Genomic DNA, 105,733 nt, shown 5'->3' on the forward strand with positions numbered 1-105,733 from the left:
CCGGGACGGGAAGGGGGGGGGGTTCCTTGGAGGGGAGTAGATGGACATCCCTCGCCTTAGAACCCAGAGTGAGGGTCGGGGGCTAATCTGTGCCTCCTTACAAAGGGATAACGTGCTGGACGCCGTGGTGGGGCTGGCAGACAATGGGCTGTGAACTCCGATGTTCACTTCGGGTAGGTTTTTGTTTTCCCGAAATCCCCGTTTTGCTGATTCCCGAAAACGTCCGGATTTCCGTGTGCGCTCTTTCTTGTTTATGGTTCTGCCATTCGTGGACTGCTATCGGGGTCGAGATTCCAGATGAGCTAGTGCCGAACCTCCTACTGGGAATAGAATGAGGAAAGACGATTTCTCTTTCTGATGCACCAGAAAGACCCTAGATTGATTTTTTTTTTTTAATCTGTGACAGTTGATGAGTTTCACCAAAAAGAAACAAAATAGGGTAAGCTACCAGTAATTCTTAACTCCAGTACAAAAGTGGATTTTGTTTTCCTAGTCCATGATAATTAAGGTGATATTTTAGGAATATGTGACTGCTTTTCTTGCTCAGTATGATTCATTAACAAGAAAGTTTAGAAATCTTGCATTGAAAAATTGAATTAGCCATTTTTCACTTTTCCACTTAATGATAGTGGGTATTGGCAAATTTTTATCTTAGGCTTTTTTTGTGAAGGCATAGGATTGTGATTGCGGGCAACTTTAAGGTCTGATGAGCTAATTATTTATGTTCAGTGAAAAGTTTTATTTAATTTGGCTTAGGAACTAGCTGTTCTAGGGAAAATGACGTGAGTTAAGTTTTGTTTTTTATGATGAAGAAAGCCTTAAATATGAGCATATTCCCCCTTCGTCGTCTTTAATGTAGTATACATAAAATAGATTCTAAATCTGACACCATCCTTTTGACTAGTGAGAAGAGCTTTCATTCTGAAACAGTTAACTGTGTAAATTCCAGGTTTAGTTTTTGGGTTGTTCATTTCAACTATATTATTTAACCGTTCAAAAACAATTTCATCAACTTTATCATTCAGTAACCTTTTCTTTCTGCCTCATTAACAGTTAATATCTTAATTTCATTTTAGAGATCAGGTTCTCCCCTTCAGGAGCTTATTTACTATTTTTATCACTTATTTACTAACACAGTATCCCATCTTTCTGCTTCTTACCCTATACTTGAAAATATTGCAATCTCTGCAGTAGTTTTTGTAGTTCCATTCTAATACCTCTTGTCCATTCCTTCACAAGTCTATAATTTCTTTTTGTGTAAAGATTTATTCCTAAAGACTTACTCAAAAGTATGACTATTACTTGGGAGACTGAGTAGCAGTTGAGCATTGACTTGAAAGTGAGTCATTTGGGTAACTGCAAATGATGACTTTAAATACTATATTTGTGGAAAAGAGAGTATGTAGCATAGTTGGTAAGGAACAGTGTTCCTAGTGTAAGTCATGCCTAACTGCCTTATGATTAATCTACTTCAAATAAATGGATACTTGTGACATTGGGGAAAGAGTAACATAATAAAGTTCATCTGAGTGTACATTAACAATGTTACTTAGGAATCTGACACTTAATGTGTTGGTTTTCTGAGTCATAATACTTTCCATTTCTGACTAGTATTATTGGGGACAACCCAGGTTAGATTTAGAAAAGTATGCACAGGGAAAAATGTATTTATTAATATTTAAAATAATTTTTTTAGTGGCAAATCCAAATTGATCTTCAATTGCGTTACATCTTTTCTTTCCTTATTTTCACTCCTATACCCTCCATACTAGATGAGGTCTCTTAATTGGTCCACAGGCCTCTCTCTTCTCCAATGTTAATTGGTTGAACATTATTTTTAGGTGTTTTTTTGTTTTTTTTTTAATGTTTATGGTCTATCACATGTATCTGCCAAACTAGTTTTCTTGAAGAACAAATTACTCGTTTAACTCCAATAACTTTGTTACCTCTAATATAAAGTATAGACTTCTGTGGTCTTCATAGCCTTTCACAATCTGACTCCAACCTGCCTTTCCAAACTTATTATTTCTCTCCACACACTGATATCCAGCCAAACTGGCCTTTGTGCTATTCTTACACATCACATTCCTTGTCTTTGCACCAGCTTTCCCACTTTTTTGGAATGCTTGGCTTGCTCACCTCTATTTCTCAGTTTTTCTAGTTTCTTTAAAAAGCCAAGCTCAGGTCCAGTGTCCTACATGAGACCTGTTTCCATGCCTCCCTAATCACATAAATTCTCGTTTTATACACAATGTATACATGTACCCCTCCTAGAATATATTCTCATGAGACTGGGTAGAGTACCTCTTTTCATTTTTGTATCTACAATCCTATCATGCAGGTGCCTAATAAATGCTAATTTTGTGTTTAAATTTTTGGTTGAACTTTATTTTTTAGTTACTACTTTTGTTATGATCTATTATACAGTTTGCCCTGTATGTATCTTGTATGTACACAGTTGGTTTGTATGTTGTCTTCATTAGATTATGAACTCCTTGAAAGCAGAGTTGGTTTTTTTTTTTTTTTTGGTTTTGCCATTCTTTGCATTTTCAGCACTTAATACAATGCCTGACACATATTAAGTTGTAAATAAATACTTGTCGACTATTTGGGACAAAATTCTCGTGTACTTCTCCGCCTATAAAATTTAGATGGATTGATCCTGCTTGGTTTTCTGTATGATAATAGTAAATGATAACATATTTCAACCTTACCAAAAGTACTTTCTATGTGCAGAAGTGCTGGGGGAAAGGGAAAGGGAGCTATGTTGCAAAGGAATTTAAAATGTCCCTTCTGCTCTCTGTCTATGTAATGCAGCATATGAACCAACTAAAGAGCGTTTTTTTAGAAATGGAGATTAACATGTGACCATTCATACTTTTGGAATTGTATAGTCAGTGGTACTTATAATGCTCATTCCTTATTTGTACCTGGTGATTCCTGACTAACTCACATAAGGAGTTGATTTAAGAGACTGAAGATTCTGGTTCTTTTCATGTTTCTTGAGCCCTAGTGCAGTTCTCATCCTTTTCATTCATATTCTTGATACTTTTTATATCACTCCTGGTGCATAGATAGTAATCTATGGTAATTCATCAAAACCTATTTACACCTATCAGAAGTATTTCCATTGCCATAAGGGGCATCTTCAAATATCTTATATTTTATGAATCTTTATATTAAATTTTGTGATTTGTTTTGCATCAGGTTATGGTTTATTAATTTTTACTTAGATTACTTAGATTACTATTAAAAGTATCTTGTGTTCACTTAGTACATACCAGTGGATAATGGTGCTGGTTGAGAAACTGTCATTAGTCTTTAAACATTTGGTACCATGAATCCATTTATTAATTTAGTTGCTTCTTATACAAATCGAATATACATAACAAAAGAAATATGTTAAGGATAAGAATAAAGATTTAGGAGAGATCATTTATATATTATTAGAAGTGAATTTTTGAGCCCAGTTTTGAAATACTAGGTTGATGTGATTGGAGAAAGTAGAAACATTGCAAATGAAGGGCATGTGCAGAATTTATTTAGAGTCAGCAAGTGGATTTTCCTGGCAGTAGGTAGGAGTTTTTTGGTAAGAATATGCCAGAAAATTAGGTTCATAACATAATTTGGAATACCTTGAAGGCAAGGTAGAGGGATTTATTCATTTAACAAACACTTTTAAATGGCTACTTTATTTAAAAAAATAGTACTTTTGGTTCTTTGAAGGATGTAAAAGTAAAATATGACCTTTATTTTCTAAAAGTTGATGATCTAGGTGTGAGCACTTTTTGGCTAAATGTAAATTTCTGAGCCCAGGAATGATGCCTGTTTGTAGACAGTATTGGTGCCAGATTATTCTAGCATTAGGAAAAAGTGGAAAAAGAAAGCCTGCTATGTTTGGTGTTGGGGAAAGAGATCTGGATTTGCAGTCAGAGGATCCAGTTTTTTATAACTGCATTGCAACTTACCTATGTAGCCATGGGCAAATCACTTAAACTCTCTAGGCCTGATTTTTCTCCCCTGTAAAAAAAGGTGTTGGATTGGGCTAGAACAGTGATGGGCAAACTTTTTAAAGAGGGGGCCAAAGGAAAGGAAATGCTCATCTGTCAGTCTGTTTCTAAGGCAACTCTTTCGAAGTCTCATTGTATTGTATCCTACTCATTGTATTCTTCAGATTAGGAATTAATGTCACATGGATGGATAGAACATTTCAGGGGTCCACATCTAGCCTACAGGCCGTAGTTTGCCCATCACTGGGCTAGAAGATATCCTCTTCTAGTTGTAAATCTTTGACCTGTGGTTGTTTCAGTAATATAGAAAGGTGCTGATCTGAGGAAGGATACTTTAGGCATTAGTAGATATCTAAGGGAGAACTAAATAGGGTTCTCCAGGATAGTGGCAGAGGGAAAAGAGCAATGGGTTTGTCTGTTACTGGATTTGAAGTGCTTATGGCTGGTGGTCAAGCTTGACCAGCAAAATAATGTTAAAAACATAGAAAAAGAAAATGGCACAATGATGTGGTGGAGACTAGGGAAGACGAGTTGTAAAAGAGGTGATTATCATTGGCAGTATTAGATGCAGCAGAGAATATCGACTAGAAAAGACCATTGGAAATGTCCAAAAGAAGGAATTTGGTCGTTTTAAAACAGTTTTGGGAAAGTTGCAAGGATGAAAATCAGATTATTGAGGGTTAAGAACAGAACAGGTGATTAGAAAGTAAAAGTTGCTATCCCCCAATGAAAAATTAAATAGTGGTTGGGAGAGGCAGTCAAGTCAATTGGAAAGTTTGTCAATGTGCCTTACTTTTAAAACTTGAAGTCTAGGATATGACATTAGACTGTAGGAAAGGATGGAAGAATGTTTGATTACTGGCAAAGGAATTCGTGGACTGACTTTACCCTAATCTGTAATTTGAATTGCTGAAGATTTTGCTTGCCTTTAAAAAAATTTTTTTTGATGAACCTAATCACTAAGTGATTAAAAAGGATGACTATGTAGTTCAGGGGTTCTGAATTTAGGGCCCATGAACTTTTAAAATATATACTTGTATAACATTTCAGATTGCCAAAGGGCATTGTTCTCTATCCCCTTCTTCCTACTGTAGAGAAACCTAAGATGGGAGCAAATACTCAAAATATTGGCACAGATAGATTAGCATATTTGGATAAAGATGAAACTATAGTTTATACAATGTTGCAAGGTAAATGTTATATTTAATTGAAAATCATTTTATGTTTACTAGTATATATGAATTACTAGTCAAAGAATTAGAGTACGAAAATAATACCACTCACTATAAATTTCAATTCTAATTTAGATTTTAGTTAAGTGGAAATTTTATGTTTGTGATTTGGACTAGAGTTAAATGAAATTTTTTTACAGAAAAGGTGTAATTTTTACAGATCTATATAATGTAATTCTCCAGAATAGTGATCAGACAAACCTGAGGAATGAAAACACATATATTCAATATGTTATGAAACAGATTTGATAAAGACTGGTTTTTGAAGGTTGGGCTTGGGGAATGAAATGATGGAGGCAAAGATTTTTGTAGCTTTTTAAAAATTGATAGCTTTCCTTAAGACAGTATTTTAAGGAATAGGAAGATATTGTTGATGTTCCATAATTGGAACATTCAACATCAAAGTCCTAAAAGAGCTGAGGTAAAAAATCAACTCCATTATGGAAAGAATGACTATCTATAACTATAATTATAGTGTTGGAAAAGCTTAACTTATTTTGATGCTATACACAATCTGAATGCCACCAATTTTAGAATTAAGAAAAAGGCATCTCTTAACAGTTAAAGTAGAAAGCTTTATTGATAGAATGTAAACTCTGACAGTAAGAGCAGTTTCATTTTTACCTTTATATCCCCCAGCACATGGAAAGCATACATTAAATACTTGCTGATAGATTGGTAATGATGAATAGCTCTGTGCAGCATAGTTATTGAAAGACTGAAAGATTATACTCATTAATTATAATTCTCACTTTCTTCAGACATGGCCACTTGAACTGAAGCTGCTCTCTCCAAAGTTACCAGTGATCTCTTAACTGCTAAATTAAGTATCCTTATTTCAATCTGCATATGTTGGACCTTTACAGGATTTGACATTGTTAACAACTATCTCCTCTTACTTGGGCCTTCTATCTTCCTTACTATTCTTTTTTCAGTCCCTTGCTGGATCGTCATATCTATTCTGTTCTCTGTGGGCATGTGTGTCCTTGCCTACCAGAGTAAATTACTGGAAAGGCAAAGGCACTCTGGTGGAGCTACTCCCTTCTCCCTCTCCACTGCATCCCCATCTCTGGAGCTCCTACGCCACTCTCCCTTTCTTTCACGGAAGTGGGGAGGGGGGCATGGCATGCAGTGTCTAAAAAGTTTGCCATCACTGGTATTGCTTAAGGCTGTGTCCTACCACAGTGTGTCTCTTTCATGTCTGTCTCCTTCTCCCTCCCACCCCCCAAGCTTTTCTATATATTTATCTTCAGAATGTTTCCCTGTTCCTTTTCTTTACTGACTCTGCCACCACTGTGACACAGGCCCTCATTACTTCATATCTGGATTATTGCACTACTTTTTTGGTTGGTCTCCCTGCTTGAAATCTCTAAATGATGTGGTCCATCCTGCACTGAGCTGCCAAAATGATTTCTAAAGTATAAGTTTGACCATGTAACATCCATACTCCTTTTCACTCTCCTAAGCAAACTTTAGTAGCTTCCTAATATTGTTAGGATCCTGTTTGGTTTTTAAAAATCCTACATAACCTTCCCCCTTCCTACTTTTTTGGTCTTGATTCCCCTCTACATACTCTACAATCCAGGGGTTGATCCTAGCATAAGACAACTCCTACATTTTCACTGACTCTCATGCCTAGAATGTTATCTCTCCTTGTCTCAGCTAAATTCCCACCTTTTGCAGGAAACCTTTATCACTACTTCCTTCAGAGAATATCTTTATATTCTGTGCATATATCTTGTGTATACATACTTGTTTACCTGTTATCCTCATTAGGATGAGAGTTTCTTGAGGTCAAGGATAGTGTTTTTCCCTTTCTTTGTATCTCCAGAACTTATCCCAAGAATTTAAATACTTATTGTTTTGACAAGCCCTAATCACTCTCTTGCTCTGTTCTAGGATTAACAACTGCTTATTAGACAAATTGCCAACTGGATATACAGTTAGACATCTAGTAGCTCTCCAAAATAGAACTCATTACCTTTCCCCTCAACTCCTCTTCCCTGTTTAATTTCCCTATTTCTACACATTGGAAAACAATGAGATAGGATGATAAAATAGTCTAATATAAGGTATTACTTTACTAATAAATTAATTAAAAAAATAAATTTTTCTTTCCCACCCCAAATCCTGGAATATAGGAAGTTCAAGTATTATTATTCCTGTTTTACAAATGAAGAAACTGAGACCTATGTATAGTAAATTATCCTTTTCCTGTTAAGTAACAGCACAAGGATTTTAGGCAACCAGATGTTGGAGGGCATAGAGTGCTAGACCTGGAGTCAGGAAAACGTGAGTTTGCATCCTATTTCAGACACTAGCTATATAGTCCTGTCACTTAAATTCACTCAATTTCTTTAAATGTAAAATGGGCGTGATGACACCTTCCTAACCTCAGAAGTATTAAGAGGATAAAATATTTTTTTCAAAACTTAGATAGCATTCCTCAATATGCCATATTAAGTAGATTTTTGCTTATTGGTCCTATTGTCACATATCTAAAGAATTTTAAAGGGTCCTGTTTTTCTTGTTTGAACATAGAATTGTAGGAATAAATATCAGCAATATATTTTAAAGGTCAAAATGGTTTATAATTTGAAACATTTTAAATACATAAACTAATAATAGTTTTATAAACTGACCATGTTTTTTGAGAAAACATAAATTACAAAAGCTTAAATTTATCCAGAGTAATTTCTAGTACAAAATAACTTTAAAGTTCTTTCATTTAGATCTTCTATTTTTTTCAAGAATTTAATTTGTATGTGTCAATTTTGAAGAATATCCTAAACCTTTCCACCTTTGGACTAGCTCATTGTAGCAGATTTATTTGTTTTACACTTGTCAAAAGTAAATTGACTAGGGGCAGCTGGGTAGCTCAGTGGATTGAGAGCCAGGCCTAGAGATGGGAGGTCCTAGGTTCAATTCGGGCCTCAGACACTTCCTAGCTGTGTGACCCTGGACCAGTCACTTAAGCCCCATTACCTAGCCCTTACCACTCTTCTGCCTTGGAGCCAATACACGGGTATTGACTCCAAGATGGAAAGTAAGGGTTTAAAAAAAAAAAAAAAAAGGTAAATGACTACACTTGTTATGCTTTCCAATTATACTGCTATTTCTTTTTAATTTAGGCTTCTAACATGTCAACTACCTTTTTAATTTCAATAATAGTTTGCAGCTAACGGGAATCTTTTGGATTATCCTGTCTTGAAATTCTGATGAATTTTTAACAGAAAGTTTCATAAATTATAGTCTTATGGTTGGGAAGGGATATTAGAGATGATTTTAACCCTGATTCTGCTGAAAAGAAGAATCCTGTATAGCACTTCACAATAGATATTGATCCTACATCTTCATGAATAGTGGGCTCTCTACTTTGGGAGGCAGCTCATTTCATTCTGGTTACAAAATATTTTCCTTAATTGAACTGAAATTTTTATCTATAGCTTCTTTGTATGGGCCTAATTTTTTCTCAGCCTCACTATGTGCCTGTGTCACTTACATAATGGTATTTCAAGTTTTTAAAGACTGTTATGACCTTACTAAAGTCTTCAGGCTTAGATAAAAATCTCTAATTTTTTTGACCATTCCCATTGTGTCATGGTTCCTAATATTTTTATTATCCTGATTGTTCTTTCTAGACTGCCAGTCAGTGTCTCATAAATTGTGGTGCCAAGAACAGAACATGATACTCTATATATTTTCTGACTAATACAGAGTATACTTAAATCTTCTCTTAATATTGTTATTCAATTGATAGCCTGATACTGCCCCCCCCCCCTTTAAATCCTTACCTTCCATCTTAGAATCAATACTGTGTATAGGTTCCTAGGCAGAAGAGCAGTAAGGGCTAGTTAATGGGGTTTAACTTGCTGTGGGTTACCCAGCTAGAAAGTGCCTGGGGCTGCTTTTGAATCAGGACCTTTGGTCTCTAGTTCTATCTCTCAATTCACTGAACCTTCTCCTCCTTCTCCTCCCCACCCTCACCCCTTTAAAAAAAAAGCATTAGCATTGTCCTTTTGGCTCCTTGAAGTTGTCTTATGGTCTACTTAAACTTTTTTTTTTTTTAATTTCCATTAAGCTAAGTTGTTGTTAGTCCATGGTTCTATAATTATGTATGTATAATAATGAGTTTTTGAATCTGTCTGGGTTTGTCTTGCCTATTCATCCTGTTTAACTTTTTTAAATCTTGATTCTCTTATCAGTGGATTAACTTAACCCAGTTTCTGTTATTTATAGGTTTGATATCTATCTTTTATGTATTTGTCTGCATCACTGATTTTTTTCTTAAAATGAGGATGAGGCCAAATATAGAACCCTGAAGTACTCCACTGGAAGCCATTCTAGGTTATACATTTCTTTTTTTTTTTTTAAGCCCTTAACTTCTGTGTATTGGCTCATAGGTGGAAGAGTGGTAAGGGTCACACAGCTGGGAAGTGTCTGAGGTCAAATTTGAACCTAGGACTTCCCCTCTCTAGGCCTGATTCTCAATCCACTGAGCTACCCAGCTGCCCCCCTAGGTTATACATTTCTAAACATTCTGAGTTCAGTTGTTTAGCCAGCAATTAAATTTATCTTAATTGCACTCTTATCTAATCTGCAGTTTTCAATCTTTTAAACTTTATATATAATCTTTACAATTTAACTTAAATAATTATGTTTAATTAGTTTAACTTAATTGTGTTTAAAACAGAAAAATCATAATTTATGGAGTTGGACAATAAAGGCCTGAGGTATGAGAGGAGTGTCTCAGTTCTTCAATTTGGCCAGTCTAGCCCTTGAAAGTCAAGGTTAAAAAACTTGTAACATCAAAAAGCTCAGTAGACTAGAAGATAGGAGAAGGCTTCTGTGCTCTCTCACCCAGTTTTCAATCTGTAAAAATTATTAAATACCTACTATGTACCTAGCATTGTGCCAGGCATTGAGCATACAAATAAAACAATCCCTCTCCTTAAGGAACTTAAGTTCTATCTGGAGAAATGACACGTGCCTATATGAGTATTAAAAATAAAAAATTTGAGGGAGACACCAGCAGCTTAGGGGATTTGAAGTGGGCTTGTGTTGTAGATGGCATGTCAATTGAATTATAAGTTATTGTAAAATGTTTATACACAACATACATATAAACTAGGGAAACATTAGTAAGAAGTGGAGGGGAATGAGGTACATTTTATACACTAAGCAACAGTCTTGCTTAAAGGAGATAGGAGATCGAATATGCCATGTGAGGGAACAGCATGAAGACCAGTATGATTGGAAAGAAGGGTTCCTGAACGGAAGCCGGAAAAGTGGGTTGGAGCCACATTATGAAAGGCTTTAAGGTTGGAGCCACATTATGAAGGGCTTTAAAAGCCATACCTTTTTTTTGTATTTGATCCTGGAGAGTGAATTGGTTAGATCTATGCTTTAGGATTGTCACTTTGATGAGAACATATTGGAAAGGGAAGAAATTTAAGGTAGGGATGCCAAAGGCAGGCCACTACAAATTTCTCTAATATCCCAGCTTCAGACGCCTCTTGGTTCCAGTGATTGAAATTACTCCTCAGATAGCTAGCTATGTAGCTGTTTCCTAAACTAATCTGCTGAATTGTTACCTCAGTTCTTTAACAAGCTATGCTCAGTCCCTTTTGTATTATTGTGAGGATTAAATCCCTCTGGGAGTAGAAGCCTAACTTTGTTGTTTCCACTGGGGGGTTAGGAAGAAGCTTGATTTTTATTGTCTTTGTAATTTATATAAGATTATTCTGTTTAAGTATGTTCAGCTTGCATACTAATTTATTACTAAGGCAAATATAAATGTACATAGGGGAGTGGTTGGGAAGCAGTGCTGCAGGGTGTGTGTGAGGATTCCGTTAAAAAGACAGGTATGTATGTTATCTTAGAGTTTAGAGACTTTAGAGGCCAGTCCAGTAATAATAATTTTCATTATAAAAATAATATTAGGGGGCAGCTGGGTAGCTCAGTGGATTGAGAGCCAGGCCTAGAGACGGAGGTCCTGGGTTCAAATCTGGCCTCAGACACTTCTCAGCTGTGTGACCCTGGGCAAGTCACTTGACCCCCATTGCCTACCCTTACCAATCTTCCACCTATAAGTCAATATACAGAAGTTAAGGGTTTAAAAAAAAATAATAATAATAATAATATCTCATTGGAAATATGTTTAGTCCTATCTTTGGAGTAATATAGGAATCTATGTCCTTCACTGGCATTCATCTAGCCTCTGCTTTAACATTCAGAGTAATTCAGAGCTCACTATTTTGAACCAATCATTGTTAAGAGTCACAGTTTGGTATTGTGGGTATAATGGAAATAACACTGCATGCGAGTATGAATGAACTCAGATTCACATCTCACCTCTGTCACTGTCTGTTTTCTTTGTATCCCCAGTACTTAACACTGTGCCAGGCAAACAGTAAGCACATGATATATGCGGGGGGGGGGGGATTTGGCTGTACTGCCTTATGAAACTGGGAAGGTCAAGTTCAAAAGCTGGTACTTACTGTTGTTCCAGGCACTATGCCAAGGGAAGAAGATACAAAGAAAGGCAAAAAATGGGCTCTGCCTTCAAGGAACTTGAAAACAACTATGTGAAAGCAAAATATGAACAGTATAAATTGGAAATAAGGTGCAAGGTACTAGAATTAAGGAAGGCTTGGAAAGTTTTTTTTGTACAAGGTGAGAATTCACCTGAGGTTTGAAAGGAAGGTAGGAGGGTGGACAAGAAAGAAGAGAGAGAATCCAAATATGGAGGAAGCAACAGCCATGAGTCTTGTCAGGAGGGGAGATAACATGGATTCTAGAGATGGCAGTGTCCTGTGCAGAGAATCAACAAAGACAATGTCACTGGATTGCACAGGTTATGAGAATGAGCAAGGTAGATAAGGAGACTGGAAAGATAGGCAGGAGTCTGGTGAAAAGGGCTTTAAAAACCAAACAAAGGACATATTAGAGAAATTTTGCAATGGCAAGCATACAGATTTTTGAAGTCCATTTGGAGATAATTGAAAGCCTGAGTGACTGGGAGAATGCTGGTGCCCTTGACAAATTTAATAGTGAAATAGGGGTCAGGAGTTGAAGTAGAAGATAGCATATTATGAGACATGTGTTTTGAGATGTCATAGGCATTTGGAGAGATGCAAGACTGAAAGTCAGAAAGAAATTAGGATTGGATAAATTAATTTGAGAATCTTCCACATAGAAATGTTAGTTGAATCTATGAGAATTTATAAGATAGCCAAACATAACAGGGAGAAGAGAAGATAGTCTAAGGATGGAACAAATATCCAGCAAAGGAGCCTTAAAGGAATGATCGTATAAACAGGAAGAAAGCAGTGCATGAAAAAATCTAGGGAGAAGAGAACAATCAGGACCAAAAAAAGGGCATTAGATTTGGAAAGAGCAAGTTGAGTTGAGTGAGGCTGCAGGCCCAACCAAAGAGTTAAAGAGGAACGAGAAGAAAGGAAGTGGAGGCACTAATCTTCATTATTAAATTTAGGGAGGTGGAATAGAGTGACCTTTTAAGGTTCTTTCCATCTCTAAATCTGTGTTCTTATAAATCATGAAGAATTCATGGGGGAAATTCATGCATTGACCCAAACTATTTATTTAGCTATACAATTTTCACTCAAAGTTGGAAGTAACCTCAAGGCTGTCTAATCCAACCTAAAACTGAGTCAGAAGACCTATATTGCCTCAACTATATGTGACATTTGGCAAGTCATTCTTTGATTTTCTCAATCATATGGCTATTGCTGACTGACAATCAAATGAAAATATTTATTTTGTACACTGTAAATAACATATGCTATCCTTTTAGACAGCAAGACCATATGAATTGTCTCCCAGCCAAGTCAAAGCTTAAATCCTAGGCCTCCCTTCTGCTTGATACATCAACATAATCCTAAGTGAATGCTTTCAAATACTTGATTGGTAGAAAATCTTTTTCTTGTGAAAGTAATTACCCCCCAATTACTGAGTAACACTGAGAGCCTCTGCATGGGATTTTTTTTTTCATCCAATGACAATTTGAACACTTATATAAAGTTTATGCAACTTTATGGCTCTTTGGAGACATGCATTTTTGTTTTAAAACTCAATTCTCCAGGACCAAGTAGTCATATGCCCTTTGTTGCAAATGTCAGTACTAAGTGAATGGTTTTTCAAAAAGTTATTAAACTACACTACAAAATACCTTGCCTAGATGACATGTTAAAGGTGCAAAGTAGGTAGTACAAATTTAAATCAAGGAGTTTATGTCTGGCTAGATATGGCTATCTACATCCACAAAAAGTTAAGACCTGATTTGACAGTAGTTTGGGGGTAGGGGACCTTGTCATTGAATTTATCACAGGTTCAGAATCATATGAAATGACAATCAAAAGGTACTGGTGTTTCTGTATTCACAGAATTATAGTAGCTTAAATATGTAACTATAATACAGTAACTCTAGGTGTTAATGCCATGTTTTGGAGCCTGGACAGGAGACAATCAATACCAAAAAATTGTCAAAATCATAAAATGAGGAATAACTAGTGAAAGTGAAGCTATTTAAGCAGAATATCGATTACATGTAACTTTTACAGATTTCAATTTAAAATATAAGACTATTCCATCATATAGAGCTTTTTTATGAGAAATGAATTTTCTGAATGAATTTATAAATGCAATTATTAAATGTATATACTATCTGTCAGGCACTGTGGCTAGGTTCTGGAGAAATAAAAATTTAAAACTAACAGATCATTCAAATAGTTCTGGTCTCAAGACCTTTTGACTTTAATAGAGGATTGGTAGTTAGGGAAGGCTTATGCAGGATAGTCATAAGGATGATGAGCATAGTAGGTGCTTAATAAATGTTTATTGACTGGAGCCATTGGAAACTGTCAATGTACAAGGACAAAGTGAGTAGCTATTTGTCTAGGAGTGTTTTAGAAGGGATTTCTTCCTTTGAGTGGTTGTTTGGATCAGAGATAGCTTTCTAGGTTCCTTCCAATTCAGAATTAGAAGTGGAATTAGGGTCAGGGTTAGAACATTCAGTCTATCACTCACTTTTACAGTTCTGCCCCTCTGTAAATCCACCTATTTTATCCAGCCCACATCTCTACATTTTTCCCTAAGGATATCAGGAATACCATGTGCCTTTTTCAAATTTGTATCCTTTATAGCAGTGTGACATTCCTTTGATTACAGTGTTGCCCAAGTTGGGGCAGGAGGAGTTGGTGGAGGAAATATACTTTGCTTTTTTATTTTTAAACCTCTACCTTCTGCCTTAGAATCAGTGCTGTGTATTGATTCCAGGGTGGAAGAGCCATAAGGACTAGGCAATGGGGATTAAGACTTGACTGGTCATGCAAGAAACCAGATTTGAACACTGGGTCTCCTAGCTCTAGGACTTGCTCTCTACTGAGCCACCTGTCCCCCCACCTCAATAAACTTTATTTTAAATAAACCTTTCAGTATTTTTACATCTTGAGTTTGAGAGATAGAAAAGGTATTTTGGCATTGTTATTGTCTTATTTTTTTGGTAGTATCAGGTCATGGGAAAAAATCACTTCAAAAGACAGGAGTTGAAACCCTGACTTAGCTACTTATTAGCTAAGTGACCTTGAACAAAATTGGCCTCTTTGAGTTTCCATTCCCTTTTTCAAATGAGGGATGATACTTTAATTCACAGGATTTGATAGGTATAGTAAATGAGACATCCCATAGACTTAGTACCTCAAGGCATCTTAGAGGCCAAGATGGTCGAGCTTCCTCATTTTACAGGTGAGGAATCTGAGGTCCAAAAATATTTTTATGATGAGGAAAAGGACTCTGATTATTGCAAAGTATTTTAATATGCTGTATAATCACCGTGTTGGAAGGTGGGAAGAAGTTAGCCATTTAGTTTATCATATTGGTTCTTAAAAAATTGAGGGTGTTAGTAAATGCTTTCTTTAGGAATTTTACTAATTAGTTTCATGTATTTCTGTGGGATATTATCTGCTTAATTCTTGAACCATTTTGCAGCAAATCATGAATTAACAATGGCAAATGTGTTTCCCTACTTATCTGTAATAATAGAATGGTCAAAACACAGTACTCTCAAACTAAAATAGTAATTGTAGTTCTTTTAGTATAGTCAATTCTTTTCATGTACTTCAAGATTGTCCTTTCTTTGTTATGCCACTGTTCCCTCTTATATAAATGAAGTATTCCCATATTCTAGTTTCTCTCCTATTTATATGCCTCTTTCTCAGAAAAGGTGTTTAATAGATAAGGGACACCCTTAAGAATTAGAAAATGTTGGGGTTGAAATTTTAAATTTCCTTTTTCATACCAATTTAGTTTTTGTTTTAAAAGTGTCTCATAAATTCTACACATTAATTTCACAGCCATCTCCATCTAAGCTTGTTCTGTGCATTCATCTACATTCAGAGGTTATCAGTTCTCAAAGGAAATAGCATTTTTCATCATGGATGGATCCTTTGGAATTGTCTTGAATCCTTGTCTTGATCAGAATAAGAGTTTCACAGTTGATCATCCTTACAGTAGTGATATTACTATGTATAATCTTCTCCTGGTTTCCATTCACTTGTTTGCCTGAGTTCATCTTTCCAGGTTTCTCTGAAACCATTCTGCTCATCATAGTAGTGTTATTCCATCATAATCATATACCATGACTTGTTCGACCATTCCCCAACTTATGCCTAATTAATGGGCGGTCAAAGGACCTTTAGTTATAGTTCCAAATGGTTCTCCAGAATGATTGGAAGAGTTCAGAATTCCACCCACAGTGCATTAGTGTTCTAGTTTTTCCACATCCTCTCTCTGTCATTTTCATTTTAAAGCATATTAGCAGAACTTCTCACTTAAAAAAATTACTGAGGACCTCTTCCCAAAAATTTTCATGTGGGTTATACCAATATTTACCATATTAGAAATTCAAATCTCATAGTATTCTCATTAAAAACATTTTTACATTGCATATCCCCTGAAAAGGTCTCATAGACCCACCAGAGATCCCCAAATTGTATTTTAAGAACTGCTAGTCCTAGCTCATTAGACTAATATTTAATTTTCATCCTTTCTTAACTATACGGCTTCTTCTCATGCATCCCATTTCCATTTAATTCAATAAGCATAGAAATTGACTGATATTAGTAAGATATTTGTATGATGCTTAGTAGAGTTCCTAGAATATAGTAGATACTTAATAAGTACTTGTTAAGGAAATACAAAGACAAAAATGTAAGTCTTTGCTCTCAAAGATCTTAAATTAAATCAGAGAGAAACATGCATAGACAACTAATTAAAATAATTTAATCTGGAAGAAAGGAAGCGAGAATAGGGGAGATAATTGATGTCAAGGGGAATAAGAAATAAGGGAGGGTATTAGGTAGCAAGCATTTATTAACCACCCAGGTGCCCAATGATTTGAGCAATCTTCTAAGGAGACATAGAGAAAAGGAAGGAGTCTCTGCCTTCAAGGAATATACATTCTTTATTTAAAGATACATAGATAAATACATACACAATTAATGAAAAGTAATTTCTGGGGAGAAAGCAAGGTACAAGTTAATACTCTTCAGCCAGGTCAGCTCTTCTTTAGGGCTCTTCCCAGTGTTGCTATATTAAAGTCTCCCAGGATCATGATCTTTATTATCAAAACTTTAGCTGGAAACATTTTCAAATGACCACTTTTCAAGAAACCTTTCTAGGTCTTCCACCAACCAGAAAGTAAGATGGTTAGGGTGGAGCATATCCTCCACTTTTTAAAAAGGATTTCATCCTACCTTATCTACCTTAAATTATGAGCTCTTGATACCAGTGACTGACTTATTTTTGTTTCTCTTGCAGCATCTAATATAGTGTTTTGCACATTAATAGACACTTAAATTTTTTCATTGAAATTTTCAGTTTTCAGAATTATTAAACATATCAATAGCAGTTCATAGTTGAATTTCCTAAAGCTACTATGCTAAAAGAAGATGAATTGAAATTTCAGATATTGTAATTATAGTTGTTAGTAAACATGTGTTGAGTCCTTTACCTTTTCAAGTGATGAACATTGGTTTTACTTAGGCTATCTTGTTTATGACAGTGTAGCAATTCATTTTCTCTAGGGATAGTATAGGGTGGGAAGGAGGGCACCTGTGATTTTATCTGGGCCTGGAAACTCAAGCTTGTTATATATAGATTTGTGTACTATGTAATTTTTAGGTTTAGAGAATTACCTGTGAGGAACTGAGATATAGTAAGCGATTTGTCATTGATCATAAAGTCAGTATGTTTTCAGAGGTAAGATTGATCCAGTCTTCCTTACTACCTTAAGCATCTCTTCAATCTCTTAAATCTTTGTCTTTGTAGTTACTGTATCCATACCTGGAGTAAGTACTCTGTTCATTCACCTCCACCTGTTAATTTCCCTAACTTCCTTCACTTAAAATCTCACCATTTTTCAAAAGGCCTTTTCTGAGCTGTTATGATGCTGAAGCTTTCCCCTTTCAGATTATCTATACTTTGTGTACCTTAGGTTTTTCTCTCTCCACACCAGAACAGCTATTAAGTTCTTGTCTTGGTTTAATGGTGTTATTTTTCAAATTATGGGGCAACTAACAAAGGTAACTGCTATTTTAGATCTGATCCTCACCCATAAGGAAGAACCTAGAGTTACAAAAAAAAGTTGGCAATTCTAGATTGGTATCAGATTAACAAGAAAATTCCATCTTAAATTTATGATAGAAGAGGAAGCTGGGCATATGTGGACATGTATTCTAGATTTTTGGCAGAGGAGCTTTCAAGAGCTCAGAAATATTGAGTAGAAAAAATTCCATAGAAGTTATATCTCCCTGGTATGTCGGCCTAAAAGGGATGGAACTTTTTTTGCCAAAATTCTGAAGGCTCCTGTGCATGTGGGTGGGTGTGCGTGCACGTATGTGTATGTATGTATATGTGTGTATGTGCACATGCACACACACAGTGCCTACAAGGAGGAAATAAGTCCAATAAGAAGGCAGATACACACAGTGAAAGCTTGCTAAAAGGTGTGTACAAGAAAAAGGCCAGATACAAAAAAGTATGTTAAGACATCATCCTTTAGACACAATAAATCCCAGAATGAGCTAAGATTGGTGAGAATAATGGTTTGACAAAATGGTTGTTTTTGTTATTTCTGTTGTTTTTAACTATGGCATCAGGGGAGGGGGGGATAGGGTTGTAACAAATGTTGGAGAGAAGATGAACCTGTTAAGCTTTCATTTGCTTTTTTCTCTTCCAAGAGAAAATATGAGGACCGGAGAAGAAAGGGTAAAATAACTAATTGTGTATTGTGATCAAGATAAATGGGGAAATAGTAGGAGCTCTTGGCAGCCCTTGATAAACTTCTTTGCAAGTGACTGAAAGAACAGGCAGATATGATTTTGGGGTCTTATCATTGATCAGGCTGGAGGAGTGTCATAAACCTGCATAAGAGTATGTGTCTCATTTCTCAAATAAAGGGTGGTGGTATGTACAAACTAGAGATGAATTTGACGTCAAATTCTAGCAGAATTCTAGAATTGTTAAGAGAGATGATTTATGAAAAGAAAATGGTGATCTGTTTTTTAAATGAAACTAGCACAAAGGGAAAGGTTATGATTATCATTTACCTAGATTTTTTGTTTGTTTTTGAAACCCTTACTTTCTGTCTTAGAATCAATACAGTGTATTGGTTCCAGGATAGAAGACCAATAAGGGATAGGCAGTAGGAGTTAAGTGATTTGCTCAGTTAGGAAGTGTCTGAGGTCAGATTTTTATTTTTTTGAACCCTTACCTTCTGACTTGGAGTCAATACTGTATGTTGGCTCCAAGGCAGAAGAATGGTAAGGGTAGGAGGCAATGGGGGTCAAGTGACTTGCCCAGGGTCACACAGCTGAGAAGTGTCTGAGGTCAGATTTGAACCTAGGACCTCCTATCTCTAACCCGGGCTCTGAATCCATTGAACACACCAGGTGTTCTCTACCTATTTTCTAAAAGCATTGACAAAGTGATACTATTTTGGTCAAGATGAAGAAATAGGGTTAGACAGAAATACAGTTAGGATGATTCAGAAGTGATTGAATAGTCTATAGTCCTAATGCCTACATGGAAATACATCTCCAGACTGTCACATGCCAGAGAACAGTGCTTAAGTCTTGTGCTAGTTAACATTTATTATCACTGACCAATCAACCCAACAAACATTTATTAATTTCCTAGTATATGCCAGGCACTGCAGAAGGTAGTGGAGATACAAGTATAATGATCGAAATCCCTTCTCCTTAAGGAGCTTACATTCTAAAGGAGGAAGAAACAAGGGCTTGTACTTTCTTCATATCTCAGTGGCCAGCAAAGTCTCTTGCACACAATATGTTTGGTGAATTGAATTAAAAAGTCAGGTCACTTAAAACATCAAAATTGCTTTAATAACTAATAGTTACTAGCCAATTAAGCTATTAAGTGTGTTTTTTAACTAAGATTTGGATCAGAAAACATCTAGTCCAACTTATTTTGCAGATAACAACTCTTTTGGACCTGAGTTTGCTTACCAAAATAATTAAAATGGACATATGTTTTGCATGACTGCACATATATAACCTGTGTCAAATTATTACTAGATTTCTCAGTAAGGGGAGGGGATAGAAGAGGGAGGCAGAGAATTTGAAGCTCAATTTTTCAAAATGAATGTTAAAAATGGTTTTTACATGAAATTGGGAATACATTTTTTGAAGAGTTGTTCAAATTCCTACAAGTAGTATCAGATCTGCGTCAAGACCTATCCAAAACCACTCCAATTACAAAATACTCTTATTAGAAATATGAAAATTTAAGTTTATTGTATTTGGGGCATCCTATGAAATATCAAATGGAACTTTATGTCTTACAACTAACCTGGTCTTTAGTTTTCTGTACAGACTTTAAAGAAATTTGGTTCTTTCTGCTTCAGTGCAGGAAATATTAATTAAGAAGGTTTTTACTCATATAGAATTTTTTTTGACATGGGTTATTAATTGTGACTTTGATAAATCTGTTATTTACTCTGACTCATAATCTCATTTTTAAATTTATCAGCCTAATTTGTTTTTTTCCCCTTTTTATATGTTGAAGGTTGGTTTTAAGGGGTGAGGCAAGAGGTTCTGGACTCGATGAGTTTCCACCGAAATGTCGGAGAAGTCAGGCCAGAGCACAAAAGCAAAGGATGGGAAAACAAAGTACACAACACTCAGTCTATTTAACACTTACAAGGGAAAATCACTAGAAACTCAGAAAACTACAGGTAAGTGAAATGTACATATGTGTGTGTGCTATTCATTTCTGTATTGCTAAATCTGTGTACACATAAAATCTGTTACATGCTCACTTGTATACACACATGCTTTGTCCTTGTTTGCTTTAGTCTTAGATTCCCTATATGTCAGGTGAGACATTGAAATTAATTTAAAGAAAATATCAGGCATGTAGATAACAATTTACATAAAGGATCATAAAATATAAAAGGTCAGGCAGACCAAGACAGAGAAAGTCTTACAGCCAGGATGTGAAGGTGAGAACATTCCTGGCATGGGGACAGGCCGTTACAAAGGCATTGAGAAAAGTGGAAGAGTGTCATGTGTAAGGAACAGCAAGGAAGCTTTTATAACTGTATTGTCAGACAGGATACTGCCAAGATAAGAAAGGATTAGGTTGTGTGGAGATGTAAAAGCCAGAAAGAAAAATTTAAACTTGTATATGTAAGTGTAATAGGAAATCATTGAAGTTTTAAGTAGAGACATGATAAGTCAGTCTTGTGCTTTACGAAAATTGGCATCAAAATATAGGATAGATAGGAGTGAGGAGAGACTTAAGAAAGAGAGAAAAACCAGAATGCTAACTGATGAGGATCTATATCAGCTTTCATCAATTCTGTATAAATGATTCTCAGATTTATTTATAAAGAAAGCCCTAACCTCTAGTCTTACATCTTAAACTAGATATTCCTCAAACATCTTAAATTCACCATGTCAAAAAATGAATGTTTTAAGGGACTCAGTGGATTGAAAGCCATGCCTAGAGACAGGAAATCCTGGGTTCAACTCTGGCCTTAGAAACTTTCTAGCTGTTGTGACCCTGGGCAAATCATTTAATCCCATTTGTTTAGCCCTGACTGCTCTTCTGCTTTGAACCTGGTGCCTAGTATCCATTCTAAGATGGAGGGTTTTTTTTTTTTTGTTGTTGTTTTTTAAAGAAAAAAATGAATACATTTCTTTCACCTTACTCACCTTCTCTCTCTTCTTAATTATTGTCAAGGAAACAACTATCTTGCCTATCACTGCCACACAGACTAGGTATTGTCCTTGAGTTCACACTTAAGTGCCATTTCCAATCAATCATCAAGTTCTATCAGTTCTACCTTTTCAGTATCTTTCATATATGGCTAGTTTTCTCTCCTTTGACTTTGCCACCACACTGGTATAGGCTCTTATCCTTTCATACCTGGACTATTGAAATACCCTGAGCATCGCTTGACTCGCCCTGCCTCAAGTCTTTTCCCATTTTAGTTTAGCCTCCACTTAGCTGTTAAGAGATCTTCCTAACCATATCACTTCTCTATTCAGTAAACGACAGTGGCTCTCTTTGCCTCCAGGTTCAAATATATGACCTTCCTTGGCAATTTAAAACCCTTCATAACCTGTCCCTCCCTACCTTTCCAAAGAGTTTTTTTTCCCTTAATTTTTAAAATGATGTCTTTGGTTTTTTTCACATTACCTAAATATGCTCCAGTATCCTGATTGTCTCTTCCAAAGAGCTGTCCCATACAAACATGTTTAAAGACAGACTTCCACAAAACTGATGAATACATCAAAAAAAATCTGAAATTGTGTGCAATATACGATGCTAGTAGACTTCCTGTCTCTGTAGAAAGATATGGGTGTTTTCTTCAGTCTCTTCTTTGAAATTTCAGTTTGTCATATTGTAGCATTCACTTTTTTTGGTGATCTTTTTTCCTTTTCATTTACATGTAGATACTATTTGCTAGCTCTTTATTTCATTGTGCATCAGTTCATGTCAATTTTTTCCATGCTTCTTTACTCATCATATTTGACCCTACCTTGTTTCATTATTTTCCTTCATATCTTTTTTCCAAATGAATCTTAAATTCTGTAGTTTCTTTTTTTGATAATTTGGTTGAATAGCATAAAAACTTTTAAATTAACTGTGATATTGTCATTTTTATTATGACTATAGACATTAAATATTCTTCCAAGGAAATTATATGTGGTCATTTGTTCTTTAAAGAACACTTTGTGGTTAATCTATGCAAGTATTTTGTGTGCTTTAGTAGAGATTGAAATATTCTAGGTATTTTGTAGTTAACTTGGAGTGGTATTTCTATTACTGCCTCTTAGATTTTCTTGTTATATAGCAATGCTGTTAATTTCAAGGGTCATTTCATAAACCACAACCCTATTGAAGTTATTAATCACTTTAATTAGCATCTTTGCTTATTCCCTAGGATTTTCTAGGTTTCACATCATAAATAAAAACGATAGCTTTATATGTCTTTATGCCTTTAACTTCTTATTGGCAATTTACAAGCTTTTCCAGAACTATATTAAATTAATACAGGAGGGTATGCTTCTTTGCTTTACAGCCTGTGTTTATTTGGAAAGCTAGGGTATCTACATTGCATGTGATGTTTGGATTTAGATGGATACTTTCCATCCATGCCAATATTTTGTAAGTTTTTTAATGTAAATTAATGCTGTACTTTGTCAAAGAGGAAGAGAACTTTTGGGAATAGGTTTGCCTTAAAGTACTCTAAACTAAAATAACTGAAGAGACAAAAGTACTGGCTAGGTAAAGGAGGGGTAGCTAATTGGAGGGAGTGATAGCCAGTATTAGAGACATGGAGGAAACATTAAACCTGTCATAACTTTAAATGTGCATGGATTAAACTATCCAATAAAATTAAAAAATTTGGTGTGAATTGGAAAGAATTACAATTTGGTTTGATGAAGAAATTCCATAATCTTTTTCTTGTAAGAAGTATGCTTTGAAAACAGTTACATGCATAGAATAAAAATGAAAGTCTGAGAAATAAGTTTACTGTCTTTTAGGTAAATTTAAGAAGACAAAAGTTAGAGTCAAGCTATCAGACAAAGCAAAAAGAAAAATTCACAACCTAGAGATAAACAAGGAAATGACATAATACCTAAAGAAACACAGAAAACAAGTCAATAGCAACATTAAATTTATATGTTCCAGATGTCTTGTCTACATTTTTAAAAAGAAGGGGGAAAATTGACTTCCAAGAAGACATAGTAATAAAAGAATAGCAAGAGATTTTCACACCACTCACTTAGTTTTGAGCAAATTTAAAATAGACAAGAGGGAAAATATAGAATTGAACAACTTGCTGCGGGGAAAAAAAAAACAGAGCAAAAAAGACTTACTGTGACTTATAAATGGGACTGCTAAATGGCTATACATTATCCAACACCATATGGAACTTTTACAAAACTTGAGCACATTTAGGCATATATACCACAAAAAAAAATTTTTTTTAAAGCAGAAATAGTAAACACAGAATTTATAGACCATAACAAAATAATAAACAGTAGTCATCAGTAAGCACAATCAAGACACAAACCCAAATGGAGCCATAATGAAATCCCAAATAATGAGTGAATCAGACATAATTATGTGAAAATGATAACAATAAGACAGCATACTAAAGTTTTTGGAATGAACCTAGGTCTTCAGGAGAAAAATTAGCCCTTCCCCTCTCCCCCAATCCGCCAACAAACAGCATGCATCAGCAAAGTAGAAAAGGAGATTCATGAGTGTGCATTTAAACAATTATAAGGCCAAAAATAAGCACACGGAAAATAAGTAATTTGAGAAGTAAAAAGGCTATAGAAATTGTAAAACTAAAAGCTGTTTTTTTGAAAAAAGATGAACTTGATAAATCTTTTCCTAATCAGATTAAAAAGAAGAAAGCAGAAAATTTGACAGAATAGCAAATGAGCAAGGACCAGACCAAAAGTTTAAAAAAAAAATGACTGGAACCTACTCTGCATATTTTTAAACTAACAAAACTGAGGATTTTCAAAATATTACCCATATTTACAAAAGACCAAATTGAGATCTTGATAATCCAATCTTAGAAAAATAGGATTAACTTCAACTATCAAATTAAAAAAATGAAACACCTTGTCTCTTAGTAGGTTGATAAGAGAATTTTATTAAAAATTTTTAAAGAACAACTAGTTCCAGAGTTACACAAATTATTCTCAAAAATCAAGAAATAAACCCATAATAATAAATTATTTTTATGAGCCAGATAGAAAAGAATAAGGCACAGAAGAACTGTGAACCAATATTATTATAATGATTTAAAAGTTTTAAATATGATGCCAAGTAGATTATAGCAATTTATTCAAGATTACATTCAAGAAGTAATTAGATTTATACCACAGATAAAAGAATGGTTTAGTGTTAAAAAAAGCATTAATAAATACCAAAAAACAAAACTCTGCAACCACATGATTATCTTTACATGAAGAAAATCCTTGGAAAAATGAAAAAGTATAACACTCTTATGCTTTTTAAAAGAAAAAAAAGCTTTCCCACTCTTCTTATACTTGCCTCTTCTCCATGTATTGTACAGACCAAACATATAGGCTCACCTTCATGCCTGGAATGTGCTCCCTCTTTGATATCTCTCATTGTCCTTTGTTTCCTTGAAGTCTCAACTAAAATCCTACTTTCTGCAAAAAACTTCCTAATTCTCTTTTTTGCTAGTGCCTTCTCTTAAGATTTAACTCCATTTTATACTCTAGATCTTGTTTGTACATAAGTGTATTCATATTGTCCAATTGTACTGCGAGTTGTTTACACAGGGTCTGTTTTGGCTTTCTGTTTCTTATACATCTTGGCACAGTGTCTGATACATGATAGTAGATGCTTAATAAATGCTTCTTGACTGTACAAGGGTAGTTGCCATCTATCTAGAAAAGGAGGTATATACTACAAAATAGTGATGGTGACCCTATGCCATTGGGTGCCAAAGAAGGCACGCAGAGTGCACTCTCTGGCTATGTGGTCACTGCCAGTCCCCTCCATCCACTAGAAAGGCAGAAGGATTTGAGTGGAGTTGTTCCCCTCCCCCTTTCCACTGCTCCTGATGATGTTTTTTCACTTCATTCACCCTTCTACCCAGCAGCCCAATGGAAATGTGTAGAAGGTAAGGTGGGTGGCTCACAGATCTTTGGAGGACACTCAAGGTTAGTTAGCATAGCCTGAGTGAAGCTCCAGCAAATAGACTGGGAAAAAATGGTCAGACAGAAAGGAGGATGAAACATGAATAGAATATCATGAAAACCCAACAAGAAAGAATTACTAGGGGGAAAGTACTTCACAATATCAAAGGATGCAAAGAAGTTGAGAAAGATGAGGATTGAGAAAAGGCCATTAATAATTAAGAATTCATTGGACTTTGGAATTTACAGTTTCAGTTGAATGATATGAGGTTTCTTAATGAGGGGATTCCTTTTTAGAGAAATGGGGGAAATAATAGTTAGATGAAAGATTAGAAAAGATGAAATAGATTGAAGGATGCATATAGTAAATGAGTTTGTTTTAGCAATGAGAAGGGCCCACCTCTTCATGTGAGAAACCAGGGCAAAGGAAGAGGTAGTGGGAGAAGATGATGTGGAATGAGAGGATAAGAAGTAGCTCTTAGTATATGGACTCAATTTTTACTCTGAAGTGTGACATCCTGAGATGTTAGGGGAAGCTAAAGGTGGGAATGAAAAGATTTGGAGTAGCTATTTGGTGAAGTGTCATAGCAAGTCAGTTATGGAAATGTAAAGGAGTTTCTTCACCTTAATGAGGGCCCAGTTAAGGTTAGGTAATATAAATTTGTAGTGGAACTAGTTTACATGATAATGGGATTTTTTTCCCCCAGGAGCAAAAGTCACAGGTCATTTATGAAATCCAAGGGATGAGTTTGGAAGGACTTCATTAGTCATGGGACAGGGATAAGAGATTTAAAGGTAGAGAGTATTACGGATTGAAATTTTTTCACTGAGGGACAGATAGAGAAGGGAGGGAAAAACAGTATGGAGTGATTGGAGGTCATGACAAAGGATGTAAATCAGGGCTAGAAGTCATATATAGCAAAAGTTTTATAAAGAATTATGATCCAATGAAGACATTTCAGAGTTCATAAACATGGAAGCTTAATGCTTGTGGGTGTTGGGCCAGTTCATTTCTGTGTATGAAATGAAATAGAGGAGAAAGTCATAGGAATCAAGTAGTTTATGATAATCTGGGTATGGGTATTTGATCATTTGGAAATAGATATATGTCAGTTGATTGTGACTCAGCAAACATTTATTAAACACTGTGTGCCAAGGTACTCTGCTAATTCATGGGAGAATGAAGGACAGGGAAGAAATTTAGTACTCTTCTCTCCTCCGAAACTGGCTTTTAAGAAGTATCATGATCTTTAGTGGTTTTAAAGCACTACTCATCCAGCATTATTTCTATGTACTTTTAATTAAATCTCATTTCTCTTAATAGTATTCTAAGAGTAAAGCAAATAAAATTGAAATGCTGGAGCTAACCCAATTTTATTGATCTTACAGTTGCTGCCCGTCATGGATTACAGAGTCTGGGAAAAGTTGCTATTTCTCGGCGTATGCCTCCACCTGCCAACCTCCCCAGTCTCAAAGCAGAGAACAAAGGCAATGATCCTAATGTGAACATTGTGCCTAAAGATGGTACGGGGTGGGCATCTAAGCAGGAACAGCATGAAGAAGAAAAGTAAGTTATAGTAGTACATGCTTTAGAAGAAACATGTGTTCTCTTTTTTTTTTTTTTTTGACAATTTTTGCTTATACCTGTGAATTAGATCAAAACAGATTGAATGAGTTTTCTTTTGCACAGAAATATTATTGGTATGTCGAATTATCTTGATTAGATGATTAAGCTAAATGGTGGTGATTTTCTGATTGCTTATGACATTGAACACTTCTATTTTCCTGGATTTGTTTTTAGACCTGAGGGTTTCATCAGATTCTGGCATCTCAGGGTGCCTTATATTGTAAATTTGGTTATTTTTCCAAATACTATTATTGTTTTGTGCTCCTTAGACATAGTGGACTAATTGTTTTAAAAAAAATAGTCATGGTACTTTTTCTAAAAGAACCACAGGACTACATTTTTTTACTTGGTCTTTTGCTACATCGTAAACCTAGCATTATAACATTTCTTCATTCTTGTTGATTTTAATTAGACCTGGACATTAATGCTTATGGCATTATAGTAAGTGTATTCTTATATTCACATATAAGTTGATGTCATTACCAATTAGCTAACAACTTAGAATGATCATTATGCAGTGTAACATTTATGCCCTCTTAAGCTATTTTTTTTTTTAACCCTTACCTTCATCTTGGAATCAATACTAAGTATTGGCTCCAAGGCAGAAGAGTGGTAAGGGTAGGCAAAATAGCTCTTAAGCTATTTTAAAGTAACAGTTGTAGGAGGCATCTGGGTGGCTCAGTGGATTGAGAGCCAGGCCTAGAGACAGGAGGCCCTAGGTTCAAATCTGGCCTCAGATACTTCCTAGCTGTGTGACCCTAGGCAAGTCACTTAACTTCCATTGCTTACAGAAGGTAAGGGTTCAAAAAAAAAGTAAGTGTTTTTCTTTAAAATGATGATACATAACACGTGATATTTCTACTTGTGGTTATTATGCAGGAATTATGGTAAAGTAGAAGGTAAGGTATTTAAGGCATTTTCTTTCATTGATTGACCTGTGCTAAGTAACTTCTTGGATTAAGGTGACATTACCTCTTGGAATTAGCGCTACATTTGGAAATTTCTAGTTAATATGTATGACCTAATACTTGTTTTCGTTGTTTCTAAAATAGGTTTTCTCTCCCCCACACACACTCCTCCTATTCTTTTTTTTTAAGACCACCAGAAGTGCCACCAGCACAGCCAAAATCAGGAATTACTGCTCCCCCTGAAGTTCCTCCAGTTGCCAAATCATGGGCCAGTAACAAGCAAGGTGGGCAAGGAGATGGTAAGTGGAAACTAGCTAGGAAAATTAGTTGGACTTCATAGTAACAAGAGCAGTCATTCAGGAAATGGGTTTGCTTTACTTGGTCCTTTGAAAATAGTCATAGCATTCTCAACCCCTATGAAATACAGTTTTATATCTCTTTTAGTCAGTTAAGCAGAAAGTGTTAAGTGATTGAGAAGCTACCCATTTCTCCCAATATGGTAATAAAAGTAAACATGTATTTTCAGACAGCATAGGTTTTTTGAAATGTAGACAAGACCTTTGAATGATTCATCTTTGTGTTTCACATTAGCAATCTTTCCTTTTTACCCTCTACCACACTACGTCACTTAAAATAGTCACATTTTAATGTTTTCAGACCTGCTTTCCTTAGACAAAGCGAATAGTCCTCCAGATTTGACATGCTGGCAATTTGAAGTTATCCACTGTTCTTGAAAAAAGCTGAGAATGGAGCCATAGGTTCTGTATTCTTCTAGAACATAGCACTCTTTGCAGCAGAATTCTTTTGCATTATGGACTATTTGGCTTTGAGAGTTAAACGAATAGTATAAGAACTTCAGCATCATCTTGTCAGTTTAGCATATACATAAATATATATATTTTTTTTTTATTATTTTTTTCCCGGTCATTTACAATCATTCTATTTTTGAATCATTATTGTCACTCTTAACCATTGAAAAATTTTCTCTTATGCCCAAGTCTTAGGTATAACTGATTCCATTTGTAATTTTAATGTTCCCACCTGCTCCCCACCCCCAAAAGGGTTTGTACCTTTTTAGCTTTGCCATATACATTCTTTTCTCAGAATTTGTGGGAAGAGGCTAGTCATAGTAAGAAATCAGTGAGTTGTGTCTGAATTAAACATTTTCAAAATAGTTTAAAAAAAGATATTCCTTGCTAAGTTCCTGTATAATCAGAATTCTTATTAAATCATGTATTTCAAGTTAATCATCAAGACTCCTATTCAGAGAAAGAGCTTAGTTTTTAGGAAAGGGATTTGACCTGAATAGACAACAGCAATCTGGGAAAGTTTATTTACTTCACTTGATCTATAATCTTACCCATGAACATACTTCCCAATGGTACTGATCTCAAAGCATCTATATCTTTTTTTTTCTTTTGGGAATCTTGCCTATATCTTACTAAAAATTTTCAGGAGTAAACAGCATATCCTGGCCAACATCATCTTGTCACATTTTTTTTTTTTTGGACATCCTTTTATACTGCTTATCTGCAGTTTGTAATAGGTAATGTGCTACAACCTATTTGTGCCAGTCATATTTCCATTGTCCTTTCAATGATTTAAAAGTGTATACAGCATCAACAAAAAAAAACTGGCATTTATAATATGTTTTTGTTTAAGGGAGATACTTTGAAGTCATTGAAATTGCCAGATAGGTTTGCTAATGCAGTTTAGTTTTTATTTAATTCTGAACACTCAGGTCAGTCTGCTGTGTTTACCCAAGATCTTTATGTTCATCAAACTGCCCATTCCAACCATACAATGAAGACTTTAAACTTAACCATGGGCAGTCTTTCACCAGTTGGTTTCTTTTGTAGATTGTTAGTCTGAATATTTTGTGATGACAAGGAATGAAATTTAACAAGTTGTATAGTGTTGTAGAGGTGCAATAAACAAGCCATCTGCATATAGGAGAACTTGGAGGAATTAACTGTCTGTAGAGGGTCTTCTAGATGTTTTCTATGATGATGGGAAACATCTTTGACAGATGTATGTCTTCCTGTTTTATGCCTCTATATTTGTGATCAATTTCTTTTTAAAAGTTTATCTTTGTCTATTTGTCATTGTAGTATGGTTTTTAACATAACACCTTGTGGGAGAACTTTTAATTCTTTACCTTTTTTTGTTCTATCATCACTCTTAATCAACCTTAATCAAAAATTTTGAAGAAATGAAAAAGTAGATAAAAATATTGGTGTTTTTTTATGTGTTCTTGATTTTTTTCTAACTTATAAGCATCTTTGCTCTCTTTTTAGATAATTTGACTACCAGTCTATAATAAAAACAATCTTTGTACTTAGTGTATTGTCCCTCCAGTTCTTCCCGTCTTTGTTTTCTTTATTATTTCCACTTCCTCATGCAGAATATAAGAGATTGTGATATTTGATTCCTTATGGTAGTTCTGCTCTCAATGGAGAAGTTTGTAATTTTTCATCTATTTACAAGTATATTTTAAAATATCCTTTATGATGATCAGGCTTACATTTAACTTATTTGCAAAAGTCATTTCTCCCTCTTTTTGCTGTTTTTTTAAAAGGTATATGTGTAATCTTCCATTCTTATCCATAAATTTATATTACAATATGATCAGCTTCATTTTTGTAGTGTTATTTTGGTATTCAAATCTAGGACCATTCTATTTTCTTCTTTTCTTCCTAAAGAAAGTATTAATTTCTTATACAGTTATGTATACAAAATACATATTTTGAATCTTTTGTGTTCATTAAAAATCCTTGTCCTTGTTCCTCCATCCCAAACTTTTAACTTTTACTATATTTTAAAAAAAAAAAAGAGTATTTTCCTTCATACCCTTGTATAGTGTTACTTAATTCTTCTCTGTGCTGTTGCCACCATTCCCCCTCTCCCAAGGTAGATTAATTAAAATATAGTTTGAAACTTGACAGACTTATCAAAGATTTTAAATGAATTTTTGTATTCCTCTATCTCTGGCAGATCTTAGCACATTCTTGCCTTTTTGCTTTTGTTCACCATGAATTAATCTGTTCCATGAAATTATTTCCACAGAAAAAGGGAATAAGGTTCAACTCTTAAAACTAATCCAAACATCTTGGACCTATTCTCTAGAACAGTAGCTCAGTCTCTTCTCTTGCTATGAATTCATGATTCTCTCTTAGTTTTTTTAAGCTATAGCTAAATATAAACTCCTAAAGACTGAGGCAACATTTCTAATGATAATAAATTTCATCAGAAAGTGAATAGTAATTTATTTAGAAAATAGAAAACAGGAAAGGGTACTGAGCTATTCATTAATGTTTCATGGTTTATATATTTATATTTTTACTATTTAAAAATTTTTTTTAGGTGTTCAAGTAAATAGTCATTTCCAGCAAGAGTTTCCCAGTCTACAAGCAGCTGGCGATCAGGAAAAAAAAGAAAAAGATGCAAATGATGATGCCTATGGACCTGGACCCAGCTTACGACCACCAAGTAAGAAAGCTTTTTTACTTTGGATGAATCATTTTAAAAATGTATTTTGTACCTAGTTACTTTTTTATTATTAATTAGACAATCAAACAACTTCTATTAAGCCTCTATTGTGTGCTTACTGGGGATAAAAAGACAAAATGAAATCTGTTCTTTGCCTCTAGGGGCTTCTATTATATTAGGAGGATGACATGCACATATAAATATATTCAGTATAAATACAGTTCAACTTCTGTGGGGAGAAATTAGTAGATGGAATGAATCTGGAAAGACTATATTGGAGGTCACTTTTGAGCTGAATTTTAAAACTAGGATTTTTGAGAATCAGAGATTTAAAAGGTCCATGCCAAGTATAAAGGGCCGCATGGGTTAAAACAGAGTTAAAAGGTATATGAGGAGCAGGAAGGCCAGACAGAAGAGGTGGTATGAAGTAGATGATGGGATTTTTTTTTTTAAACTGGGGTGGCAGATTTGAGCCAGTTTGTGAAAAGCTTTAACTGCCAATGAGTTTTTATTTCATCTAGAGGTAGTAATAGGGAGCCCTAAAGTTTCTAGACCCTGGAGTAACACGAATCCTGTGCTTAGGTAATCACTTCTGTAGCTTTGTGGACAGTGCATTTCAGTATATGTGAAACAAAGCAAGGAAAGCAATTTTTATGCTTTTGATATATTCTAGGGGGAAAGTTATATAGGGTTAACCTAAATTTATAGCTTATTTAGTGGAGAGAAGGGGATGGATGCAGATGTGGCAGAGGTATAATTAATAAAAGTTAGTGATTGTTTGGATGTGTGAAGCAAGAAGCAAGATGTGAATAGTCCAAGAGGGACTCATGTTGCTTACTTGTTCATTCATATGTGTTAAATGTAATATCTCCATCTTCTTGACTTCAAGAGACAGTTTTATGTTACTTTAGTTTCATAGGCTTCCTACTTCACAGAATCTCAGTTGGAAGAGACCTCAAAGACTATTTACCCTCAAGTGAGGGATAAGAGGAAAGAAGGCATATCCGCTTCCCCTGGGCAATTAGTTCTACTTTAAGATAGCTATAATTGCTAGAACGGCTTTCTTTAAATCAATTGAAATTTGTCTCTATAGCTTCTACCCATTTTTCCTTATTCCTCCCTCTAAATTCAAGGAGAACCAACTTATTTCCCTTTCCCCATGGACCAGCCCTTTCCCTGACCCCAAAGTCTTCTTTTCTTCATCTAGACCTCATGATATGATCTTAAGGCCCTTTATCCATCTTTGTTTCCTTCCTCTGGATAGTCTCCAGCTTATCACTGACCTTCCTAAACTGTGGCACCACCATCTGAACATAATGCTCCAGAGGTGGTCTGACTGGGTTATGGTACTATGATGCAATCGCCCCCATGTGTTTGATACTGGCTCTAAGGATATGTTAGGCTGTCTTTAGGGTTTTGTTTTGTTTTGCTTCATATCAATCAGATGTTTTGATTCATATTGAACTTGCTGTCCACTAAAAACCCATATCTTTTTCAGTCTGTATATAGGGATCATAAATTTAGATGGTGCTTCCCCCATCTTATACTTAGGAAGCTGATTTTATGAAACAATTCTAAGATTCTTTATTTAGCCCTTTTAAATTTCATCACTTTAGATTCAGTCTTAATAATCTAACCTCTCAAAAACCCTTCTGGATGCTGACTGTAATTTAATGTGTTAGTTATCCTTCCTATGCATGTCTTCTATGCCTTTATCTAGATCACTGACAAAAATAGTGAAGAACGTAGGGTCGATCACAAATCCTTGGGAGGGGGGGGCACTGTACTTAGTAACCTCATTCCAAAATTACTCTTGGACTGTAAATAATTACTTTTGGTATCCAGTCATTCAACCACTTCCCAAATAAACTTAATTGTACTACCATCTAGGACACATCACTTGACCTTTTTTAGTGAATTGCACAATTGACTTGTTAGACCTTTAAACCCAGAGCAGATTTTTATCATCTCCATCAATAAATTGTAGTTGCCTTTGCCTCCTAAGTTGTGTAAAAGCCAATTTTTGCTTTTTTTATCCATTTCATTCTTAGTGCTTTGCATGTTTAATCCCTCTTCCTACCAGATGTTGCTAGTTGGAGAGAAGGTGGTAAATCTGCTGGCCCATCTTCTCCATCTGATCAAGAAGATAAGCTCCCTGGTCAAGATGATGGTGCAAATGGACCAGTAGAGCAAAACGATTCTCATAAAACAACAGAAAAGAGGTTACCTGGTGTTCCGCCTCAGATACCTCAGCCTAAACTGAATGGACAACAGCAGCCCGCTCTTGCCTCTCAGTACAGAGCAATGATGCCCCCTTATGTAAGTACTGTTAAGTGGATGAGGTCTAAAATCTGCATACAAATTCAACTAAAAATTTTTTTAAAATATCTACTAAGTATAAGACATGCTACTGGGATCTGGGGAGATAAAAACAAACATGACCCCCTGCTCTCAAGGAGCTTTCAACCCATTAATTTAACTTTTTGGAATATCTGCTATGTAACTTTAAAAATATATAATTTAATAATAAATATGGTTATGAGTTTTTAAAATTCCATTCAAATCATTTTCCTTTCTGGAAAAAGGCCAGCTATAATTTTCAAAAAGAACTTCCTTTTGGTCTTGCATTTACTTATAATTATGTTTAACCCCCTGGATAACAAGGCTGGTCTTAGGGCTGCTTAATTACTTCTTTACTAGCAATTCCCCTAGGGAACTTTTAAATTAGCAGTGATCTAAAAATGTATTTGGAGGGAAAAAAGTAGAAAGTTTTTTGTTTTTTTTTTTTTTTGTTGTTGTTTTGTTTTTAATTTATCGATTCTTAAATATTTGTGGCAGGATGCTATTATAGTTGGGGATAAAGTGCTTAGCGTGGGAGTCAATGAGACTAGTAATCAAACATCGATTAGACACTTCCTTTTTAACCCAAGAGAATTTGTATAACCCTTATGTGTCTTAATCATTACACTAAGACTTCTACTAAGAGAATGGTTGCAATTTATATTGGTGTAGGGAATTAAGCACACTGGTAAAATCATCCATTTGTGTGTTTTTAGTTACTTTTATTCTACCTATATAGTTTGATAAATGAAATTTTAAGTATATATATTACTATCAACTCTTTGGGAGTACTATATAGCTTAAATGAATGCTCTGCAAACCTTATGTACCACTAGAAATCTGGACATTTAAATCAATGCCAGGCGTAGGATATTATCTTTTATTATTCTTTCCTGGCTATAATATCCCTATTGTCTCCTTCAAATCTTTAAGTTGATTTACTAACTTTTGTAATTTTCTCAAACTGAGTTTGAAAATTGGATTCTTATTCTTTCTCTTTCTTTTTTTTTTTTTAACTTAAACAGTACTATCTTAGACAAAGAAGAGCAAAAAAAGGGAAATTCTATTACATCCATTTTCTTAAAATATAAATTGAATTTAATACCAAAGTAACAGTTTCTCTTTGTCCTCTTTTTTTGCTGCTCTCATATTTTTAAATAGGTTTTTTTTTCTTGATATCTTTTGTTCTTGTTTTCCTAAATCTCTGCCTATATCCCTCCTCTTTATTCCTTATAACAGAATTCTTTTTTTAGAGAGGAAGAAAATTCAGCAAAATAGATCAAATAGTGGAGGGGGGAAAATTGGAAAAAGTATGGCATACTATATATATATACTCTTTTTTTTAAACCTGGAGGAATATTTGGTATTTGTTGATTATATTTTTGCCAATATATTTAGACTTTTATGGTTATTTACAGATTTAATGCTAAACCAATGGTACACTTAATGTCTAGATAAAATTGGAAGAAAATTCATTTAGCGCAAGAAAACAATCTAAACTATGAAGAGAAATAATGAAAACAGTAAAATCAAAAGGGGAGTAGCACTTCTCAACCTCAAACTACATTATGAAACAGCAGTCATCAAAATTATATCTTACTGTATGAAAAATAGAAAAGTAAATCACTGGAACAAACTAGACAGGAGAATATAAATGAAAGAACTTAATAACAACCCAATGCCTGGTAAACCCCTAATATGTTACAAAGGAAAATATTCCATATTTGATGAGAATTACTGGAAAAACAGGAAAATAGTCTGGTAGAAATAGGCTTAGACCAACAGCTTGCAGTATAGTCCCCCCAACCCTCTTCTTCCCCCCCCCCCCCCCACCAAGTTAAAAATGAATATATGACCTATCTTAAATAGTTAAGCTTATAGCATAAATAACCGAGAAGAATCAAATTATTTACTTTTGGCAGTTGCAAGTATAAAAGAATAGAAGCAATTTCAAAAGATAAAATAGATAATTTTGATTGAAATTGAAAGGCTCTATTTTATTTTAGTTGACACTTTGTTTTCTTCTTTTTGCATCTGTCACTACCAACCAACCATTTTCTCCTTCACTGAAAAATCCTTTCTAGTAACAAATAAAAAATAGTTAGGCAAAACTAATTGGCCTGTATCTGAAAATGTTTATTTGATTCTGCATTTTCATCTACCCTTTACCATAAAGTCAGAGGCATTTTTTATCATCATTTTTTGAAGCAATAATTTATCATTGCATTGATAAGAGTTCTGAAGTATTTCAGAGTTGTTTTCCTTTATATTATTTTGATTATCACATAAATTGTTCTTCAGGTTCTGTTCACTTTACTCTGTCAGTTCATATGTAATTCTTCCCAGATTTCTTTGAATGTGTGATGTTCATCATTTCTTATGCTATAGCATTGTTCCATTAATATAAAGTCATGATTTACAGATATTCCCTGATTATTCCCGCCCACCCCATTTTCCAGATTTGTTGTTTATTGCTAGTTATCTCACATGTTCCTCTAAATTTTCAGTCTTCTTGTCTTGTTCTAATATTTTTCCTCATTGAATCACTGAGTTCTTTCTCTTCTGTTTTTCAGGATGTCCCACAACTTGGGTAAAGTTTCCACCTCTTGATCTTAAGTTTTAAATTTTCTTTCCAAATGCTAAAATTTTATTCTTTTGCCTCTTTCCTTCCTTTCTTTTCTTCTTTTTTTCTTTCCTCCCTCCCTTCCTTCCTTCCATTTCATTGATCTGCTCTTTTGGAGCCAGTCCATTCTTTCTGGGGCTCTACTTGTAGGATAAGGTGTTTTGACTTGATAGATCTTTGTTGGATATTGCTCATCCTGTAATTCTTGAATTCTGAACCTCACTTAAAATTCTTTGAACCACTGCTTGACCTTACTTTAAAAGTAAAATTCCCCATTGTTCAACCTTGAGGACCCTATCCCCACTGAGTATAAGAAGTCACCATATCCTTCAGGTACACTTATTACTATCTTGCTTTGCACTGTCTTTTCTATTAGGCCAGTCAACTTCAACTTAAAACTGAGATTCTTTTATTAACCAGAAAATATAAAGCCAATAGTTAAAAATAAACTTATTTTGAGTTTTTATAAAAGTAGTTCACATTCTGACTTTGAACATCTATATTTCAGTTATTCTAAAAACAAGGAACACAAAGGTGAAAATACCCCTTTTTCTAGAGGAGTTTGCGGTTCTAGCTTATGAAACTAAAATTTAAAGCAATTTAACTCATGTTTTTGTAATTTCGAACAAATCAGATTTTGATCCTTAGAACTCCTCTGCAAAGTAGGATGAATTTTTGACAGATGAAATTGGCATTAAGTAGCTTATCTCTGGTCACATAATAAGATCTTCTGATCAATGGCTCTTACCATGGGCAAGTCATTTAATCTAATTTGACTGTAAGTTAGAGCTGAATTGTCCATCCACATTTCGAAATGGAGAATTCCCTGCAACTGACGAAATCACTAGTAGACATGTAAAGGGGCCAGTTGTGTGATAGGCAGTTATAATTCTTTTCAAACTATTGTCTTCCATTATGTGGAAGTTTAACATTCCTGGTGAAATGTTGTGTTTCAAGGAGAGGTTTGGGATCACTAAAAGCGTAGTGCAGTCCTCTTGAGTACAAACCAATCTGCTTTGCTGTTCAATTTTAGGCCCTCTTTATGTTACTCTCCATCTATTCAGCCTGTTCAAATTTTGTTTTCTTAGTGGGTTCTCCATCCATCTGATAATATAGCCAATAGTTATTCTAGTTCTTTTTCCTGAGTTGATAGTTGGATCACTGTTTTCAGTGGTAATGGATCTCATTTCTAAAATCTCTGGTGAATTTGATGGTGTCAGTACAAGAGCTGGTCCCATTAATAGTTAGATGAGTTATTTGACCTTTCAGAACATTGGTTTCTAAACATCTATGATATGAATGTATAATGTCCTTTCCAACTCTATAATTGTAGAATAGTAACTCAGAATGAATATAGCTTATTTTAGGGAAATATAAGTAATGTTTATTTTAATTAATATTGTGCCTATATACCATTTTAGGGGTAAAGCAGACTTTTTAAATTTTGTGTTAATTTTTGGGTTGGTATTTTTTTTCCCTCTTCCAGATGTTTCAGCAATATCCAAGGATGGCATATCCTCCATTACATGGCCCCATCAGATTTCCACCTTCCTTATCAGAAGCTAACAAGTAAGAATTTTAAATGATTAATATGTTTTATAATTGTTAGTCTCTTAACTGAACTTGGTTATTTTTAAAAATACATAAATTAAATTTTAGTTTAATTCTCAAAGGATAAAATTTTGGTTCTCCTAAATATTAAATCTGTTAATTCTTAAGAGAATTTCATTTTATAGTTATGCCTTTATATTCACCATTCACTGATTCAGTTATCTGTAGTTAATCATGGGGGAGGGGGAATTGGGAAACATTTAATTTGGAATATTCCAGGGAGGGAGGAATGGTTCTTAAGTTTCAAACCACTAGCCAGTGAGTGAGTACATGATGAAATTGGCTATCCTGGTATATGACTCATTTCCCTTTGTCCCCATACCTACATGAAACTTTCTTCTAGTTGACTTCTAGTGTTCTTGTTGATTGCAGTCATTGTACTGTTATTGCAGTGTCTTTGTTTAAGAAAGTCATTACTACAATAATGGCCATAAAGTTCAAGAATACTGGTTATGGTCAGTTCAGTGTTACCCTCATATCCACTGATTCAATAATTCACTGATTCGTTTACCAGGAGTTCACAACAGGTGTTGTCTTATTATCCATGTAGGATATGTATATACAGGAAATCCCCATGTCTACAGTAAGTCTTAGAACATATCCCTTGTGGATACTAGAGACCTTATATTTTGGAAATTGAACCAGAAAATTTCAGTCTTCGATTTTCTGTCAACTTAATATTTCATTCTATTCTGGAGTGTAATTTTTTAACCCTTAAATTCATTTTTTATCTAGAGGTCTTAGAGGAAGAGGTCCACCCCCGACTTGGGCCCCTGAGCCTGAACGTCCATCTATACTTAGTGCAACAGAACTTAAAGAGCTTGATAAGTTTGATAACCTAGATGCTGAAGCTGATGAAGGATGGGCAGGTAAGAATTGAAATTGACTTCTCAGTTTAATTTACTAACTTCACTTTAAGGAATCACTGAATTTTCCTTTAATTTATATTCAATAGGAGCTCAGATGGAAGTAGATTATACAGAACAGCTCAATTTTAGTGATGATGATGAACAAGGAGGTAGTCAGAAAGACAATAAAGATAATTGGTAAGTCATTCAACCAAGTCTTCCTGTTTTTGTGGGTTGCTATTAGTTGTACAGTTTTAAACATTTGTGTGAAAACTTTCACCACTCTGCTCCATTGTAAAAAAATAACAGTTCCACATTGTTAAACATTTCATAAAGCACCTGCTTTGGGCCATTCATTGTGTGAGGTTCTGAGAATATAAATATAAAAGTCAAATAGTCCCTGCTTTTAAGGAGCTTATATTTTGACTAAAGAACAAGGCATATAGGTACATACAAAGTGAATGTAAGGCAGTTTGGTTGAAGGAGGCAGTAATAGTTGAAATTGAAAGTATCAGAAAAGGCCTCATGTAGGAAGTGTTTAAACCGAGCTCAAACTGAAACTCAACTTCAGCTCAAGTTGAAGGAACCCTAGAGATTATAAGAGGTAGAGATGAGACAAGCACATTACAGGTATTTGGGGGGGGGGGTAGGGAAGTATCCTTGGCACAGGTTTAGTAATGAAGAGTTGTAGAAGAGTGCATAAAGATGAATAATGTATAGACTCGACCTAGACAAGAAAGTCCAGGTTAAGGACTTTAAGGCAGGTTATTAAACCAACTCTGAGTGAAATACTTTAAATGACAGAGAGCAGTGCTTTGGGTCTACGTTAGATTATCATTGACTCTTGTCTAGAAAATAGAATGCCAAGGGAAGAGCCTTCACCAATTTAAGGTGATAAAACATTCAGGCTAGAGGCAATGAGAGCCTGAATAGAGTTACAATTGTGAGTGGACAGAAGGAGTTAATGCAAAATATAAGACAGAATTGACAGCTTTTCAATTGATTATATAGGATATTGAGGATGGCTCTAATGTTGCAAATATGGTAAGTATAAAGTTGTTAGTGTTCTGCATTAAGTAGGGAGAGGTAGAGATATCCAGGGACAATATTTTGACCTTTTGGTATATTTAAATAGGGGGCACCTATAGAACATTTAATTTGAAGCATCCAGTAGGCACTTGAGCCTATAACTCAGATGGGCCACTGGGGCTGTATATATGAATAGACAGGTCTGAAAGTCATCTGTTCAGTAATCCAGTTCAGTAAAACAGGAGTTGATAAGGTCACCAAGAGAGTATAGAGAGAAGAGAAAGGGGCTTAGGATAGACAGAGTCTCAGGGTCTACCCACACTTTGTGAATATTGGCAGAGAAGATGTTTATCCAGCAAAGAAGACTAAGAAGGAATCATCAAACAGGTCGTAGAAGAACCTACTTATTTTCCTAAAGAACTCTAATACATTTGAAAAAGTAGATCACACACGTCCTTAATACAATGACTTCAGTGCCTGCCACACAAATTGATACTGCTGATTTTCATTTCCAAAGTCCTTGATTCATTGTCAATCACAATCTAGAAAAACTGTTAAAGAGAAAATGTAGTGGATAAAATAGGTGTTGATGATGCATGGCTTATTTTTTTCTATTCTTGTTAATGGCTTTTGTTCTTCAGTGAAGAAGATGCGCCAAAGACTTCGGAAAGTTCTGAAAACCGAAAAGATGATGATGAAGGTTCTAGCAGCAAATCTCAGTTCCTTCCACAGTCATCAGTATCAAAAGGTCCCTATGGAAAAGGACCTCCTTTTAATCAGGTTTGTTGACCTGAGGTATAGTCAACAAAGGTGCTTTGTAATAGGCATAATTGAAACAGTGAGATTTTTTTTTTATTATTATTTAGAGTAAATTACGCAACTGAAGACTTTGAGTGTAGTAACCAATTGAAAGCAAAACATAGTCCTTTTTTTCTTTTAAACCTAGTCCTTGTGAAGCATGTAAATAAACATTTTTTATTAAATTAAAGAATTTTAAGAAAGGAGAGGCCAAGCTTTTAATTTTCTAAATCATCTTTTTTTTTTTTTTTAAATATCCTGGGCTTAAAATACTTTGTTGTCTGGTTTCTGCTTAAAGATTTCTTTCTAGTGAACAGATGGGACTTGTTGGCCAGTTTTGCTTTTGAATAACTGTAAGTGTTAATTAAGTTTAAAGGATGCTGAAATCTGTCTCTTTTTAATGAAGCCATTATGTAGGTTTTGTGTGATTCCCCCTTTCAGAAGAAAACCAACTCTGGTGTCTTCTGAGGCAGCTTGCTTGCTGTATTTTGGGGAAAACAAATAACTTTCCCTTTGTAGAGTGCTTCACTGTAACTTAAAAATATCATTAATACTCTGAAATTCTGGTCAATCAGTGTTCTTGAGGCTTTCAAAGTTGTTTGTTAGGAGTTTTCAGGTTCTTCTGCTCACTTCATTCCATACTATCTTATAAAACTTCCAGGTATTTTCTGAAAACAGTCCTTTTTGCCATTTTTTTTTTTTTTTTTAGGATATAGTATTCCAGTGCATTCATACAACATAAATTGTTCAGCCACACTGCCAGATAGGTACTCCCCTTAGTTTTCATTTCTCTTCTATGACAAAAAGAGCCATTTAAAATATTTTAATATGTCTGGGTCCCTTCTGACTTATGATCTCCAGTAGTTGTAATAGTGTTATCAGTCGTAACAGTTTAGTGCCTTTATGCTGTACATTAAAAAAAATATTACATAGGTTAACAGTTATTTAGATACAATCTTGATGGTTTTCACAGACTTGTCTAGCAATATTTTCTTTTCTTTTTTTTTTTTTTAAACCCTTAACTCCTGTGTATTGACTTATAGGTGGAAGATTGGTAAGAGTAGGCAATGGGGGTCAAGTGACTTGCCCAGGGTCACACAGCTGGGAAGTGTCTGAGGCCAGATTTGAACCTAGGACCTCCTGTCTCTAGGCCTGGCTCTCCATTCACTGAGCTACCCAGCTGCCCCATATTTTCAATATCTTATACTTGTGATGGTGATGAACCAAGCATAAAACTTTATTCTTAAATTACATTTTGTTTGTTTTGGATCATTGCTCAATACTCTTGATCTTATAGCGCTATATCTTGTCATTCAATATGTTAGTTATCTTTCCAATCTGTGTGTCATCTGCTGATTTTATAAATATTCTATCTATGTCTTCATCTCAATTATTGATGAAAATGTATTAAAAATGGGGAACTTAAGGTAATTTCTTTTCTCCAAATTAACACTAACTCATTATCAATGAGTTTCTGGAAGTCAACTGGTTCCAAATGCAGCTGTCTTAACTATATCACACTATCATATAATACCATATTTTTCCTCCAATCCTTAAACATAACATAAATACTTTGTGCCAAATATTTTACTGAAAAATAAGTATTTTTTACTTGAGCATTTCCCTGATCTAGCAGTTTAACTTCCCTATTAAGGGAAATATTAGCCTGGCATGGCATCTTTTCTCAGTGGAACTATACTGGCTCTCAGTTTCCACAGCTTCCCTTGTTAACTCTTTCTTGTATTTCATGATTCTCCCAAGTTTTCATTCTTAAAAGCCTTTAATTCCTTTTGCATTGATTTCTCCTTTGATGTGTTAAGACTATTAGACTTTTCCCCCCCTTTTAAGCCCTTACGTTTTGTCTTAGACAGACTTCCCTCTGGATACCTTGAAAAAAGCCCCCACTTCTACTCTCGAGATTCAGATTTATGCTCTTAGTGGCATCCCAACCTTATTCTGGGCAAGAGGCAGGTCTTCTTAAAGCCAGGGAGTCATGAAGGGCAAGAGACAAGGGTCTTCCTGACACTAGGATGCCTTTAGAATGGCTTCAGAGAGCCCAAGCCTCCCACTATCCTTCCTTTATTCCATTATCTTCAGTAGTTTGGTTTTAAATTTTTTCCATGGTTACATGATTGATATTCGGCCCCTCCTGGAGTTGGCAGGCAATTCCATTGGGTTATACATAACTTATTTCCATATTATTCATTTTTGTAATAGAGTAATCTTTTAAAACCAAAACCCCAAATCATATACCCAATAAACATGACAAATCATGTTTTCTTCTGCATTTCTACTCTAGCTTTCTTTCTCCTAGCTATGGATACCATTCTTTCTCATAAGTCCCTCAGAATTGTCATGCTTTTAGTAGCAAAGTTCTTTACATTTGATCATCCCACAGTGTTTCAGTTACTGTGTACAATGTTCTCCTGATTCTGCTTATTTTACTCTGCATCAGTTCATGTTGGTTTTTCCATTTCTTAAATCATCTGGTTCATCATTCCTTATAGCACAATAGTATTCCATCACATACCAAAATTTGTTCAGCCATTCCCCAATCAAGGGATATCCCTTAATTTTCCTTGTGCAGTTTGTTGGCAGATAACAAAAAGAAATGAAACTATTTTCTCCAAAATTGATCCAATACCCTTTCTGTTGGAAAAACTTCTTTCCTATTATGTAGCTCTAAAAGTTCAGCTTGCCGCTTTCTCCTTCGTCATAGTCTTAGATTAGAACCTCGGGACATATTGGCTGCAGGACAGTCAACTTTGTATATCCATGAGTAAAGATCATTAATAACTCTTGCCTGGTTAGATCAATGGTCTAATATTTGCTAGCTAGCCGAAAATACAAGTGTTAGGTTTTATTGTAGTCTAGCTCCTAACTCTGTAACTCTCAAGTAATGTGATTTGCCCTAATCACTCTAATCACTCATCAGTACAGTCTGATTATAATAAGGATAAGGAAACTTAAACTGCAAAATAAAATTTCATGACAAACTCAGTTCTCATGTTAAATCATTAGAAGTTTATGGAGGTCTTGTAGCATGAGAGTCTTGCAAAGATTTAAAATTTTAATTTAGAATATTAAATGTATTTATTTGTCAAAATGACTTGACCTCATTTTGTAAACCTTTTCTTCCTTTATTAATTAGGAACGAGGACCTCCTCTGACACAGTCCTTAATGCATGAAAAGAACAGTACTGCTCACTTGTCACTTCAGCCAAAGTCACTTGCTCAGCAGGTATGATGCTACTAGATACTGGTTAAAGTTTGTACTTTTGAGTGGAAAGATGTGCAAATGTTTTTCTTACTTAAAAGACATTGCACTTTGTTTTTCTACTTTGGGAACCTAATAAAAAATACTTGAAAATTAGAACTTAATGATTTTCATAAATTTTTTTTTTTAATTCTTAAAGTCTTTATATGCCAATTCTTGTTTCTGTCTCCACAAGATCATCCCTCAGATAGACTCCCTTATCTCTACGCATAAAATCTCATACTCTCATACATTCCAGGCTCTCATCATACTTCCCTGGAAGATTGCGATGGCATGCCCTTTAATTGGGTTCCTTATCTGACATCTTGGCCCATTCTGGTCCTGACCAGATCCTCATTATCTCTGGGATCAAATATAAATCCCTCTGTTTGCCATTTAAAGTTTTTCACCTTCTAGTCTCTTCCTAAGTTTTGAGCCTTCTTACATATTATCTCACCTCCACGTATAATCTTTGGTCCAACTGGGTTATTTTGAGTTCCTCATACGTACTGCTCCTTCCCTTCCTGTCTCCATGCCTTTGTACTTCAATATGCAACATAAGCACCACACGTGGTAACAACCAAGTGGCTTTTCTGGATTCTCCAAGCTACAAGTGCCTCCCCCTCCAAGACAGTCTTTTCTGTACTCTGTATTTATATTCTGTTTAACATGACCATATCCTTTTACATTCAGCATTTGTCCCATACAGAGTTAAAAATAATTCAAGTTCTGTTCTGCTCCCACATTTCATTGTAGGATTGAGCTAGAATAATTATGGCAACTTTTTGTAGACTGGCAATTTGTACCAATATGAAAAAGATGCTACTAGCCATTCTTAGTAAATATTGAGGGTATTAGGAAACGGTAAGTAAGAGCTTGTATTTCTTTCAGATGGCATTATTACTTGGTTGTACAGTGAATAATCAGAATATTATCTACATCCATATTGAATGTTAAGTACAAAATGAATTCCAATTTGAACTATTCCTTACTACCATAACAAAGTATCCTTAGGCATCATTGGAAATTGGTTTGTGATATTAAATATACATAAACCTAGGATTTTGTACCCCTTTAAACCCTAAATATTTTGTTAATTTAGGTAAATCTTTTGCAAAGCCAAGCAAAAATTTTCTTCTATATTTCTGTACTCTAGCTCTCTAGCTGATAAAATTTGCATTCATAAAGATATAAGAGATTGTCCTGGCAGAGATTTTTAGCTGTTACTTGTAATCACTTAATATTTTGCATTTCATTACCTTGGAATAATTGGTGTCTTTAAGTTTAGTGCAAATATTAAAATAGGAAAATAAACACAAAGAATGCTCAAATATCTCAAATTATATTAGAAAATATATATTGAATACCCATGATAGAAGAAAGCAGTTTTAGTTGACACCTGTTTCTTTGCTTTTCAAAAGCAAATTCATCATCATACTTAATTTCTTTTAAAGGCATTGTATAGCGTGCAAAAATGGAAATTAGAAATATAGGTTCTAGTTCTGCAATTTTGTATTTCTGTGACCTGAAAAGCCATTTCACTTATCTGGGTTTATTTTTTCTTCATATGAATCTTGCTTATTAAATGAAAAATAATTTTAGTTCGTGCCCCTATCCTTATATTTTGTTATAAGAATCGAATAATGAAAGCTCTTTGTTAATCATGTGGTGTTACATTTACAAAATTTTCTATTAAAAATGACATCTGCCTCGTCTTGTTTTATAAGCTTTTTCCCACCTCTTATCTGTGCTTAACTTGAAAGTTCTTGAAAGGCATTTTTACATTTTACACTTATTCTCAGAGCTTTGAAATATATTTGTACATTCATTTACTTATCTTGTTGACCCCGCACTATAGTTTTCTTAAAATTCCTCTTTAGTGAAACTATTCTTAAACTTTTTTTATGTCATTAACATTTTTGTCAGTCTGATATCTCTGTGAACCTCTCCCTCAGGATAATGTCTTTAGATGCATAAGATATATAGGATTACAAAGATGCAGTATTGATATTCTTATTTATTTTCTGATATATAGACTTGTTATGTTACAAGGTTATAGTATTAGATGGCATAATAGCATACTAAAATGTTATTCAGTCAGTAAATATTTAAGATGTATACATTGTATCAAACACTGGATAAATAAAATCAAAAGTGAAACAATCCCTGCCCTGAAGGAGATTACTACATAAACAAGGGAGACTGCATGTAAATATGTATGTAAGTAGTTACAAAATAGGCTCACTCTTTTGGGGGAAGGGAGGCAGAATTGGTAACATCTATATAGAAGCTAATGTTTGAGCTGAACTGTAAAGAAAACTAGGATTCTAAATGACATTTTGGGAAGATGGAGTTCATTCTGGGAAGTGGCAGATATAAAGGACAATTACAGATCCACTTTGACCAGATCATAGTATATATACATAAGAGAGTAATATGTAATTAGGCTGGAGAGGTAGTTTGGGATCAGGTTATGACACAAATACCTATCAAAGGAAAAGTAATAGAGAGCCACTGGAGCTTATTGAATGGGGAAGTGACATGGAGAAGCCTATAATTTCTTCAAAAAATTATTTCTCTTGGGATCTAGTCTTATAACATATAGCATGGTGTTGCAATGATCTTTCTCTTTTAGACCTAGAATAATTGTTCTCTTTTGTGTGTGTTGTGGCTAATTGGAATTTATCTTAATGTTTCAGCATCCACCTCCTGATCGACAGGCAGGACCTGGAAGATCAGGTCCTTTTCCTCCTAAACAAGTTCCTGATGAAGATGAAGCTTGGAAGCAGAGGCGAAGGCAACCATCAGAGCTTTCTGCAGCAGTTGAACGTGCTCGTAAGAGACGTGAAGAGGAAGAAAGGAGGATGGAAGAGCAGAGAAAGGCTGCATGTGCAGAAAAGCTGAAACAGTTAAATGAGAAATATGGCATTGTAGAAAAGCAGCCATCTCCTGAAGAAATTCGGGAACGGGAGAGGGAAAAGGAGCGGGAACGAGAACGAGAGCGGGAAAAGGAACGGGAAAGAGAAAGAGAGAGGGCAAGGGAGCGGGAGAGAGAGCGGGAAAAGGAGCGGGAACGTGAAAAGGAGAGAGAACTGGAGCGGGAGCGTGAAAAGGAAAGGGAACTGGAGCGGGAGAGAGAACGAGAAAGAGAGCAGGAAAAAGAACGGGAACGGGAACTAGAACGACAACGAGAAGCAGAAAAAGAACTGGAAAAAGAGAGAGAGAAGGAAAAGGAGCGCGAAAAAGAACAACAGAGGGAAAAAGAGAGAGAGAAAGAAGAAAAATTGGACCATGAAGAGCCCATAGTACAACCTGTGCTAGACAAACAAGAAAGTGAAAGCTGTAATAAAGAAAAAATAGGTTCGTATGGTTTTTAATATTTTAGTTCTCGAACTTCTAAATAAAATTTTCATCATTACTGTTATCTAGGTCTTCAATAAGTTGGTGCTTGGGGTTTTTGTTTTGTTTTTGCGTGTTTTTATTGGCTAAAGAAAACAATTCTTTTAATGTGAATTCTCTTATATGGAGAGATTAAATCTAGTGATCACTTACACTGCCAAGACAATGGCTTGTCTTCTTTACTCTGCTCTTTTTAGGGTTTTGAAGACTTAATTATGCCAAAGCAGAATTAGATTTTGATTTTTTTTTTAACATTGGATTGGGTAGAGGTTCTTGTGAATTTTTATTTGATTTTATCTGAGACTTTCTCAAAAGACCTACCACATTTATCCTTTCTCACCTTAACCATCTCCATTTCCCCCTGCTTCCAATTATAGTCAGGCATTTTACTAAGAAAAATTTCATTAACAACAAACTAGAATGGTTGAGTGGATTTTCATGGAAATGCTGGGTTTTTGTTTGTTTGTTTTTTTATAAAACCTGTAATTTCAGTTCTTCTACATTACCTTGTAGTTATGGGGGCAGTGTAAATGGATTTTTTTTTTAATGGGAATTCTGGTTATCTTTTGGATGAAACAACTTGAGGTAATATCAAGATTTGTTTTTTAAATTAAATGACAAAGATATGTTCGTATCATAACTATTACAAAATGAATGCCTATAACAGTATGGACCAAGTATCTGGAAACTTGTGTATATTCAAGAAGCATTTTTTTTTTTTCAGCCAGATTTCACATCTCATTTTGATAGTTTATTCTCAATTAAACTTGATGATCTAGTCATTCACATTTGTTACTCCACAGTGACAACCATAATTTGTAGCTTTGTGACTTTGGCACATTTTTAAAAAGTGAACTTCTAGACTAAATTTTATAAGCTCTAATTTTGAATGTGAAGCTATTACATTAAAATTTTATATAAATTTTTATATAAATTCCCTTTTAATTTAACCCTATTTGACAACATATACTGTTCCATAAATATTTAGAATGGGTTAGACTAATACTTTACAGAATTTCTATGTCTTTGACTTTTGCACTTCCTTATAGTAAAAAATAATTTTCTTTTCATTGTGGAGAAGAATTGAGATCTTTTGCCCATGAAGAATTAATTTATTCAAAGATAACTAGTTACATTGTTCTTTTGTGACTGCTTATAACCAATTTTCTTTTTTTTTTTTTAATGATAACTGAGATCCTTAGTTATTTAAAATTTTTCCAGAATATTTACCTTTATTAATACTGGTCAAATGAAGTATACAAAGTCATTCATTTTTATGGTTGTGTTAGAATTCATGGTACTAAAATTTTTTAGAGTGAGAATTGGGCTAGATGTGTATTTATAATATAGAAATGGGGGAGGGTTGCCCTTTTGAACTGCACACTCCTGAAATTTGTGGGACATCTACAGTTGAGAATAATTTTATAGGATTCCTTGATTCACTGGAACCTTCTGAATTTTTCTAGGCGGGATTTTCTACCTCCAGTATCCATTAGAGCAAAAAATATCTTCTCTAAAGGCTGTCTTCCCTTTGGAATCTTGAGGCCATTTTAATTAGCATGTATATGGTGATGTAAAAAGCAAATAATAGCATCTCTTTTATGCTTTAAGGTTTCTAAAGTGTAACAAATTCATTTGATCAAATGTCTGAAAAAATTCACATAGATGAGTATGAAAAGTAATTGATAGTGTGTTCTTTTGTCAGAGGAACAGCCAGTTTTCACTAGACAAGACAGCAACCGTAGTGAAAAAGAACCACAAGTGACTCATGAAGTGGAACAAGATTCAGGCTCTCAGCCTCGACCTGCAGTTTCATCAGGCTATTCCAAACAGTTTCAAAAATCACTGCCACCACGGTTCCAAAGACAACAGGTAGGAAAATAAATTCTTTTTGGCCATTAAAAATCAGATATTTAGTAAAAACCTACTGTGTATGCTGATGCTGTATATGCTGCTGCAAAAACATCGGGGTAGAAAACATGGTGCAAAAAAATTTAAATATCAAATTGTGTTCAAGCTGTTTGAAATAAGAGCTAGTCTTGAAGTTAGGAAGATCTGGATTCAAATACTAAGACCATGGGCACTAGTTAGTTTAACTTCTTAGTACACTGCTCTCTTAAACCTCTGCATTATAGATGAATTGCCTATCTCCAGTGGAGTTTCCACAGTAGTGATTTCTCAGATCTATAAATTTACATCTGTAAATGTGTGTATGAATAAATACTACAGAAGGAGGTCAAGTAGATTGTACTTGATACATACTCAGTTCTAAAAGTAAGATATAAAGTACTTTTTTAATTGAAGATTTGAATTTGATAACTGGGACTTTGTCCTTTCCTGCCCCATTATATACATTTTATTCCTTATTCAGCATTTGTTGTCCCGTCTTTCATAACCTCCCCAACACACACACCCCTTTCTTTATTCTTAATTTTTACATATCCACACTCCCCATAGACTCTTCAGTCAGCTGATGCTGGCCTCTCTTCTGTAAACATTCTGTCTCTAGACTCAGGGAATTTTCTCTGTCCTTCCCCATATCTGGTATGCTTATTCTCTTCATCTCTCCTTTTCCTGTCTTTAAGTCCCAACTAAATTCTTGCCATCTACAAGAAGCTTTTCCCAATCCCTCTTGATTCTAGTACCTTCCTTCTATGATATCTTGCCTTCCCCATTAGGTCATGAACTCTTTTCTTTATATTCCTAGCTCAGCACAGTGCCTGGCACATACCAGATACTTGATAAATATTTATGGACTTAGTTAGCTTTAACATTCTTGTAAAGTGTGTGGTAAAGGGTTAAAAATTTAGTTACTTAGTTTTGTATAGTCTGACAAGTCTTATTATAAGATTAGTCTTATATATGGCTCCATGATTCTTATTTTTTTTAAATATGTAAGTAAATTTGAAAGACTGACTCATTCCTTCTCATTGTGTTGATTTTTCATTGCTTTTTAGGAACAAATGAAACAACAGCAGTGGCAGCAGCAACAACAGCAAGGTGTCCTTCCACAGTCTGCTCCTTCTCAACCTTCCAGTGGTGCTGTCCCACCTCCTCCACATAGAACTCTTTACCAACCCATGCAACCTCACCCTCAGCATTTAGCTTCTATGGGCTTTGATCCACGCTGGCTTATGGTACAGTCTTATATGGATCCCCGAATGATGTCTGGAAGACCTGCTATGGATATTCCACCTATACATCCAGGCATGTTGAAGTTGTCATTGTCATAAACTAATGTTCAAGTTCATTTCTCCCAAATAGATGTTTTAACTCTTCAGGAACTGCTTTATTTCTGTTCTTTGATTGACTTTCACCTGAATCAAAAGAGAAGACTACAGAAAGGAGTAGTGTCTTGCTTCATTTCAGTTTAATTACAAACTTATTAAATACTAACACCACCTTACCATGTAGTTTTTCCCTTTGTTGGTGATTTTGGGGAGCAAAGAAGAACCTGAAAATCTGCATTTGGTACTTTATAATGCTTAGAAGTACTATTTTTGATGTTGCTGTTTCGTGCTTATAGATATCTTTCCCATTTGTAGTCCCATAAATATGGTGACTATCGATATGACAATTTAAATATCTAATAGTAAATATTTCCCATTTACAAGGGAAGAGAATAATCATTAAGTACTTACTATGTGCTAGACACTGTGCTATATACTTTACAAGTATCTCATTTGATATTCAAAATAACCCTGGGAGGTAGATGCTGTTATTATTCCTATTTTATAGTTGAGGCAACTGAGGAAGCCAGAAGTTGTGGCTTTACCCCTCCTATGTTTATAAATACTTTAAGGATAGAAAGGATGACATAAATATTTATATTGCCTTCAGCACCTAGCGCAGTGCTTTGCATTTTTGGGGGGGATGGAGAGGGAAATGTGTTTTGTTTTGTTTTGTTTTTTACTTAATATATTTCTGTCCTTTTTTCTTTAAAAATATTGCTAATTATAAAAATAATTTACACTTATCCCAGATATAAAATAGCAGCATTTTATCCTCTCAACTATATTTCGCTTTGTTTTTCATTTCATTTGTTTCTGAACTCTTATGATAGGAATGATACCTCCTAAGCCCTTAATGAGAAGAGACCAAATAGAAGGTTCTACAGCTAGTTCTGAATCATTTGAACATATTGCTCGATCAGCAAGAGATCATGCTGTTTCCCTTACTGAACCTCGTATGATGTGGGGATCAGAACCTTATCCCCAGGTAGAACCTCAGCAAGCAAGTTCTCCCCCTAAGTTGGCTGAAGAACCCAAGGACGTAAGGTAATCATCAGTGTTAATTATTAAAAATCGAAGCATAAAATATAGTCTGTTTTCTCTATGTGTTTATTGGTATAGTTGTGAGGTTTATTACTTCACAACTCTACCAGTGATTTCTTTAGGTGCTGTGCTTCAAGTCACACTAGACTCACAGCATACTTTCTGATCTCTGTCATTTTGATGTCACATGAAGTGATTTTGAAATAACATCTATTTTACTCATTTCAAATGATTGTCAGGAAGTTAAATGAAATGAAATCTTGACATATTTCATTTTTATGTCACTTATAAAGAAATGCTCACAGTTTTCCTCTGTAGCAAGTAGTGATCTGTCTTTTTCTTTTTTTTTTTTAATCAGACAAGGAAATTAGGAAGAAAAATGTCTATTTTGGAAATCTTCCATTCAAGATGCTAATTTCTATAATTTTAAAATAATTTATAACTAGCTGCTTATAATTTATATTTCTTTAACTAGGATTAGAGTCTTGTCTTTGGATGATGAGTTATAATTCTTCATAATTCAGTGGCATTAAAGAGACATCCAATTTAAGAAATACTTTTTCAATAATTTTAATTTCTTTTCAACATAGGGCTGAAGTCCCATTGGAACAAGAACTAATGGCTTCCTACACAGTTGAACACAGTGAGTTGGATGCACATCCCAAGACAGAGTTTTTCAGAGATGCTGGTGAGGCAGAGGTACAAAAGTTCCCAAACAAGTCTTTGGAAGATACAAGACCTCCTCCCCCTGACACAAATAGCCAAGCAGCTTGTTTTGAACTAGGTGATCAGAATGTTGTTCCCACCCCTCAAGATGATCAGAGTCCAGTTGGAGATGGTCAGTCTGCCAGGAAACGAAGTGTGTCCCATGGATCCAGCCATTCTCAAAAATCAGAGGAGCCAAGGAATGAGGTGCCTGCAAACATTCCTAAAGTAAATAACAGGTGCATTGATTCAAAAGAACCTCCAGAACGGCTTGAAGATAAACCAAAAAAGGAAGGTTTTATAAGGCCTTCTGAAGGACCAAAACTCGAAAAGTTATACAAATCTAAGTCAGAAACACGATGGGGTCCAAGGCCTAGCTCTAGTAGAAGGGACGAAGGTGGCGACAGGCCTGTGAGAAGATCAGGTCCCATTAAAAAACCAATACTCCGAGACATGAAAGAAGAGCGGGAACAGAGAAAGGAGAAAGAGAGTGAAAAGGCAGAAAAACCAACTGAGAAAGTTATAAAACCTGAAAAGCCTGAAAAGAAGGATCCTCTTCCACCTCCTGCAGCTCAGGTTCAGTCTCAACCACTTCCGCCACCTCACCTACCAGAGCCAGAAAAGCCTCCTTCTGAGACTTCATCTTTGGCTAAAAAGCCATCTCAAGATAATGTAAAGCCATCAGAAACTGTAGATAGTGTTCATATAGAACCTGCCATTAAAACATCAAGTCAGCAGACTGCTCCCCTTCATGTAACCAAGGAAGAAAAACAACCTGAAAGAGTAATTAGTAAAGAACAGGGAATAGTAGAAAGACCACGAATAGATACTCGGCCAGTTAAAAAAGAACCAATAGTACCCCCTCGAACATATTGGAAAGAGGCTAGAGATAGAGATTGGTTCCCAGATCAAGGCTATAGAGGTCGAGGACGTGGGGAATATTACTCTAGGGGTCGAAGCTATAGAGGTTCCTATGGTGGACGTGGTCGAGGGGGTCGGGGACATAGTAGAGATTATCCTCATTATAGAGAGACAAAACCAAGAACAGAGCATGTACCATCTGGATCTCTGAGGCAGCGAGAAGAAAGTGAAACTCGAAGTGAGAGCTCTGATTTTGAAATTGTGCCTAAACGTCGAAGGCAGCGGGGTTCAGAAACTGACTCAGATAGTGAAGTTCACGAAAGTGCAAGTGACACTCTTCCATCAGACAAAGATAGTTTAAGCAAAGGTAAACATCCAAAAAGAGAGGAACGACCTGAAAACAAAAAACCTCTGAAGCCTCTGCTTTCTTTCAAACCTGAAAATAATGTCCGAGTAGATAACAACAGACCACTGGAAAAACCATATGTAAGGGATGATGAGAATAAGACTAAACCTGGCTTCCTTCCTAAAGGAGAACCTACTAGAAGAGGCAGGGGTGGAATGTTCAGACGTGGTGGAAGAGATCCTGGAGGCCGTCCTCCACGTCCTTCCACGTTACGAAGGCCAACATACCGTGACAATCAGTGGAATCCAAGGCAAGCAGAACCTCCCAAACCAGATGATGGAGAGCCACTGAGAAGGCATGAACAGTTTATACCTATACCAGCAGATAAAAGACCCCCAAAATTTGAGCGGAAATTTGATCCAACCAGAGAGAGGCCTCGAAGACAAAGACCTGCACGACCACCACGGCAGGATAAGCCCCCACGATTTAGACGGCTAAAGGAAAGAGAGGCTGCTTCAAAAATCAATGATGTGGCAACTACTTCTGCCACAAATGGCACAATTAATAATGTGGTTCAGGAACCAGTTAGTGCTACTGGGGATATTTCTGGGAATAAGACACCAGATTTATCCAATCAGAACTCTTCAGATCAAGCAAATGAAGAATGGGAGACAGCTTCTGAGAGTAGTGATTTCAATGAAAGGCGTGAGAGGGATGAAAAGAAAACAGCTGATTTGAGTGCACAGGCAGCTGCAAAGGCTGGAGAGAATGTATTGCCTCCAAAAAGAGAAATAGCAAAAAGGAGTTTTTCCAGCCAGCGACCTGGAATAGATCGCCAGAATAGACGAGGCAACAGTGGTCCACCCAAATCAGGAAGGAATTTCTCTGGACCTAGGAATGAAAGAAGAAGTGGTCCTTCATCAAAAAGTGGGAAAAGAGGGTGAGTAAGAATGTGTTGATTTTCCTATAGAAGCAATGAGAGATTGGGGGAACCAGTGACAGAATCTTTCATATGGTATTTATGATTTATGCTTGTCACCCTTGTTCTTTGGTTTGCGGGCTATAAAAATGATGCCCACCTTTGAGGTTGAGGGAGATCGGCTTAATTCATTAAAAAAGTGGTGAATAACAATTAATAATTAAAATAATTAAAATTAATATCTAATTTCAGTGCTTTGGAAATTCAGGGGAGAGGAATCAGTGAGACCTCAAGTAGTCAGGGAATGGTACATGTGAAAATAAAATTATTTTCATTCAATTAACCAATCCTGAATGATTATCCATTCAAGATAATATGCTAGTAAAGGTGTCCTGACCTTTGTAGCTTTGTATAGTGAGTCTTTTGCATCTATAGTAATGTTCCTATGTAGATATTGAACTTGAGAAAATAAAATATGAAGAGCAGTGGTTAACATCTGGATGTCTTAAGAATTGCTATGTGCACATACAACCTTTATACCTCTTTAGCAATGCTAAGTTTTGGGTCTTATGTAAGATAATTAAGCCTCTCAGTTACTTTACATTAGACATTTCATCCATCTAGTCATTTCAAGCTTCAGAAATCTCTGGACTTGGAAGATTTCAATAGTGCATTTAATGACATTAGTAAACATTAATATTCTGATCCACTGGTTTATTACCAGCTTATTTGTCTATGGCCTGTTTTGTTTGTCCAGGTTATTTTTTTTTTTTGAGACAAGATGTGGGATAATTTGAATTGTATTTTTCAGATTTATGTTATTTTTGTTGTGCTGAGTGTATTTTATTCAACACTTTAGATGAGATGATTTTATTTAAGTTTTGTCTATCTTTTTTGAGCTTTATAAAGTATGTATCATTACGATTATATTTATCTTGCAAGCAAATTGGAAAAATAACAGGCAAATTTTCAAGTGGTTCTGTGTGACTAATCTTAATTTAATTTAATTTTAACTTTTTCTTTAGAATATTTTTCCATGGTTACATGATTTGTGATCCCTTGCTCTTTCCTTCCCCTTCCCAGAGCTGACAGGCAGTTTCACTGGGTTATTGTTTAAAACCTATTTCCATGTTTTTCATATTTGCAGTGGAGTGATCTTTTAACATCAAAACCCTAATCATATCCATATCGAACTATATGATTGATCATGTGTTTTTCTTCTGCATTTCTATTCCCACAGTTCTTTCTCTGGATATGGATAGTTTCTCCCCTTTCTCTCTAAGTTCCTCTGGATTGTCCTGGGTCATTGCATTACTGCTAACAGAAAAGTCTATTACATTGATTGTGCCATAATGTATCCGTCTGTGTACAATGTCCTCCTGATTCTGCTCTTTTCACTCTGCATCAATTCCTGGAGATCATTGTTGTTCACATGGAATTTCTCCAGTTCATTATTCCTTTTAGCACAATAGTATTCCATTACCAACAGATACCACAATCTGTTCAGCCATTCCCCAATCAAAGGGCATCCCCTCATTTTCCAGTTTTTTGCCACCACAAAGAGCACAGCTACAAATATTTTTGTACAAGTCTTTTTCCTTATCTCTTTGGGGTACAAATCCAACAGTGGTATGGCTGGGTCAAAGGGTAAGCATTCTTTTAAAGCCTTTTGGGCATAGTTCCAAATTGCTCTCCAGAATGGTTAGAAAAATTCACAACTCCACCAGCAGTGTATTAGTGTCCCAATTTTGCCACACCCCCTCCAACATTTATCACTTTTCCTTTGCTGCCATATTGGCCAGTCTGCTAGGTGTAAGGTGGTACCTCAGAATTGTTTTGATTTGCAATTCTCTAATCAGGAGGGATTTAGAACACTTTTTCATGTGCTTATTGATTGTTTTGATTTCTTCCTGTGAAAACTGCCTATTCATGTCCCTTGCTGGTCTTAATTTTAAATGACATTTTGGAGGTTTGCATTTATTAGTGCTAAAAGGTTCTGTCAGTTGAATTTAGGGAACAGAAAGCTCCCAGTTTTCCGTGGTAGAAGGTATGGTTTCATTTTGTTACTTCCACCTCCCGAACCCTTAGTTCTATTATACATGCTGCTTATTATTATGACTTCTGGTCCTTTTACCTCTGCTTCTTTATCTTGGCTCTTCTGCCGTTTTACCTTGTCTTGATTCAGAGAACTAGATTTTTCTGTGGGCTTGTTTTTGCCTTCCTTAGTTCCTTGAAACTGCTAATTTCCATCCAACAAATCCCCATCCTTTGGCAATCTCTGTCATGTATTATGTCTTTCTATTTGGTACCAAGCTGCTGTGTACTGCCCAAGAAAATCATTAAATTACATTAAAATGAAAGTACATTTGTTGTTATAACATTGTTATCACAATAATGTTAAATGTAGTCATCACATCCTCTTCATTTCTAAGACTCGTTGGATAGATTAGACACTTGCTTATATTTATAGGGCATTTATACACATTAAGGCACATGTCTCCAAATATCCCTTGAAATGATAAGACATTTCAAGATAAAATATGGCATTTTGAATGACAAAGCTTCTTGCTGTTTTAATAAAAAAATCTTTTTTTCTCTCTTTCTTTAAATTAAGGTCTAAATGGTTTGTCTTCTTAAAATAGCAGGTCAATTATTCCATGGCCAGTGATTCATTGCATTTAACTTGCCGTATTTTCAGGAGCGTGTGTTGAGGTTCCTTTCCATGTTAAAGAAATGAGATATGAGCATATGTAATAATTGATAGTTATATACTGCTTTAAAGTCTGTAGAGTTCTTTATAGTTCTTCAGGTAGTTAACTTACATTGTCTTTTCACACAGCATGGTACATGTGAAAAAGGATGGAGAGTCGCCTCATTGGTTTCCTCAAATGTGAAATTAATAGGGTCCAAAACTATCACCTTATTTTTATAGAAGAGGAAAATGAAGAGTAGAAAGATTAGGACTTAGAACTCCCAAATCTATCACTTTTTTACTACATTGTATTGTAGAGATTTTTTTAATATGTGCTGACTATAAGGAATAAATACAGGGATATATATTTTTTTGTTTTATGTAGAATAATGCCCTCTAAAAATTGTACTTCTATAACTTTTCTATGAATTGACTATTTTAGAAGCAGAAATGATGAGTAATTACAGTCATAATTTTTGAGCAGACTTGCCTAAAATAACATAAGCTAGTAACCATAGTCAGTCACCTAAGGAAGAAAACAGCATGGATCATAGTTTTAAAAACTATAAGAGACCATCAGGTACCACCCCTTTATGTCATAGTTAAAGAAACTGAAACAGAAAATGAACTGGCCTGCCTGGGATCACTCAACTAGAAAGTGTCTGAAATAAAATTTGAACTCAGTCTTTATGATTCTTGAGTCCCGTACTCTTATCCATTAAAGCCATGCCACCTGCCTAGGAAGCTGTCCTTGAAATCTAAATAATTTTTCTGAGACATAATGACTATATATTTGGACAAATTACTTAAACTTTCAGTGCCCTGAGGCAGTTTTCTGGGTAGTTACTAAGAGGTGTATCAGTAAAGGGAAATTTCTACTTGTTAACTCTCCATCAATTAAGTCACAAATCCAGGTACTCTACCCTACTTCCAATTATTAATCAAAGAAAATTAAAACCATTCATCTTTATTTACAAAACCCTAATTTTATAGGCAAAGGAACTATAAGCACTTTAAAAGGTTGTGGGCTTGTAGGGTGCTAATTTAGTGATGACAAAAAATATAGCCTAAGTTTTCTGACTCCCAGTTAAATATTCTTTACACACAAAAATTAAGCATTTCAAATCCTGATATTCTTTTCTACTTGGGATAGCATGTCAGTTTTTTTTTTAACACTTTTTTCAAATTCATGTAGAAATAATTTTTGATAATTATAATCTGACATCTTATGATTAAAATTCTCTATATCATTTATTTCCAGCTCTATGGAAGTACAGGTGTATTTACATAAGATATTTTCTTTTACAGTCCATTTGAAGAGTCGTCTGTGGGTATGGCTGGTATTGATCCTGCCAGTGGCAGCTCAGTACATCATCAGGATGGAGGTCCAAATGGTACTGGACAGAAGAACTCCAAAGATGTCAGTGGAAAAAAAAGAGAAGAACCTAAACCAGGTCCTAAGAAACCCAAAGAAAAAGTAGATGCCCTGTCTCAGTTTGATCTCAACAACTATGCAAGTATGTCTATATGTTTTCTTATTAGCCATATGAAAGAGTAATTTCACATCAACCAAGGCAAAAGTGAATACCCATTACATTTAGTTTTGTTAATGTACTAATTTTTGTTGCCTTCTACAACTGGGAGGAAACTTAGGATACAAGTGAAAACTTTACCATCTGATTGCTGCATCAATCAAATACACCTTGATGCCAGCAGAATTTTTTCTTAAATTTTAACTTAAAATTAAATTAATAAATTATTTTAAGTTTAGGGGAAACAGATGAGTAATTATCAAAATCCTGGCTTAGCTAAAAGTCTTTCTCCTACAAATATACAAGCAGAATGACAATCCTTGCTCTCTTAAGATATTCAGTTTTAATGATGAAAGACAACACATAAAAAGGAACCTTAGGAGGTCTGGATTGTACTGGTAAGGAGAAGAATAATAGAGAAAGTCTGCAGTATAATCTGGAGAAGAATGAGGAATAAGGCATAAGGAAACTGAAAGACATGAAATCAGGATCTGATAAAGGAATTTGATTGTCAAAATGCAACATTTAAGAAGTATGAGTAATAGCAATATCAAGAATGCAATTATCCCCATATATGGCCGTTAAGGGCTAGAAAAGTTCACAAAGTGAGAAAGGGTTAAGGAAATTACTACTTTTGAAGAATGGACCGGCAAAGGCCAAATTAGGAGGGCCTATTCTATTTCATTGTGCTAAAAAGAGGTCAGAGGATGTTTTAGGTTATATAAAACTGAATAGTTAAATAAGGAAAACAAAAAAAACCTTTTAAAATTTCTATAATAAACTTTCCTTGAACAGGTCAACTTTCACAAATCATGTTCTATTAGTAGGCCACTTTTTTTTTTTAAGTTTTAGAAGAAAATAATTACTATAAGATTTCTTTTTAAATGGAATAATTGATGACTTTGAAACTAATCATAATTATCAAAATTAGGGTGTATCTCTTTACCACCTGAGCCAATTTTTGCTTCTGATTTTTGTAGCAGTTAATCATCTCTTGGAAGAATTGGAAACAGCTTCCATCATTTGTGGTGATAATATGTATATGTTACCACCTATTCCTCCCAAAACTTTCTTTGGAACCACTGTCAGAATATAGATTATTGAGCTTACCTGGTATTATATTTGTTGTGCTAAGAGGGTTCTTCTGTTAGATCTCTTTTAAGTCTTTATATGGCTTAAAAAATCCTCCTTATACATGTTTTCTTTAAAAATTTACAAATATTGTCTTAATTTTACTCATTAGTTTTGAAGTCCCTCCATCTACTTAGTCCTAAACCTGTTTTTTCCTGACTATCCTTCGTACTTCTTCTCCATGCCCTTTTCACAAGCTCACCAAACCACCTATTGTGCTAGAGACTTTTAAGATTTAACCCCAACCACTCATTCCATTTGGTCTTTCCTTTATGGATGGTCAGATCATAAAAGTCTCTTCCAGAAAACTAAAGAGAACTTTATGTCAACTGGACAATCTTTCTATCCACAATCTTTGTGCAGTCTCATGGCAAGCATCTTTGATGAGTACACATCTCCCTTTTTTCTGTCTCACCTTCAGTAATTTTAAGTATAGATGGAGAGACATGACAACTTTTTTGATAAAACTCCAGTTAGGCAGCATTTTATTTAGTCAGTTGATAGATACTTTGTTAAGCACTTACTAATTGCCAAGTTCTGTGCTAAGCCCAAATAACATGGGGGAATATAGATATTCCCTACCCTAGAGGAAACTTGGTTATCCAGTAAATAAGAATACAAGGTTTAAATTCAAATCCAGCCTTCTACACTTACTAGCTCAATCATTTAACTAGTCATTTAGCCCCTGATTGCCTCAATTTCCTCATCTATAAAAGAATAATAACAACATCTACCTTCAAGGTTGTTGTGGGGTTTTCTTAACAAAGATATTGGAATGGTTTTGCTATTTCTTTCTTCATCTCATCTTATAGATAAGAATCTGAGGCAATCAGAGTTAGGGACTTGCCCAAGGTCCCACAGGTAGTAAAAGTCTTGAGGCCTTTCAGTTTACCTAAGGTCTAATCTAGCTGCTTATCCCTTCTTTGTTCTCTTGAATACTAACATGCACATCTTAGGACTATCTTGTTAGGATCTAGGTGTGGTAGTATGGATGTGTCTCCCAATGAGAGAGGAATTCATTACAAAAATCTGCTGATATTTTTCATTTTTCTATTTCTTCTCCTAAATGTGCTTAGGATGTGTTTGCTTATTTGGATGCCTAACATTTTTCTTAAGTTCTGAAAAGCATTAAGGTGATCCAACCAAGCAGATAATTTGCTTTTTTTTGTCCTTGATATAAAATCCTCACAGAGAATATTTAGCTGTTTTAAAGAACAATCTTTAGTCTTTATGGAGTTTAATCTGTAGGGAGTTTCTTCATTGGGTGTTCCCTATACTAATGAATCACAGGCCTGATTCAAAAACAGCTTTGGTCTTGTGGTTTGCTAACAAATGACTGTTCCATCTTGGGTGTTATGGGTAGGAAGAAATAAGCACCAAAGTTAAGTCAGAGCTGTGCTTCTGCATGAATGAAGAATTCTTAAACACATAATCTAAAGCACTATCGTCTTTAACTATAGGTGTTGTAATAATTGATGACCATCCTGAAGTGACTGTGGTTGAAGACCCTCAGTCAAATTTAAATGATGATGGTTTCACTGAAGTGGTTTCAAAAAAACAACAGAAACGCTTACAAGATGAAGAACGTAGAAAGAAGGAAGAACAAACTATACAGGTTTGAAGTTTTTCAAATTTTTGAATAAGAACTTTACCCAAAGTATCATGTAATTAATAGGACCTATAGTAATTAGGTACATAATTCTTCTTGGTAAAGATTATATTAATGCAGAAAGTCAAGTTTATTACTATTATGCTTTCTCCTAAAATATTAATATTGATTTATTATTGTATTTTTAGCTCATAAAGTAATACAATCAGAAGTTGAACTGTAAATGAAATAGTAATAATGTGTTTCAAGTACTAATAGGATTCAGATGGAGATGGTTCTGTAAGTGGTTGGTTTTGGAGGTGTGCTCAGGAAAGACATTGAGATTTCAAAGTATTAATGAGGGCGCCAGACTTTTATAGAGAGTGAAATTACTATGTAATAATGCGAGCCTAGATATCAGATACCTGAAATTTTTTACATAAGAATGGACTTTTCCCCCTTTTTATCCTATCTTCCTTAACCTTAAAATGGAGCATTTTTTGAAACATAATGTCTGTTTGCTATATTAAATATATATTTGAGAGGTAGAGAAGTGCCTTGGCTCTTGAATGGATAATTTAAATCCTTATAATGAATTTCATATTTTTTTAAGGTGTGGAACAAAAAGACTTCAAATGAAAAAGGAAGAAATCAGAATTCTAAGCTTCCTCCAAGATTTGCTAAAAAACAGCAACAGGCTGCAGTAGGCCAACAACCACAAACTGCAACCCCACCCCCAGTGCAGGGTCTAGCACAGGTTCAAGTCCCTGTTCAGGTTCAGACACAGTCAACAACACAGAATCCTAACCAGTCACCACCATCAGTCCAGTCACAAGTTCAAGCAACAAACACAACCAATGGTACAGACTATGTAGCAACAGGAAAGTCTATCCAGCATACGCAGTCTCATGGGCCTCTAGGGGCAGAGCTTTGGGAGAACAAAGTAGCTCCTACAGCTGTTCTCAATGATATTTCTAAGAAATGTAAGTGTGACTCTGATTCTTAACTATTTGGGGTTAAAAAGGATTGGAACACTGTTTCTGTACAGCAAAGTTGATGGGCTTTGTTTTTGTTTCTTATTAAAAAGAATTTTGTTCTTTTTTTCCTTGTCTAGAATTATGAGTTCTCTTCATTAGCTTAAGTGAATAAGAGATCATAAGCATTTTTTCCAAGCCCAAAAGTTTTATTAAATTGTCATTTACCTACATCCATTTTGATAAAAAGTAATTTTATGAACTGATGTGCTTAAAATAATCATCTTTGTCCAGGTGTGTTAAACTTATTGTTACACTATATAAACGGTGAAACATGTAAGTTTTAATGAACTACACTTAAGAAAAGGAAAGAAACACCTTTCAAAAGGTGATTTATATTATTGAGAATTAAAAGTTCATACTTTCTGGCTTCTGATTTTCAGTGGGACCTATTAGTCCACCCCAGCCGCCTTCAGTCAGTGCATGGAATAAGCCTTTAACATCTTTTGGATCATCTACATCACCAGAGGTAGGAATTATTTCAAATAATAAAATGTCATAATATGGCTTGGTCCTATGATTTTATCCACAGAGCACTATCTGGTTTTAGATTTTGCCTGCATATTTTTCTTTTAAAATTTTGGATATTAATATATTGGTATTTGTTCTCTCAAACATATGTATAAAGAACAGTATTGTAGAAAAATTACTGTAACTAACCCGTATCTATCAATCAAATTTGAATTTGACAGACTATGTAAAAAACAAAAAAACAATAAAATAATAGAAGTCTAATGTAGGTTTTTGGTAAAAATTTTCATCATAGTATAGAGATGGTTTTTCTGTATATACGTGAATCCATGGTTTAATCATTCACTATAGATTTTTCACAGTTAAACTGACACATGTTTGAATTTCATCATTTCACTTTTAGACCATGTTTATTCTTAATATTTGCCATAGCAGATCTCATGACATCCTTTATTATTTACAGCAGTTTTCCTGAATAAACAATAATTTGACCAGGTTCTTAATTAAAAATTTTTGTGGACTCTGAGACCAGTAGTCTTTCCAACATAGACTGCTATACAATCAGAATATATACTTAAACCTAGAGCAGTTGTTATATGGCTTCTTTAGTTGACAGAAATTGTTCTCTGATGTGGATTCTCACTCACATCAGCAAGCTGAGGATCACATGCTAAAACTTGTTTCCACTCTCACAACTCACACCCTCATACAAGTCTTCATCTATCTCCCCATCTATTTCAATAGCCTCCTCTTTGCTCTCCATTTCTCCTTTCTGCAAACCATTTTCAACATGTGGGATCAGTATTCCTATAGTACAATATTAATAACAACCATGCCACTCTACTGCTCAAGAAGTTCACTGATTTTCTAGTTCCTTTAAAGATAAACTCCTTTACTTGGCATTTTGAGCCTTTCTCAGGCTGACTCCAAATGGCATATATACATATACATATACATATGCATATACATATACATATACATATTCATTCCTCTCATCCTCAATACACACACAAAATATGATTTAGCCAAACTGGCCTCTGTCTGATTCATGGCATGCAGTGTTCCTCAATGTGGAAAATTCTCCTGCTTCTACCTTTTTAAGTGCTACCTCCTCTCACTTGCCTTTCATGATTCCTCTAATTGTTAGTGTACCTTTCCACTCCTATTATTGTACATTTTTTGCTTGTAACCCATACTTATCTTACACAGATATGGATGTCTCCCAGTGTAAGCTCCTTGAGGATAAGAACTATTTCACTTTTGTATTTTGTGTTCAGTACTTGGCTTATAATTGCTTGTTGATTAATTGGCAGCTTTGAGATGTGTTTGTATTTTTTTCTAGGGAACAAAGAATGGCCAAGAAAGTGGTGTTGAAATTGGGATTGATACCATTCAGTTTGGTGCCCCAGCTTCAAATGGCAATGAAAATGAAGTTGTTCCAGTACTTACTGAAAAGACCCCTGACAAATTACCTGAACCCAAAGAACAACGGCAAAAGCAACCTCGGGCAGGGCCAATTAAAGCCCAGAAGGTAAAAAATGTTAATTTCCAATTCTGCAGTTCATTTTGCTGCCAAATTTTGGAGAAAATTAAAAAGCTAGTATTTCTCAGAAGTGAATGAAGGGTGGGCTTTAAATTATATGCTTGTTAATATATTAAAAGGAACATTTTCATGAATGCCTTTCAGCAAGAAATATTTTCTAATCCCCAAAATCTTGAATTTAGCTTCCAGATTTGAGTCCAGTAGAGAACAAAGAACACAAACCTGGTCCCATTGGAAAAGAACGTTCTTTAAAAAATAGAAAAGTGAAGGATGTTCAACAGGCAGAGCCTGAAGGACAGGAAAAGTCCAGCCCACCTTCAGTCAGAAATCCTGATGCTGTTACCACAAAGGAAACCAAAACAGTTACAGAAATGAGTTCTGAAATAGGCACAATGATATCTGTTACTGCCCCAGAATTTGGTGCTAATGCAAAGGTAAGCAAAATACAGTGTTTAGAAAATTTAGTTGACACATGTATCAGAAATGACAAAGAGGATACAAATAACTGCTTTTGTATTTAACTCAGGATTATCTATCAGTCATTTAACAAATATTTAGCACCTATTTTACACTAGGTGTCCCTGGGGATACTTGTTAAAGTTTCTATTGTTACACGATCTGCAATCAAGACTCAAACCTAAGCCTAAAAGTCTTTTTTTTTTTTAAACCCTTGCCTTTTGTCTTATAGTCAATACTGTTTGTTAATTCCAAGGCAGAAAAGTGGAAAGGGCTAGGCAACTAGGATTAAGTGACTTGTTCAAGGGTCACCCAACTAGGAAGTGTCCTAGGCCAGATTTAAATCCAGGACCTATAGGTCTGGCTCTCAAACCACTGAGCTACCTAGCTGCCACCTGCCTAAAAATCTTAAAGAATATCTTAGTCTCTTTCTTACAGGATATATAAAAAGGAACACAGGGAAAAGCAGTAGCATTTAGTCTCATATACCTGATTATTTGTAGATGATTGCTTTGAGAACACTACAATTATTCTTTTGTTAGCCATATAATTCTACTCATGAAAAGGGATCATGGTTAACAGTACAATATCTAATAGATGTTTTATTTATTTTATTTAAATACATATTTATTTTGATAATCTCTAAATTTTGTTGATCCTGCTTAATAGACTCTATCTTAGCATGCCATCAGTTCCTTTCAAAATATTAGTTAGCATACTATGCCTTAGTGGTTACCATTGTTCTACTCCTGACGGGATCATTTTGAACCTTTTGGGTTTCTTGATATAATTCACACAGGTAGTTCTCTTTTAAATGAGTGAACTTTTATGATTCTTTTCACTCTAGTGTTTTCAAAATTAATTTTAGTGCTAGAACTTGAAGATATGTCTTTTAAGAAAAGGCATGTTAATCTGGTTTCATTATGTTTTTCTTTCACTTATTCCTTCACAGGAGTCTGTAACAGACTACACTACACCTTCTTCTTCTCTGCCTAATACCGTGGCTACTAGTAATACCAAGATGGAAGAGACATTGGTTACTAATGTAAGTTATTAACTTTATGTATAGCAGCTTTGGAAATAGCCACATCACACAATCCCACAATTTGTTGATTTTTACATGTACATAATAGTTTACATTGATAGTTATAAAGATGATTCAGATAAAAGGTTTCTCTTAGATCATCTGAATACCCAAAAAGCTTTTAATCTCAAATTTGAATTTGCGGTACTTGTCATTATTTTCATGACTACTAATTATTGATCACAGAATTATCTGCCTTTGATTAAAGCTGAGAAAAAAATTATTCCTTTCCCAAAATCAAACAGTGTGTTTCAAGTACCATCTTACTGTAATAATGGAAATCTCATTAATTTAAACTAGCTAGAGGGGAGGAAGGACCTTAATGGTAGTGCTAGGTCTAAGATTTCTACATTTTATGTTACATTATCAGCTTGTGCATATTATATCGGATGAATATTTGATTAATTTAATAGCATCTTTGAAAGTGCTCAAAAATCTTGAAGGATTATTAGAGGATCTCAGAAGCCATCTTGTCAAACCCACAACCAAACATGAATTCTCTCTCTTTATCTTACCCATTCCTTTATCATGCTTATCAGTGGCAAGTCTTCATACAGCCTCTGCTTGATGGCCTTAATTAAGTGAGGTGAAAATTCTTATTCTCAACTCATTTCTCTTCTAGAATAGTTCTAATTATTAAGTTCAACTCTTTTTTTGTGCCTAAATTTGTAACTTAACAGCCATTGCTCTAATTCTTTCCTCTGGGAGACAAGTAGTCACTCCTTCATCTTTTTCCAAGTTTAAATATCTGGTTTCTTAATCAAGTATCATTTTTTTCCCCCTAATCTTTAAAACATCCTGGCCTCTTCTGTCTTCCTTCTGGTCTTATCTTCTAAGTTGTCAATTTCCTTGCTTACAATGTGGTAGCAAGAATGGAATGTAATACTACTTCAGCTGCAGTCTGCTTAGGGCAAAATCACCTCTCTTGTTCTGGACACACTTAACTTTCAGTTCATTAACATCTTCCAGATCTTTTTCACAAAAGATTTTCTATTCATGCCTTCCCTAGCTTGCAACATTTTCTATAGGAGATTATTTTTTTAAAATAAGATATAAGTATTGACATTTTGTCTCAGTTAAATTTCTTTGTTTTAAGTTCAGTTCAATTATTCTTGAATTAGATCTTGAAATCAAATCTAATATTTAGGAGAATACAGTAAAACAATGAAGAATTTGTCATCAAATAGTCCATTGTTCTGGCTAACAATATTAAAACTATATATGGGCCCTGGGCAAGTCACTTAACTACCATTGCCTAGCCCAGCGATGGCAAACCTGTGACATGCGTGTTAGCACTGACATGCATAGCCATTTTTAATGACATGGGGTCATATGCTAAGGATGAAACATTTGCTGTAGTGAAGTGTAGACACTGTGCACTATACATGCCAATTCTACCTATATTAATTTACCTATTTTGGTTTATTAAATACAGTTATATATTAAAATTATACATTTTTGTTATTTAAACTATAAATATCGCAACATTGTGGGGTTTTTTTCTCAAAGTGAAACACCGAAGTTATGCTCAGTTTTTTAGCAAATTTTGACACACCAAGCTCAAAAGGTAGCCCTTACCTCTCTTTTGCCATGAAACCAATACACAGTATTGATTCTAAGATGGAAGGAAAGGGTTTTTTTAAAAAAGGAAAGAACTCTCTCTCTCTCTCTCTCTCTCTCTATATCTATCTATCTATCTATCTATCTATCTATCTATCTATCTATCTATCTATACACACACACACACACAAATTTTTCATTTTGGCACATAAATATTGACTCAGAACTGTTGAAAATTGCGAAATTTTATATCTATATAATCATTTAAGTTAGTGATTCACAGTATTTTAGAATTGGAAGGTAATTTAGAGATCCTCTTATCTAATCCATTTATTTTACAGATAGGCAGGTCTAGATCTATAGAGACTAACTTGGCCAATGTAGACAAAGAAAGTTGAATCAAATTATAGAGTAATTCGAATGCCAAGGAATTGGGGTTATGTTTTGACAGTAAATGTAGAATTGTCAAACTATAATATTGTGGCCCAAAGTCTCACTTTCTGTGGCAGAGCTGAGACGAGAGCCCATATTTCATGATTACCAGTTTACTATCCTTAACAACTTTTAAGAGTTTTATGAAATGAATATAAATTTACTGTACACATTGTGCAAAGGACTCTACTAGTGTCTGTGTTAGATAAAATTGTTCATTTCAGCACATAAATATTTATTGACTTAGAACTGTTAAAAAAGGAAAATTGTGAAAGTTTTTAATCTGGTCAAAACAATAACAAAAGCAACAGTGTCCATGAAATTAGATTTTAAAAGTGGAGTGGATCTTGAAGATCCTCTCCAGTCTAATTCTTTCCCCACCAAACTCTCCTTCAACTTCTCCCTCCTTCGTCTTGAGTGACAATATGTCCAGAGGTTCTGTTTACTTCTTGATTGGAAGAAATATTTAATTGACCAATATAAATATGGGAGGAGAACATCTAAATATTGGTTGACTCCCCTAGATTCCATTCCTATTGCCCACATTTGGGGTTATGCCACGAAAAATAATGGAATAAATTAAAATAATATAAAGGAAATTATTGAGGACTGCTTTTATCTTGAATTAATGGGAACTGGGTCAGCACAATTGTTTGAATTTTGGTGCCTTTTTGTATTCAAAGATGAAAAGTGTTTTAAGCTATGTTATTTGTACTTGTATTTTTATGAAGCTTTTCTGTTAAATTTCCTTCTGGAAAAATGAAGTGAAGTTTGTGAATTTTTAAGGATATGGATGGCAGAACCTACTATGATTCCTATTTTAATTATTTTTATATATATATATATATATATATATATATATATTTGTGCATTACTGCCAATTAGGAGATAAGACTCCAGAAAGTATGTTTGTTAAGCTTGCACGGTAAAATGGATTCCAAGTTCCGTGTGAAAACAGCAAGCTCTGGTTTTGGAGAGTATTGTAAATGATAACTAGGTCAAAATAATATGGCAGGTTGCACATTGACTTGACAGATTTTGTTAAGGACCTTTGACAAACATAAAGTTATTTTGGGATGAGTATTTTTTTGTGGGAACTTTGAGTATTTTGATTCTTGTCCTTTTATTGGTCTACTAGTGTTGCTACTTTTTGATTCTATTTTATTTTTGTTGGAATAAGTATTTCACTGTATTAAGGATTTTTAAAATATCTGAAATTTGGCATTGATATTTGTGTTAAATGATCATAATTGTTTCATATCAGTTATGTGGTAAATGAATGCACATAATATTTTGATGAATGTGTTTATAGAAAAAAGGGTTTTGTTTCATGAAATTATTTATCTTCTTGGGTGGTCTATATATTTTATGATATATAATACCATAATATATATAAATAATATAATATATAATTATATAAATAATATATGAAAAATAAATATATTTTTGGAATGCAATGTCACATCCTTTTTCATAAAGGAACAGTTACCTATGATTTTTTTTTTTTTTTTTTTTTTTTTGTAGCATTCCCACCAGCCCACCCTAATTCCCAAATTGTGCAACAAAAACAAAACAGTACAAAAGAATTTAGAGAGGTGGAAGTGGATGGCAAAGATGGATGCTTGTCATTCGCTTATACCCCTTCTTGGGTTTGTTTTTATTTCTCAGTTTTATAAAGGAAAGATTGAATATTTCGTGTATCTCTAATCCCTTTTGATGGGAAAATATAATTGATTGTACTCAAATTCCAGTACAACAAAACAATAAGAATACGGGGACAATCCTTTGAGTTTCACTTATACTGAAATTTGTTTGTCTTCATAGTAATTTAATGGATCTGTGTTTTCCTCTACTGTTGCTACTCTCTGAATCTTTGAGAAAAGAGGCTCCGAAGACACAACCAGAATTAAATTTTTGCTATTTCTAATCTATAATTTGGGACGTGTACATTCATATATAAAAATCCACTGTAGCTAGGATGTAAATTTGGGGAGGAAATTGTTTCTTTTGAGATTATAGTATTTATAGGGGACTAACTCTTTATATTGATTTTTCTTATTACAAGGCAGATAGTAATTAGTTTTTTATAGAGCTGTGTAGGATTGTGTGGAACACCTATGGATATGCAATATTACACAAATTGATCTTTTATGGTCAGGCTCTAAGAAAAGAACCTAAATCCTCTGCATCACTTGAGCTTTTTTCTTTAATGAGGCTTTTATGATAGCCTTAGTTAGATTGTGATGTATGTTGCCTGCCTTTTCAGGTGCCCCTGCCCAACACCCTTCCCCTCCCTAAGAGGGAGACTTTACAACAGAGCTCCAGCCTAACTCCAGCTCCTCCCACTACTTTCAACCTCACCTTTAAGGTATGTACAATGTCCATCTAAGGGTCCTTATTTCTTGCATGCAGGGGGAAGGAAGTTGATGGTGATTTTCTTGGTATACTTAGAGCCTTTTGGGGGGAATGGGGTGTTCAAGAATAATAAAACAGAAGAAGGGAAAGGAGAAGAAGCTTCAAGCTTCAATTATAATAATTTCCATTGCCACTTCCTTCGCTTTGCCCATTTTCCCTCATTTTCTGGGTCAGGCCTTAGCTTCAGGACTAAAGGTCATCTGCTTTAAAATATGGGGCCGCATGTGTGCTATTCAATAGGATTCATTAAATATATGTAGCAGAAATAAATAGGTTTACTTTGGTGCTTTGTTCAGATGAACAGTGATTAGGGTGTTTATTACTAGCTATTCCGTGTTATCATTTGTATGCATTATAAGTTTTGTTTTTTTAAGATGGAACAGTAGCACATAGATTGAGCTTTTACTATTTGATTATATTATAATTCTTTGAATAAGAGTACTCAAAGAGTGAAGTAATGGTAGTAGTAGATTTGGGTTTATTTTATTCTTTGATTCTTAAAGTGATAGTTATGAATTAGGCTAAAGATTTGTGGCCATATGATTACTTTTGGATTAATGAAACTAATGAGAGATCATTAAAACAGATTCTTACCTTAGGATCAGCGTATAGGCAAAAAGTTATTAAGAAATGCAGCATTGGACCGGTTCATGTTGTATTATCTTCTAGGAGTTGGGGGAGTTGTTTTGTTTTTTAATCACAGGAAATTAAAGCATAATAGTGCTTCCTGATACTCTTGATGATTGACAATGAATCTTTTTGTCTCTTTATTTTACTTGGAGAAAAAAGGCTATGGCAAAGAAAATTTAGTGTAAACACAAATGTCCTGAATAACAGACTGCTTTACCAAGAGATAAATAATACCTATTTAATAAAAATGAAAATACTACCAAGTTAATTTGCTATTTTAAAGCTATACCATTCAAGCTATAAAAAGGATACTTTTTAGAACTTGATAAAATAATAGTAAAATTCATTTGAATTGACAAAATATCTAGAATGTCAAAGGGTATAATGAAAAAAACACAGGAATAGAGGGGGAATGGCACTTCCCAAGTAAAACTGCATCATAAAGCAGGAGTCATCAAAATTATCTGGTTTTGGTTATAATATACAGGAATAGCAACTACTATAGACACAGAGGAGAATCATAGGAAATTCAATAATCCACTGTTCAATAAGTTAGAAAACATTAAGTTATTTTGGAAAGAATTCCCTTTTGATAAAAATTGCTGGGAAACCATTTGGAGCAATACTTTACTTCATATTTTACATGTTCCAAATGGATACATGACCATAATATTTAAGATCATACCATAAAAAATTAGAAGAGAAGCAGAACATATATGTTCCACCTCTGAACAAGGAGAAGTATGTTTAACCAAAAGAGACAGATGACTTGGATTAAATAAGATTGAAGTTTCTGTACAAACTGAATTAATGGACCTAGGATAAAAAGAATCAAATGAGAAAAATCTTTTTTTTTTATCAATTTTCTCTGATTATATAAGCACAAAAGCTATTCCCCAATAGTAACTAAGTGATTTAAAGATATGAACAAATTCTTGGAAAGAGAATTGTACATTGTATTATGCTTGAAGTTAACTAACTTTTAATGGAAAATGCATTAAATTAAATAATTAAAATTAAAGATTAAATAATTTTGTAGTTTTTCCTGGCACACAGCAAATTGACCGTTGGGAAAAGATTGGCTGGGGGTAAGTGGAGGAGGGGTAAGCACACTAGTGCATTCTTGTTAGCCACACAAATCAGTTCCACCCAGGATTTTGGAAAACAGTTTGAAATTATGCAAATAGGCTAACTAAAAGGTGCGCACTTTTTGACCTAGAGATTACACTAAAAGGTAGGAAGTCATTGATAAGAAAAAAGTTTAGAGCAGCCTTTTTCCTTGATAGCTAAAAATTAGAAACTAAAGTAGATCCCCATTATATAGAGCATAGCTAAACAGATAATAGAATATTATTGTGCTATAAGAAATAAGTACTAAGAAGTTTGGAAAGATCTATATTTGAAATAAGAGTACATACACAGATCAATAAATAGCATGTGCAAGGATTATAGCAGTGTAAATGGAAAGAACAAAATAGTACCTTTCCCCCTCCCTCCCACCAAAAATGAATGTTGAAAATACAGGAAAAAAGCAGAACCTAAAGAAGAGACATGAAAAAACACTATCCATCTCTCTCTCTCTCTCTCTCTCTCTCTGAGTATTGCACAATGTGGGAAATGCATAAAAATTGCCAGAATTTTTTTTCAACATTGCTCAATTTTTTTCTTTTTATTATATGAGATAGTATATCCTTTTCCCTTTTGGACAGTGGGAAATTTAGATGATTAAAAAAATAAGATAATAGGGGGCGGGTGGGTAGCTCAGTGGATTGAGAGCCAGGCCTAGAGACGGGAGTAGCTGTGTGACCCTGGGCAAGTCACTTGACCCCCATTGCCCACCCTTACCACTCTTCTGCCTTGGAGCCAATACATAGTATTGACTCCAAGATGGAAGGTAAGGGTTTAAAAAAAAAAAACAAGATAATAATAAAAATATTTTAAAATGAACCTTCTATGTACATAAAGATATCTAGAAGCATCCTACTCAAAAGCTTCTGGCAGTCTTCAAGTACTGGTTCTTAGACTTATTTTTCTGCTTGATAGCTTCTTTTTTTTTTTTTTTTTTTAAACCCTTAACTTCCAACTTGGAGTCAGTACTGTGTTCTTCAGTACAGTACTTCCATGATAGAAGAACGAAAAGGTCTAGGCAATGGGAGTTAAGTGACTTGCCCAGGGTCACACAGCTAGGCAGTGTCTAAAGCCAGATTTTAATCTAGGACCTCCCATCTCAAGGCCTAGCTATCAATTCACTGAGCCACCTAGCTGCCCCCCTAAGTAGCTTTTCTGAACATAATGGTAATGGTCTTATAATTCCACAGTCTAAACCCTGATAGCAATTTCTTTAGAGAAGTATGAGGCTTTGATTTTGCAAGCTCACTGGTTTTTTTTTGTTTTTTTTTTTTTACATTTCAATCCTGCCTCAAATCTGTTGTTTTAGTATCACAATATTTTCAGCTCTTAACTATCAGACTCCCGTTTCTACTTCTTTACACTTCCTTCAGTGTTGACAACTCCCTTGGTAACTGTCTTACTATGTCTATTTTCACTTTTATATTTAGCATTTGCTACTAAACTCATTGTTATCAGCTGAATTGTTTTTCAGACATCACCTTCCTACTTTTTTTTTTTAAACCCTCACCTTCCATCTTAGAGTAAATACTGTGTATTGGCTCCAAGGCAAAAGAGTGGTAAGGGCTAGGCAATGGGGGTCAAGTGACTTGCCCAGGATCATAGCTAGGAAGTGTCTTGATTACAGATTTGAACCCAGGACCTCCCGTCTCTAGGCCTGGCTCTCAATCCACTGAGCCACCCAGCTACCCCCCCACCTTCCTACTTTTGCTTTAGTTCATTTTCCTTTTACTCTAAGAGGAAATTTAATATTTAAAAGAAGTACTGATTGAAATAAAATAAAGGCTTATCCTTTGTCTGCTTATATATCACTATATGGAAGGTGGTTGTTTTTTATCTTTTATTGCCAAATTTCAGAGCTTTAATGACTGGTCCATGTATTATTAACAAGCTACCTGGTGTAAGGACAATCCAAAAGTTAATTCAATCATCGTGAATATATTATTCCTGGCATTTTGAGCCCTTAAATAATTCAGATGTGTCAGTTCCAATCTTCTTGACTACACACATTTAATTAAATGTACTCATATGAGCTTAATAAAACCATTTAATAAATAACATCTTTTAGCTTTTTAAGAAATACTTTTTCAGTAAATACACATTTACAAGCCTTAAAGTTCTATGCAACAGACATTTAATTTCCCTTGTGTAAAAACAATTTTTGGAGTGGTATGGGGAATGATACTTATTTTATTGAAATAAGATTTTGTGTTGATTTTGGCATTAACTGTAGATAGGTAGCCTTTCTCTACCTTTATTATCTCAATGCCTCTATTCAGATAACAGATTTCTGGCAGTCATGAAAATAATAGTTTATCACATTGGACTTGAAAGTTGCAAAACACTATCCTGTTCTCTTACTTGCTTTTCTTAACCTTCTAGTGTAGGCATGACAAGCATTGTTCCTCTACTGTGTGTGTGTGTGTGTGTGTGTGTGTGTGTATAAAATAGTGAACTTAAGTCATCTTCATATATTGTGATTTTTCCACTCTATCAATCTGTTCTATGCTACATCTTCTTACAAGGGGAGGAAAGTATATGATCTATGTTACAACTATGCCAATTAAGAATTACACAAATAATTGTGGTGTCTTAGCTCAACCCTTTTGCCAAATTAAACAGTCCTTTAAACTTAGATTTAGAGTTTATCTAATGATATATATTAGATCTCCCCTTTTCCTAGGTTTCAGAACATTTGTAACATTAAGTCTAGCTGTTAATCTAGCCATATTCTGCAGTTTTTATGGGAAGGAAAGATAACTTGACAGAGTTCAGTGAAAGGAGCTCTGATTTTGCCATCTTTCTTTTCTCAGGTACTTAAACCTGTGATTCTTTATAAATAATTATCTTGCTGCTTCTCAAAGCAGTTCAGAAAACCATTTCTGAAACTTTATCTGGATCAAAGCAGTTCTCTTTGATAGGATGAAAAGGGGGAAGGGGTGAAAAAACCTAGATTTTATAAAATTAGTTCAATTTTTGAAGGCCTTCCCTAAAAATGGAAATTGCATATGCTGTATATTTTCCATTGTATTAGTGAATCTTTATATTCTAGAGTATTATGAAAATTGTCCCTTTTAATTACAGATGGAGTCTGCACGCAAAGCATGGGAAAACTCTCCAAATGTGAGAGAGAAAGGGTCACCAGCAACTTCCACAGCAGCTCCTATTGCAAGTGGAGGTAGTAGTAGTGCCAGTGTACCAAGCACTGGTAATTATAACTCCTTCTCAAGTGCATCAGTGCCTCCTATTCCTGTTGCATCTGTCACTCCTACAACTTCATTATCAGGTAGAAGATTTTGTGTTTTGTATTCATCATAATTTTTTCCCCTTCATTTTTGATTCTTTATGGAATAGAGACAGGTTACTCTTGCAGACCAAAGTACTTGTGACATTGGGACTACAGTAATAGACTTAGGATTTTTTGCCCATTAACTCTTGTATAAGTTATATAGAGATTTTAATGGAGATTTGGTATGGTAATATATTCATGTGGTTAATAAGGTAGTTCTGTCTTTATCATAGACTGACTACAATAAATGGCACTAATACTTTTATTTTGAATCTAATGTAGGCAATTTGTAATCCATCCTACTTGATCATTTGGGATCATGTGCACCTACATTCCAGTGCTTTTCCTCATTTGTAAGAAAAAATATCATACTCCATAGTATTGAATCTAGAGTTAATTGTGTTAATTTCCTGCTACATATACCCTTCATCTTTCTTGACAGGCATTTATTCTGTATTTATGACTTTCATGGGAGAGTTTTGTCCCTCTACCTTCAAAGTGTTTATTTCAGTGACAGTGATGAAATAGAAGCTCCTTCAGTAATTTCCAGTTTTCAGTTACTTGTTATCCAGAAAATTTTCCTCTATGTTTTATTAAACCTTTCAGATTCTGCCAAGAGTATTGTGTTCCATTTCTTGTGTTGGTCCATGTAGAGAATTACATGAAAAACCACTTGCCTTATGACCTTTCTCCAAAGTTTGTGTCTTAGTGAGAGTTATCATTGTAAAATATATCCTAAATCCTATTTTCCCTTTTTCCCCTCTGTCTGTCCTAGGAGCTGGTACATATACTACCTCTTCTTTGAGTACTAAATCTACAACCACCTCAGACCCTCCCAACATCTGCAAAGTGAAGCCTCAACAGCTACAGACCAGCAGCCTGCCTTCTGCCAGTCATTTCTCCCAGCTGAGCTGCATGCCTTCCCTTATTGCCCAACAGCAGCAAAGTCCACAAGTCTATGTGTCTCAATCTGCAGCAGGTAATAATATTGATACGATTGAATTAAAGTTGTAAAGATGTATTTTCCGTATTAAAAGGTTTATTTAATAAGTAATGCCAATTTTATCAGACATCAAATTCTGTCTTATGGAGCACTGTATATATTCATGTTTGCCAAGACACAAAAGTTCATTAACTTAAAAATGGCCTTTGGTTGTGACTGGGATAAACAGTCCAGTCACTTATTAGTAAGGTAAGAGATTTAAAACTCCTGACAATGGCACTTGGTTATAAACTCTTGGTATCATAAAAATTTTTTATAGCCTCTTTAAGATAATCACTTGTATCATATTTTAGTACATGGTTATTTTATTATTATTTTTTAATCCCATACCTTCCATCTTAGAATCAACACTATATATTGCTTCTAAGGCAGAAGAGTGATAAGGGCTAGATAGACAGTGAGAGTTAAGTGACTTGCCAGGGTCACCTAACTAGGAAGTATCTGAGGCCAGATTTTAGCTACTCCCATAGTTATTTTATTTATTTTAGAATGTAGTAGGATGAAAATCCAACTCTTGTGTCTTGAATATTTTAAGATTTATTTGTTTATTTATTTGTTTGTTTGTTTTGGGGAAGATCTAGTTGTTAACCATATCATTGAAGATATGCTAATAATAGTTTTTATTTTTCTATGTTCTGTGCCTGGCACATAGTAGGTATCTATTAAATGTTTATCAATTGATTTTGTCCTAAAAGACGTGATTGTAGGTTGGAACAGCCTTTTTCCAATTGTACCTTTTACATTTCAAAGAACTAGAAATTCTCTATATTTTTCCATCCCTAGCATCAAAAACAATTCTTTAATATAGTAGCCACTTAATAAATGCTTATTGATTGTTATATGGCTTTAAGAACTTGGGATTTATTTTGACTATGGTGTGGTGCAGTCAAAACTAGGCTGAATCACAGAAACTGAAATCTCGTAGTCCTGGGTCTGTCGTAGCTTTTGTGACCTTCAACAAGTTTGCTTTTCTTTGTCTAAGTTCCCTCAACAATAAAATGAGACTTTGAACCAGATAGTTTTGAGGTTACTTGTTATCCAGAAAATTTTCTTTTCTTTTTTTTTTTAAATTCATCACATTTGAAATTTATTCAGAAAAATTTCAGCTCTGACATTTTTTGAAACTTATGAGACGATAAGAAAACCCAAACTAATTATCTTAAACTTTTCCTGAGGACCTGCAGCACAGATCCCAGCTTTTTATATGGACACAAGTCACTTATTCAATACCCAGCATGCACGCTTGGCTCCAGCATCTTTGGCTCAGCAACAAGGATTTCAACCCGGACTTTCTCAGGTAATTTGGAATACATTATTAGAAGTGCATACACATTAAATCCACCAGAGATTGCCTTTTGGGTATTTTAACATTCTGTGGGTTACACTATAATCCCTGTGCTATCTGTGCCCAGTGTTGCTGAGATCATATGATTACTTGTACAACTCAAAAGAATTATGAAGACACTTTTAAGTTTTAATCTTATTTTGAACACTTTTCTTTAGGATTATATCTGCAATTTATAAAGTGTTTCCACTTTTAAATGGAAATTTGTAATCTTTCCATTTGCTTCATTTTTTCTTTTTTTGCCTTTTAGAACTAATTTTTAGTTTCATGAAATATTTTATTTTGGTTTCTAACTCGTATTTTTATGTTTATCTGTTTTATTATAGCCTACTTCAGTTCAACAGATTCCAATCCCTATCTATGCACCTCTACAAGGACAGCATCAAGCTCAGTTGAGTTTGGGGGCAGGACCTGCTGTTTCACAAGCTCAGGAATTATTTAATTCTCCTCTTCAACCGTATAGGTAAATGTATTAAAAATGACTTAAAATGTTAAACAATATAATTTTCTTAACAAAATAAGAAATAGAATTAATAGACTTGATTCAACTCACATTTCTTTAGTATTTTCAGGTATACATAATGCTGTCCTTAAAACAACCTTCTGAAGTAGACAATGCAAATATTAGATGAGGAAAAGGAGACAGAAATAAGTCTGTATTAGACGTGTCAGTGTCAAGATTTTAATCTGGATTTTATAATTCCGAAGTGTGTCATTCTTTCTATTTGCGCAATGCTGCCTTTTATTCTGCTAATTATTAATCTTGGTGCTTAATGGATTGCAAGCTTTGGTTTTTCTAGATGATTGATGTCTGTTGGAGAACTCAGTCTCCTGATGGGAAACTAAAAGGTTATATACCATTATATCAGAAGGATGTTTCATTATAAATGTCATAAAATTAGAAAACTTGATGAGGATCTCCCATATATCAACTGGTAACAACTTTTAATCATTTGGTTAAAAATATCTTGGTCGTTAGTATTTTCATTTATTGATAATGTGCTCAAATTTTTCAGTCCAACATTTCAAGGGCATAGTTTAGGCAGTATCTATGCATAGTGATGCTAACAGGAGCTTCTCAATAATGTAGTTCACAAATTTGTTGGTTTGACTTTTACTAACTTAATTCAATTCAGCTGTTATTTAAGCAATACCTACTATACGCAAAGAAGATACTGTGCTCTGGACTTGAGATACAAATAAAAAATTAAAATAATCCCTGCAGGAGGCAAAGTACCACACAGATGAATAGTGAGAAATGGGAGGAAGGGAAGCAGTACTTTGGGTGTCAGAAGAAGAATAGAGGAGGCTTCATGAAAAAAGTAGCAGTTTCTTAAAGTTTAAAGAAATGGTGATAGTAATTTTGTACTCTATTTTACTGAGTAATGTGGCATGAGAAAATATATTAAAATGTGAGCTATTAGAAAATATCAAACCATGGACAATCATGACAAATTGCATTTACCGTCTTGAGTTGGATTTTATGCTTGTAACCTAATTTTTTAGCCTACACTTCTCCATTATTATATGGATTATTATATTGAATTAACCCTAGGGTTGCATGATCACTATTATTCTCAATATTGTATGTATTCCATTTTCCTCTGTCATTTAGTTTTTTATTCCTCTGTAGGTCAATGGCATTTCCACATCTATAATTTTTGTGAGGTCAGAGATAATAAGTGTTTAAAGGAAAATGATATTTTGGGGAGTTTTGTGGTGGTTTTTTGTTTTTGTTTTTTGTCTAAACTCCATAGGTTCTATTAATTAGAATCTTTCATTTTAATCCTTTTTTATATTTGGGGAACTAACGCAAGTAAAATATTTTACTTCTTTGGCTCTATTGTGGCTAGAAATTGTTTTTTCAGTCCAGTGTTTCTTCCTGTTCTTTCTCATATCTGATTCTAGAAAGTAGATTTCACTTTACAGTGTTAAATTTTAGTTCTTTGTTTTGCTTCCCATTTACCTCAGATGTAATATCTGTTCTTTTCCACTGTTCACTGCATCCCCCCCACCTCCTTTTAAATCATTATGGTAATCAGATGAGACAGTAATCCATACAAGAAAGAAGAAATAATGCTAATGCAAGCATTTTCTTTCCAATATTCTTTCAGGTCTCAGCAAGCCTTTATGCAAAGTAGCCTATCCCAACCATCACCAGTGGTTCTTTCTGGCACAACTTTGCACAATTTTCCAGCAGTACAACACCAGGAACTTGCCAAGGCCCAATCAGGCATTGCCTTTCAACAAACTTCTAATGCTCAGCCCATTCCTATATTGTATGAGCATCAGCTAGGGCAGGCTTCAGGGCTAGGAGGTTCCCAGTTGATTGACACACATTTACTTCAGGTAAGAGAATTTTCGTTAACATTATCTCTTGAACACTTCAGAGTAAAGTTTTACATTCATTAAGTAGCTGCCCTGTGTTAGAGACTGTTCTATGCATTGAGATAAGAGGAAGACAACAGTCCTTTAAGGAGCTCGCAATCTCAAAGAAAAACAGCATGCAAACAAGATATATATAGAAAGAATCAATAGAAGGAAGACACTAGTATTAGGGGGAGTCTCATAGAAAGTGGGATTTTATCTGGAAAAAAAGAGTAGGAAGAGAATTTTAGGTATGAGAAATGAAAATACACAGAGTTGGAAGATGGAGTATCTTTTGAGATGAATATTAAGAAGACCAGTGTCACTGGACAGTAAAGTATAAGAAAGGAGAAGGGAAGAATATAAGAAGTAACCAAGTTTTAAAGAATTTTAAAAGCTAAACTTTTAAATCATCTGATCTTATAGGTAATAGAGGGCCTCTGGACTGATGGAATGGGTAGAGATGATTGCATTGTCAGACAACACTTTTTAAGAACTGGAATGAAGAGTGACCTGAGGCAATGAGACCAATCAGGGAGCTTTTGTGGTATTCTAGGTGTGAGGTGATATGGGCCTATGCTAGTCTGGTAATATTAAAAAGAGAGAAAGGGAAGCATACATAAAGTGTTTGGAAAGTAGAATCAGCAGGAGAAAAATAGTTGAAGTCAAGGTAGATGCATGGGTTTTGTACCTGGGTGACTCGAATAGTGGTGCCTTGGACAGTAATAGGGACAGAGCCCTGGAGAGGGGAGACTCATGATTAGTAGATATTACCTGGATCAGTCAGAACTAGAGAGACTGAAATAGTCAGGTAGGAAAAGAACCAAGATACGATACCAGAGATGCCTAAAAAAATATCAAGGAGAAATGGGTGATCAACAGTGTCAAAGGCTATAGAGAGGTTGAGAAAAATAAGGATCATGAATAAAGGGCAATTAGATTTTGGCAATTAAAAGATTGTCATTAACTTTGGAGAATATCTTCAGTTAAGTGATGAGGTTGGAACCCACATTGCAGAGAGGTAAGAAGAAGACAAGAGAAAAAGAAATAGAGGTATGCGATATCAGTATATAGAAGTCTTTCTCAAGGAGTTCATTGATGAAAGAGAAAATATGTAACTAGTAGAGAGATGAACAGATCAAGTGAGGGTTTTTTTTTTGTTGTTGTTTGTTTGTTTTTTGTTTTTTTAAGGTGGAGAGATGTATGTGTTTGTATGCAGGAAGGAAATAACCAATAGACAGATTGATGCTAAAGGAGAGAGTAGGGATGATAGAGGGGGCAATGTGCTGGAAAAAACTAGAATGGCCTCAGATGATTTGGGCATCTAGAAGACTTTGCCTTGGCAAGGAAAAGGACTGCCCACCTCACGTGAGACAAGGTGAATGAAGGAGTCCTGGGCAATTATATTTGTGATAGGAGATTAGAAGGAAGAAGATGGAAGCTTTCAGAGAATAGCCATAACAATGTTCAAATTTTTTTTTTTAACCATGTGTTCTTATTTTTTAAAAAGTCTATGACAGAATTTTTTTTTTTAAGCCCTTACCTTCTGTCTTAGAATCAATAGTGTGTGTAGGTTCCAGGGCAGAAGAGTGGTAAGGGCTAGGCAATGGGTCACACAGCTAAGAAGTGTTTGAGGCCAGATCTTAATTCAAGACCTCCCATCTATAGGCCTGGTTCTCAATCCACTGAGCTACACCCCCCCCGCTGCCACCAACAGCATTTTTTAATTTAAAATAATTTGAGGTTCAAAAAAAATAAGAATTTAATATCATCTTTTTATACTTTACTAATTTGTTAAACTCTCCTCCTAGGCTAGAGCAAGTCTTACCCAGGCTTCCAATCTTTATTCTGGACAAGTACAACAGCCTGGTCAGAGCAGTTTCTATAATACTGCTCAGTCACCCAGTGCTCTTCAGCAGGTAAACTATGGCATGGTAAATTTCCTCAATCTTCTTTTTATTTATTTTTTTCTTTTAATTTATATATAAAAATAAGTTTAAAGTACTAAAACATGGTTATAGTATAGGTAGGAAGGTGGCCTTGGAGTAGGAAGACATAGGAAGGTCATATCCCTTCTCAGTTTCAAGTAGCTCTCTAACACTGGCAGAAACCTATAGTGGTAAAGAGAGTTTATTGAGCACTTTCCTATGCTAATGAAATCATAACTGTCCCTATCAAAAATAAAAACTGTAATAGGGCCACAGCAGAGGTAGGGAGGGAGAGCTAAGAGAGTAATGTGGTATATACACAACCTGTCTCATGGGCTTGAGTAAATGTAAGCTTAAATGCACAAATAAGTACTTGATGTTTAAGATGGGAAGATAATGCCAAAAAATCAACCATACTTCTCTTATGGAGAGAACAATGGAGGCATAATTCTGGTTCCAGAATATACTTTTTTTTTTTTTTTTTTTTAAACAAAATGAGAGTGCTGAAATCAAGATATTTCTTGAGACTGTAATTAATGATGTTGCTAATTAGCATTCTGTTTAGAGATTGGGGCAACTAGGTGTGACAGTGGATAGAGTACTTAGTCTGGAGTCAGGAAGCCTCATCTTCCTCAATACAAATGTGACCTCAGACACTTATTAGCTGTATGACCATGGACAAGTCACTTAACCTTGTATACCTCTCTTTCTTTGTCTAAAATGAGCTAGAGAAAAGAATGGCAGATCATTCCATTATTTTTGCAAAGAAAACCCCAAATAGGGTCAGGGAGGGTCAGACATGAATGAAGTGGCCAAGCAACATTTAGAGGACATTGTTTAAACATTCTCTTCTTGCCCTTTACATTTATAAATAGTTTTTGTGTCTCTTAGAAAAATGAAATAGAGGATATGCTTGATAGTTTTCATTATTCTTGACATTGATGATGTTTTGTTAAATTCTAATGATTTTACAGAAGTAAAATGAAATGCCTGCTTAGAAATCTTTGTATTGTAAAAGCCAAACCTTGCCACAAAATGCTAATAGAGCTTGATATTATATCATCTTATTTTGTTCCTGAAAACAGTTTTCTCTTTAGTATTTGTCTTCACTATGTGATCATTGTGAATGCTTAAACTCTTGGCTTTCCCCTTCCTTTACATAAACTTTAGTCTTTGAATTATTCAGTAGTGATATAGCGGAAGTATAATTATATAGTTAATTGCCTTTATGATCCCATGAAGTTTCTTGCATTGGAACAATTTGAAGCAATTTGCTCTCTGGCACTTTTTTTAAGCTGGTGTAGCCAGTTCACATAGGAATTTATTTCCTTATATACTATTCTATGTAGCCTGTTCATGTTGAACTCCAATGAAATCTGCATTTCTGAGTCCATTAACCACATTGCATTTATCAAAATTGAGATGTTAATTATTTTTAAAAATACATTGTTATATGGGTTAGAATAGAAGTTAAATGGGTTAAGGGAATAGGTATGGATCTATGGAAAACATATAAGTATGTTGGTGAGTTATCTTTTTTTCTTGTTTCTTCCTCCTCCCCAGGTAACTGTACCTTTGCCAGCTTCACAGCTTTCTTTGCCTAACTTTGGATCTACTGGGCAACCTCTAATTGCTTTACCCCAGACATTACAGCCCCCATTACAACACACCCCACCACAGCCTCAGGCCCAGGGCCTCAATAGGCCCACACAAGTAAATCAGCCTTTCAGAGGATTAATTCCTGCAGGAACTCAACATAGCATGATTGCTGCTACTGGAAAGGTGAGTGAAGAGTACTTTATGCTGCTTCTGTTAATAGTCAAAGATAGATATATACCCAAGGTAGTTAGCTTATGGTTATTTATATATTCTCAATCTATGTTCTGCAAAACAAATGGTACAACCTTCTAATTTTGTGAATTTATCTCCTTACAAGTAATTCTTAATTATCATTTTAAGACTTTTGTTTGAAGAAACATAGGGCACTTAGCAAATACTCGCCATGTAAAATTGTATCACCATCTTCCTTTCCTTCAATAATTGAGAGTTTGTTAGAATTTTTTTGGATGTTAAATTTTTTGAACATAGCATTGGATTTGGACAGGTTCCCATAGGTATAGACCTTAGCTTATTACTCCAACATGTGAAACCACCTTACCTAGTTCATACATTTCTCTTTTCTTAGATTAGCCCATCAGATGGTTATTTTAGAAGTCTTAAAGCACTTTGTTGAAGTGGAAAGAGGGATGTTTTTTGGAGTCAGGGGCAACAAATGTGCCCTGCAAATCACTTCACTTCTCAGTCTAGGCTCTTATAAAATTAGCAAGTTAGACCAAGTAACCTCTAAGATCCTTTCCAGCCCTCAGTTTGAGTAAACATTACATTTAGGTTTTGGAATTCTTAAATGTTAAAATCAGTTTCATTCTTATCTTACCCAGATGTCAGAAATGGATCTGAAAGCTTTTGGAAGTGGCATTGATGTAAAGCCTGGTACTCCTCCAATTGGTGGTAGAAGCACCACACCAACATCTAGTCCTTTCCGGTAAATAAAAATTCTATTTTTTAATCTTTATCTTCTGTCTTCAAATCAATACTTTGTAGTATTGGTTCTAAGGCAGAAGAGTGGTAAAGACTAACCAATGAGGATTAAATGACTTGTCCAGAGTCACACAGCTAGGAAATGTCTGAAGCCAGATAAGAACCCAGGACTTCTGTCTCTAGGCCTACCTCAATCCACTGAGCCACCTAGCTGGCCACCCCCTTGTTTATGAAGCCTAATAATTCCCTCTACCCCCTTCATTGTTAGTTACTATCTAGTATTTTATATTCAGAATTAACTTGTAATGTAATAGATAACATATTAGAGATATAAGCGACTTGGAAAATATTAGATATTACAACTCAATCAATGTCTTTGACACCATCCTACTTGAAAAGGATCTTGGAATTAAAATGTTTACTGACATTGTTAAATTGATGAAACAAGAGCCATAAAAATCATACTAATTTCATGTTGCTCATTTGATTAAAGACCTAATTAAAAATAAATCTGGTAAAATCTGGCTACAAAATTTTGAGCCATTTATTTGTTTTTTAAAGTCAATTTCCTAGGGACTAGGGATAGAACCTATGATTTCATTTCAGGAGTTCCACATTCCAATACAATTGGGTACATATTGACTTAAGAAACTACATTAGCATTACTTGTGTCTTATACTATTATTTTCTTAAATATTTTCCAATTACATTTTAATCTGGTTCAGACCACACTTGGGATCGATACCACTGTTCTAGCATGTTGACTTAGGGCATGGAGATGTTAAATGACTTGGCCTATGAGTTTCAGAGCCAGAACTCTTATCCCTGACCACAAAATAGAGAATTTACCACTCTAAAATGTTAGGTCAAGTTCTTTGTGGTCCTGGACTTTTTTTTTTTTTTTTTTTTTTTTTTAAGCTATTCTGATCTTAAGTTTTTTCATGATCTCTAAAATGGTAATACATTGCTGGCCTTACAGGACAGCTGTGAACCTAAAAAAATGGTGTAGAGATGAATGATTGATGTTATAGAGTTGTCTGTCCAGGGTAGATGCTGACTAACTGCTGGTGGCTTCTTCCCAAGGGCCAGTTCCACAAGTCCCAACAGCCAGTCCAGCAAAATGAACAGCATCGTTTATCAGAAGCAGTTCCAGTCGGCAGCTGCAACTGTGAGGATGACACAACCATTTCCTGCACAGTTCGCACCCCAGGTGGGCAGACACAGAAAAGAGTGTTTCCTTCCACATTCTTGGACTTGTTAATCCTTCCTTGTGTTAACAGATTGAGAAGCCTGGGTTATATAAGGCAGTGGTTCTTTCTCTTAACAGTAACGTTTTAATGTAAATGCCAATTTAGATTTTATTGTTGGCAGCTGTATATTTCTGAAAGAAAAGGGTTAAAAGCAGCTGGAAGAGCCAAGTCCTTGAAGATTCCCCACACAGCTCTGACAGTACATTTCAGTCCTATATGTTGCCTTGGGAAAAGTTGAGTCTAAAGAGAAGGGTCCCAGTGCTTGGGGCATTCTAAGCCTAGGTTTCTAGGTTTCCACCTGAAAATATTTGAATATCATCTCATATATACTGCTTGGTTGTCCTGTAATAACTGTCTTGGTTAGGACAAACCAAAGTTAAATTCTCCCCAAGTAGATTGGACTTCTGAGAGAGGATGCATGATCCCTCCCTACAGGTGAAGAGCACTTTCTTTGTTTTCCTATTTCATTCCATCTAGGTGTATACCTCTGCTGCAGGTCTCTCTTTTCTGAAGATATTCTCATTCATAATAGCATTGCTATTTTTTCCCCTCTTCAGAATTTGCAGCCAAGATGGTAGAGCCAAGCGAAGCATCATAACATGGCCTTGGCTCAAGTTTTCTGGGCTAGATTCTTCAAGCATGGCCCCTGTTAATGGAATACTACAGCCCACACATTTCCTTTCAGTGGCACAATGGGCACTAGATTTACTCTGGGATAAGCCAACTTGTGATCTAGTTGGCAATTTTTTTTTAACAGTTCAATGTGTTATGTTTTGTTTTTTTCACTCAGATCCTCTCTCAGCCTAACCTGGTCCCTCCATTGGTAAGAGCCCCACATACTAACACCTTCCCAGCGCCTGTTCAGAGGCCACCAATGGCACTGGCCAGTCAGATGCCTCCTCCGATGACCACAGGCCTCATGAGCCACCCTCGTTTGCCACATGTGGCCAGGGGTCCTTGTGGATCACTATCTGGAGTCAGAGGTAATCAGGCCCAGGCTGCGTTGAAGGCTGAACAAGACATGAAGGTTAGTACAGTGTTAATAGCTGATAGGGCAAGATTGTGTCTCTTGAACCATGTCTTAAGATGCCTCTGGACCCTTAACACAAATCCAGGCATTATTGTATTAGTGAATCTACCCGAAACTAGCTGCTTTTTTTTTTTTATCCATTTTTTTTTCTTCCATTGCAATTGCAATTGGTAACAAACCAGCATTTTTACAACTGTGGCCTATAAATTGCCAATGAAATAAATTGAGGGAGATTTGAGTTTAGCCTTGAGGCAGCTATGCTTTTTTAAAGAAGAACAGAAAACTATTTCGGGATCACTGAAAATCACCCTACCCTTATCCCCCAAATGAGCCAGTGATATTACTGATATCCTGTCAAAAATCCATTTGGGTAAAGTGTTCTGGCTTATCTGCTGCTTTTTCTGTGTTAAAATGTTTCCTGTGCATTCCTCTGTACCTGTACACACACACACACACACACGTCTTGTCATAGGGTTGAATTACTTTTAAACAAAGAGAGCTTGGAAAGCACTTTGGGATCCTTCCAGATGAAATCCATCATAAAAAGATACAATAAGAGAATGCTTAAGAGTCTGTGTGGGGACAATCTAGGGTTGTAATGACTATGTTACTGGTCTGCTACCTCTATAGGCAGCAGGATCATTCCTATTACTTCCTGTGTCCTTAGGTTTGGCTTTAGAGATCTAAGAAATTCTACCAGTCCTCTACCTGGGAGGTCTGACAGGAGAGAAACTAAAAACAATTTTTTTTAAGGAAGTAAAACTGTCCGTTTTGATGTTTTCCTTTGTTGAAGATATGTTGTTATTGAATCACTTGCTAATTGTGTTCAATGTATTCTCTGAGTTTAAGATTTCTGAAAGGTTTTGTCATCTCGAGTTTTTAAAAAGGAACAAATTAAAAGTCCCTTCAGTGATATATGACTTGAATGACATACCTTTTTTATAAAGCTAATTTATGATTAAAAATAATATGATTTAGAGTTCCCAAAATTTGAACATGGGCATTAAACAGCCCTCTTGATTTGTTTCTGTTTCTGCTTCTAGCTGCTCAGTTCACTTTCACTACTTCCCTTAATGAACATTAAAATAAATGTACACAGTCTCTTAGTAGTTTGGGGCTTTTGTGCAAATTGCTTTCAGGACCTTGGATGGTAGGTGTTTATTTAACTTGCATCATAATTTTTAAAATAACATATAAAACCAACCTATATTGATTGTATGTGGTTCTTTGGTGTCATTTGTGGATTAACGTAAGTATGTTCTTGCAAATAAGATTAAATTAACTGATCTGTCATTATCCAGTAATGTGGTTAACAGAATTTAGTTGTTAAATACCATTTTCTGAATGTTGTTCCCTTTTAGAAGAGTATAGTAAGAAGGGGACTTCACACCAAGACATTTGGTTCTAAATGCTTTTTTTTTTTTTTTTTTTTGTAAAATCGGTGCTTCCTTGAAGGCAGTTACGGATAACCACACATTGTAAATTTTCATTTGTGCCTTCAAATTTCTTGTAATGATGAGAACATTCCATTTTACCTCTCAAAAGAGTGTTCTTAGACATGCTCCTTCAAGGTGGCCCTGACATTTTAGGGTATAAAAATCTGGTTGATACTGTAGATCTGGGTGGTGGTTCTACTTGGTCATAAATCTTTTATGTTTCTTTCGGCTTTTACAATGTTGCTGCTTTTTCAGCCTAGTTGTTTCTCCTTTTTTAAGGCAAAGCAGAGAGCAGAGGTTCTTCAGTCCACGCAACGGTTCTTCTCCGAACAACAGCAGAGCAAACAGATAGGAGGCAAGGCACAGAAAGTGGACAGTGATTCAAACAAAACTCCTGAAACTCTGACTGACCCCCCTGGAGTTTGTCAGGACAGAGTAGAGGACAAGCCTCCCCCTACACCCACCACTGCAGCCAAACCTGTTAGAACCGGACCAATCAAACCCCAGGCCATCAAAACCGAAGAAACCAAATCCTAAAGGCTGCGATTAATAGTTGGGGTGGGGAAGGGGTAGGGCTTGGGGGATTGGGGAGGGGGGGTGGGTTGGAGAATGAGTTCAGCTAATGCCAGAAGGATTCCATAGCTGGGGGAAGGAAGAGGGTGAAACGGTCATTGTGACATTCTCCTGTTGAGGCTCAGGAGGACACACACCAGGGACATAAGAAGCTATTGACACTGTCCCACAGCACCAGGGAAAGCTTGAGGCTCTGTGTCACCCAGCCAGAGGTCAGTCTGCACTGGGCGATGCATTTTTAGAGTCAGGATGGAGATACCCATGTATGAACAAACACAGGCCTGAGTCCATCTAATGCAGGAATGCAGAATCTTCACGGTTAGCTGCCATAGCAGAAGCATGAAGACAAGATAGCACAACAGAGTCAGAATGTGGCTTAAGCAGTGCGTCCCCAGCTACTGAGCAGAGATGGTTTCTGATCGCTCCTTTACGTTCCTTGGCTGCTGTTTCCGTTTTTTATAGGCTCCGTGCGTAAGAGCTGCAGATGGATGGTGCTGGACAGAGTAGCCTTATTTTGTATTATGGCAGCTTGCTGTTGTTTTGTAACATGGAAGCTGAGTTAAATGAACACAATCAAAGGACAGTAACTGATCTTCCCCTCCCTTGACCTCTAAACAGATGGATGGATAGTCATGTCAGCATCCTTTTAAAAAATGTTTTTTCTAAATGGGCAGTGTTTGGCTACTGCTTCTGTTTGAAATGATGCTGTATTTAGATTGTGGCCTAAAGCGTGAAGTGCTACTTGGCATCCTCTTCCTTCCTGCCTTTGACATGGCAGACTTGTTGCATTAATAAGTCAAACAAGTCCTTCTTGCCTCTGCTCAGCCATCTTTGTATGAAGCCAGTGGTTTTCTAAACGGTTTTCAGCTAACATTCATGTAGAGCAACAAGCACTTAGATCTGTGCGGCTAGTTAAAGGAAATTCTATCTAAGGAGGTGCATTTCTGTATCAGAGCTGTGTCACACTACCCTTCCTGCCCACTCTGTGCTGGAAAAGTAGAATCAAGTCAAATAATGCCTTTTTTAATTGTATCCTCTAGTATTATAGCTGTAGGACAGTACTGTATTATACTTCTGTGAATGTAAAATATCCTGTACCTGCTTATGATACGTAGTAGTGACCGTGCTATACCAGAGCTGTTTTTAATGACGTTATTCTAGATAGACTTTTGTTTTTTCCAGATGATGATTGAGAAGCTAATAAAAGGCGCCAGGTACCACATCAGTAACAGAATGCTGTTTTTCTGGGATTTTTTTAAAAACTTCTTTGGGGGGAGGAGGGGGATGTTTTCAGGGTTTTTGTTTTGTTTTTGTTTTGGAAACAGTGAGCTGAAAGTCTAATGTGTATAATTTTGTTCAATGACTGCAGAACCTGGAAAGGCTGTTGCTGCTATTGATGCCTAGCAAATTGCTATTGGTTATCTTTTTATATAAATATATATATATATAATTTGAATTTTTGGAAACTTTAGCTGTGATGTCAACTTTGGAAAAAGTATCCCACTTGTACTGTGTTGAGTTGGCATTGTACAGAAATTAACAGCCATATTGGTCTAGAAACGTTAAACTTAATTTTTTTTCCATTTGTACAGGGGTAACACACTGTATTAAATATGTAAGGTCTTATTTACATGGGTTTGATTACAGAAACTAATAAAATATTCTCTAAATAATGTATCCTGTAGCTTCCTAATTCTTTCCTATAAGGTGTACAACAAATGGCATGTCAAAAAAGAATAGTGACAACTTAAGATGTCAGCTGGGCAGAGAGGATAATTGGAAAGATGGTGAAGGACTGTTTGCCACCCACTGCAGATCCTACAAAATCACTCAGTTTTCATGGACCCCTGCTCTAGGCTAAGAGGACCCAAGAGTGAGAGGGTGAGGATCCCTGTAGATCTTGTCTAACAATAATTGAGTATACAAAGCAGAACCATCTACAAGGAGATTTAAAGAGCACACACAGGTAGCCAAAGTTGGTTTCCCAGATTTGCTCTAATGTGGTTGCCCATCAGAATGTTGTGGTTAAATTAATATCTAAATGATAGTCTGTCTGGTTAATAATATATGGAGAACTCTCCATAGTCCCTGTTCTTAGGATACTTGTGCTTCACTAGAGACAATTGGGAGCATGGAAGAAGTCTGAGTGCGTGTGTGTGCTGCCCTGCATATCTCATGTGATCCTGGGGACTCTTCAGTGAGTCTTTAAATGTCCTTAAGAAAAATGAGGCAGAGATAAAATGTCTTAACATAGGGTCACACACAGGTAGTGGCTGTCTGAGATAGGAGCTAAAACCCAGGTCAGCACTTTAACCCCTTAGCGGCCACCAACTCCCCCTCCTAGGGGCCTGGTAATCATTTGCAAGTCAGGAAGAGGAACAGCAGATGAAAATTGCTATCTTAGTATCTTGTTGAGCCTCCAAAGGAGAACAAGCAGCCAAAGTTGTCATATTTTTTTTCCCCCTAAGAAGGAATCTGGGGGAGAAAAATCTTTCCATTTCTGTAGAGATGCCCCATTGTCTTTGCTGAGATGCACATCTGAATTCTTTCATGTGAGATCAGTGTTGGGGCAGGTCTCAGTGACCAACCCGTATCAAAATTTGTGACAGGCTAGCAACGTTTTCCAGCTGGCCAGCAGACGTTACTCTTGCACTCTACCGATTGATAGAAACAAAACAAGGTTTGTTTTTTTTCTTGTTTTTTTCCAAGTATACATTCCATTTCAAGTAAGTATCCCAGTGGGTAGGAAGGAAGCCACCCTTGGGACTAGGAAGACCTGGGTTCCAGTTGTGCTTTGGACATACACTAGCTCTTCACCGTGTGAAAGGGACACCTTTTTACTGTCCTATACAATTTCTGCACATCAGATTGTAGGTGCAGTCGAGATACTTGCTATAGATCTCCGGTGTTGTTAGTTCATCATACCAATAAAATCCCAGATTTGAACCAAAAAAGTAATTTCCCCTTTTAGACCTATTCTTGTACTTCATTGTCTTGTACAGGTAACCTTGAGTTACCAAAGACTGCACCATTGGAGTGGGTTCTGGTAGATCTTTGATGGTAGGACATTGGTCAGCCAAGGACCAACCTAGATAACTCAAGAGGGACTTGCCACCATGCTCATGAGGGAGTGATATGGCCAAGGCAGCCATCAAAGACAACCTACAAATTCCTAAAGGAGCAAAATTAGTGGTGGAAGCACTGAAATAGCCACATCCCATGTCATTGCAGCCATATTCATTCCTGTTGAATGAGTGAGGAGGGAACTGAGGGGAGAAAAGGTTTAACTTGCCATATTACTCAATGAAAGGACCAAGACTAAAACCAGGACCTGACAACTAGTCCAGGGCCATTTCTGTTCTATATCACTATACCACCTTCCTGTGTATTCAAGCCAGAAGATTCTGTCCTCCCACTCAACACGTTTTCTGTAGTTCAGCGGATCTCAAGTTTACTTCAAAGTTGGATTTTGTGATTTAGGGGAAATGACTTGATTGATTCATTCCCAGATTCCAGTCAAGAGAAACCAAACAAGTTGCCACCCTTCTGTAACTTTCTTCATCTTTAAAATGGGGATAATAATGACACTTGGGAGGGCTGTGCTTTTGGAACAAGGAGGGGTTGTGGAACTGAGTTATGCCATTAAAGAGAAATGATGCAGCTAATAGGCCAAAATGAAACAGTCCCTGTCTTCAAAAAGCTTACACTCTACTGGATGAGAAAAAATACATAAATAATTGTAGGCAAAATATTTTTAAAACATTGTTGATTGGAGGTAAGAACGTTTGGTGTAGAACCTCTTCGTTTTTCAGTCATGTTTAATTTCTGGACCCATCTGGGATTTTCTTGACAAAGATAATTGGTGTAGTTTGCCATTTCCTTCTCCAATAGATTAAGGGAAACGGGTTAAGTGACTTGATGAGGGTCACAAACTAGTGTCTGAGGTCAGATTTGAACTTGGGTCTTCCCCACCTCAGGCTAAATGAATGGAGCCCCTTAGTTACCTTGTTGACTGAACAAAATTTTGAAGGAAACATGATTCTAAAGAGGTGAAAGTGATACCACCCCTAGCACAGGAGAAAGTGAGGGCAAAAACATGGACAAATACTTGAACAATTAATGTAACGTGGTCTTAACAATAAATTGTACCACATTAAAACAAAGGCATTATTTCTTATCAATAAGATTACTGTATATACACATTAAAATGTGTATATACACTTGCCCCCTGCCCCCGCAGCAACTTGACAAGTAAAATAATTTTTCATCAGCTCACCTCAAAACATAACACTAAGTCTATGATCTGGGATTGGGAAGACCAGAGTTCAGATTTAACCTCAAGACATCTAAATTGGCATTGTGACCCTGTGAGAGTCACTTAACCTCTATTTGTCTCTTCCCAAGACTATTGTTAACACTCAAATGAGATATCTGTAAAGGGCTTAGCACGGTGTCTGGCACATAGAAGTTGCTATATGAAACCTATTGTTATTGGAAACATTCAAGAAGACATCACAGAAAGTACCTTTAGATGATTTCCAGGAGTTAGGGGGAGAAACCTTCAAGGGACATGGAAGCACTTTCCTAAACCCCTCCAAATCCCACTGACTTTTTTTTTTTTTTAACCCTTAACTTCTGTGTATTGGCTCCTTGGTGGAAGATTGGTAAGGGTAGGCAATGGGGGTCAAGTGACTTGCCCAGGGTCACACAGCTGGGAAGTGTCTTGAGGCCGGATTTGAAACTAGGACCTCCCATCTCTAGGCCTGGCTCTCAATCCACTGAGCTACCCAGCTGCCCCCTCCCACTGGCTTCTTAATGTCCCAACTACAATCCCACCTTTTATAGGAAGCCTTTCCTAACTCCTCTTAATTTTAGTGTCTTCTATTAATTATTTCCTAGTTATCCTGTGAATAGCTTGCTTTATATATATATATATATATATATATATATATGTTTGCATGGCATCCCCCCGCCCCCCCATAAAACTGCTCGAAGGCAGGGACTGGTTTGTTTGCCTCCTGGGCTCCCTAAAGCTAGGAATAAAGATGGGAAGACATCTTCCTGAGTTCAAATCTGGCCTCAGACCCTAGCTGTGTGACCCAGGACAAATCACTTAATCCTGTTTGCCTCAGTTCCCTTTATCTGTAAAATAATCTGGAGAAGGGAATGGGAAACCACTTCCGTATCTTTGCCAAAGAAAATCCCAAATGGCATCACCAAGAGGGGCAGCAAGGTGGCTTGAGATAGTAAATGGAGAGCCAACCCCAGAGATTCTGGTTTCAGACACTTCCCAGCCGGGTTACCCTGGGCAAGTCATTTAAAACCCAGTTGTCTGGCCCTCACAGCTCTTCTGCCTTGGAACCAGTAGGCATTACTGAGTCTAAGATGGAAGAAAGGTGTTTCAAAAAAAAAAAAACATAATGACAACAACAAAAACAATAAGAGTGATTGGTAAAGTGCTAGCACATCGTAGGTACTTAAGTGCTGATCAATAGTGAGGTAGATTTTCTCCTGACACTCTCACCAACCATTTACCTATCATTTGGAATAACTGAAATTGCAAACATAACTAAAAAGTCAAGTAAACTGTCTAGAGTTTGTATCTACTCAGACATAAGTCGGTTGATTGAATAAAACAGTAGTATCAGATTGTATAGCTTTGGAAAGGCCCTTTGCTGTTTAACCTATATTCAGAGAGTAACTGAGTCTCTGGATTTGGACAAGGCATCCATCAAAGAATTCCAGAATCATGATGATTTAGGCTTTGTACGTAAGGATTTTGATTCTTGTATTTAGTTTCCTTTATGTAGAGCTTGTTGCTATTGTCTAATCCATAACAACAAGCATTTATTAAAATCCTGTGTGTCAGGGACTGTGCTAAGCACAGCAGATTTTTAAAAATGGCAAAAAACAGCTCTCCAAGAGCTCATAACCTAATGGGGAAGCTAACAACGAGCAAATATATGTATATATAGACACACATATAAGATAAACTGAAGGGGAAGCCACTCGTACCAAGGGAGGTTAGGAAAGGCTTCCAGTGGAAGGTAGGAATTTAGCTGGGACTGGAAGCAGGGGAAGCCAGGAGATGAGGGACAGAGTTCCAGCCAACCAGTAGACACACATGGCTTTGAGAGATGGAGTGTCTTGTCCAAGGAACAGCAAAGAGGCCATCAAATTTGCTGGATGCAAAGTAGATAGGAAGGGGCTGGGTTACATTAGACTTTGAAAGCTAAGCAAAGGATTGTCCATTTGATCCTGGAAGTCACGGGAAGCCTAAAATTTATTGAAAAGACAGTGATTGGTCAGACCTACATTTTTGAAGGATCAGTTTGATAACTCAATGGGAGATACTCTAAATTGGAAAAGGACGGAACAGGGATGCCAACCAGGAGGTTATTGCGGTAGTCCAGGCATGGGTTGATGAAGGCATGTCCCAGACTAGTGAGAAAAGGACAAATACTAGAGATTCTGTGAAGATGGAAATGACAGATTGGATGGGGGAGGAAGGGAAGAGACATTAGTTTTGAACTGGTTGACTTGAAGGATAATGGTACCCAAGTATTAGGGAGATTAAGAAGAAGGGCGGGTTTGGAGGAAATGAGTTCAGTTTTGGACTAAGATGCCTATGTAGGACATGTTGTTTGAGATGTATGATAGCTGGAGTTGAGAGACTGGAAGCCAGAAGAGAGATTAGGACCACATAAATTGATCTGAGAATCATCAGCATAGAGATAATTGTTATAAGAAGATAACTGATGAATCAGCTAATGAGATCACCAAACAAAACAGAAGAGAAGAGAGCTCAGAATAGAGCCTTGGGGGACACATTTAGTGGTGGCAACCTGTATAGAGATCCAACAAAGAAGACCCAGAAGTCAGCCAGGAGAAAAACCAGGAGACACGTCACAAAAACCTAGAGAGGAGTGTATCAAAGAAGAAAAGTGATTGAGACTGTCAGACTGCAGTGAAGTCGAGAAGGATTGATGAAAGGCTTTTAGATTTGGCAATGAAAAGATCTTTGATAACTTTGGAGAGGACTGTTTTGGTTGAACGATGGGGTCCCAAGTCCTGAAGAAAGTTAAGAAGAAAATAAAAGGAAAGGAAGTGCTGGCATCAATTGTAGATGGTGTTTCCAAGGAGTTTAGCCACAAGAGGGTAGAAGAGATGTAGCTAGGAGGGACGGATCAAGTGAGGACATTTTTTTTAAAGCAGGGGAAAACATGGACATGTTGGTAGGAAGCAGGGAAGCAGCCAGAAAATAGGGAGAGAGTAAAATGAAATGAGAGTGTAGGATGATAGAGGGGACAGTCTGCTGGAGAAGACGAGATAGAATGGGATCACTTTGACATGTAAAGGGTTTGCCTTGGCAAGAAGGGCCATTTCTTCATGTGAAAGAGATGAAGGAGGAGATAGTAACAGATTACCTTGTACATGTAAGACATATAATCCATCTTAAATTTGAGGAAAACAAGGGCCAACACTCAAACTAGGCAAGAGACATAATGAGGAGAAAAGAATGCATTTTTAGCCAGAATGACATTGAGCATATTCCTTCCACCAAGTTGTTTGAGCTTGGGCAAGTTGCTTCCCCTCTTTGAGTTAATTTTCCTCATTAGTCAAATGAAGGACTTGAACTAAATGGCCTTTAGGATTCCATCCACTCTGATATAAAAAAGTTAAATTAAGGTTTGTTGAAATAATACCTCCTTCTGCATGCAGACCTTTCCAATCCCCCTTAAAATTAGTACTTTCTCTCTAACATACCTCCAATTTTTCCTGCATTTGTCTTCTTTGTACAGATTATTTGCATGTTGTCTCCCCAATTAGATTGAGCTCCTTGAGAGCAGGGATTGGGTTTTCTTTGTTATCCCAGTGGGAATGGCTAATTTTGGAGAATTTGTTAGAAGTTAGGTGAAATAGTGCCTTTTTGATGGAGTTGGGAATCATTACTACCATTTTGAAAGCAATTTGGAATTAGCAAAGTAACTAAAATGTCCATAACTTTTGACCCAAAGATTCCATTACTAAACTCATATACCATTGATAAGAAGAAAGTCCCTTTTACATTCAAGATATTTAGAGTATCCTTTTGTGTGTGACAGCAGTGAATTGGAAACTTAGGTAGATGCTCATTACTTGGAAAATAGCTAAACAAATTTTGGCACATGAACCTAATGGAATACTGTTGTAGTCCAGTGGTTCAGTCATGTCCGACTCTTCATGACCTCATGGACCATAGAACACCAGATCCTTTTATCCTTCACTGTCTTCAAAAATTTGTCCAAACTCATGGTCATGCCTTCCATGTCACTCAATCCATCTCATTCTCTGCCATCCCTTTCTCCCTTTGCCTTCCATCCTTCCCAACATCAGGGTCTTATCCAGTGATTTCTGTCTTCTCCAAAAGAGTTAAGCTTCAGCTTCAATGTTTGACTTTCCAATAAATAGTCTGAATTAATTTAAGTATTGACTGATTTGATCTCCTTACCATCCAAGGGACTTTCAAAAGTCTTCTTCAGCACCTCAATTCAAAAGCGTAGATTCTGCCATTCTCAGCTTTCATTTAGTCTAACTCTCACAGCCATACATTGCTACTAGAAAAACCATAGCTTTGATTATATGGACCTTTGTTGGCAAGGTGATGTCTCTGCTTTTCAGTATGCTGTCAAGATTTGCCAAAGTTTCCCTCCCAAAGAGCAAGTATCTTTTAATTTCAGGTCACCATCTGCAGTAATCTTGGAGTCCAAGCACATAAAATTGGGCACTGCTTCCATTTTTCTCCCTCTATTTGCTAGGAAGTGATGGGATCAGTTATCAAGATCTTAGTTTTTTGGTATTAAGCTTCAAGCCAGACTTTGAACTCATTTCTTTTGCCCTCATCAAGAAGCTTCTTAATTCTTCACTTTCTGACATCAGAATGGTAACACCTGCATATCTGAGATTGTTGATATTTCTTCCAATATGGATAGAAAGCTAGACCTGGAGTTAGAAAGTGCTGAGTTCAAATCCAGTTGCTGACTGGCCTGGGTAAGTCACATTTAACACCTGTCTGTCTCAGTTTTCTCATCTGTAAAATAGGGATCATAATAGCATCTCCCTTCCAGGGTTGTTGCAAGGGTCAAAAGTGCTTTACAATCCTCAAAGAACTCTAACATGGAGAGACAAATACAAATGGATGCAGTATAAAGTAAACAGAGCCAGGTGAACAATATACATGAGAAAAGAATGTTTACTGAAAAGAATAAAACACATGCAGACACGCACACAAATCAAAGCTTGCAAAATTGCAACAAACTTTTTTTGCCATGAACAAGTATGATTCAAAAGACCAGATATGAGAAGACGCCCTACTTTGCACAAGTGAGAAGTCAACAAGCTTATTCTTTGCATGTGTTTTCAGACTTTTTTGATGTGTTATCAGCAATTATGCTGATTTTTCCTCTTTTTTTGTATCTTAAAAATTGTTTGTATTTTAAATTAAATTAAAAGTAAATTAAAAGTAAAAATTAAAAATGTTTGTATTTTAAAAATTAAAAAATACAAAAAATGTATTTTTTTTTATCTTAAAAATATTTGTCATCTGGGATGGCTCTCTGGGAGAGGGTTGGGGAATGAATACTGGGGGAATATATTGATGTAAAAAAAACCCTAAGGGGACATCTAGGTTGCTCAGTGGATAGAGTGCTAGATCTGGAAACAGGAGGTTTTAGATTCAAATCTGGCCTCAGATACTTTCTAGATACTCAGATACTTCCTCAGATACTGCCTTGGAACCAATGCTTAGTATTGCTTCTAAGACAGAAGATAAGAATTAAAAAAACAAACAAACATAAGACATCCATGAAAACATATTTTTAAAAATAAATGCTTGTTCAGAACCAGGAAAACATTGTATACAAAAGCAACAATATGACCAACTGTGGTAGACATAGCTACTCTCAGTAATATGATGATCCAAAGACAATTCTGAGGGATTTATGAAAAACAGTGCTTATCTACCTCCTGGGAAAGAATTATTGGAGTCAGAATGCAAGTAAAAGCATTCTATTTTTCAATTGGGGGGGTGTCTTTGTTTGGGGGCTTTGATTTCATAAAACTATTCAATTACAAAAATGAATAAAATAATTTTTTAAAATAAATGCTTTTTGGCTTAAAATTTGTAAAACAGTAGAGTGAGACTAGGAAGGAGGGAAAGAAGCATTTATTAAATACCTACTCAGTGCCAGGAACTCTGCTAAACATTCTACAAATCTCATTTGCTCTCCACAGCAACCCTGGGAAGGAAGTACTGTAGTTATCTTCATTTTGCAGTTTTGGAAAGTGAGGCAGACAGCAGTGAAGTGACTTACCCAGGGTCACACAGCTTGTAAGTATCTGAGACTGGATTAAGTGTCACCTCAAGGCACAAAAGGAAAAAGAGAGAGAAATGGAGAGCTGGAAGGGCCCTTAGAAGTCATCTAGCCCCCCCTTCTCCTCATTTTACAGATTATAGCATGAGGAGTATAAGTCCCAGAGAGATCGATTGACCAACCCAGTATTACCCAGGTAGGAAAATAACAGAGCACATGTTCAAAAGTGCGTTCTTGGGATCCAAATCCAGAATTCTTTCCGCTGCTCTATAGCGATCCAATTTAAGAAGGGAAACCCTGTTTATTTTTTTATTCTTTTTTTAACAATTTTTTTATTTTTAGAAAAATTTTCCATGGTTACATAAGTCATGTTTTTACTTTCCCCTTCACCCCCTAGACCCCCTGCCCCCCTCCACTGTAGCTAATTCACATTTCCACTGGTTTTAATATGTGTGGTCAGTCAAGACTTATTTACACATTATTGATAGTTACATGGCTGTGGTCTTTTCAGGTCTACATCCCCAATCATGTCCTCATCAACCCAAGTGTCCAAGCAGTTGTTTTTCTTCTGTGTTTCTACTCCTGTAGTTCTTCCTCTGAATGTGGGTAGTGTTCTTTTCCATAAATCCCTCAGAATTGTCCTGGGTCATTGCATTGCTGCTAGTACAGAAGTCCATTACATTCGATTTTACCTCAGTGTATCCATCTCTGTGTACAATGTTCTTGTGGCTCTGTTCCTTTCACTCTGCATCACTTCCTGGAGGTCTTTCCAGTTCTCATGGAATTCCTCCAGTTTTCAAAGAACAATTAATCCCAATACTATACAAATTATTTGGTATAATAAGCAAAGAAGGAGTCTTACCAAACTCCTTTTATGACACAAATATGGTACTGATTCCAAAGCCAGGTAGACCAAAAACAGAGAAAGAAAACCACAGACCAATCTCCTTACTGAATATAGATGCAAAAATCTTAAATAGAATACTAGCAAAAAGACTCCAGCAAGTAATTAAGAAGGTCATCCACCATGATCAGGTGGGATTTATACCAGGAATGCAAGGATAGTTCAACATTAGGAAAACCATCCACATAATTGACCATATCAACAAGCTAATAAACAAAAAATCACATAATTATCTCAATAGATGCTGAAAAAGCCTTTGACAAAATACAGCATCCATTCCTATTGAAAACACTGAAAAGTATAGAAATAGAAGGACCTTTCCTAAAAATAATAAACAGTACATACCTAAAACCATCAATAAGCATCATATGCAATAGAGATAAATTAGAAGCCTTCCCAATAATATCAGGTGTGAAACAAGGATGCCCGTTATCACCTCCTTTATTTAACATTGTACTAGAAACACTAGCAGTAGCAATTAGAGAAGAAAAAGAAATTGAAGGTATTAAAATAGGCAATGAGGAGACTAAGCTATCACTCTTTGCAGATGATATGATGGTCTACTTAAAAAATCCTAGAGAATCAACTAAAAAGCTGGTAGAAATAATCAACAACTTTAGCAAAGTTGCAGGATACAAAATAAATGCACATAAATCATCAGCATTTCTATATATTTCCAACACATCACAGCTGCAAGAGGTAGAAAGAGAAACACCATTTAAAAATCATCCTAGACAAAATAAAATACTTAGGAATCTATCTACCAAAACAAATACAGGAATTATACGAACATAACAACAAAACACTTTCCAAAAAAGTAAAACTAGATCTAAACAATTGGAAAAACATTGAGTGCTTATGGGTAGGACAAGCTAACATAATAAAAATGACCATTCTCCCCAAATTAATTTACTTATTTAGTCCCATACTTATCAAACTACCAAAAACCTTTTTTACTACATTAGAAGAAACTATAACAAAGTTTATTTGGAAGAACAAAAGATCAAGAATATCAAGGGAAATAATGAAAAAAAAACATGAAGGAAGGTGGCTTAGCAGTACCAGATATTAAGCTATACTATAAAGCAGTGGTTATCAAAACAATATGGTACTGGCTAAGAGATAGAAGGGAGGATCAGTGGAATAGACTTGTGGTAAGTGATATCAGCAAGACAGTGTATGATAAACCCAAAGAGCCCAACTTTTGGGACAAAAATCCACTATTTGACAAAAACTGCTGGGAAAATTGGAGAACAATATGGGAGAGATTAGGCTTAGATCAACATCTTACACCATACACCAAGATAAATTCAGAATGAGTGAAAGACTTAAATATAAAGAAGGAAACTGTAAGTAAATTAGGTGAACACAGAATAGTATACTTGTCAGATCTCTGGGAAAGGAAAGATTTTAAAACCAAGCAAGAGTTAGAGAAAATTACAAAATGTAAAATAAATAATTTTGATTATATTAAATTAAAAAGGTTTTTTACAAAGAAAATCAATGCAACCAAAATCAGAAAGGAAACAACAAACTGGGAAAAAATATAACAAAAAATTCTGACAGAGATCTAATTACTCAAATATACAAGGAGCTAAATCAATTGTATAAAAAAATCAAGCCATTCCCCAATTGATAAATGGGCAAGGGACATGAATAGGCAATTTTCAGATAAAGGAATCAAAAGTATCAATAAGCACATGAGAAAGTGTTCTAAATCTCTAATAATTAAAGAAATGCAAATCAAAACAACTCTGAGGTACCACCTCATACCTAGCAGATTGGCTAAAATGATAGCAGGGGAAAGTAATGAATGTTGGAGGGGATGTGGCAAAATTGGGATGTTAATGCACTGCTGGTGGAGTTGTGAACTGATCCAACCATTCTGGATGGCAATTTGGAACTATGCCCAAAGAGCGATAAAAGAATGCCTGCCCTTTGATCCAGCCATACCATTGCTGGGATTGTACCCCAAAGAGATCATAGATAAACAGACTTGTACAAAAATATTTATAGCTGCGCTCTTTGTGGTGGCAAAAAACTGGAAAAGGAGGGGATGCCCTTTGGGGAATGGCTGAACAAATTGTGGTATATGTTGGTGATGGAATACTATTGTGCTCAAAGGGAAACCCTGTTTAGAAACTTGTTGGGATGGCTCTTTCAGGGCAGAAAATAAGAACTAACTGGAGCTAATATGGATAAAAGTAAAAACCAGGCAGTCTTATTTTACTTTGAAAATTCTACGCTACCCAGAAATTGTTTGTGTTGCTGTGCACACACACACAAACATACATATCTATCTCGATTGATCTGCCGCAATAGATAGATGATAAGGGATACAAATACAGAGATACAGAGATGGATAGGCAGATGATGGAGAGATAGATAGATTTTTATCAGGACCCAGAATTTCATCAGTGTAGGGAGCTAGGATTTAAAAAAAAAAAACTCTACCAAAGGGGATCAGCATCTGTTCTCTTTCTAACTCCCATTCTTAGCAAGTTGCCTGAGCCGCCATGAAGTTATAACCAACTTCCCTGAAGCACATTGCTAGCAGAAAGAATAGTGGAAATGAAACCAGGCTGCCTGGGTTCGAGAGTCCTAGCTCTGCTTCTTACTAGCTGTGTGATCTTGGATGAATCATTCAACCAGAGTCTCAGTTTTCCCATCTGTAAATGGTGGATGATAATGTGCGTGTCCCCTACCTCAAGGATGTTTATAATGATCAGATGAGAGAGAAAGAAAACCTACAAAGTGAGCTCAGCTGTAGGCTCTTCCTATCACCTAACTAGTCAAACCTTCTTCTATTTAGTCTTTTAAATAAGGGAGAAACAGAGGAAGTAATGTTGCTTAAGTTAGCCATGCTTCTGAGAGTTTAAGCAGTCAAGTCAGAAGCCACTAGCTTGCTTATTTAGAATTGATAGATGAATGAGGACTTGATAGAATTGATAGGTAAACAAGGACTTGATTCCTTTGAAAGGCAAGAAGGTTGAGCTCCCTACCTATCCCTACCCACCCCCCAAAACCAGTTCATTTGGAATCAGGAACTCAAGAGTGATTGCCTGAAGAAGCATTCATATCTCTGTGCAATGAAAGCTCATCCAGGTATGTGGTGTATGTGTGTGTGTGAATTTATGTATAAAAATAGAGAAGAAGGTCTAGTTTTGTTACCACATCTTTAAAAAAAGCTTTATGTAAACTGAGTTAGATCTACAGGAGAAAAAACTAAAATACATCTGTCCAATAAGGAATGACAAGAGAATTGTGATTGTATAATTCTAAGGGAAGACCAAGGGTGTGACTGTTTTCAGGGCTAAGGAAATGCTGCCTCTCAGCTCAAGGTTAATGGAACTAAAGATGTAATTCCCCACTTCTCCCCTTTAACCCCCAAACCAAGTTTATAAACCCTCTGAAATCACAGATCTCAGATTATGGTCCCCTGATCTAAGAGGAAATTCTGAATACTTTGCATGTGGACACCTGAGTGTCTAATTTTAGAAAAGGCACTCAACGAACTTTCGGTCAGTATTAAGAGCCTTTTTTTCCCTGGAGACCCAGGGATTCAGGTCATTTGGCAAACAATGGAGCACTTTGCTGTCCAAATGAATCTTCAGTTTCCTAATGTGAGTCAAGAAGAAAATAGATGCCTTCTGGTTTATCATATAAATGGGATGAACCAAAATGAAAGTAAGCTAAGGAGTGAGCTCCTCACCAGAGCCTGAGCTGTTTTGATAGATGAATGAGGATTAAAAAAAAAAAAGACTTTGCTGGTTCTCTCTGATGGGAATTAGCTTAAGTGGCTTCCTAATGTACAAATGTGACCAGATCCTTTCCTACTGAAACACTTCCAGGATTTCCCTATTGTTTATAGACCCCTTGGTCTGGCTTTTAATGCCCTCTACAATTTAGCCTCCATGCAATTCCCTTTGTGCATTCTTCATTCCAATTAAATTGATCAGTCCTTGACCTTGTTCTGCTGTCTTCTACCTCCCTGTATTTCCAAAGAGAAGGCTTTCTTTCCACATTTTTTATATTCTTCCTATTGAATGACTGTTCCCAGCAAGGAGGGTCTCTACGAGTTTTAATCTCCAGATCCCTGAGAGAAACCTAGTGCATATCTATTCTATGTTGTGTTTCAGATTCACCAATGACAATAAACAAGGCACACCTGGAAATGGAAAGCCCTCATCCATTCTTGGCATTCCAAGCAGGAGCTCAGAACATCTCCAGGGTCAAAGGCATTGACATCCATTTCAAAGACTTGTCCATGGAAGTGTTCAAACGGAGAGTGGCCATGAGTCAGAGGTATTGAAAATCTCTTTGTTCATCTTTCTTTGATTGGAAATTGAGGCAGTAAAATCTATCCCCCCCAACCACTATTGCTGGAAACATCTTTCCTGTGCAATTCCTTGAGGTAATGTTCTCCCAGGAACATTCTGCTGGTGGCAAGACGGTCTCAAGCACAAGGATTCTTCTTTCTTCTTTCTTCTTCTTCCTCCTGCTTTCCATCTTGGAACCAGTACTAAGTATTGGTTCCAAGGCAGAAGAGTCATAAGGGCTAGGTAATGGGGGTTAAGTGACTTGTCCAGGGACATACCCCCAAATTTGAATCTAGGACTTCCTGTCTCCAGGCCTGGTTTTCAATTCACTGAACCACCTTGCTGCCCTGAGCACAATGACTCTTAAACTTGAGTCCATGGATTTGTTTTGTTCTTTTTTGATACCTGAAATTCAGAATAATTGATTTCCTTTGAATATATTTTATACATTTAAAGCATTATTCTGAGGTGTTCATAGACTTAACCAGATTGCCAAAACCCAAGATGCCCAAAAATCTTAGTAATTCCTTCTCTAGTGGGACAAGAACATGTCTTCCATCTGGCTGTGGAAGAGAGAAGGGCCCTGAATAATGAGAGCCCGTCTTCCATGAACAGGGATTATCTTTATTACTTGGGAAGCTTCTTCAGACTTTTTACCCCAACCTCTGCTGTCCTATACCATCTACCTTGGCTAATGGTATTTTAATGGACTAGTAATAGTAATATAATAATAGTATATTAATAATCTATTTTATTATGTATAATATACAATGGTTATATGATATAATATACTATGTAATAATATAACAATAGTAAGTTAACATTATATATAATAGTATATAGTATACAATATATAATAGTATATGATATATATAATAGTATATGATATATAATAACATATAATATGCAATGATATATAATATGTAATAGTACATAGAGTACATAGTATGCTATATGTAATAGTATATATAATATGTAATTGCATATAATGTGTAATAGTATATTATTTAATACTATAATATGTAATAGTACATGATATGATACTATATAACATATAATAGTAATAATATAATAGTATGTAAATATATAATAGTATATAACATAATAGTATATAATACATAATCTATAATAACATAATAATAGTGTGTTGATATATAATAGTACATATAATATATAATACTATATAGT

The 105,733-nt window shown here is 35.5% G+C and overlaps 1 protein-coding gene across 3 annotated transcripts; it reads left to right on the forward strand.

Annotated features, from left to right (window-relative positions):
- The first annotated feature begins 20,347 nt into the window (after window positions 1-20,347).
- Window positions 20,348-88,935, forward strand: PRRC2C (proline rich coiled-coil 2C). 3 transcript variants are annotated; one of them, XM_044674331.1, is made up of 34 exons: window positions 20,348-20,516; window positions 26,872-27,049; window positions 28,207-28,316; window positions 31,381-31,506; window positions 33,590-33,825; window positions 37,956-38,038; window positions 38,816-38,949; window positions 39,036-39,126; window positions 40,599-40,737; window positions 43,907-43,996; window positions 46,711-47,371; window positions 49,116-49,282; window positions 50,368-50,617; window positions 51,474-51,687; window positions 52,275-54,536; window positions 58,516-58,724; window positions 61,331-61,485; window positions 62,072-62,441; window positions 62,876-62,961; window positions 64,306-64,494; window positions 64,689-64,940; window positions 65,915-66,007; window positions 70,305-70,406; window positions 75,296-75,497; window positions 76,276-76,479; window positions 77,688-77,800; window positions 78,175-78,311; window positions 79,963-80,197; window positions 82,027-82,134; window positions 83,707-83,925; window positions 84,582-84,685; window positions 85,765-85,891; window positions 86,722-86,958; window positions 88,677-88,935. In XM_044674331.1, the coding sequence occupies exons 1-34, from the start codon at window positions 20,402-20,404 to the stop codon at window positions 88,932-88,934; spliced, it is 8,256 nt and encodes a 2,751-aa protein (XP_044530266.1). In that variant the 5' UTR covers window positions 20,348-20,401; the 3' UTR covers window position 88,935. The 3 variants fall into 3 exon arrangements, with proteins under 3 accessions (XP_044530266.1, XP_044530267.1, XP_044530268.1); XM_044674332.1 differs by lacking the exon at window positions 86,722-86,958 and having other exon boundaries at window positions 82,027-82,149; XM_044674333.1 differs by lacking the exon at window positions 86,722-86,958.
- Window positions 88,936-105,733: the final 16,798 nt, after the last annotated feature.

The sequence above is a fragment of the Gracilinanus agilis genome, chromosome 4 (assembly GCF_016433145.1).
Source record: "Gracilinanus agilis isolate LMUSP501 chromosome 4, AgileGrace, whole genome shotgun sequence".
Lineage (NCBI taxonomy): Eukaryota > Metazoa > Chordata > Mammalia > Didelphimorphia > Didelphidae > Gracilinanus > Gracilinanus agilis.

Bases quoted from the DNA above. Each gene is read 5' to 3' on its own strand.
- PRRC2C (XM_044674331.1), top strand. From the start codon at position 20,402: ATGTCGGAGAAGTCAGGCCAGAGCACAAAAGCAAAGGATGGGAAAACA. The intron at 43,997-46,710 runs GTATGATGCTAC...TTAATGTTTCAG, and splicing joins CAAAGTCACTTGCTCAGCAG to CATCCACCTCCTGATCGACA. The intron at 84,686-85,764 runs GTAAATAAAAAT...CTTCTTCCCAAG, and splicing joins CCAACATCTAGTCCTTTCCG to GGCCAGTTCCACAAGTCCCA.